Source organism: Hypomesus nipponensis, chromosome 15, assembly GCF_054491055.1.
Source record: "Hypomesus nipponensis isolate SF chromosome 15, ASM5449105v1, whole genome shotgun sequence".
NCBI lineage: Eukaryota > Metazoa > Chordata > Actinopteri > Osmeriformes > Osmeridae > Hypomesus > Hypomesus nipponensis.
In genome coordinates, this window is record NC_140375.1 from 5,482,501 (window position 1) to 5,595,000 (window position 112,500).

Here is a 112,500-nt window from a genome sequence, read left to right on the forward strand (position 1 = left end):
AGACAGCCCAAGCGTCAGTTCGGTTGTGACAGTGCGTGAGTCTGATTGTGCGCTGTGTTTAAAAGCCGTGCGGGTTTCGATGTGCGTGTGTCTGTTTGACGGCCTGGGGTGTGCGTCCAGGCGACAGGTGATTTACGAGGCAGAGAACAGTGTCTGTCATGTGGACAAGCAGCAGTGTTGTCTTAAGGTCTAGCCATTGGACAGCACAGTCTTCCTCCCTCTTCCTCACACACATGGCCCCCAGATGGCTCGGAACATTCCAGAAGTCTTCATCAACACACTGGACCTCAGTGAGACCTCCACCAAAACAATGACCATGGTCAACAAAAAACACATAAATTCCCATAATGTGTGGAATGTTGGAATTCAATGTAATCTCTGCTTAAAAATACTTGAATTGTGATACATAAATTGAATTGTGCAGTCCATTCAGTTGATACTGATGCATCTGGGGTAAGAATGAGAAAATAGATAAAAATGATACTGTATAGACGCACACGCACGCACACTCACAAACACACTCTATCTCTTCTATCTATTCTCCGAACATGAACTCAGTTAGTCGAGAGTATCAGATCAGATCATATCGAACAGACAACACAGGTAGCAACGCTTTAGGCTATCAAGGTGTTACCTCTTGGAGCCAAGACACACCCAAAGCCTACGCACACACACATTTAGTCTTTTTTTTTTTTTCGCAGACACACACACATGACCTAGCTGCAGGCAGACACTGAATCTCTCACACACAAACACACACACACACACACACACACACACTCAGACACACACACTCACACACGCTCACAAACACACACACCAATCTTATCAACAACCCCTCTTGCATCACAGGTGGGTGATTGACAACTGCCACGCCCATTTATCGTTAGCATGTGACACACACACATACACACACACACACTGCCAGTTGAATCAGATAAGTCTGTTGCTGTCTGTTGTCTCCATCTGACACTCACACATACACACACACTCTCCTGACCCACTGACATGCATGCGGAAGGAGCCCCAGTTGTCTCACTGCGTGTGTGTCTCAGTCTAGGACCTTTGACCAGAGGGTTGGTGTGTGTCACACGAGTGTGAGAACTGCAGATAGACACTTAGCCTTGATTACCTCAGAGTGTGTGTACAGCTGTACATACACACATGGACAACACTGGAGAAGAAGTTGGGGCTGTTGTTTTGGTGTAAAAACTGAATGGATTGTTCTCGGAAAAGTCTCCAAGACAACACATTCTTTCTTCCGGTGTCAATCCGCATTAACGTTGTCCTCTTCACCACAGGATCCCGTTCAATGATTCATCAGACAGTCCACATATTAGTGAATACCAACGATTCGCATCCAGGCCAAGCCTAAATTGTTTGTTTTAGTTTGAGCATAGCAGTCAAACTTCTGCTTCAGACCCTGCTGTGGCTGTCTCTGGACTGGGTCTAACCTGCTAGTACTCACCTGCCAGTACTCACCTACCAGCATGACAGCAGCCATGTCAGGTGACAGTTTAGGCTGTGGTGATGACAGGTGGGGTCAGGGGTTACAGCCAGGGGGCAGAAGTGTTGATGTGCCGGTGAGCCAGGCGGTAAAACCAGGCAGGAGAGGAGATGTGCGGGACAGGCACCAGACAGGTCACCCCAACCTGCAGCCGTGACCCTTGTAGTGAGGCAGTTAGCATGCAAGGTGTTGCTGTGGGGCTCAAGGCAGGGGGGGGGGGACAGGGGGGCCGGGGGGGCTTGTGGGCTGGGGGGGGGCGGTGGGTACCGTGACCCTATCCCTGCCAGCCATTCAAAACATCATTCTACCTGACACGCTGTTACTGGCTTTCAAGATCCCCAGTGCCTCAGGTAAGGCTGTCAGGAGTTTGGATCCACAGATCTAAAACTGGCTACCCAGACAGACTTCAGGTCCAGTTGAGATCATATCAGTCTAAGACAGCTCAAGCCTTCTCAGATGGTCTGTGGTCCAATCTCTCTCACTCTCTTCCGCCTGTCTCTGGGGCTCCCTGCCCCCCCCCGGCCCCCATGCCCCCAAACGTCACAGCAGAGTGGGATCAGAGCCACAGGTTGCCCCCCCTGTCACCACCATGTTACCCCAAGCACCCACCAGCTGTTCCAGGGCTCTCTGAGGGATATCCTCCCTCCCACCCTCACATCCTGGTGGCATCACCCCCCCTGCACCTCTGGTCTCCTCCCTGTCACAGCTCTGTCACCATCTGGGGAGAGTGAGGGAGGGGTCGTCATGGTTTTCACAACCCCACCCCTTCTCTTCGTCCCCCTCCCCCCAACCTCGTTTGCACCAATCAACATCCGCGGGAGAGCCAGCTAAGCCAAACTACCGACGTGCCACCCGGATCTCGGGTTACCGCGGCGAGGAGCTAAAAACAACATGGCGGCTTTGGAGCGTCGGAGAGGGAGGGCTGCCCGCTACAATCACATCATTCACCCGAGCCACGGAGACCCCAACAGAGACCATCCCGCTGGAACCAGCCTGGTCCATCACACTGGGCTGCACATACACACTCTCTCACTCGCTCTCCATACGCTATTTAGAAATATATATGGTATGTGTATATCTTTCTCTCTCTCTGGCTCTCAATATGTGTCTGTCTCCCAATCTCTCTCTCTCTCGCTCTGACTCTCTGTCTCTTGATCACTCTTTCTTTCACTCTTTCTTGCACTCTCTCTCTCTCTTGGTCTCTCTTTCTCTTCCCCTCTCTCTTATTCATATAATCACTTATACGTGACATACATAAGTACAGACTCTCTACGTTCCCTCAATGCCTATCACTTTGTAGGTCTCTCTCTCAATAAACAGAGTGCAGGATTCATCAACAGGACGGCCGAAAACTCACCTCTTCACACTCCTCTTTTACTCGTCTCTCTTTCCTTCCCTCCTTCTCCCTGTCTGTCTGTTTTCCTGTTGGGCCATAAATGGCCGCGGTCTGGAGAGAGGGATTGAGGTGGAGGAGGGGAAGGAGGTCGGAGGACAAAAAAAGCGATGGAGGGCAGCAGTCGCCGCAAAAGGATGAATGAGAGCTTCTATGTTGGACTTCTCTCTCTCTCCCACTCTCTCTCTCTCTTTCTCACTCTCAAACTCTCACTCTTTCTCCCGCTCTCTCTCTCTCCCACTCTCTCTCTCTCTCTCTTTCTCTCTCTCAAACTCTCACTCTTTCTCCCGCTCTCTCTCTCCCACTCTCTCTCTTTCTCTCTCTCCCGCTCTCTCTCTCTTTCTCTCTCTTTCTCTCTCATTCTCTCTCTTTCTCTCTGCTCTCTGGTCATTATTTTGCTGTCTTAGTCTTTCAAATACACGTACCCACACACACATACACACGGACACACTCACACAAACAGCGTCAGGAAAACCTTGATTTAGGTTTTGATGATGAACTGAGGGTCAGGCAGAACCGGCCAGTTCTTCTGTTCTACCACAGAACCGCTGGGCACCACAGGTGCAGACCTCCAGCAGGTCCAGGTATGGGACACAGCGTTCTCCTGGAGGAACAGAGACTGCGTTCATCTCTTCATATCCACACCTGCCTTAACCCTGTTCTGTACAAACATCTTTTTACACCTTGATAGTACAACATAACTGATATTGGCTTCGTTGACGTAGTCATTCTAGATGGGGCCTCAGCCCTGGAAAGTGTTGATTCTTCGCCACATCTAGAAGCTATATGATCTCAGTCACATACATGCTTTCTAAGCATATTACTAAAAATGTACTTTTTGCATCAAACGAGCTCTTTTTGAAACTAGCTTGATTTTAAATGGCTTCTGACAGTTGGACCAGAAACGTTAGCCCCCAGGGTCATTTTAACTATTTGTTTAGAGGAAAGTGGCCAGAGGCTATCACTAGCTTTACAGTGACACGTTACCCCTGCCCACCCCCCAACGCCCTACCCTCCACCCACATTGGCCACCTCCATCAGAGAACCCCTCGTCAGGACATGCACACACAAACCACCCCCACCCTGGTGTAATTTCCTCAAACCCCCAGGTGATGAGATTTGCATCCAAGCAGCTCAGACGAACTGCCTTCATGTCCATCTTTGTGCATGTCGTTTGTCTCTCTTCCTCCCTCCCTCCCTATCTTTCCACCTCTATCTCCTCATCCCTCCCTCCCCAACTGTCTCTCACTCTCTCAATCCTCCAACCCCACCCCTCCCTCCCTCCCTCCCTCCCTCTCCACTTCTCCACCTCTCTGTTCCTCCTCACCTATCTCTCTCTCTCTCTCTCTCTCTCTCTCTCTCTCTCTCTCTCTCTCAATCCCCCCCGTCAATGGAAACGTTCTCTTCTAGAAGGTGGTGGAATGTCCACCCCAAAAATACCTCTCCCTGCTTCATCCCTGCTTCTTTTCTCTCCGTCTTACCCTCCCCACACCCCTCCTCTCCTCTCTCTCTCACTCCCTTCTGTCAAAATAAACAGACTGAGGGTCCCATTTTCACTCAGCCAGAGCGAAGGCTCTCATTTAGCTTTGCGCCTTACTCTCTCTCTTTGACATCAGGTATTTTTACATTCATCTCTTTATACAACACCTGAAAAGGCCTTTCTAGTAGCAATCCTTCTGACACGGCCATCGCTGCCTCTCTGTGCCCTGTTGCCTCCCTCCCTCCCTCCAACCCTGCCTCTATCCACTCCCTGTCTCCTTACCTCTCTACCTCCTTGCCTCTATCCTTTGCTTGCCTCTATCCTCTTTCTGCCTCCCTACCTCTCAGCCTCCCTGCCTCCTTGCCTCCCTACCTCTGTCCTTGCCAGGCTCTGGCTGCTGGTTGTAGGGCCGAACCGCTGTGTATGTGTGTGTGTGTGTATATGTGTGTGGAGGGAACTTTCCTGGCTCCGTGGGACCCCGGACAATCACACCTTTCATAGCGGGCGAGACTCTCTCAGCCCCCGGATCCCTCTGCTCCAGCAGGCCTCAGGGAGACAGTCTCTCTCTCTCTCCTTCTCTCTCTCCTATCCATCCCTCTCTCCTTCTCTCTCTCTTCTATCTATCCCTCTCTCCTTCTCTCTCTCCTATCTATCCCTCTTTCCTTCTCTCTCTCCTATATATCCCTCTCTCCTTCTCTCTCTCCTTCTCTCTCTCCCCTATATATCCCTCTCTCCTTCTCTCTCTCTCTCCTATCTATCCCTCTCTCCTTCTCTCTCTCTCTCTCCTATCTATCCCTCTCTCCTCTCTCTCTCCTATCTATCCCTCTCTCCTCTCTCTCTCCTATCTATCCCTCTCTCCTTCTCTCTCTCTCTCTCCTATCTAGCCCCTCTCTCCCCCTCTCTCTCCTATCTAGCCCCTCTCTCCCCCTCTCTCTCCTATCTAGCTCCTCTCTCCCCCTCTCTCTCCTATCTAGCTCCTCTCTCCCCCTCTCTCTCCTATCTAGCTCCTCTCTCCCCCTCTCTCTTGCCTCTCTCTCCTATTTTCCCCTCTCTTCTACCTCCATCTCCTTATCTCTTTCCATCTCCATCTCTCTTTCTCCCAAGTTTGCCCTCTCTCTTGCCTCTCTCTCTCTCTATCTCCACCTCTCCTGCCCTCTCTCCCTCTCTGTGCTCTATCTCTCCATCTCAAACTCTTTCTCTCCGCCGGCATCTCTCAGTCCATCTCTGTTGATCGCTGTCTCTAAACCTCTCTCATTCTCTTCTGATTTTCTCTTTCTCACGTTCTCTAACTTCATCACTTTCGTCCCCCCACCTCTCTGGCTCCCCTCTCTCTGGATTTACCTCAGTACCACAAAGCTACCCTTTTTTCTGGTTTATATATAGAACACCTTTCACTGCCGACCAGCGTTGGAGCTAACCAGACTCGCCGAGGCGTGCGATTGGTCGGGGGAGGCTCTCTAAACAGTGAAGGTCTTCCTGGGGACCAATCAGGAAAGGTCTGGAATCCTGGGTGGAGTGGCTTGTGAAGGGACGCAGTGGCAGCTTCCCGTAAACCTGGGTTGTGTACCTTCAAGTAGTTCCGGTAAAGAGGCCAAATAAATGTGAGATCAACAAGGAAGCACCAGGATCTGGGGGGTGAAGGGAGGAGTCTGGGGGCTATGTAGGGTGAATCTGGGTGGTGAGAGGGGGGTAGGTGGGCTGGGGTAGATGAATCTGGGGAGGGGAGTCCGGGGGAATCTAGGGAGGTGTGGAGGGCAGACGACAACAACAGCGCAGCCATCAGCAAATCAAAACATAAACATGATCACCCCACTCATGCAGCAAGCTTTATTTAGGATTTGGCACGATAGTTAAGGCAAGGTATTTTGTTATTGATCATCAGAAACATCAATACACCGCTTTTACATGTTGCATTTTTTGACGATGCATTCACATCCTTTGTGGTTGATTTGATATTGAAGATAATGTTTGTAAGGTGCATAACAAGTAGTTCTCGTTAGTCAGTCAGTCTGTGGAGACATTTAGGTGTTGCAGAGCTTGACTTAAGCTAACAGTGTTATTTTGTATTTGGTGTGTGACGATATTTGGGGATCGCCATATTTAAATAACCCTAACCTATGTAAATAAAAGCTTACATAATTTACCACTGGCACAAAATCACGTGCATCTGTTCAAAACACACATTCTATTAATTCAGCACGGTACCAACTCACTTTCCATGGCCTGAGAGAGTATGGAGTCCCCAGGTTGTCTGCACCCAGAAAAGAGGTGGAGGAGTGGAGAGGTGGAGTCAAGTATTAGGTAGGTTTGGAGAGGTGGAGGGAAGGGGTAGAGAGGTGGAGGGGAGTTGGAGAGGTGGAGGGGAGGTGGAGAGGTGGAGAGGAGGGGTGGAGAGGTGGAGAGGTAGAGGAGGGGTGGAGAGGTGGAGGGGAGGTGGAGAGGTGGAGAGGAGGGGTGGAGAGGTGGAGGGGAGGTGGAGAGGTGGAGGGGAGGTGAAGAGGTGGAAGGGAGGTGGTGAGGTGGAGGGAAGGGGTGGAGAGGTGGAGGGAAGGGGTGGAGAGGTGGAGGACAGATTCAGGCCTTACAGGAGAGGGGTGTATCCTGCTCTCCTCAGCTGTCTTGCATCCTGGTGTCACGTAAGAGGGTTTTTTTTTTTCTCCAGGAACCTGTGAGGATTTTCACTGAGCTAACAATGTGTACTCATTCATGACTCACAGCTAGGACTCCACACACACACACACAGCTTAGAGCTCCCAGACTGCCTCCTCTCTGCGTGTGTGTGTGTGTCTGTGCATGCCTGTGTGTTATACATGTCCTTAGGCCTATACAGTGGCTGTGCTAATGTTGTCACTCTCTCAAACCTTCTCTTTTGCTTTTCAGCCACCCTACACATCACATTAGATCCAAAAGATGTCACTGTGCATGGTCTCAGGGTGATCAAGTGTGATCAAAGGATCCTCTAAGACCTCATGGGAATACAAAAGCTATGGAGATCCAAGGCCACCTCGACCTCCCACTTTGGCTCATAATAGGCAACTCTAAACATGGAAAGGTTCACTCACAAAATCGATCGCAAATAAAAGGCAGGCTCATTGTTGTGGAGAACTGTTTCTACCCGCCATGACCCAGTGTGTGCGCTTTAGGTGAGTGAGCCCGCGCTCAGGCCAGTCAGCGTCGGGGGTTTTGCACATGGCTGCTGAAATCTTGCGAGTCGTCTGGCCCGACGGGAGCACACAGACGCGCTGTGTTCGCCGCCGCGCTCGTTGTGTTCGCCGCAGCTTCGCTCCGCCTGCCTACTCCTTTCATTCCGACGGCAGGCCGGTGGGGACGGAATTAGTGATACGGAGGGCGATTTTTCACTGCTAAAGACCTGCAAACCAAATACATAAAACGGATTCATTCACTGTTTCTCCCCCTCTCCCCTCCTTCCCTCTTTCCCTCCTTCTCTACCTCTCTTTCTCTTTCACTTCTGGTCCTGCCGTGCGGAAAGGAAGAAAAAAAAAACACGCTTTCCCCACAGTTGGACATAAATAGAAGAATAAATAAGAAAAAGCATAGAGCTCTGATTTAAAGTTCTGTCTGGTTGAACTTGAGCAGGTCAGACAAGTTTTCGTCCTGTTCTCAGACAGAGGACCTCAGATGACCTGAGAAGTGGCTAAATCCGATTCGTCATCATCAACAGTCCATCGAACCATCCAAGTGAAACTAGCGACATCCTAGCCGTCAAAGCTAATGAGCAACCGATATCCTGCAGTTCACTTTAATAACTGCTTGCTAATTTCCTAGTCCCAATGCAGTGACACTGCCGTCTCCCTGTCTGTCTAGAGCACAGAGGACTGCTTCTCTCACACATGCAATAAAATAAGGATAACGACTCAGACGTTACAAACTTAAAATATCTCTCTCTATATTTTTTAAATGACACGGGTTTGTGAGGGCGATTTGTGAGAGGGTTATGTGTCCTGTGTGCACTTCGAGCCAAACCGGGAGGTACAGTCCGGCCCAATCGGGTGGGGGGGGGTTGAGAAATAACTAGAAATTAGTCAAAACAGCCGGTGTTGTGTGAGTGTGTGTGTGTGCATGTGTGCGTGTGTACTTGAGTGGAGTGTGGCACCAGACAGGGTCTGCCTCGGTCTGAGTGGGAAGAGAAGCCAGAGGAGAACAGGAGAAGAAGAAGGAGAAGGAGGAGAGGAGGCGAAGGACGAGAGGAGGAGAAGGAGGAGATGAGGAGAAGGAAGAGAGGAGAGGAGAGGAGAAGAGGGGGAGAGGAGAGGAGAGGGAGAGAAGGAGGAGAGGAGAGGAGGAGAAGGAGGAGAGGAGGAGATGGAGGAGATGGAGGAGAAGGAGGAGAGTAGGGTCAAGGGAACAGAGGAAAAACATGAGAAGGAGCAGAAGGAGAAGAGGAGGAGAAGGGAACAGAGGAAAAACTGGAGTAGAAAAAGGAGAAGCGGAAGATGGAGGCAATGGAGAACAGGAGGGGGAGAGGAGAAGAATACGGAAAAGATGGAGAGGCAGGAGGAGCAGGAGCAGGGCACTGTTGCTGTAGAGTGCAGAGACATCCTCAGTCTGTTTCCTTCAAAACATCCGCTCCATGAATCAGACATCTTATTTGCAAAGTAGCTCCCCACCCACTGCCCACCTGCCCCCTGACTGTGCCCCAGTCCTCCAACTCCGCCCTTCCCTTCCCCCCTCCTCCCATCTCCCCCGTTTTTTCTCTCTCCTCTCCTATTCCTCCTTCCCTCCCACTCTCCCTCTTTCCCTCTCTCCATCCTCTGTTTCCTCCCTCTTTCCATCCCCTCTATCCCTCTCTCTCCCCTCTTCCTTCTCTCTCCCACGTCTCCTTCCCCCTCTCCCCCCCCCCCTCTCTCTCTCTCTCTCTCTCTCTCTCTCTCTCTCTCTCTCTCTCTCTCTTCTCTCTCTCTCTCTCTCTCTCTCTCTCTCTCTCTCTCTCTCTCTCTCTCTCTCTCTCCCCTCCCTCCTGCTCCCCTCCCTCTCTCTCTCCTATATGGATAAATACCCTTGTGTGTTCCCCTCCCTCCCTCTGCATGTGGACCCTTTAACACTGACGTCTTTGTAAAGCTCATACATGACATGAAACTATGATTATACAAACTCTTTAAATGCATCTTCCACCCTTGTGAACCTGATGGTGAGTGTGTGTGGGGGGGATCATGGTGTATCTGTATAAAGATGTTGTTAATGCCCGATCACAGGGCAAAAAACAAAAAGTCTTTCAGCATATCTTCTCCGTAGTTTGACTGGACTGGTTTATCTTCTCTCTCTCTCTCTCTCTCTCTCTCTCTCCCTCTCTCTCTCTCTCTCTCTCTCTCTCTCTCTCTCTCTCTCTCTCTCTCTCTCTCTGCTCTCTCTCTCTCTCTCTCTCTCTCTCTCTCTCTCTCTCTCTCTCTCTCTCTCTCTCTCCGCTCCCTCCCTCCCTCCCTCCCTCCCTCCCTCCCTCCCTCCCTCCCTCCCTCCCTCCCTCCCTCCCTCCCTCCCTCCCTCCCTCCCTCCCTCCCTCCCTCCCTCCCTCCCTCTCTCTCTCTCCCTCTCTCTCTCTCTCTCTCTCTCTCTCTCTCTCGCTCTCTCTCTATCTCTCTCTCTCTCTCTCTCTCTCTCTCCCTCTGTCTCTCGTGGTTAATGGATAACCGGCGGCCGGGGCAGCCATGATGAAACGTTGACATTTCCCTCCCATTATTCATCCTCTTTGTTCATGCTGCTGCCAGAGTGTTTGCTCTGCGCCTGAGTAGAGGTGGAGGGAGAGGGGGAGGGAGGGAGCAGAGGGAGGGGAGGACACTCTGTGTTGGAGTGGAGGAAGAGGGGAAGGCGAGGGGGAGGAGAGAGGAAGGAGGAGCACATTTGGTGCAGGGTTAGGGAGGAACGGGGGAGGAGGGGGGTGGGGGTGGAGAAGAAGGCTCCGGGTGCTGGGAGGGGTCAGAAGGAGATGGAAGGGATTCTCTAGACCCTGGGATTCAGGAGCTCAGTGGGGGGACAGGGGGGAGAGGGAGAGGGGAGGGTGGGGAGAGTCTGCGTGCGGGGCAGTGAGGAGAGGGCACTCTGGGGTTAGAGAACAGACCTTGGTTCTGGGAGGGGGGGGCTGACAAGGGGTGGGGGCTCCCATCCTATCTCAGGCTGTTTGCTCGGTGTGTTTGCTCAATATGGTGGGTAGGAGGAGCGGGCAGGAGAGGGGGGGAGAGGGGGGAGAGGGGGGGACGGGGACTGTGGTCGTCGGGGGCAGGGTGCTCAGAGGATTCGAGAGTAGGGGGAGAGAGGGGTGCTGTGGATGGGGAGGTCACGGTGGGGTGGGGGGATCGGAGGAGGGTGAAGAGGGTGGGGGGGATCGTAGGAGGGAGGAAAGGGTGGCGGTAAGTGTGAGATGGAAGGAGGTATGGAGGTACGGCCATGTTGAAGTCTATGTTTTTGTAGTGTAGCGAGGGCAGCATGTTGAAGACTGTCTCTAGTGTTGAGGCAGCACCATGTTCTCCCGGCTACAGATAAGGCCTTTATGGTGTTACATGTAAAACACCTGGCAGCTGCCGCTCCCAGGCTGTGTCTGCTGTTAGGAAACACTTCCTGTCGCTGTCTCTTGCTCTGTCTTTCTCTCTACCTTGTTCCCTCTCTCTGTTCCCTCTCTCTCTCTCTCTCTTTCTCTCTCTCTCTCTCTTGTTGACCCTCTTGTTTACAATAGCTCATAATATTCAAGATTTCTATGATTGTGTATGTATAAAACATTTCATCTTTGCGCTAACATGTACGGTATATATCTTACTTTCTTTTCGGAGCAGGTATGTCATGGTGGCAACCTTAGACAGCTCCTGGAAATCAAGATACAGAGAGAGAACGTTTCATGAGTCATATCTACGGTTTTATTCAAAGCAGGAAGGGAACAGGATGACAGACTGGACCCAGCCTGAACATTAGACAGCCATTAGACACAGGGAGGTGTATGTCCCAGTTCAGTGGCATCCATATAGCTTTCCAAAGAATACACATTTCAATAATGAATCCAGGCAGCAAACATCTCTGGAATCTTTGCTAACAGCATTTCACAGTGAGAATCGCTAATGTTGATTTTGATCCTTTTAACACTGTCAAGCGCTATGGTAGATCTTGGGAGATTTTGTGTGAAATGTTGGGACAAAAAGTTTGATGAAAGATTGATGGATATAAATTGACTGGCAGGTTTAATTGCGGTAGCCATTGAACATAGAGAAGCTGATAGTTTGGCATCTACCTATGTGTGTGTGTGTGTGTGTCTGTGTGTGTGCGCACACCTGCGCGGGTGTGGGTCCGTGTGTGTGTGTGCAGATGGATGGTCTCAGGTAGATCACTCACACACACAGCTCACTGGGGAACAATTGATGGTCTTACCAGAGTGGTGTGGAGAGGCAGCTTGGCCTAGCTGCATTGTGTCCTGTGTTTGTTCATGAGCTCACCTGGCAGATAGCTGTCTGTCAGTGCAGGGCAGGAGGGGAGACCAGGGCTCAGCCCACGCCCTCTCACAACGCCTGGATCAGGGACCAGCAGGGGGGCTTTGAGGCCTGGGGGTCTTGGTGGGGAATGAGGTGTGTTATAGACGACGCCAACTCGACGATGATCAGTGTCATTTCTAATGGTGAGACAGCAGAAAAGTATCGATTCACCATCATGCAATTTGTTTTGGGACTGGAGTCCAGTTTGTTTCTCAGAATGGTCGACTCGTGAACGAGTGTTGTTTGCAAACTAGTAACACTGTTGAGACTGAAGGCTCAGGTTGGCAGGATGGTTGAACGGATACAGGTTGGTCGGACAACAGATACAGAGAGAATCTCTTATTGTGGGATGATGACAGAAGCCTTCCTCCTGGAAAGACCACCAGGGCACACTACTGTTACTGTGTGTGTGTCTGTGTGTCTGTGTGTGTGTGTGGGAGGGGTCCTGCGCGTGTGTGTGTGTGTCTGTGTGTGCATGGGTACCTGTTTGAGTGTGTGTGGGGGGGGGGAGGGAGGGGAGGGGGTGCTTGTGTGTGTCGGCGTGTGTGTGTGTGTCCGTGTGTGTGTGAGGGGGCTGCATGTGCGTGTCTGTGTGTGTGTGAAGGGGTCTCAATGGCTTTTAGTACTGAGTAAACACACACTGTTGATTGCTTTAATGGGATCAGGGAGAAGGCTGTGTGTGAGCCTGCCCTGGCCACACCCTTGTTTGGTCATGAGGACAGTGGGGGTTGTCTTTTGTCTCATCCAACCACCACACACACACAGGCATGCAAGGGCACACACACACACACACACACACATACACACACAGAGGCACCCACAAACACTCTCTCTCTCACACACACACACACACGCACACTCTCTCTCAAACACACAAACACACACACATGCAGCTCCCCCGCATGAACAGCCACACACACATGCACACACACACACACACACACACATCCAGGTATCTCTCTGACATAGCTAGCTGCTTGAGGGGCTCACAGGAACAGTGGCCCAGCAGCACGCAGGCGTAGAAACAATGTGCATTGTGGGAAGATGAACCCCTGGAGATGAGGTGAGTTTGTCGTGACCCTCAATTCCCCCCACCCCCCAACTAGCACCACCCCTCTAAATCCCCCCACCTGTTCTAGGTAACCTCAACCACCTACCTACCACCCCCCTTCTTTAACATCAACCATTTACAACCAAACCTACTCTAGGTAACCTCAACTAAACTCAGTTTCATTGATTTCAGTCCTGCTTCAAACCCAGAATCCTCACCCTGCACAGCAACCCAAGCATCTACTGTCAGGCTAGAGTTGCAGCTTGGTTTCCAACCACCCTCCCTACCCAACCCGTGGTTCCAAACCACCCTCACCACGGACGCAGTCATGTGTCATGCTCTCAGCTGTTTCCGTGACGGCTTCAGATGAAGAGCAGTACAGGTTAAACAGGACCCAGCTGTTTGCCCAGCAAACAGAAGCTCCGGCTATCAAGTCATCACGATCAGCATAATTAACAGAACAATCGAGTCGTCTCGATTCACGTCACAATCCCGTCTTTTTGTGAATCCATCTGACGGGAAGCTTTCGTTCCTGAGACACGACAGCAACAAGGCTCTCTCTCTCTGGGCTCGGTCACCTCATTCCTCTCATGAAACATCCTTCATCAGAACCTCTACGCTGCCACGACGGCCCACGCTGTGTGAGTGAGGAAACAGCAGGTGAAGAACCGGGCTGGCGGCTGGCGGCTGGCGGCTGGGTCCTGACCTGACCACACCAGAAACCCCAACCTCTCTGCTCCTGACGATCCAAGCAGAGCAGCAACGGGCTGGAATGTTTGCCGTCAATTGTTGTGCCGTCAATTGTTGTGTGCTGGGTCAGCCGCCCAAGCAGCACCCCCTTCCACCCCCCCCCCCCCCCCCAAGACTAGTTTCACCCCCACCTCACCTCAGCAGCTACAATGGATGTGTTCTATTGAGAAGCTGACAAGTTAAGGTGACTCCCCCCCCCCTCCTCTCATTCACAAAACACTTGCATGCGCACGAGCACACACAAATGCACACACACACAAATGCACACACACCTGCATACACATAGACTCGCACACAAATGCACACCTACACACACACACACACACACACATGACTGTCGGGCCGGGTCAGGTGACAGGGCAGAGGGTGAAGGATGGAGGTAGGGAGGGAGGGTCTCTTGATCTCCGGGCCAACGCCAGTCAACACCCACCGCCTGCCTCCTATCGTTCATCACACTCGTACTGACGGCCAGATGACCACAGAGCCCAGTCTTAGGTCACTTTGGCTCCAGTTTGTGTGAAATGTTCTGACGAACAGAGAGAGAGAGACGTAAACATTCAAACTGACTGGCAGGTTTTCATGCAAGGATTGATTTTAGAGGAGGCTAATAGTTTAGCATCTACCGGAAGCACTTTCAGTACCACACCAGAACAAGGAACCAGTTGTCTTTTGGATCAGTTTAGTCAACTGAACTCGAGGACATGGCTGCATGATTAAAGTGTTCAAGTTCATAGTGCTGGTATGGGACTGAAAGTACTTGGAATTGTAAATCGTGTAGTCATTGTGATTCTGTTGGTCTCAGACTAGGGTATACTATTTTTATGCTCAATTAAATCTCCTGTTTCTGCAAGCTTTATATGACAATTTATTACAGATGTAGTGGCCAGCTGCTGGACACAACAGTTAGAGATTGTAACTAGTACATGAGTTGTTTGAATGTTCCTCATCAAATCTCCACCACAGGCCTGAGCCCAGCACCTTCCAGCTTCACAGTTCTTGACAGCAGTTGTATTTTCATATGTACGTGTATCTTGCTCCACACTCAAAGAGAAAAGTCTACAAATCAAAGTTAGCTGCCATATAAATGACCCACAAGGCATGTGTGTCTAAAAACAAGGTTAAACATGATAATCTGTTCAGGATAAGCTATTATAAAGAGTGTGTTTGTATGTTTGGAGACCAGTGTGCTAGCAGATGGACGATGTGGTGTCGTTGCACAGACGCTGATAAGAAGCTGGTTTTGTGTTTTTCGGTCCCCAGGTCGGCTTGGCAACTTGCCAGCTGATAAGAGGGCTACGTGCATACCAGCTGAATTAATGATTGGTCAGGTCTGGCCGCTGCCTTGCCTTGCCTGGTAACACGCATATACACACGCACGCACACTCACAAACACACACATACACAGGGATAGCTCACATGCACGCAAGCAGACACACACACGCTCACACATACATACATAGGGGCACAAACACTCGATGACACAGACACACACAGACGCAGATTCTCACGCGCTTGCACACACACACGAAAATGGTTCAAGTCTACAACAATGGCAATGCCTTGACTAAAACAATGATATCTAACACCATGGCGCCATGAACTTCACAGATTTCCCCACCGAAACCAAAACAGAACACAAACAGTGACTTTGTCCTTTCAGACAGTCCAACCTAGCCTTAACATCAAAAGGAGTTTCTAAAAGCAGCAGCAGTGCTGACCAGAGACCAGTATCTAAACGGCATCTTTTAACAGGACAGTGCACACCAGTGCACACCTACCACTACTCAGGCGGTTCTTTGTTTTGAACTCTGGCTCATAAACACTTCCTACAAGGAACTCCTCCTACCTCTGGGTATTGGTTCCTTGTTTTGTTTAGTTCATGAAGAGAAGAGGTAGAAACCAATGTGATGACCTCAGCTACTCAAAACATGACTTGAGGCTTGGCAAGTACAACCCAGTACAACCCTTGCCCTGGTTGTGGGCCAGCCCCTGGCCCTGGCCCTGGCCCTGGCCCTGGCCCTGGCCCTGGCCCTGGCCCTGGCCCTGGCCCTGGCCCTGGCCCTGGCCCTGGCCCTGGCCCTGGCCCTGGCCCTGGCCCTGGCCCTGGCCCTGGCCCTGGCCCTGGGCTAAACTGCCCTGGTTGTGGATAACCCCCTGGCCCTGGCTATGGTTGTGGAGTGGACCCTGGCTTACCTCTCACCCATGACCATCTGCCCCTTTGCTTTATGTGGTACTCGTTCTGGTTCTTCTCAGCCCGCTATAAGCTTCTCTCTGGTTTCGGGTCCAGTCCTCTCAATAGCATGCAGTGAAGTGGTATCTCTCTCTTTATATCTCTTTCTCTCTCTGTGTGTGTGTCTCTCTCCCCCCTCCCCTCTCTCTTCCTCTCTGTATCTCTGTGTCCAGATCTCCAGTTCGGGCTGTGTTCTGCAGGCCCCTGGCTCCAGTTCTGGCACCGGGCACTGACCCAGAGGTTGTGTGTGCAGGATAAAAGGAAGTCCTGGTTAATGAGTAACCACGGCGATGTGGCCTGCTGCTACAGGTGTGTGTGTGTCGGCCGGGGGTGGGGTGGGTGGGGGGGGTCAAGGACGGAGACTGATAAGACTGGCAGACGGGGGGGGGGGGGGGGCAGAGGGGGGGGGCGAGTTAAGTGGGGGAGACGAGGGGGATAGTAGGAAGAGGGTGGGAAGAAAAAATATTCTGGTCTAAAGAGAGAAACAGAGATGCTCACAGACACAGTGGAGATATATAGGGGGCTGCCGCAGCACACTGAATGTGGAGTGGACTTTATTGGTTGATTTCTTAAAAATATAGGTAAATTATATCAAATGTGTGTGTAAAGAAAAGTGACATACATAACGTGTACGTCACGTGATCTCCATGCTAACCAAAGTTCAGACGGACCCGTTTTTAAAAGCCCAAACAACTCTAAAGTAACTTCACACCAAAAGAAGCCGCTCCAAAAACACACATCCTCTGTGTGTGTGTGTGTGTGTGTGTGTGTGTGTGTGTGTTTGTGTGTGTGTGAGCCATAAATCTCAGGCAAACAGGAGTTTGTCCAGAGAAGTTTGCAAGCTTTGAGTGGACACTGTGGAGTTTTAAATGGGCTGATCTGGATCGATATTTCAAGAGAACTTCCCGCCTCTTCCCGCTCAGCGACCTTGCTGAACAGGATTGGCTAATCAGTTACCTGACACCCACTCCCCCTCACAAACAGCCCCCCCAAAATTTCCCACTTCACTCTCAAACTATCCCCACCCCCTCCTTATCCCCCAAAGTCTCCCTCCCACCTCCATAACACCCACAAACCCAATTTAATTTTGACCCCTCCTCACTGCCAATCCTCCTCTTCTTCAATCCCTCACTCCATTATCTGCCAGCCTTCACTCAACTGAACAAACTGTCCTCTGCCCCCCCCCCTCCTGCCCTCCACCCCCCCTCCCCCCCACACACATACTCCTCCACCCACCCAGATCCCCCAAGTCACGAGGTCTGTATAAAATCAGCCAAGTCCAAACAGAATCACTCCACCAGACACCAAGCTGCCTGCTCTCAAGCCTACAGACCTGGAGCAAATACAGTTTGCAAATACCACCAAATACTTCTTATTCAAATCCTGCCTGGTCCATGTATAATACTTCAGAGTAGTTTGTCATCGAGGCAGGCTTCTTAGAATGTCCTCGTTGGTTTTTACTGTCCCCTCTGGGTAAATAGAAACTCTGTTAACTGGTGATGGAGTCTCAACCATGTCTTGTTAAATGGAGTCTGAGGGTTGGCTAATTGCAACAACAAAAAAATAGTGAAGCAAGAATGCTTAAAAAAATTATGAAATTAAAAGACTAAAAACGTTTTTGGGCATGAGTGCTCTTTTATACTGCCACATAAATACAGAAGAGACATACAAAAAGTACATATATAAGACTATATTTATGTATATCTTGGGTGCCTAAGACATCTGCACAGTACGTATATGCAAATATAAATACATACTGTAATATAACACGTTACTGTACATACATAAATGACATGATTTATGAGACATAAATTGACAAAGCAAACCTACTGTACAGCGTTAAAAAATCTGTCAATAATTGAAATGTCTCTTGCCAATAAAGCACATGAATTGATATGATTTGAATGGCCTAAAACAGCAACACTATTGTTAATTCTTTGGTACAATGTACATCCTGTATAATCAAGATACATTTCAATGTCCAGGAGTTGTGCAACTGTTGTATTACAGAGGTGTTCTTGTGATGTTGCAGACTGCGACTAGGCGTGTCTAGGTCCTGAAGAGTGTGTGTGAGTTTGTGTGTGTGTGTGTGTGTGAGAGAGGCTAGGTGTGTCCAGGTCCTGTGTGTGTACAGGCGTGTCAGATGAAGTGTAAGAGAGCAGTTGCAGAGCCTCTCCTTCTCCTGGGCAGCCAGCCTCTTTAACAATGGACCCCGACACCTCAGATTACTCTTGTTCAACCCTCCCTGCCATAATCCAACTGTGGAACAGACCTGACCCTCCACATCCGGGACAAATGTGTGTGTGTGTGTGTGTGTGTGTCTGTGCATGTGTGTAGGTGCCAGTGTGTGTGCGTGTGTGTGTCAGTGAGAAATTGTGCATGCGCTTGTCAGTGAGTATTTGTGTGTGTGAGTGAGTGTGTTTATAAGACAAAAAGTAGGACAAAATACAGATATAGCAGCCTCCCCAGTTTATTTTTGCATAAACCAAAGAGAGTGACTGGAGCGTGGTTCAATTATTAAGAGCTGGCCCTGTGTTCTACATGAGGTGACAATACAACTCAATATCCTGTTTGGCTATATTAAAGGGAAGCAGTTCTTCCCCATGGGGATCCACCAGTGATAAAGAGTCTAGCCTTGCTTGGGTCTACAACACAAGTGTTCATTTAACACAGGGAGCGTTACTCTTACTTGTCACGTGTTTAGAAAGATCCACTCTCACGAGCTGGACCTACATAAACACTGCTGGTGTTAAATTACCACTTTGTGTTGTGCACATCCCAGTGGCACCAGGAAGTGCTGGTACTGAAGCAGGAACACATACCTCAGGTATGGCCTACAGACCTCTCTTTCTTCAGCTCACCTCTCTCTCCCCTCCCTCTCTAATTCCCTCTATTTCTTTCTCCTCCCGCTCCCTCAATTTCTCTCTCTCTTCTCCTTCTCTCACTTCTTGTAAGATTCCCACACCCACCCACCCACCCACCCACCCACACAAATACCTGCTAGTCAGAGTCCTTACTGACGCTCAGGTGAGTCAGAGAGGTCAGAGAGAGAGGAAAAGAGACAGGGACAGATGCAGGGTGGAGCAGGTAAAAGGCTGGATGAGATGAGGCTATCCTGTCACAGTGTCACTTGTGCAGGTCTTGAATGAACAGGACACTGAGAGGATGCGCGTCACTTTTTTACGACTTCACTGTAGGCAGGTGAGACAGCGGAGCATGAGTCATAGTCCTCGTAAAAAAAAAAAAAAACATCTACTGTGATAAGGCAGGTTGCAGTGGTAACTGACACCCCTCAGTCTGCTCACCACACACACACTCCTTCAGATACAGTCACTCACATACATGCACACGCATACACACTCCCTCACAATCACACAAACCTGCGCTTTCCTACACATTTACAGTAAGACCGGTTGTTTACGTCCCCAGCTATTTCCGGTATAGAGCCTGCCACCCTTATCATCCCCTTTGCTGGGACACTTGACTCATGTACCAATGTACCCAGTGGGGATTCTTTTTTAAAGCCCCAACATCTACCATTAGATCAAGAGGACATATTTGTGGTCTGGGGGCAACGTACAGTACCTAACCAAGACACAGGTCCCCGAAACCCGCTCAATTATGACCTCATCACATCCATCCCATAATACTCCATTCTACCTCATCCATCTCTCGATAAGACCAGGTAGGCTCCGGAGAGGTAGAGGTGAGGACTTTTCCACTGCTGATAGCATAACAAAGGCAGGACTGGCCTTTAACTCCACGCCTTTAATCACCCAAAGTCAACAGTGGAGGCAGGAGTGCACGGTCATCGGGCTATTCATGTCTTTCATAGGCCGGGATAATAATACAGTACAGAACTGATCTTCTGGGACCATTTGTGATCTAGTGGGCCTACGCCATCTCTACATTTATCACTGCTGCGACCGGCGAAAGACAAACACTTGACAGGTTTATTCTCCTCCGCGGTCTGTGTGAGATCTGTGGAGAATGCCTTATTTGCTCGTAAAGAGGGCTTTAATAAGCTGCTCTTGCGTGTGTCAGGAAATTGCATATGTTATTATGAGGAGGTGGAGGAGGAGGAGATACAGTGGGCATTCTCACTTAACCTAACTAGACTAGGAGCTAGACGCGGGAGTATACAACGTTGTTGATATTGTTTTTGCCATTTTGTCCTCATGGCATAGTGAATGATAAATAGAGAGAGACAGATACAGCGAGAGGAAGTACCAGTCTTTGATCTCGTTGGTTTTTAACGTTTATTCACCATTCTGATCCGCTCAGATCCATCTCATGTCTCTAAGTCACACTGCCCTCAAGTGGATAATGGAGACACTGCAGCACTGGATGTCAATACTTTCCACTTACCTTAATCAAACTACATTTAATCACCTGTGTTATTATCTTGCTATGTGTTGTGGCAAAAGTGAAATACCCTTCACTCACTCTCGTCACTGTCTCCAAATATTACAACACTTAATCAACACTCGATACATTTTCTATAGATTTTTAGCCTGGTTAATTTAGGCCTATCTTTTATTTTATGTAGGATAGTATGTTCTCTTGGCGACTTCAACGTTATAGCGAGTTGATGTGCCGAGACTTAAGCAATAGGGATAACGTCCAACTTATTTCCCGTTTTGGAAGTTGCAGAGCCAGGTAGGCCTATTCCTGGGTGCGGTGTGACTCAAGTCACCAGACGGTCGTATCCTGGAGGAGCGAAGGTGTGTGAGGACCTCGCCCATACCTAGAATAGGTTTATAACCGTTCATTTTACTACCGCTACATTTCCTGTGAAGCACCATCACATTGCGCTTAACAGCCGTCCCAGAGGCCTACATCCCCAGGAGCTCACACAGTGCATTAAGTATTGCATTAAGTGGGCTTCTATAGTTCAACATTAGGTTGACATATTGTTCAGAAAATGCTGTTTACTTTATATATAAATATGCCTATTGCTTAGCCTCAATTTGTCTCAGGGACAACACGCATAACCATGGATAACGAAGCTTTTAAAAGCCAGATAGGCAAACCTATTTCTCTTTGGCGTTTTGGCAAGAAAAAGGGTCCAAATTCATATTATGCTCTTCAACTTCATTTGCCACAAAGTTTGCAGCCTGCTTCAGAATCAGCCTACCTGTTGTCACACTGCCCTCATCTGGTCTGAACAGCACATTTCATTTGACGACGTTTTCCATAGGTTCTTTATGCTAGGTCACATGACCATCCTCTTCCAAAAGCTTTGTACTGGTAATTTACCTCGTCTGCAAAGCTTTCGGCTGGCATTTCGGTCGCTTAAAGTAGTTGTGTGATTGTAAGATTACGTAGTTTCATGGCGAAGATTTCACACGAACTAACCATATGATCTCAGGTATGGACTAAACTGATTCGCTGCTAAACCGCTTTGTTGTTTATGTTGTTTTAGTCTTTGCAGTTTGAAACCCACTCGTTACAGTAGCCTACTGTACACTGTCGAATACAGTGCGGTAGTACTGGAACTATAAGTCAGAGCAATTTGATAGGCTCTATCCTGTAGTTCTCTTAATTTGCAATGTTAGATGAACCACGATAGTCTTATTTGTTCTTTATTTGAATTTGCGACTCTGGCAGGGTGTACAAGTTTGCTGGCTACAATCAGTACTGTTTGCTATTGCTACTGTCAGCGTCACGGGGCTGGCTTGTTTTGATGTTTTTCCAGCAGCTTTCACAACTCTTACTGGCACTTGTTTTTGGTATTATGAAACCTATTATACGGAATTCATACAACATCGTCGGCAGGGATGTATACTGTCAGTCACCAGACAAATCCCTCTTTGTAGACTTCTTCAAGTTTCGAGACCAAAGCGTTCTTTAACGTCTGTAGGCTAGCTAATCCAGGTTCAAAATGCTCAATTCTGACTATAAATACTTATTCATCTTTTTGTGTGTTAATCTACAGACAAAGAGATAGACAGGTCAACATAGACCTGACTCTGTCTTGGCTTCGGCTATGTGAGTCTCCTTGTTCAGTTTCAACAATAGCTACTTTTTAAAACTGGTGAATTTGATAACCTGGCCTTGGAAGCCCAGGTATCTATTTACCCTGACTGTCATAATCACAGAGTGAACTTCATGTACTGCGTGATAACGTGGATTTAGCCTAGCAGTACAGTGTATAGCATGTGTCAGCTAATGTCTAGCCGGGTGTATCACATGCCTGCACGCCAGCAGATCTCACTCTTTCTTTTTCTCCTTCTCGTGACACGCATTCTCGAGCTTCACCTTTTGAGTCTCATGGTGCCATATGGCCACTTCCACTTGAGAACCGTGCTTTACTGTCAGTGTGGGTCTTTCTAACTTCACAAAAACACCACCTCCAGAACATTCCCCTTTGTCACCAGGTGACGACATGAACCTATAGAAAAGTGGGTGCAGGGGGGCACTGTGGCTAAAGAATGGTGTATAATGAGTGTGTATCTAAATGTGTTTACAAATCATGCGTGTATGGGTGTGTGTATGTGGACACTTGGCACCCCAGGATTCAAAAACAGGGTGTTTTCCAGAATGTGTAATTCCAATGTCTCATGTTGTCCCTGTAATATGTGCTTCAGTTTTCCAGTCCCATCATCTGACCTGAGACCCCAGCAGCTAGACTACACAGACATCGCTGGCTGTGACAATGAAGACGGACGTTCCTTATGAGAAGGTATGCCTCCTTAACCATTGTGACCATTTGTGGATATGGTGATGGTTATGAGTTAGTTCAAGGAACCGTTTAAGGAATAATTCAAATGGGTTGTGTTTCAATAGTGTTGTGAAGGTATCTTTCAACAGTTCCATCGAAACTCTTGATTTCCTGACATACTTATTGTCGATCACAGAACTTGGCATAAACAACATCCTTAGCAGAGATGGGCAGTATTTGATTTGTGTCTTAGTATCTCCCGGTCCTGTTGTTGCAGGTGTGTGATGTGGAGTCCAGAAGAGAGGATACTACCTTAAAAGCACTGATGGTGACTAAATCTAACCACGCGACTCTTACCTGCACTCACCATATATATGAATTGTAGTCGTTCTTGGCTTGAGTCAAATGTGCTTTGTGACACATGGCATACTTCTCACGGTGTGTGTTCCTGTGTGTGTGTTCCTGTACATTCATGTGCCCTTGTGTGTGTTTGTGTAGTATTACAGGTGTGTGCTGGCCCTGACTGGCCTGGCCAGTGTGTTGTTGGCTGTCCTGTTCCTTCAGACTCTGCTAGCTCCAGGGGTATCCTCCTCCTCCTCCAGCCCCCCCAGGGCCAGACTCCCTCTCCCCCTCAGAGACAGCTGCTCTGACCTCTGCACGTGAGTGGAGCTCCGCGTTGTCTGTCCACCTCTGACGACCTCACAGCAGGACAGCTGATCACGGATCAGATCTCACCCCATCATGGTACTGTCACCTCAACCTGTTCCATCACACAGGATATTAAACGGCTTTACTTCCTTGTCTCTGTTTAGGATCTCATTGGTGGAGAGCATCCCAGAGGGGTTGGAGTTCAACTCCAGCTTCTCCCACCCCTCCATCTACCAAGCGTGGCTCAATCTGATTGGCAGTGCTCGCAGCAGTGTCGACATCGCCTCCTTCTATTGGACGCTCACCAACAAAGACACCGGAACCCAGGAGCCAACAGCCAATCAGGTGATTTTTTTACGATAAAGCAAAATTACTGACGACAGCAATTGCTCTCAGCCCACACATACATAGTGTCAAGTATGTAGTATGTGCAAATAATAAAAAAAATACCAGTGACAGTAAGCTATTGTTGTCTAGCCTCTTGTGTAAATGTTTGTGTGTCTGACCTGTTGGGTGACAGGGAGAGACCATCCTGAAGAGGCTAGCGGAAGTGTCCGGAAAGCTGTCTGTCCGCATCGCTGTGAACACCCCGCAGGCCAGACAACCTCAGGATGACATCAGACTCCTCAACAGCTCTGGTCAGTGCCCCCACCCCCTGATTGGAGAGTCACTCCATCCAACCTGCATCTGATTGGACAGTTGTAATTCCACTGCTTTTTGATTGGTCAGCTGCTTTTTTCACTGCTCTGTGATTGGATGAGTGGTAAGTGTATTTCATGAACAGCAGTGATTGAAGCTGTAGGATGCTGGGCGGTGTGTAACTGGCTGGGTTCTACAGGTGCAGACATCAGAACCGTCAACATGAGACAGCTGACCTCAGGGGTTCTGCACACCAAGTTCTGGGTGGTGGACAAGAAGCACGTCTACATTGGCAGTGCCAACATGGACTGGCGGTCTCTGACCCAGGTGAGGGTCCCTGCTGCCTCTCTACCTTAGCCCTCCCTGCCTCCCTCTGCATCTATCTCTGCTCTTAGCCTTCTCCCCTCAAATTCTTTCCCAGGTAATAAGAATATTTACATTGAATTTTGTGCTTGTATATACTATATAACACCTTCCCAGAGCCTAGTAGAGGCAGGCTAGCAGTATATAGACAGGCAGAATGTGTTTGTGCCTTTGTAAGCTAGGGGATTTGTGATGTCAGCACCAGAGTCTGTGTTTTTCAAATGAGCATAAAAAGTGACACGAGAACGAAACTAAGGCTGTTCCTGTAATGCAGCTTAAACCACTTGTTCAAACAGTTTTAAGAGGAAGTCATCTTCCTTCCTCCAGTCTCGGGTCATCAAGCACTGATTTGTGGTTGAGACAGGGTTGGTGTTGCAGGTGCTGTATGTGTTTATGTGGTTATGCTGTGTATAACCAGGATATTGTGGTCCAGTAAGAGCTGGGTGGTTAGTGTACCAGCCAGTCCATCTAGGTATGATAGATGTATAGGTAGATGCATTAGTGGGTGGATGGATTGAGGACTGGATGGATGGATGGGTAAGTAAGGTAGGTACATGGATAAGGGGAAAGAAGGAGGGAGATACTATATATAGAGAAGTCATTTATTAATCCCTAAGGAAAAACTGTGGCATGACAGCAGTGTATCGACAAACAGCTATGCACAAATCACAGCTATACACAGAGTACATGTACACAAATGTCACCCAGCCGTGTGTGAGGCGTTCTGACCCGTGTTCCCCTGTCCCAGGTGAAGGAGCTGGGGGTGGTGGTGTACAACTGCAGCTGCCTGGCCGACGACCTGGCCAAGATCTTTGAGGCCTACTGGTACCTGGGCCAGAGCGACAAGCCCATCCCCGCCCCCTGGCCCAGCTCCTTCTCCACCTCCTACAACAAGGACACACCCCTGCAGCTGCCGCTCAACGGCACTGACTCCAGGGTGTATCTGTCGGTAAGCATTTCCGGGTCAGGGGTCAAGGACTGGAGTGTGCGTCCCCAAGTAACATTATTGAAAGAAGTTGGGCTGTGATTGATGTTGTTACAGAGGCTGTTGTTGATGTGGTTTGGCGGTGGATCCACACAGATTCTCTTTCCAGCAGCAGTCTGTTCATAACTGACACAGTTCATTTCTGAATGGTACTTCTGTTCCCCCCCTCACACACACACACACACACACCCCTCCAGAGCTCCCCCCGTCATTCTGTGCCCAGGGGAGGACAGGGGATCTCCAGGCCATTCTCAGTGTGGTGGAGGATGCTGAGCAGTTTGTCTACATCGCCGTCATGAACTACCTGCCCACCATGGAGTTCTCCCGGCCCAAACGGTGAGGAACCCCCCCACCCTCACTCCTCGCCTCACCCTTGACTCTCCCGTCACCCTGACTCACCCCCCTGTCTCACCCTAGCTTTCTCACTCTGACTCACTCACCCACCTCCCCTGATTTTACCCTTGACCTATCCGTCACCCTATCTTACCCCCTCACCTCATCCATGACTTATCCCTCACCCTGACTTAGTTCCCCTTGATTTCTCCCCCAACTCGAGCATCAGCTTCAACTCACCCATACTTCACCCTAACTTAACCCCTATTTTTATCCAACCTTAACCCCCAGAACAGTAAATTTATCAGTATGTCTCATTTTCTTCTGTTGTTGAGTCCCGCCCTGGTGCTATTAAGTTGACTTTCCCATAAGTGCATGACAAAACACAGTTCCCAGTCCCAGTCTGAGCCTGTGTCTGGCGCCCCCTACAGGTACTGGGCCGACATTGACACCCAGTTGCGGCGCGTAGCGTTCGAGAAGCGGGTCAGGGTGCGTCTGCTGATCAGCTGTTGGGCGAGCACCCAGCCCGTCATGATCCCCTTCCTTCGTTCCCTGGCCTCCGTCCAGGAGCCCAAGAGCAAGCTGGACATCCAGGTGGTGAGTAGCAACTAGCTAGCTAGCTGGACATCCAGGTGGTGAGTAGCAACTAGCTAGTTGCTACACATCCAGGTGGTGAGTAGCAACTAGCTAGCTAGCTGGACATCCCGGTGGTGAAGTTGGCACCTGTGTTTCAGGAAGCTAAGCCCTGCTACTTCCTGTGTGTGTCTGACAGCGGTTGTTTGTGGTCCCGGCCAACCCCCGCCAGAAGGAGATCCCCTACGCCAGAGTCAACCACAACAAGTACATGGTCACAGACAAGGTGGCCTACATAGGTACGTACTACACTCTTACCATGCATTATAACTTAAATCACAGATATGACAATTATTAGCAGTTGTAATGCTACCAACCAAACCATTAGTACCCCCAGGTCCAAAATATACGTAGGTACGTATGACACTCTTAATGACAAATGGAAAATGTGTTCACACACATTCTGTAGGTATCTACTATTTTCTCAGATCTATGCTCATATAACTCTTATAGTGTCAATGAGAAGTTAGCTTCAATACTCAAATTCAGCTGCCATCCATTAGAGATAATATCCATCTGTTGTATCTCTGAGGTGTCACTGTGTGGTATCGCTGTGTGGTGTCACCTCTGTGCCCTAACTCTGTCAAATCTACTACTTCCTGTCCTTTCTTACCGTCTCTTTCCCCAGGAACGTCCAACTGGTCAGGTGACTACTTTGTGAACACCGCTGGCTCCGCCCTGGTGGTCAACCAGACCGCCTCCCAGTCCCCGCAGTCCAGCGTCCAATCACAGCTGCAGGCCGTGTTCCAGAGAGACTGGGAGTCCGCCTACAGCAAGGCTCTGCGCCAACACTCAGACCTGAAAAACTTGTGTTAAATGCTGCCGAGACGTTGCGCCTGTTTGTCTGGTGGCTCCAGAGCAGTGGATTGTAGTATTTACGATCCTTTGCACTAACATCTAGTTGTACCTCAGGGAGCTGTTTCTGGACACCAGAAGGGACACACACACACCACTCTCTCTCCCCCTCTCTTTATCTCTATCTCCAACCAGACTAGTGTTTCCTATGTGATACTAACCAAACTGAGCTGCTGTTAGCCCAGTTAGGATCTGATCCTGTGTCCTGGTAGATGGACAGAACAAGGTCTAACTGGCTTTCAGCTGTTTCTTACCAGTGTTGCACAAATCTTGTCAGGTTGGTCCATTTTAGGTCAATAGATGTTTGTTTTTCCGGCATAATTTTACAACTTGTAGGTGTTTCCTAAAAACAATGGAACAATAGATCAGGGAATGTGTGACATTTTTTTTTACTGTCAAACAAAATCAACAAAATAATCAATTTATCTGAACATTCTGTGTGAATGGTAATCTTCATCATGACACATTTTTGACTTTGACTCTGTGGAGACTTTTTCAATCCCAGCAAATCTCAGGTAGATGGTTCAGGAAGATAATGAGGTTTTGATTTTGATTTATTCTAAGCATGCTAGATTTGTTTTTAATTATTTTGATGTGTGATTGGTATGGTGTGACTATGCAGAAGATCATGTTTTATAGTTTTAATGATTTTTTTTTAACTATGTGCATGGTTATCATAAGCATAATCAGTTAATAAATTGATTCAGTGTTTTTCTTCCACTGTGTGGAGTGCGTGTCCAAACAAGATAAGAGCGACGGAGGTGGTCGTCACGGCAACCGTCAAAAAATATTTGCGGCTTCTTTGCAGAGAATAGCTTTTGGGTATGAGTGGTATTGGTCTGCCTTAACAGTCATCTGTTTTGTACACACAACAACATCCTCCCCTTGTTGTCTTTGTGTTCTTAATAAAAGTGAATCGTACTGAATGTGTCTTCATTCTGTTCTCAGTGGTGGCATGAGGCAGTGTTAGCAAAGAATGTCATTCTAATTCTTCCCTCTATTTGTATCTCTCCCTCCATCTAACCACTTCATGTCCTTGACTAAAACATTCACACATAATGAATTGATTTTATTCTCATGGGGGAAAAAAAGAATCTTGTGTTCAGCCGTGTGAAATGCATAGTAACAGCTAGAACTTTCCCTGAGGGCCTTTTTTTGAATATGACATAATGGTTCACCCAGGCTGCATGTTTCATTCAGAGCTGTCTTGATTGCAAGGAACACATCATAGTTCTACATATATTATCAATTGGAGAGGGAGGTGGGGGGAAGTCCCTGATACCCCACAGTCCTGGCCAGAACACACATGGACCCAGGACCATTTCCTGCTGTCCTGGCCCAGCCTCTGTGTGTGTGTGTGTGGGGGGGGGGGCCTCAGTAGGGCAGGTAGCTGTGCTGGTTGGGGTTGCAACACTCAGGTCCGTGGGTCAGGCAGGGGGCAACCTCCAGGTCCGAGGCCCAGTCAGGGTAGGACCAGTGGGGGCAGGGGCAGGCCTGGGGTCCCCCGCTCTGGAGCAACTGCACCTCCTGAGGCAGAGAACAACACAGGAATGGAGGAAGGGAAGATGATGAGGGAGGAGACGGAACGGGGGATTAGGAGAGAAAGAAGCTATTCATCTTTAAATGGCAGCGGATGAGAGAAGAGAAGGGAATTAGGAAAAAGACATGATGAACTTCACATGTTGAGGGTCAAAAGCACACGGCTTCTGAGGAACGTTCTGGTTTTTGTAGGACAACCTGTATGGAGGGCTTTGGTTGTTGCCTCAAGCCTGTTCACCCTGATTATATCATAAAACATTATTTGTTTTAATACATTGTTATTTACTATAAGGAACAGAGGCATCTGCACAGTCTCAATGCCTCACCTCTGGGCCCTCATAGTGGCTGGCTAGCTGGGTTGCCTGTGCTCCCTGCTCCATGGCTCTGGCCTGGTCCTGGGGGGTGCCCGGGCCTCCATGAGGGGGGTTGGGGTAGCCCCCCGCCACCCCTGCTCTGTCGTGGACGGTCTCGGGGGTCTGTGTCAGCCCATGGGTGGGCTCGGAGCGGGATGAGCGAGCCCCAGGCTGTGGTAAGTGCTGGTTCTCACCCAGCCTAGTGAAGAAGGAGCGGGGTGGGCCCGTGTGGGGGTCCTCTCTTTTGGCTTGGCCCAGGACGGGGTGGTCCCTGCTGGGGCCTTGGTGAGGGCGGCCTGGGCCTTGGCTCTGGAGAGAGGTCTGGCTGGGCTGGAGGCTGGAGCTGACATCGGAGGTGGATACAGGCATGGATGAGAAGTCATAGCCGGCCTCCATAGCCCAGACTCCCATGGAGTCATCCATGCTGATGTCATCTTCAAGGCACAGCTCATCAATCAGCTCTGAGGGTGTTTGCGTCTCACTGGGGGGCCTGGGTGCATGCTGGGAGTTGTAGTCTATCCCCTCGTCGTCCTGGAGGCCCGCCAGGTTCTGGGTGGGGTGGTGGGGGAGGGGCTGAACCTCGGGGCACAGTTGATAGACGTCCGACTTCCTCTGAGACAGGAAGCCCTCGGCCCCGTCACCCACGGTGACTTTCTCCAGGATACGGGCCCGCTGGTACGCGAGGCAGGAGGCGGTACTGTGTTGTCTGAACTCGGGGGAGGAGCCCAGGTGGGTCAGGGTGATGAAGGAGTGTTTGAGAGCGTCGGAGGGCAGGATCCTCTCATGAACGCCTAGGGTCAGCATCCTCTTCAGGAGATCCACCATGCTCAGTCTGTCCACGCTTTCTGCTGCCACATCCTCCTGAAGCACCTCCCCTTCCTGTCCTGGCCCCGCCTCTGACCCCCGATCCAGGTTGACCAATTGGTCCAGAGAGGTGAAGACGTACTTCCTGCGCCTGCCTCCACCCCCTCCGTTCCCCTGACCCGAGGTTGGGCGTCTCTTGCTAGGCCTGGGCTCCCACTGGCTCTGGCCTCGGCTGTTTTTCTGGAGCTTGAAGAACTTGCTGGTCTTGCTGGCCGTGTTGAGCAGGCTGTCGTGGGGCTGGCCGAGGGTCTCACAAATGTAACGCACCTGGTCCAGCTCTGACTCCCCGGGGTACAGGGGCCAGCCCAGGAACAGCTCACACATCACACAGCCCAGCGACCACATGTCCACCTTCTCACAGAACGGCAGGCCCAGCAAGATCTCTGGGGAACGGTAGAACCTGTATGAGACAGCAAAACACAGACCAACAAGATTACAGAGGAACGTTTTGTTGTTCTTCAATAAATACAGCTAAATTGTTTACTCTCAAATCCTGTATTTAGGGAGAATACAAAAATCTCTATTGCTTTCTATAGCTCAAAGTATAGCTTAATAGCTCATATATTTCATTTGACACACTCCATGGAAATGTGAAAGGTACCTGGATTGGATGTAAGGCTCCTTTACAAAACGAACTTCATTATAAATACTGGCGGAACCAAAGTCTATTAATTTCACAAAGTAGGGATAGCGGCAGTGGTTTACGATCATCACGTTTTCCGGTTTCAGGTCAGCATGTATTATCGCAATTTCCTTCAGCTTGGCAAGGGCCTTCAGCATCTGGCACGTGATAGTTCTGATGTAGCGGACTGCCATAGGCCTAAAGCCATTCTCCTTTTGGAATTGGTACAAGTTCATTTCCAACAACTCAAAGACAAGGTAATGGTGACTTTCGTCACGAAAGGCCTCGTAAAACAGAACAATGTTACAATTCGCAATGGTTGACCGCGACAGGGCGCCTATGAGTTTCAATTCATTTTTTATCACCCGATTTTTGTGAGGATCAATTTTCATACTTTTTACCGCCACCAGTTCTCCGTCGCTTCCCCGCCAGCATTTTGCCACTTTCCCGAAGGTGCCCTTCCCAACTATATCTAAAGTATGATAGACCTCAGTTTCAGAATAGATATCTCTCATGCTTGCAAGTCGTACCAACTCAATCTGTCTGTGAATTTCAATAAAAAACATCATATAAATAATGATGAAATCATGGAACGTTCCCTGGTCAATAATGTAACCATTCGAATTCCATTTTATTGGCGCCAGTTTCATCATTGCTTAATTGAATAATGTTTATTTTTATTTTTATGTAGGCTTTTGAAACAAAAACAAAATATAAGTTTCAAAGTATTTCATATTTTATTTTTATGGTTTATGTTGTTTGCAGCGGGCCTATTACTGTTTTCTCAACCTTTTTCCACACCATGTTTGCTACGACTTCAGGGACAGATGGTCTGTCCTATCTTATTATGGTCTGTCCTTAAATGGACAAAACAAAGGACTTACTGTGGCTTGTAATACATTGGCCCCATACATAGCGCTCTTTTCAGATCTGAAGGCGGAGCGAAGCGGCAGCTGCTGTGCAGCAGGACACAAATGGCGGTACACAGGCTGTCCAACACATCTTCGTTAAATTAGCTTAATATCGCAGACGATATTTATTTGAAATATTGTAAAATTATCGAACATAGAAAATGATTAAAGCCTTCTTGCTCCGCTGCAGCGGCTCCGTTAAATGCTTGGATCTTCGATGCTGGTTGGTTCAAACTCAGTATGGGCGAGGCTGAAAAGTTTACAGACTTATCATCGAAAAACGGTAAGAAATAAAACAACGAATGTAAAGTGAGATCAGTGCATGTGCATTTTTACATTTAATATGTCATCTGATGAATATGCATTGGAGGAAAATACCTTTCCAATTTAATTTTCTAGCGCACATTGGCTAGTGGCTACAAGCTGGGGAATTGGTCAATGTAAATTGTATAAACCATCCATACTAAATGTTAGTGCAAATATATTTCGGCATAGTAAAAACTCGGATTTGTGTGCATGCATGTGTCATAACCCAGCAAAACGATGTAACAAAACTTTGGCGGATGTATGTGAATTTGCATTTATAAAGACTATTAAATGCAAAGTATGTTTATGTAATCTGTTGTTATGAATCATCCGTTTAGCTAAATCCTTTTAATCTCAGTTAATGCTCTCCTTGCAGATTCGGCCGACCGGTGGTATTCAAAAAGAGCGTCTGTAAGATTCAGCCGCGCCACAGATTATCTTCCTTTTAGAAAGGTTATCAACAAGTATGTATACGTTTTTTCTTATGCATGCAGTTTCACATATTCACGCTATACACCCACTCATTTTTTTCACATACTTTATTATTTCGTTTATTTTACTAAACTAGAACACTATTGTGGTTCAGTCAAGGCAGCAGTAAGCATGCTGTTATTCAGGTTCCTGGCCTGGCCAGCTGCTCGTGTAGACAGGGTCAGTGAGATAGCTTTACCATGTATGGTCTGTTGTGTTGCATTCAGCAGGGCAGGGTCTTGGCAGACAGGGAAGTAGAAACACAAAATATACATAATATCCACTGTTGGTTGAAACTGGATTATTTGTTATGCTTTCCTATTTTACAACTGTATATGCAAAGTTATGAATCATTACATAGTTCGCATATTTAAGACATTGCAGTAGCATATGTATAACACTAGAGGGCATTGGTGCTATTTAACGGGTCTCGTTTATAACAAGTCACCACCCACATAGTAAATACGAAAATTGATAAGAAACAAACTATGTGTACGTAGGTTTTTAAGACATATTTGAACCTTAATCGAAGTTAATGTAAACGATCGGGTCCTGCTTATGTCTCCCAGGTCTTCATGCAGTGGCTGTCTGAGGATGGTCTGTGTAGAGTCCCTGAGGAGTGCTTACAGGGAGGGGCTGGTAGCAGAGCCAGTTCGCCTAAGCCTTTCCCTCTTCAATCAGTCCACATCAACCAGACTCACCCATGATAAGACTGGGACCTGACGATGGAGATTACGCACGTGTATGTCACTGTTTGGTGTAATTGGCAGGTCTATGTCTCTCGCTCTCTCTGTCTCTCTCTCTCTCACTCTCTTTCTGTCTCTCTGTGTCATATTCATGTCCAGAAGCTAACCAACTACGCTGTCAGGGGTGGAGGCATGCAGCATAGCCCAACCCAGAGTTTATTTTAGGTTCCCTGATGACTTGGGGTGAGGGGTCTTAAGGGGGGGGGGGGGGGGGGCAGGAACATGGGGATTGGAGAGTGAAGGGAGTGAGTGAGGGAGGGGTGGTAGGGGTGTGGGGAGGGGGTGGACAGAAGCAGGTGAGGGGCAGGGGCACTGGGACTGCCCCCTCTAGTGCCCACGGCTGGGATAGAGGGGCAGATGGTTTAGGGATGGGTGCATGTGAGGGGCTCAATGAGTTAGTGAGCAGTGGAGTGACAGGTGTTATGACGGGAGGGGGAGGGGTGGGCAGGGTTGTTGGAGGCACTGTTCAGAAGGGGGAACTACATTTTAACTAGGGGTATCAGGACATGCCTGGGTACGGGGTAGACGAGAGGGGATTACAGTTTGAGGACAGGATGCCCCTGCCCTCCTTCCAGAACCCCCCACTCACAGAAGCCCTCACGCCCAGAATTCATCATCCACCCCCTCCCCTTGGCTTTATTCAGTGTTCCTGAGGAGGATTGCATCCAATTTAGTTGTACAGTGTACAATGACAGTAAAGATATTCTATTTAATATATCTGCCTGGTAAATAGGATATTCATCCCAGTCTGTATTATCTCTCCTAAGGAAACAACAGGTGATTTGACCGGATGTGAATGGACCAAACCAAATTTGAGTGGATCAGACCAGATCTGACTGGACCAAACCAGCTGTGACTGGATCAGACAAGATGTAAGGCAGGCATCACATCAAAATCACAGTTGGAGATGGTGTGCCAGTACAGTAGAATACATACCTCACTCATAACGTTAGAGTCCTAATAGTATGTGTGTCTCTGTGGTGTGCATGTCTCTATTGTGTAAAATGATATCTTAGTCCAGCCTTCATTAGAGTCTCTATTGCACTTTAATTACCATGCAGTCCTGCCTGTGGGCTTGTGTGTTGACGAGGGTGCGTACAACAACTGTGGACCCCCCTTCCTCTGGCTGGTGATGCCAGTACCAGATCCAGGGCCCGGGGGCCCTCCACAACTTTGGGTTTATTGTTCTGATCACGCTGACACAGATAAGGACAGGGTTGGCTGAGGGTTGACACATTTTTGCTCTGTCTCACTCCCTCTTCCTCTTACTCTATTTCCTTTCATCCCTCCCTCTTTCATCTCTCTCCTTCTCTAGCTTTCTCTCCCCCTTTTGTCTTTTCTAGGTGTCTGTGGCAACTGTGGGAATGATGAGCCACCAGTTTGAAGAGTGAAACTGAACCCAACTGTTCAGAACTGATCTTTTGTAGCAACCTTATAGAAACCAGAAATTGACTGAATATTAGAACATTGTCCAGTTGCAAATGTAAAGGTCTGGGAAAAAATGGGATTTGAACCTTATCTGCAGTCAAAACCTCTACCACAGAACAATCAGTGTTTCATTGTTTTTATGTTTCCAATAATAAAGTGTCTGTCTCAGCTGGTCAGCTCTGTTTGTCTCTGCAGTACATGCTAGCTCTTTACCCTCCTCCACTCCCAGGATAATCGTGATAGGTCAGTAGAGGTTTTGGGAAGGCCTATGTCTGACAAACCGTATCAAGTCTAATGTTTCTGGAGTCAGTGCTAATCTTGTTAGCAGGAGGACAATCAAACACACCAGCAACACTAATGAGCCCTCAGTGACGTGGTTACATACATTTGATTTGACTTGTGATCATTCTGAGAACATGGAATTATGATTGATAAAATCATGTTGTGTCCACATCTTTGTAAATTGGGTTCGGCTGAGGATATCCACATCTCAGAAGCCACATTTATGTCAGCATCCCTGCTTTTTAAAACACAGAATAAGTAAGAAAAAGGTTTTTGTTTTACCAATTTATGACAAGTCATGTGTGAAATGGCTTTTTAAGAGCACGGTGAAACGACTGATGGGTTTTGTCTCAGTGTGTGAATTCGTTGTGTGGGTGTTTTAAGTGTTCATGTTGTCTCTCCTTTCAGGAACATTCTCTAGCGACACCAGTTGTTATCGCCGAAACAATGACTTTGCCCTCCAACGGTTAGCTTTGTTCTATTCCTAAAAATACATTTTTATTTCCACATCAAATACAGTTTCAAGGTCTGCCCTGTTGACATATATTTCAAGAGAGGAAACACTTCTAACAATGAATGTGAACCAACAATTCTGCTGCCCTCCACATGGGCTGTAGCGAGCAAGCTGCTCTTACCTAGAACATGACTCAGCTGTCCTCGTCCACAGGGAAATAACAACAGACTAAATACACAAAGCAAGAGAAAAGAAACTCTGGCACCTATGTCACTCCATACCATAGAAATGCAATGCTCCCTTACTGCTTATAACTTAGAGTGAAAAAAAAGCACAGTAAGGCATGGAATATGTGTGTGTGTGTTTGTGTGTGAGAGAGAGAGAGAGAGAGAGAGAGAGAGAGAGAGAGAGAGAGAAAGAGACAGACAGACAGAACAGGAGGTCAACAGGAGCCTGTTTACCTCATACCAGGGTGGTGTGCCTATGACTGTGTGTGTATTTCCCTCTGCTAGCACTGTTTCCGAGGGAGGGGGGGGGCGTCTGTGTCTGACTGGGTGTCCACTGGTCAGTTCACACTAAGCCTGATAACAAGGCCTGCTCGCTCAATGCTAAAGCCCCCCGCGCCACATTACAATAGAGCAGGGCTTTACCGAGGAGGGCAACCAAACTGCTGACTGTCCACTTGAACTAATACGCCCCTATTCTGTCCTGTCTCGCCCCTGTCACCCCTTTCTCTCTCTCTCTCTCTCTCTCTCTCTCTCTCTCTCTCTCTCTCTCTCTCTCTCTCTCTCTCTCTCTCTCTCTCTCTCTCTCTCTCTCTCTCTCTCTCTCTCTCTCTCTCTCTCTCTCTCTCTCTCTCTCTCTCTCTCTCTCTCTCTCTTTCTCCATTCATCCTTCCATCCCCCCGTCTCTCTCTCTTAGTTTCCCAGCCCAGGACCCTATCTCTTTCTCCATACTACCCTTGCGACAGCCTGGTTGGCCACCAACCCTACAGACAGCCTGTTTTCTCTCTTCTCTGTCCTCTCTTTCTCTCTCCCTCTCCAGAGAATCTGCCCGTCTGCTAGCACTCGCCTTTCGATCTGTCGTTTTCTCGGTGTGTCAGGTGTGTCTGTGTGTGTGCTGTGTGTGTCCACGTCACTTTGGACCATGTGTGAGTGTCTGCGTGGGATTTTCAGAGTCACCTGGACGCCCTCTTCCAACGCAGGTCAGTGACGGGGCGGGGAGACTGGGAGCTGCGGTCCTCATTAGCATCAAAGCTATGCTACACACGCTTCTCCAGTTTAGACCTGGAGCTCACTAGATGTCATAAATCTGTGATTCTTGTGATTTAGTCATAACAGCACTGTGTAGAGTCTATGGTTTCAATTATTCATGTTGTTTACTCGATTTCTTTGTAAGAAAGTATTTTTGATCCTCCAAGAGGATCAAGGATGGTTTGATGTTAGATCTTCATTATTTAAATTGGTTGATATCAAAGTATATCTTTTGATGTTTTAGTTTGTGTGTGCATAAATGATCAGGGTTTAAATCAGGTTTGGCTTGTAAAAGAGTAGAGCACTGCTGTGAGTCAGAAGGGCCATGTTTGTAGTACAGATGGAGAGGTCATCAACCACAAACCTCATCTCAAGTTTTGAAGTCCATGTACACTCTCTTTTCCCCTCTCACCTCCTGTCCTCCCCTCTCTTCCTCCCCTCTCCCCTCCCTTCTGCCCCTCCTCTCCTCTGATGTCATGTCCTGTCCTCTCCTCAGTTGTTTATGGCCCAGGGTGGTTGACCAGTCTATAGGTGGTTCCCCTGCCTTTGTCTATAAATACTCCGAGTCATGCTACTGACCCCCAGGGTCTCAGGCCCAGGTCAAGGTGAAGGAGTGGAGAGGATGGGGCTATTGTCTGGCCGACAGCTGCGTGAATTCTGGTGTTTATCTTATCTGGTTCCTGGTGCTGTTTGACGTCCGTGAGAGCTGACTTATCAGGGTGGATCTGTTTCCTCTCCGTGTGTCATCTTTAAAGTCTGGATGCTGATGTCCTCTTAAAGGAATAGCGCACTAGAAGAAGAAAAAAAACATGCTTAAAGGCATTAGAAGAAAAAAACATGCTTAAAGGCACGGTTCACCCACAAATGAGCAATTCACCTTTCAGTTATGGTAAAGGTAAAGTGATGCTTGTTCAGGGTGATGATTTGATCGTCGACTGGAATCACTGAATCACTGGCGTGGTGTGGCTCCTCCCTCAGGGCTTGTTTTCATTCCCTCCTGGCCTCACCCTGGCCCCTCACCCTCCCCCCTCCCACCCTCCCTCCCTCCCCCCTTACACACTCCCCAGCCCAGCTCAGCCTGCCTGCTCCAGTTCCCTGGCTCACCGAAGCGCTGACTGGGGCATAGCTGGGGTGCTCGGACACCCTGCCCTTTGCCAAGCAAGCTGCCCGCCTCGCCCTCCGCCCTCCTCACCCCTCCTCACCCACAGTCTCTGTCAGATCCAAATCCTAGTTTTGTGTTGGTGGCAGAAAGCAACAATGACAGTGTTAGCTGACACAATGCTGGAGCGCTGATCCACCCCCTGGCAGGCCTGGTGTCCCGGCCTGGGTGCTGGTGCCCTGCCTGGGCAGAGACTTCCTGGAAGTGCTGGAACCAGCTGTGAGGCTGGGCCGGCACACACACACATCTCCACAGCTGGTACTGACAAGTAGGTGAGGAGATCCGGAGAAGCCAAACCTGCATCCCACTTGAGTGCCGTAGGACTGCGCGAAAAAAAATTGAGGTACAGGCAAGAAATGCATGTTTACACAGGGTCCTGTAAGTACAAGGCAAAACAAAAAGTCAGGGCAGCCAGTCCTCCCATGTGGTCTACGAACCACCTCCCACACATTGTTAACCAAAAGAGCTTTGCCAAGATACTAAAAGACAGTTTACCAGAAATGGATTACACATAGAAAATCACAGGCACATTAGTGTTAAGATCCCAACAGCAGCTGCTCAGCCAGGACAGAGGAGTTACACTTTCTCTAAACTGAGACCCAAGACCTGCTCCTCCTCACAGCTCTGGGAGGTATAAATAAACACCACGCCAAATGGAACTGCCACCAAGCAGTCTGGATGCCGCGATTGTTGTTGTTCCTGTTGTTGTGTTGCGTCCGGGACAGTTTGTTGCAGGGTAACAATGTCACAGGCAGCGAGACAGACTGACATTTAACTTCTTCATGCTGTAGAGGACTTTCCTTTTTTCAGCTGAGGGTGAAAACTTCATACCACTGGGACGCGCTCGGTCCGTCACAAGTTTGTCCCCCCTCCCCTCTCCTCTCTGTAGCCCCGCCCCTCATCACCCTAATATGGGGGCATCCCTCTGGCATCGCCCAATCAGAGTTCTGGATCCATCCCACCCAGAGCTGGCATGAGGCTGGTCCAGATCTGTACTGAGGTCTCTGAAAGGGAGCTGGCTGGCTGAGAGAGGGAATAGGAGAGAGAGAGTGAGTGAGTGAGAGAGAAGCGAATAGAGAGAAAGATAACAAGTGACTTTGAGAGTTAGAGCGAGGGCATTCTGTGGTCAAAGCCGGGGGAGATCTGTCATCTTGACTGAGGACCAAGGGAGGAGGCAAGCAGAGAGCGTGACCAAGGTAGGATGGACTGTCTCTGGGTCTGGCTCTATCTCTGTCTCCATACTGTCTCTCTTGAGTTTGACTTGTCTCTGTGTGAAATGACATGTTCTCAGTCAGCAGTGACAGCTGTCATTCTGTGATTTGAATGGTGTTCATGGTATGTACCTATGAGTGTCATGTTTAAGTTTGGGTCATGAAGAGAACTTTTCTCCAGAAAGTCTTGGCTGTGTGGTTTTACCAGGTTTGTAGTGAAACGTCAGTTTATGAATCCATTCTCCTCACACTCCTGTGTCACTTAAAGCAAGGTTTGACGACTCAACAATGGGGTCATTTGTTTTTCTCTTATAAAACATCTCCTGTGTCTAGCCTTGTTGAGGGTTGTGGAGGGTGGCTTGCATTGCAGTCCGGACATCGCTGAGCACAGCATTAATCTGTTGTCTAAACGCGTATGCCACAGGCTAAGACAAACCACACGTATGTAAAACAGAGCTGTGTCATAATGAATGTACGTTCGTGGTCAACACAGTCATCTGCCGCAAGTCCACAGAGTTGGGCAGGGTGGGGGGGCGGTGGAGTTGAGAGTGTGTGTGTTGTGTGTTGTGAGGAGGTGGAAGCCAGGCAATTATTTCAAACAGCCAGTTGTAATTTTACACAGGGGCAACAGCTGCGGCCCTCTGGTCACAGGATCTGTTATCCGCCAGGCTGCCTGGTATGCCAGCATGGTCTGTAGGTGGGAAAATAGACAGGTTTACTGGAGAGAAGACCTGGGACTCACACAGATTAAATACTGGAATGTGGGTGAGTTTGATTCATGCTCAGATGGGAGGGTGCCCATTGGTTTTCCGATGAGTTTGCATTCCCGTTGATAATTAGTCAAGGTGTTTGGTAATTCATGCCTGTCTGATTAGTAAGTGTGAAATTGTAGCCTTGTTCCCTCCCTCTGAAGGTATGGGTGTAATGTGTGTGTGTGTGTGGGGGGGGTGTTTGTGTGTGAGTGTGAGATCATGTGTGTGTATGTGTGTGCTGGGGTATGAGTGTGTGTGCAAGCAAATGTGTAAGTGCATGCCTGCCTACGATCATCATCTGTTTGTGTGTGTGTATGCGTATATGTGCATGTGTGTGTGTGCTTGTGTATGAGTGTGTGTGTGTGTGTGCGTGCATGTCTCCAGTCCATTCCTGTGAGTATTTAGGGGGTCCGACGTGTTAACAGGACACCAGCGTCCCTGGGCTGGCCTGGTGAGAGCTGGACGGTACACCAGTCTCCGCCCAGACCCCCAGAGCCTCCACTGCAGTCCTGGAGTGAATGTTGTTGATGGACTATACATAGATGTTTATTCCACAGCATAGTAGCATGTGAGGAAGCTTACTCTCCAGAGATCCAGCAGGCTGCAAATAGGGAGGTTGGAACTGAAGCCCTCGAACCCCTCCAGTCAGGGATTAGCCGTTTCAATCTGACGTCAGTGTCAATAAAGTTCCTGTGTTTTTGAACTGGTGACGGGAATGGCTCCTTGGTTACAGAATTGAAGATATGTCCCGTTTTGTCTGGGGTGTACAAGGAGGAACAGGAAAGGTGACGTCATGTGATTACTTAGTACTTAGGAAAGATTTGTTAGATCAGATGTTTATTTCCTCCAGGAACACAATTACACTTATTGAGGGACTTGTTGCACTTGTTGATTAGTTGTAGTTGATTTAACTACTTGTACTCGCTGTGAATTATATTATTGTTGCGTGCTTTCCTGCAGGTACAGTTTAGCACTTTCGAGAATCATGTTGTTTAATTTGATGCAATTTGCTTAACTACATGCTCTTCTGGCTCTACCCATTGGCACATCTCGTTGCTTATGATCATTGACCTATGCACTTATTGTAAAGCTCTTTCTTGTAAGTTGCTTTGGATAAAAATGTCTGCTAAATGAATACAAGTAAATGTAAATGTGACAGAAAGTTATGAATGAGCAACAGTGGTTAGTGACAGTTTCCTGGCGACAGGATTCCAAAGCTGTGGGCGGGTCGGCATTGGATGAGGAAGTAGGGTCAAGAGTTGATTGGATGACTTGAAGAATGTCAGAGACTCACTTGGAAACTCAGTCTGACACTTGGGGGAAATCCGCCCTTAAGACACACATTAGGTACAAAAACGTGCACATCAGTTCAGATAACTTCACAGCCCTGTTTGGGTCTGACTTCGGGGCCTCTTTTGTCTGTATTTTCCAGGTAAAGATGTTAAACATCTCTCTCCATCCCAATCCAGCAGATAGATCTGACATCATCTATTAAAGGAGAGGTTGTTTTTTCCCTCCATGCCGAGTTCTTATCTCGCTAAAATATCCCTGTTTCCTGTTTACAAAAGAGGCATTTCCTGCTTGTCAGCTGACGCCCGCGGGTGTGTCTCTTTCTTTCCACCAGAGGAATGATGAGATGGGAGAGATCTACAGGACACTCTAATGGAGTGGACTGCATTTCCCATGGTGCTTTTCACCAATGTACATCTGTGTATTGGTGTTCCTCCTTCTAGGTGCGTCTGGTCTCGGGCGATGGCACCGCGTAGACACAGGGTCGCTCGTCACAAAGACACCTGGGTTAGAGACAGCTGAGAGACGGGGATTGGATTGAGATTGGGATGCATAGTCACATGACAGCTCAGACCAGGCATATCACATGATAGCTTGTCCCTTTTCTCAAACCAGGCGATCACATGACGTGGTGTCCCTGTCTCGGGTCAGGGACACCACAGACCCATGCAGGCCAGCACAGCTACATGCCACCGGAGGGAGAATCCGTGTTCTGTTCCCAGGGCCAGCTATTATAAACCCAGAGACAGTCTGAAGAATGGAAAACACGGAGGTCACAGGTCTCATTCAAACGAGATGTTCTGCGTCCGTCAAATATGGATGAAGCCATGTGTTGCTACAGGGGCTTCATGTGATGCGATGACAGGGGACAGAGAAGACATGGACAGTGTAGCATCTCAATCTTCCACCCAGAACACCAATCATTCATTAGTGGGCAGGCTTGTGATGTTATTCCTAACATTGGCTTACTGTTGAAGGACTGAACACGTCCAGGGAATCGAGCTGACGCTGTGCTGGATCTGAAAACTCTGCCAAGTTTCCTTTCTTTTATTGTTTCTTTTGATATTTACTGGAACCAGATGAAAGGTTCATTCGCCTGTGGGAGTCTAATTCAATGCCCACTTTGAAGCACAACACAATCAAAGTTATATATTCTGTATATGTACATGTGTACATTGCATATACAGTGTCGTATATGTACTGCATATATCACTTTCACTGTATTAGTGCTGCAGTCTAAAAGTGCAAATGAGAATTTTTGTTTAGTCTTTTCATGTCACTATGTCGTAAAGCATTTTTGCTTTACTTTTACTGTATTTTTTTGTGCCTAAGACTTTTTGCACAGAACCATATTCGACTATTTCCAGTAAAAAGGCATGTTTGGTGTTTGGTACCAGTAGCATATCACTTGTATCAGGCTTGAGAATGTTCTGACTCCGTGTCCCCGTTTGGTTACCGACAGTCTGGATTCTTCGTCTGAGCTGTTCTGAAATGTAAGTGGATATCAGCACTGAGATGTAAACAGTCAGACCTCTTCTTCTCTATAAACTTTGGTGCTGTTTGTTAATGACACGTCTGTGTGCTTTATGACAGGAATAGCCTGTATTAGCATCAGAATCAGACAGTGGGCCTATTCTTTGAACTGGCTCCCATGACTGTGTTTAAATCAGCACCAATGAGGTTAGCATTATCTCTTATAGAAAGAAGTAATGTCACTGTCCTCTGTGTGTATGTGTGTGTGTGTGCGCATGTGTGCATGCGTGTGTGTATCATACAAAAAAGCCTACCAAGTTGTCCATGGTCAGAGTCTGACCGTGATAGTCTGACCTCTAGTCTTATACTAAACAGAGAGCCAACCATAACAGAAAAATATCCATCTGTAATTGAACAGATTAAAGAATTGGATATCAGGTTCAGAGGTCGGGTGTTAATGTTGCTCAAAGCACATCACAACAAAGCCCCATCACAAGATAACATTCAGGCTGGACAGTCACCAGCCTCTGGTCCATGAAACTTCATGTTGCTTCATTCCCAAACCTAATTAACCTACTGTAATACAGATAAAGTCAATGTTGCTGTCCTCTTTTTTCAGCCTAATAGCTTACAGCTTACACAGAGTTTATTAAACAGGGTCTGTCAGAGATCAGGGTCTCTAAATAGCAAATGAATCATGAGCACGGTAGATACAACAGGGGTTGCCAGGTTTGTTGCTTCACATCCCCCTCAGCGGGATAATGAAGTGGACAGGTGAATCACAGGCCTGGACAGGCAGATGTGTGTCACTACCACCCCTATATAAAGGCATATCTGTGTTATGCAGCTATGTGGAGGGCCAGCTATGTGGAGCACTTAAGTCTCACCACCTCTGCTCCCCTCTCTGGAAAGACCAGGAAGAAACCAGCTGTCTGTGTCACTCCCACAGTACAAGAGAGAAGCAGCGCAAAGCATGGGTGAAACTCACCGACAGGCCAGTATCAATCAAAGTCAGAGATATCCCGATAAGACATTCAATGAATTGTTAAAGAGATCATCAGTTTGACTAAATTGGCCGCCGTAGCTGTTGCAGCATTTTGTATTGCGTCAGTATTTGGATGATCAATACGACTGATAAATGATTGGCTTTGAGCCTGTGCAGACTTGTGGTTGATGAGGGTGTGTCTGAATGTGGGCAATGTGTTCTTGTGACCTGCACGGGACACCTGACACCCCGGCACTGCCCGCAGAGGCACGGCAACCACGCCAACACTCTGAACTGTAGACCTTTATACACACGCAAACAGACACACGCACACACACATGTCCACACGCACACATCAACACTGATGCACAGACACACATAAACACGCAAACATGCACGCCAGTACGAGTCAGAAAACGATCACAGGGAGACTAGATTTGATGGAATGGCATAGCTGAGGGGCCAAGCTGTGGTGGACCGAACATCAAGTGCCTCCCAACTAAGAGCAAAGCAAGACCAGAGGGAGTGGAGGGGTAGGGGGGTGGGGGCAGGAGTCCTGGGGCAATTCTGGTCTTGTGTCCTCAGGGGGGGTGGGGGGGGGGGGGGGGCAGAGGTGGGGAGGTGCAGGGGCATGCAAGACCCTGGAACAAATTCCAAGAGTGCCATTCCTCCACTCCTTCACTCTGACAGTCCTGTCAGTAAATCAGCTGGTCAGGAATCCTCCAAGTACTCGATACAAATCCTGCACTGGGAACCGTCTCTTACCTGCGACCGTGGTGGAAGACCTTTCAGAACAGGAATGTTGATCTGTTTACAGTCTAGAGATGATGACCCCGACTCCTGGATCTCTGGGTTCTGTCCTGTATCCAGGGAAGTCATTAATGGCAACACCCTCTCGTCTCTCTTTCAGACTCTGACAGAGAAGAGGACAGCCATGCTTCCACCCGGTCCAGAGAGCCAGCCGTGAGTATGCTGCACACCGTCCTACAAAAACATTCTGCTTAACATACCTGAGGTGCATAACGATGTGGGTACCTTTTCCCGGAAACACTTTGTTAATATGTGCCACCACGGAATGATGTGCCTGAAAAATGTGCACTCTTGGATCATTATTCCTATTGTAGATAGCACAAGGGCTATTTTGGATGATACGTATTGTGGGCCTGCTGTAACCTGCCGCCCGCCTCCTCAGGTAAGAGACAAGAGACGGCCACCCCCCTCAGACAGGCCCCCCGGTGCCCCCGGTGCCCCCCAGACCAGCCCCCACCACAGCGCCTCCTGCGACGACCAAGAGAGCCCCGAAAGGGTGGTGAGTGGACGACAAACAAACAAATCAACCAATGAAATTAACGAGATAATCAATTATTGGAGCGGATCAGGAGGCTTTGGATAAAGCTGATAATAAGTACATTCATCAGTAAATGATCCAGTCAGTAACATTCTCTTTAAATTGCATTTTTAATTGGTCAATTTCAGTCAGTGATATACACAGTTTCTTTAATGACACACCTCTCAATAGTCAGATAACTTGCTGTGTTGTTGTTGCTGTGTTCTTGAAGAAGGTACCAGAAAGATAGTAAACAGCAGGGTTTCACATGTCCCTCAGAGCTCCAGGCACCTGTTACTAGTCTGAAGTTAGCCATCACAATAGAGCCATTATTGTGGTCACTGTGCCCTGTCACCTGTTAAATGAAAGCAAAGTTATTTCTGCTGAACTCAGCATCACAGCTGAATAGATGTTTATGGGTGTTTGAGACTCAGCGTATTTTGGGCTGTGTCATTGTGCGTTGCTCAGCAGGGATGGGTGGAGGGGGCAGGGTCGGAGGTCAGGGCTACAGATAACTCAGTGCTCGCAGGGAAAGGGGATTGCTTTTGAGAAAGCAATGTGATGGGGAGTGTTGTGTTTTTGGGATCAAACTGCCTGCATCCTGTCTGATTCGCTAGAGTATTTGTATGATGGAGAGGGTATTAGCTCAGTGGGCAGACTCTTTAACTGCAGTTTAAGGTTTTTATGATAAAAATGACATGAGTTGAGTATGTCCTTGAGTAGTGATTCCACATTAAATGAAAACACATCAGGAGCATTGATAAAGTATCATATGTGTAAATAAAAATGTACTTTGCACCCTGCCTGGTCAAATCAGATTGTTCCTCTAACCACCAAAACACAGATGCTCCACTGTCTTTTCTTCATCCATTATTTGTTTGTTGCTTTTGATAGAAACATGAACATGGGATGTGATGTTTTGATGTTCTGAGCACGGGGTGCTGTGGTTCCTCAGGTCCAGAAGGAGAAGCTCCATGCAGAGCTGAAGCAGGTGCTCAGCCTTAAGAGAAGCCACCTGAGTGATCCGTGTTCCCTGGCCCAGCCTGAGATGGACACATCTGTGGAGACCCAGATGGTGGTGAGACACACGTGCATCCCACAGTCATCCCATGTCCTTAGCTCGGGCACTGGGGCCAGAGCTAAGGACATGGACAACCATCAATCCTGACTCTCTATTTGGTTTAGGAGGAATGGGCCAGAAGCAGTACAGAGAGTAGTGTCTCTCATCATACAATCAGATGCTGGTTCTGGGACTAAGGACAAGGAGAACCATAAATCTGTTGGGTTAAAGAGGAATGGTCCAAAACCAATACAAAGGCTAGTGGTTCGATGAAACCACAAGCCCAAACTCTTTATCAAGACTTTTGGTTTTGTTTAAACATTGATGGGAACAATCCTTTTGTATCAGACTTTAATGCTGACACTACCCCTTCTCTGCTTTAGAGTAATACATGGGGGCTGATGTTTCAATGGTCTGTCAGTTCTATTCAATTGAATTTACTTTATTAAATTCTGAAGGAAATTCTAGCATTCAGCTAAGTCCTTGTGCACAGTTACAGAAGAGTTAAAAACATGACATACACAACGTATGTTGTCCTGGTGCAGGATGAGAGCGGTGCTGCCTTGGAGCAGCTGGTGGAGGTGGTGGTGGAGACGGAGGCAGAGGCTGGCGCAAGCGGCTACAGCGTGACGGGAGGAGGAACCAGAGGCATCTTCGTAAAAGATGTACTGAAAGACTCACCAGCAGCCAAGCATCTCAGCCTCCAGCAAGGTACCTGGGAGGGAACAGACGCTTGTGTTGTTTGGGTGTTCTAAAGCCATGAGACGGCAGGTGTGGTGGAAAGGGGACCTTATTGTGAATCTGCTTTGTGAATTATTAGTATTCATTTTTTTTATCATGTCATCTTTAAAATATTTCAAATATATTCTAATATTTATGTTCTTGTTTATGTGAGTAAACTGATTCTACAAATCAACTAGTATTATTCCTCTTTCTCCTTATGTAAATGTCATTTTAACGTTGAACTTGGATGTTGGTTGTCATTGCAGGAGACCAGTTGCTGAGCGCTAGGGTATACTTTGACAATGTGAAGTATGAGGACGCCCTAAAGATCTTGCAGTGTGCTGAGCCTTACAAGGTCTCCTTCCTGCTGAAGAGAACCATACCTGGGGCCGATGTCACCGCCCACCCAGGGGGAACGAATGTCGAGCTCAAAGGACCCAAGGTCAAGATGCCCAAAATGGTATGAACTTGTGTTAATGTCATTATGACTGGCACTTGAAATGTCTTTATTTGTCTTTACTAAACAAAAAAAAGTCAATACCGATTGTGTGTGCTTGAACTTGTGGCTGAACCAAATCTGTGTCCCTCTGTTACAGAGCGTCAAGAGCATCAAACCTTTCAAGGTGAAGAAGAAGAGAGGAGGACGGTTTGGGTTGAAGAGGCTTAAGGAGAAGAAAGGAAGGACAGGGGAGGTGGAGGTGGAGGCGTCAGCCCCCCGTCATGTTGACGTAGAGTTTGCCCTGCCTAAGTTCAAACCCCAACGAGACGGGAAAGAGAGTGTGGAGGGAGCAGGTGAGCTCGGAGGAGGGGCAGCCATGATGAGGAAGAAAAAGAAGATCAGGTTTCCTCGGATGAGAGTGAAGGGTTCCGCTGCAGCAAGTGGGGGAGTAGAGACCTCGCAGCTGGAGGGAACAGCTGACATCGCCTCGCCTGAGGTCTCTGTAGCCAAAGTCAAGGCCAAAGGAAAAGGCCACAGGTTTGGAATTAACTTCCCCAAAACCAAAAAGATGAAATCAGAACCCGGCATGGCAGAGGGATCCCTGGATCTGAAAATGCCTGAAGCCAAAATCAAGCCACCCTCGGTCGAGTTTGGCTTCTCGTCTGGAAATAAGGATGATGTCCTGCCTAAACTGGAGGTGGAGGGGAAGGAAGGCATTACGTTTCAGCCCCCTGAGGTTGAGTTCTCACTCCCCTCTGGGAAAGCAGATGTCTCTCTGCCCAGCGTTGAAGGTAAAGGAGCAGTGAAGGGTCAGAAGATTAATGTCAAAGGAGACAGTGAGGATACTAAATTAAGGATGCCAAAACTGAAATTACCTAAAGTCAGGCTTTCGCGTATTTCTGATGAGACTGACGGAGACATGAAAATAAAAGCTGAAGGTCCAGAGAAGAAAGGTGGGGTGAAAATGCCCGCAATTGATATAACAGCTCCTACAGTAGATGTGGACTTTGCTCTGCCCAAAGGGAAGGGAGGGGTCGAGGGTGAGTTAAGGGCCCCTGAAGGAAAGCTGAAACACAGGGAGGGCATGAAGGGTGGCATAGATGTCTCTTTACCTCAGATGGGCTTCACAGGCCCTAAAATAGAGGGAACTGAGGCATCCGGGAAAGGTCCCAAGTTCAAAGTTCCATCTGTGGACATGTCTCTCCCGAAAGGTTCAGCGGAGGTCTCAATGCCTGATTATGAGACAAAGGAGTACTCTGGCAATAAAATGCCTGCTATCGACATAGATGTACCTAATGTGGATCTGGAGCTGGACACTGGAATTAAGGTGTCAGATGAAGTTGAAGGACCTAGTTTCAAAGGGCCAAGTATCACCATGCCCGAAGTAAACATCTCCTTACCAAAGATAGGGTCCCCAGATGTGGAATTTGAGGGACCGGATATGGGAGGGAAAATGGAACTACCGAGTGTTGACATCTCCTTCCCCAAGATGAAAGCGGGAGAGACTGATGTTGATATGAAGGAGTTTGTAGGTGGAGAGGGAAAGTTCAAAATGCCCAACTTTGATTTTAGTCTTCCCAAGATCAAATCACCAGAAGGTGGTGTGGAGTTGGAAGGACCCGAGGTCAAAGGGGGGTTCCACATGCCCAAAGTAGACCTTTCATTTCCCAAAGGTAAAACTGGAGCTGATGTAGACATTGAAGGTCACAACGGCAAAGGAGGAGGCAGGTTCAAAATGCCCTCGTTTGATGTTTCGCTCCCAAGTCTGAAGGCATCCGGAGGGGATGTCAATGTGAAAGGAGCAGATGTTGGGGGAGGAAAGTTTGACATGTCGTTACCAAACACAGAGGGAGAAATTGATATTGAAGGACCCTCAGGGAAAGGAGGTAAATTTAAAATGCCCACATTTGACATATCTATGCCTAAAGGGAGAGTTGAGGGGGACCTGGACGTGGACGGACATTCTGGACAAGGAGGGGGGAGGTTCAAAATGCCCACATTGGATGTCTCTATACCTAGCATGAACACCACAGGGGGTGAGGTCGACATAGAAGGACCTGAGGTGAAGGGAGGAACATTTGAGATGCCGAATATAGACTTTTCACTGCCTAAAGTTAAATCTAAGGGAGATTATAACATTGAAGGACATTCTGGCAAAGGAGGGAAGTTTACAATGCCATCCTTAGATATTTCGCTTCCCAAAATGAAACTCCCAGAGGGGAATGTTGACTTTGAGGGTCAAAATATCAAAGGGGGCAAGATCAATATGCCTGCAGTAGATGTAGCCTGTCACACAGGAAAGGTTGAGGGTGATATAAATATAGTGTCAGATACAGGAAAAGGGGGCAAGTTTAACATGCCCTCCCTTGATGTATCTTTACCTAAAATGAAGTTACCTGGGGGGGAGGGGAAAATGGAAGGCCCTAAAACAAAGGGAGGCAAGTTTGAGATGCCCTCAATTGATATTTCTCTTCCGAAAGGAAACGTTGAAGGAGATATTGAAGGACCTTCTGGGAAAGGAGGAAAGTTTAAAATGCCCACATTTGATGTGTCTCTACCCAAGATGAAACTCCCTGAGGGTGAAGTCAACATTGAAGGACCGGAGGTGAAGGGAGGGAAGTTCCACATGCCCTCGGTTGACCTTTCACTGCCCAAAGGAAAAGTAGAGGGTGACATCAATGTTGAAGGACAGTCTGGAAAAGGAAGCAAGTTTGACACGCCCTCACTAGATATCTCTTTTCCCAAAGTCAAGTTACCAGAGAGTGAGGTCAAGGTGGAAGGCCCTAAAGCGAGAGTAGGAAAAATCGAGCTGCCCACAATTGATTTATCACTTCCAAAAGGAAAAGCGGAGGGGGAAATAAACATTGAAGGAAAAGGCAAAAAGGGAGGAAAGTTCAGGTTGCCCACTTTTGACATCTCTCTCCCAAAGATGAAGTCAAAGGAGATACACATCAAGGGTCCTGAAATCAAAGGTGGCAAGTTAGAAAAGCCCTCTGTTGATATTTCCTTGCCCAAAGGGAAAGTTGAAGGAGACATCAATGTGGGTGGAGATGCAGGAGAAGGAGCAGGTGGGAAGCTCAACATGCCCTCGCTGGATGTCTCACTTCCTAAAGTCAAGTCACCAGAGGTTGATGTGAGTCTTGAAGGACCTGAAGTGAAAGGAGGAAAATTCAAAATGCCAACTTTGGACGTTTCACTTCCAAAGATGAAGACCAAAGATGGGGATGTCAACATAGAAGGCCCCGAGGTCAAGGGAGGCAAGTTTCATGTCCCCTCTGTAGATTTTTTGCTTCCCAAGGCAAAGGGTGACATATCTCTTCCCAAAATGAAAACACCAGAAGGTGAGGTCAACATTGAAGGTCCCGAGATAAAGGGAGGAACGGTTAACATGCCATCACTAGATATGTCACTTCCTAAAGTTGAGTTACCAGAAGGAAGGGTCAAGGTGGAAGGACCTGACACAAGGGGAGGAAAGTTCAAAATGCCCTCAATTGACATATCTCTTCCAAAAAGCAAAGTAGAGGGAGACATTGACCTTGAAGGACCTTCTGGAAAAGGAGGAAAGTTTAAAATGCCCACGTTTGATGTGTCTCTGTCAAAGATTAAACTCCCTGAGGGTGAAGTCAACATTGAAGGACCGGAGGTGAAGGGAGGGAAGTTCCACATGCCCTCAGTTGACTTTTCACTGCCCAAAGGAAAAGGTGATATTGAGATCGAAGGACCACCTGGAAAAGCAGGAAAAATCCACATGCCCACATTTGACGTAACGCTACCAAAAATGAAGTCAAAAGAAGTTGACATTAATGTTGAAGGCCCCGACGTCAAAGGAGGAAAGTTCCACATTCCCTCAATTGACCTTTCAATGCCTAAAGGAAAAATTGAGGGTAACATTGATGTTGAAGGATCCTCTGGAAAAGGGGGCAAGTTTCACATGCCCAAACTGGATGTTTCTTTACCAAAGATGACATTTCCTGAGGGTGATGTCAAAGTAGAATGCCCAGACGTGAAAGGTGGCAAAATCCACATGCCCACTGTTGACATATCTCTCCCCAGAGGAAAACCAGAGGGAGAGATGGACATTGAAGGACATGGTGGCAAAGGAGGCAAGTTCCACATGCCCTCCCTAGATATATCTCTTCCCAAAGTCAAGTTACCAGAAGGTGAAGTCAAGATCGAAGGTCCAGATACCAAAGGAGGCAAGTTTATGATGCCCTCCATTGACATCTCTCTTCCAAAGGGAAAGGCTGAGGGGGGAGTTGACATTGAAGCACCATCTGGAAAAGGAGGGAAGTTTAAAATGCCCACATTCGATGTGTCTCTACCCAAGATTAAGTCCAAAGAAGGTGACATTAAAATTGAAGGGTCTGAGCTGAAAGGAGGTAAGTTTGAGATGCCTTCAATTGATATATCTCTTCCCAAAGGTAAAGTGGAGGGAGAAATTGATCTTGAAGCACCATCTGGAAAAGGAGGAAAGTTTAAAATGCCCACATTTGACATCTCCCTTCCGAAAGGAAAAGCTAATGTTGATATTGAAGGTCCAGAAGCTAAAGGAGCTAAAGTCCACATGCCCGCAGTGGACTTGTCTTTTCCCAAAGGAAAAACCGATGTGGAAATTGAAGGACACTCTGGCAAAGGTGGAAAGTTTAGCATGCCTACATTTGACATCTCACTACCAAAGGCTACATCTAAAAAAGCTGAGGTCAACATTGAAGGACCTGAGGTTAACTGTGGCAAGTTTCACATGCCCTCAATAGATATTTCTCTTCCTAAGGGAAAAGTTGAGGATGACGTTGACTTGGAAAGGCCTTCTGCAAAAGGAAGCAAGTTCCACATGCCGAAATTTGATATAGCTTTACCTAAAGTCAAGTTACCAGAGGGCGAAGTCAAGATAGAAGGCCCAGAAGTCAAAGGAGGCAAGGTTGAAATGCCCTCGATAGATCTTTCACTGCCTAAAGCTAAAGTTGAAGGTGACATCAACATTAGGGGAGACACAGGAGCAAAAGGGAATTTCAACATGCCCTCACTGGATATCTCACTTCCCAAAGTCAAGTCACCAGAGGTTGAGGTGAATCTTGAAGGACCTGAAGCAAAAGGGGGAAAATTCAAAATGCCAACTTTAGATATTTCACTCCCAAAGATGAAGACCAAAGATGGGGAGGTCAACATCGAAGGCCCCGAGCTCAAGGGAAGCAAATTCCATCTCCCTTCTGTAGATCTTTCGCTTCCAAAAGCAAAGGGTGACATATCTCTTCCCAAAATTAAGACACCAGAGGGTGAGGTCAACATTGAAGGTCCCGAGATAAAAGGAGGAAAATGTGAAATGCCAAAAATAGATATTTATCTTCCTAAAGGCAAAGCTGAGGGTGGGATTGACATTGAAGGACCTTCTGGAAAAGGAGGCAAGTTCCATATGCCTACACTAGATGTCTCACTGTCAAAACCAAAGTTGAAAGAGGGTGAGGTCAACATTAAAGGCCCTGAGATCAAGGGGGGTACGTTTGAAATGCCTACAATAGACTTCTCACTTCCCAAGAAGAAAGGGCAGGCTGAGATGGAGGTGGATGTTGATTCTACTGGGAAAAAAGGCGGCAAGGGACTACACTTCCCAACAGTTGACATAAAAGTACCAAAGTTTGACATTGATCTGAGCCTTCCGTCTGGCGGTAAAGATGCCACACTGAAAAGGGACATAAGTGGCCCTGATGCTTCTGGTGGTATTGATATGCCTGATGTCAACTTAAAGATGCCATCCATGCGAAAGTTTGGACTTAAAGGAGATGTAAACCTACCAAAGGTGAAAGATCAGGGGGTGGATGTGGAGGTAGGCAGAGAAACAACAGGGGGTGCCATCAAGCTGCCTACAGTCAAACTGCCAACGGTCGATATATCTGCTCCAAAAGTGGACCTGGATTTCAGCCTGTCCAAACATAAAGGGGATAATCGGGAAGAACTAGAGCTTCTTAAAGCTGAGGGAGGGCGGCCATCTTCTGGGGCTAGCTTTGAGATGCCCGACGTTTCCCTTAAAATACCCAAGTTCTCTATGCCAAAATTTGGAGGAAAGTCCAAAAGTGATATAGAACTGACTGGACATGTCCCAGAGGGAGATATGAAACTCAGCCCCCCAAAGGTAGAGGTGGAGGGCAAGATGCCATCAGCTAAACTAGACAGTTCAACTAGTCAGGGGAAGGTGAAAATAAAGGTTAAAAAGCCCAAAAAGATGTTTGGAATGACAAAGAAAGATGCAGACCTTTCTGTGTCTGGCCCTGAGGTGGATATCAAGGTCAAGAAAGGAAAAGTGGACCTCCCCAAGCCAGAGGTGAATGTGGAAGCCCCTGAGGGAAAATCGAAATACAAACTTAAATTCCCTAAATTTAAAATGTCATCTCCCAAAGCTAAAGTAGATGGAGGAGAGATAGATGCCTCGCTGGAAGGCGGGGCAGATGGAAAAGCAGGCTTCAATGCTCCTAATGTCACCATGAAAATGCCCAAGTTCTCCATGCCTGGATTTGGTTCAAGGGAGGCTGGTGTTGATGGGCACAGCAGTGACTTTGATGGCAAGGCCAAGTTAAAGATGCCCTCAGTAGGGATATCCCTGCCATCTGCCAAGACTTCAGAGAGAGAGGTGTTGCTACCTAAAGCAGAGGTGGATGTATCTGAGGCCGATATCAGAGGCTACGAAGGAAATCTGAAAATTCCTAAGATGCCATCAATAGACATATCAGTTCCAGACATAGATCTGGATGTGTCTCTTCCCAAAGTGAAGCATGACAGCAAAATTGAGGGAGAAGGAGGAACATTCAAAATGACCAAGATTAAAATGCCTGATGTTGACCTGTCTTTACCCAAAGGAAAAACTGGTAATGTTGATACAGAGATGGAAATTGAAGGTGATGGTGGAAAATTCAAGATGCCCCATATCAAAATGCCTGATATTGATTTATCGTTGCCCAAAGGAAAAAGTGGAAAGATTGAAGTGCCAGATGCAGGCGCTAAAGGAGAAGGGGGAAGACTCAAAATGCCAACAGTTAACTTATCGCTTCCTAAGGGAAAATCTGGGGATATCAATGAAGAGATAGAACTGGAAGGTAAGGGAGGGAAATTCAAGCTGCCTCAAGTGAAAATACCACACCTGGACATAGCTCTGCCGAAAGGAAAGCATGGTGAGATTGAAGGTCCAGAGGTGGAAATTGAAGGAAAAGACGGAACATTCAAGATGCCTCATGTGAAGATGCCTACAGTTGATTTATCACTTCCTAAAGGAAAAACTGGAGAGATTGAAGGTCAAGAGATTGAAGTAGATAGTGGAAGATTCAAAATGCCTGGAATCAAACTGCCAAATGTTGACATATCTCTTCCTAAAGGAAAAACTGGAGATGTTGACGTTAAAATGGAGATGGAGGGTAAAGGAGGAAAATTCAAGATGCCTCATGTAAAAATTCCAAATGTTGATATTTCTCTGCCCAGAGGAAAAGCTGGGGAAATAGAAGGCCCAGAGATGGAAATTGAAGGAAAAGGAGGGAAATTCAAGCTGCCTCATGTGAAAATGCCACATGTGGATATTTCTCTGCCTAAAGGAAAGCATGGTGAGATTGAAGGTCCAAAGATTGAAATTGAAGGAGAGGCTGGGAAATATAAAATGCCTAGTTTAAAACTACCAAACATAGATATATCTCTTCCAAAAGGAAAATCTGGAGACGTTGATGCAGATATGGAGATAGAGAGGAAAGGAGGTCATTTCAATATGCCTAATGTGAAAATGCCAAATGTTGATTTTTCTTTGCCTCAAGGACAAACTGGGGACATTGAAGGCCCTGAGATGAAAATTGAAGGAAAAGGAGGAAAATTCAAGATGCCTCATGTCAAAATGCCTACAGTTGATTTTTCACTTTCTAAAGGAAATACTGCTGAAATTGAAGGACCAGAAATGGAAATTGAGGGACATGATGGAAAGTTCAAAATGCCTGAAATCAAACTTCCAAATGTAGACATTTCTCTTCCTAAAGGACATTCTGGAGATGTTGATGCAGAGATTGAGATGGAGGGTAAGGGAGGGAAATTCAAGATGCCTCATGTGAAAATGCCAAGTGTCGATATCTCTCTACAGAAAGGGAAAACTGCAGACAGGCCAGATATGCAGGTGAGAGGAGAAGGTGGTAAATGTAAAATGCCAGTTGCAGTTGACATATCCCTCCCTAAAGGGAAATCTGGAATTATCAGTTCACCTGAGTTGGAAATAGAGGGAGATGGTGGGCGAATTAAAATGCCTGGTTTCAAGCTACCCACGACGGATGTTTCAATGTCGAAGGGCAAGTCAGGTAAATATGATTCAGATATCAAACAACCAAGTATTAAGGGAGAGGGGAGCATTACAGTGCCAAAGATTATGACCCCAGATCTTGACTTGGAAGGGAGAGTTGGGGAACCCAAATATGGAGATGAGGCCCATGTGGAAACACCAGATGAACATGCAGAACGAGAACACAGGGGCCTGAAACTGAAGATGCCAGTGTTGGACATTGCAGGTCTAAAAGGAGGTGTAGAGCTGGATTTAGGCTTGCACAGAGGAGAGGGAAAAAAGGACAGAAAGAGAATAGAGCTGCCTGACTTGGAACTCAGCACCCCTGCTGCCAGTGGCAAAGTCAAAGGTCCCAAAATGAAAGGCTCAAAATTCAAAATTGGCATGCCAAAGATGAAGAATATCGACCCAGTAGTAGACGTGCCTGTAAAGAAACCTGGGAAAGAAAATGAAGGGATCAGTGGCCAATTCAAAATCAAAAAGACCAAGCTGAAAGGTGTCATTCCTGAGGCAGAAGTCAGCGGCTCAGTACTACCAAATATCTCCCTACCCGATGCAACTTTCACAGGTCCCAATGTATCCCCCGGCCACATTGAGGGCCCAGATGTCAATGCCAAAATCGAACACACGGATGTTGAAATCTCAGGTCCTTCAAAATCAGGACAAGGAGGGGCCTGGGTCGACAATGAATGCCAAGACGGTAAAGGGAATATTAAGATTCAGATGCCAAAGGTCACTTTGCCAACAATGGGCATGAAGACCAAATCAGGCCAAGCTGAGGTTGCAAGTCCAGAGTCAAAAAACAGCTTCTCACTACCAACTGCACCGCAGGTTCCTAGGATACCAGAGATAGACTTCGATATTGGATCTTCCCAGGATGGCGATGAGCACAAAGATATGGCAAAGGGCAAGAAGATCAAAATACCCAAATTTGGAGTGCCTTTGCCCTCTATCTCCTCTCCTGAAGGCAGGCTACATATGTATGGGCCAGATGTTGAGTATGAAGGTCCTAAAATCCCCAAAGTCAAGAAGGCTGTGTTTGTCTTGGTGAACCCCCAAGCAGACCAGTCTATGTCCACTAGTTTCTCTGGGGCTGAGGCTCAGGTGGAGACGGGAGAGGCCAAAATCACGATGCCCCAAATCAAAATCAAGCAAAGCTATGGAAAGTCGGGGTTGGAGAATGAAGCAGCTCTGAGCACAGAGGGAGATGCAGAAGGAGAAGAGAAGTCCAAAGGAGCCAAGATCAAAATGCCCAAAGTTTCCTTCTCTCATGGAAAGACAGATTCATTTGTCAAAGATGAGGGCTCAAGTTCAGGCTTCAATGGTGAGGAAGCCCCTTCCTTCCACAATGGATCCAAGGACGTTAAAGCCAAACCAGTAAAAATCAAGCTCCCGAAAGTCGAGTTCACTTCCCCGTATGCAAAGACAGGAATTGAACAGGAGGATGCAGACATGAACACCAGGCTGGTGACAGAGCCCTCGGGAGGAGATGCAGAGAGCAAGTGTGTGAAAGAGAAGTTGGGAAAGATGAGCTTCCCTGGGTTTAAGATGACGACTGAGACAAGAGTGGAGGAGGAAGAAAGGGGCAACGTGGTGTGGTCACTGGCCCGGACAGAGATGCTGGAGCGGGAAAACTCAGAGTCCCCTACTGGACTCACCTTCGGAGGGCCCTCCTCTTCTTTGCAGGTGGAGACCGAAAGCGAAGAGATGGAGCCCGAAGTGACGAAAAGCTCCACCTGTTTCAAGGTGCCCAAATTCCACCTCAAACCTCATTCTACAGGATTCCTTGACATCACTCCTGAGGGTTCTCCTAAGGCGAGCAGAACCTCGCTGCAGGTCGAGGGTCTGGAAGGGGAGACAGCTGGAACGTTCCGTCTGCAGACATCTGGGATTGGGTTCTCCACCCAGGAGGTGTCTGAGGAACATCACATGACTACGTCAAGTGAAGGAACCGTCACAATGGTGACCAAGACCACCAAGCAGACAGTTACAGAGACCAGGAAGGGGGGAAGCCACACCACAGTGAAACAGTACCAGTACTAAACACATACACCACTCATTTGCAGTAGCTGCAACTACAGAAGTTTGAGAAGATCAATGTTTTATCCCTCTTTCTTTTTTTCATTTTACATGTGACCATTGTTTTTGTAATTGTTCCTCTGAGTTTGTTGGTAATATAGTATGGAATCTTTGATGATGGTTTTACTGGCTTCAATCTGAATGTAATCATCATTGTCAATTCATTATTTATTGTTGTTTATAACTGCTAGGTCTCATAAAAGTAGTTATGAGAATAATTTCACATTCATTATTCATATTCACGGTGGTTCCCTAAGATCTATTTACACCAAAGAAATATTTATGTAAATACATTTATATTGTGGCTTATTACATCTGTAGCCCTCCTTGAAACTATGTAATTATTTTCATATTAGCACCCATAGGAATAGAATGGATTTCTGTTTGGTGATTTGTGTCTATTTTCTGCTAGGCTTGAATGATGAAGTGAGGTTGAAGATTTAACTAATAACTTTTTCTCTGCTTGTTTTTATTTCTGTTCATTATATAAGTCTTTTTTTTTTATCACAATCCACAATCAATAGAATAGTCACTTTTTGTCAGCTGCTGCAATGTCAGATGCCAAACCTTACAGTAGAGGCTATCACCTCACATTATGTAAAGCCATGGTCAACAACAATGTAGACAAGAATAGATGTTGCGTTCTTCACACTTTACTAGCAGCATCTAATTTGTGAGCTCTTATTTAGTTTTTTTTGTTCTTTTGATGGGTTGAATTGAGTACTAAACTGCAATGTTTCCAAAATCATCTGTCAAGTCAAAACAAGTTTACAGTTTTCATTAACAATATTGACATATAACCGTAGAGTACAGAGAGTAGGCCTATATTACAGAACTAGAATGAGGGCACGCTCACAGCACAATCAGATGCACGCAGTGTAACAGTATATATATATATGTATAGAGAGATTTTTTATGAAAAAAAAACCTTTCTGGATTAGCCTCTTTCAAATCTTTCTTTTTCAGCGCATTAGGCTTCACCAGCAGCAATAGAGAAAATGTTGTTAAATTGACTATATTAATAAACTGCTTATTCATAAGAAAAAGTAATATTTGTGTTGTCGTTATTAAGGTCTCTGACATTCCGCCTACCATTTTCTACAGCAAGATCAAACAGTGACATCTACTGTTCGACTGCCTACACATTTAAACTACAGCGTCACATCACACAAATATGGTTTGCCACATCACCACATATATGAATATGGAGATTTAAAACCAGGGCAAGTCAAGTCAATTTGATTGATCCCACCAGGGGATTTTTTTTTTTAGACAGGTATTAAAACACATTCAATCCCTCATAAATACTACATAAACAGCATACCTGACACCACACAGAGACAACAACACAGTACGGTACAAGGATCACTTCATGTTGAAAGCAAGAAATAAGGGCCATTAATTTATGCAAATGTAGCCTCCCAATAGCAAAACAAACAAAAGAGTCCTCAAATCGTTTTGTTCTGTGGGTAGAAACTCTTCTACTCTTCTTCCTGAAGGCAAGAACTCAAACTCTCCCTTCACGGGAAGGTCAGTACAGGCCAATATGGCCTGGGTATTCCTTGTGACCTGCCTAACATAAAGCTCAGAGAGCTGAACTTGGTTTATCCCATTGACATTACTGGCCACTCTGACAAGCCGATCAAGCCTGTTTTTATTAGCCAGATTCAGATTCCCACACCACAACACAAAAGGCCAGCACTGACTCAATACAAGTTCTATAAAACAACGTAATCATTTTGGTGCACACCTTACGAGTGAATGGCATCTGTGTTGATCTGAAAGCACAGACTGTTATCAAACAGAGTACCCAAATATTTATAATTATCAACCAAATCAATCTCAATCTCCTCAATAGTTGTGAATCGGGAATAGGCACCGACCTCCTGAAGTGAGTAATCATATCCTTGGTCTTTGACAAATTCAGTTCAAGGTGAAACTCCTTACACCATGACTCAAAGTCATTGACAACCAGCCCATCATCCATATCACCTCCCTTCAGCAAGCTGACTATGACCGTGTCATCTGCAAGCTTTATGTGTCTATTCTCAAACTTACTCTGGCAACTATTTGTGTACAGAATAAAGAAGAGGAATGCATGTTTAGTTTCAAATCAGAGTGTGTTTGGGCTATGATGTCATGATTTTGATGTAGGCCTACAGACATTTAATTGTGTAGCCTAATTCTGTATTTTCTAACAATGTTGTTTAGTGTCTGAATAAAATCACACACAGGCCACAATGAATATTTAGTTGTTTCAGTCTGCATAGCCGATTTATTTACCTCGGTTCAACCCTTTTACGCAAACAGTCAGACATGAATGTCTGGAAGTAATATAGCAGGTGTGTTACTATGATCCCTTTTTATAACCTGCATCATTCTGACGTATCCCAAATGAAGCGAACACGTAGCCTACTTGACAAACTAGGACCAATTACATTTACAAGACTATTCATGATCTAAAATTCATAATGTAAAACTCCTGGGAGATTTTTGGATTTTACACGGGCATAAAAGTGAGATGCAAGGATGCGACCCAGTGTCGTGCTTTTGTGTGTTTGTATCCACTCGATCTTACTCACGAGTAGGCTGCTCAAAGACGATGTTGGTGATACGACTCTGCGTATTCGTCTGTGTGGGATGCAAGTTAAATAGCCTGCCGTCATCGTGGCTGTTCAGTGCACGCACTCTAGGCTACTGCGGTAAAGATGCGTCTGCTATTGCCGCGGATAGGTTGATCGTACGGAGGCCCTTGGAAAAAAAAGATTTTATTTGTAACTGCATTTGGAGTTCGATGCCTCCAAGAAGGACGTTTAGTGTCAGCTAATTTGGGCTATTGATTGTGTAATGTAATAGACGCTTTCAGTCCGACGGTAAGAGAGGCGTGCTCGGTAGAGCTACAATAAGAGTCGTAACCTATAGGCTACCGGGAGGTTCAGAAACCGATTAGCGTATTAACAAATACATGTTAAAGATAAAGACAAATCGGCGATTTAAATGTCTACATTCATTCTGGGAATTGTAGCATGTTGAGGTAAGAAAACCAAACGACCCTGATACATCCATTGATCATGGTGGTAGTGATGGTTGTGCATGTAAATGGATAGCTAACATGAAATACTTCATAGACTGAGCCGTTGTCGAAACATAGGCCATGATAAACCCACATTTCTCTATCTTATCAACTGTGGGCTTTTATTCTGTTATCATTGGACGTTCTCCTTATTATTTGTAATACATTATTTTCAAAATAATTCGCCTTAAACCATTAATCAAATTGAAAGAACATTGTACATGGTTACAGTTTTTTATACATGTCAGTGATCCACAACCATAGCCTACCAAGCTATCCAATCTTCAATGTGGGCTGTTGCTAATATTGATCTGTTGCTGTATTGGATTATTAGACCTTGTGTGCAGTAACATCCTCCTGGAGATGAAATGACTTATTGAATCTTGTTTTCAATTATGAGCCTATGATTGAACGTGCTTCTTTCTTTGTAGGTTGTTTACTTGTGTCTTGTATATTGGACTAGCTACATGACTGATCTCTCCCAATGGAGATACAGTGAGCTTGTGGAGCCCGACGGAGAAAGATGTTGACATCCCAGTCACTGAAGATCCCTCGCAACCACACAGTGACCAGATATTCTGATCCCACATACTTCACAGCACCCACTCCTCTGACATCTTAGTCAGAGGGGGGTCACACATTATCTCATACGCCTTGCCTTGTTAACTGACTCCTATGAGGCCCACAGCTATGCTCCAGCAGAACAACAACAACAACTATCCATGTCTGGATATGGCTGCATCTCCCAGACCAGCTGTCCAACAATGCCCAAAGGCCAGCCTGCCCTTTGGTGCTGGCCGGCTGGAGCTGGGAGACATTCCCCTGGTCAGGGGGCTTCGTGCCTGGGCCCTGTGCTCCAAGAACCGCAGGAGGACCCCTGCTCCATCCTCCTGTGCTCCGGGTCTCCGGCCTGCGGATCTCTACCCCGCTGCTGAGTGGGGTCGGCTGGGCTACGGACTGGGGCTACCTCCCATGGACTCCAGGCAGGCTGGGCTGGGGGCTCTTGTCACGGTGGCCACCTTGAAGGCCTCAGAAGGGGGTGGTCAGACCCAGACGCGCTGCCTGGTAGTTCGGACGGAGGGTGGGAGGTGTCTGTACTCCACGGCCAGCTCCCAGGGCCGCCACCCGCATGAGTCCGCCTCCACCCTGGTGGGCGGCTGGCTGAAGGAGAGGGTAGCAGGAGGAGCCAATGCTGGAAGATCAGCGAACGGGGAGAGAGGAGGGGCTCAGGGGGCGTGTCGAATAAAACTGCGTCACGGACGGAGGTGGAGGACGTCCTGTAGGCCACCGGCTGCACCCCTCTCTGATGGAACGTTCCAGAACGTTCCAGAGGAACAGGAACTCAGAGCTTCCCCCAGAGAGGGGAAACAGGAAGAAGGGGACAAAGCAAGCCTCCTCAGGACAGATCCGGACGGTCAGAGGGGCAAACAAGACCAAGGGGGGTCCAGGAGCCCCAGAAGCAACAACGTTCCAACCCAGAGCTCTTCGCGCTGCCCCAGGAGGCACGGGGGGCAGGGCAGCAGGGGTGGAGGTGCGGGGCAGGGTGGAAGTGAGGGGGCAACCCATCGACAGAGCGGCGATACGGTGGAAAGGATGAAGCAGCAGGAAGAGGAAGCGCGCGAGGGAATTGGACACGTGGGGTTAACAGGGCATGAGTCATCCGCGCCTCCAGCCGGCGCTGACCTAGAACCTTGCAGCCCTGTCGCTGAAGACCAGAATGACACGGAGTGCTCTGACTCACAGAGAGAGCTGTCTCCACAGACCTCCCTCCACACAGACCTCCAGGAGGAGAAGACAAAGGAGGAGCCCACCGGAACTGAGGAGAAAGACCCAGGCAGCTGCAGTGTTTTCGGGGGAACGCAGAGAGACTCACAGGGCTTGGAGGAAGGCGCAGATTGGGTTGTGGATCATGTGGAGTCGGAGATGGAGTCGGAGGGGATGGATGGAGCAGAGAGGCAAGGCCTGAGTGGGTTGGTTGAGTGCATGCATGTTAAAGCCCTAGAGAAACACCACTGCACGTTGGTTTCAACCTCGGCCGCCACACTGAGCTCCTGTCCTGCAGAGGGCAGCACCTTCAGAGCCGAGCCTAACACCCGCTGTGAACTCGTAGATAAGGAGAGTAGCTTAGACGTTGTACACCACGTCGAGATAAAGCACTGTGTGAAATATCCTCCAGACGAGACAGACCCAGTGACTGAGGAGAGAGAGAGGGTCGATGACGATGGGAGTGAACTCTTGGACGCTGAGGTCCAGTCGACCTCACCAGAGGTCGGAGACCTCTGCAAGCCATCTGGGGAGACCCCGTGCAAGGTCACTGATGATGAGGTTAGGCCGATGGAAGTGTTCAAACGTGGCTATGCAACAGCCTATGGATTGGAGGGTGAAGCTGGACAGGAGGGGTTTGAGGAGGAGAAAGAGGAGGAGTTGGAGGCCGGGAGGACTGGGAGGACTGGGGACTGCCGGAAGGAGATAGAGCCGGAACAGAGCGGAGAGGAGTCCCAACTGATCACAAAGGGGAAGGAGTCAGATGAGGAGTCTAGGCCAGAGGAGTCCAACCAGGAGAAGGAGTCAGATGAGGAGTCTAGGCCAAAGGAGTTGAACCAGGAGAAAGAGTCAGATGAGGAGTGTAGGCCCGAGGAGTTGACCCAGGAGAAGGAGTCAGATGAGGAATCTAGGCCAAAGGAGTTGAACCAGGAGAAGGAGTCAGATGAGGAGTCTACGCCAAAGGAGTTGAACCAGGAGAAGGAGTCAGATGAGGATGATCAAACAGAAGAGTGGAAGGGGAAGTTTGAAGTGCTAGTGGAGGATAGTAGCAAGTCACCGGGAAGAGAGTTTAGCACAGAAGTGATCAGAACTGAGGCATTGGAGGAGTTTAGGCCTCGGGATACAGTGGGGGAGTTAGGAATGGAGGAGAGGAACGGAGATAAAGAAAAGGAATGTAGGCCAGAGGTGGCATGTCCAGTAGCTCCACCTGCAGCCCCAATAGAAGAAAAAAGAAGTGGAGAAAGAGGGTGGAGCGAGAGAGAAGAAGAAGGAGAGGGTGTGAGAGAGGGAGAGGTGAAGAGTAAAGGACTGGGAGAGAGAGAGGTATATAGAAAAGGAGAGGGACAGAGAGAGGGAGAGGTAGAGAGAGAGGGAGAGATAGAGGGAGAGGTAGAGAGTAAAGGAGAGGGAGAGAGAGGCGGAGAGGCAGAGGGAGAGGTAGACTCAGTAGGTCAGTCATGCAACACCCCTTCTCTGGGCCCTGTTGCCCTAGGCTGCACTGCTACTTCTGTCACACACTCACCACATAATCCTCCCCCCTGGCCGTCATGGCAACGGGCCTCCCCTGTCCGGAGGGGGTGAGGGAGGCAGAGGGAGGGGCCTCGGCAGAGCTCCAGAATGCAGCGACCCGGGAGCATGAGCAGGGCAGCAAGGTGGCCTCTGTAGGGGGGTCTGTGGAGAGGGGACAGGAGGAGGAAGAGGAGGAAGAGGACGACTTTGGGCTGTTCATGCAGGCGGGGGAGGAGTCATCGTGGGAGGACAGTTTTGTCACATCACCTCCAGTGCCTTGTGGGAACGGAGACAGTGCTGGTGAGTGCAAACACACACACACCCACACACACTAATACAGTGACTAAACATATATTAGAGGGACAGGTTCACAATCCCACAACAAACACTCAAAAATATTTTTAAAAAGCATACCAGAATTAGAACTATCACATCAGAAGCTTTCAAAGAGCAAGTGTCTAAAACAGCGGAGACTAGAGGATTTGTGTTTTTCAACAAGGCAGAAGTGAGTGACTCGTCTCTTTTGGTTTTGCTTTTTAACAATAGCCAGAGCATTAAGTCAATCCCAGAGCTCAGGGCGTATACTAATCAGCTAGTCTGGTCGACCTGGATTCAAGAGGCCCTTTCCCTCTCGCTGTTTCTTACTCTCTCTCGCTGTCTCTTTCTCTCTCATCACTCTCTCGCTCTCTCTCTCTCTTCACTCTCCCTCTGATTCTCCCTTGTTCTCTCAGTATTTCGTTTTCTCCTCATCTCTCCCTTCCTTCACCCTCTCCTCTCTCTAACTCGCATAAAGGTATTAATGATTTAATGCTCTACTGAGGAGAGATTGGAGGGTGAAGGGACAGGGTGTGTGTGTGCGCGTGGGAGAAGAGGGGGGGTGGGTTGTTGTGAAGGTGCAGGGTGTGCGTGTGTGTGTGGGAGGAGAGGGGGGGTGGGTTGTTGTGAAGGCTTTGGGCTGTAAGTCTTAGTTAGCCTTAGGCCACAGGGTTCTGCGTTAAAGAGACAGAGACACTGGAAGTTGATCCAGAGAGAAGGATAGATAACCAGGTTAGATTGAACTAGCTCTGACAAACATTCTAAAAGCATCTTTGTGGTTTGAGTGCCGGGACTTCCCTGAACACCTGAATAACTATCACACAAACACAAAACACTTTGTCCATTCAGGTCATTTTAATGAGGACACAGCCTGAAAAACATGGGTCTATTTGTAGCATACACCATGTCCCCACACCTCAGGGACGACTGCGTGGTGTGTGTAATTATGGCCAGGGAAAGCCAGGCAAGTCGCTGTGTGAGGTAGGGAACTAATACACCCTCCCTGTCCCCATACAGTACTTGAAAACCATCTAAAGTCAGACGAGTCTGCCCATTGGACGTCAGGCTGGACAGACAGCTCGGTCCACCAATCGGAGGAGACATGGACAGCCTTCCCTAAGGATCCTGTGGGGCTGGAGGGGCGGGACGCAGCGGGACAGTGGTGGCCCAGCAGTGCTGAGGAGGAGACCGGAGATAGACAGCCCACCAAGCAGGATCTGGTACAGTGAACCCTGACACACCTCAAACACAACTCTGAATTTTGTTCTGTGGTGAAAAAACGATCTTAGAACGAACCTCCTCAGTCATTTCGGAACAAAATGGCCTTTCTGTCAGTTTAACTTCCTCCACAAGTACAAAAGTAGAGTCACCAGACCCTACAAATGAACACATTTCAGCAGGTTTGAAAGATGGAGCCACACGTGGTCATGTGTCAAGTCATGTGTCAAGTCATGTGACATATATCTGTGACTTTTATCTCTTTCAAGAACACTGTGTTCCAGGAGGTCTTCCCCTGCCTGCCTTCCTCCTCCGTGGAGGAGGAGGTGGTTCCCACACTCACACAGCTCCTCAGGGGGGTCCCGGCTCAGCCCAGCCCAACGGACGACCTCCGGTAAGGGGCTCAGGGTACCAGAGAGAGGGGAAGTCTGGTCCAACACTCACTTTGTTCAGAGTTTTTATAGTAACATAGATAAATCAAGTATCTTATCAAGCAATCAATGTCTTGTAATTTAATACATGTTTATATGTTTGTATTTAAATATATAAATCAAATTGCAACTGAAAAATTATTAAATATAATACCTGTAATCAAGGTCTTAAAGTATATATTTTTTAAATTATATGGAAATCAACTTTAAAAGCTAATATGACCTACAATTTTACAGAAATAAATAGAAAAATATCCTTGCAGGAAGTAAATAAGCAGTGATCCTCAAGCAAGTTGCTAAGATGCCAATGCACGTCGGTTAATAAGCATTTTATCTGACGCCCTTTGACACTGTACATGACAAACTTCAACATGTGAAATCAGATGGATAACGAGTCCTCTTGCCTCCCTCCCAACCTTCAATTTTGGATTTTAAAAATCCCCTGTTGTTGAGTTCCGGCCATAGATCAACAGCCACAGTCAAGGTTATGTCACGCAGAAAATCAACATACATTTTAATGAAGCTGTGACAGTTTCTCAATAAACGTCCCAGAGGTTAATGTGTATGTAATTCTGATATGTGGTTAGTTTGTTCCCTCCCCTCATGCGTGTGATTGGTTTGCTTTGGTCCTGGTGCTGCAGGCTATTGGACGGGTTCCATGACCTGAACAAGATGATTGGCTGGCGGTACAAGAGGGCCAATGCCGTGTCCTGTGAGCTGCTTCTGCAGTCGTTGCATCTGGACCAGCATGCCAGAGTGAGTGGAGTCAATCACACCACCTACAGCTTATTTCGTTTTCCATCAATCCACCGTCCATATGATGTAAAAACAACATATCTTTCTTTTCTCCACCCTGGTAGAATTATTGAAGTTATAGAAAACATGACATCATATAACCTAGCTGTAGATCATCATATGAATGAAAAACGGTACACTGACTTCCAATGAGCAAACTTAAAGCACATACAGTGGATACCTGTACACATAACCTCAGTTCAGTGATAATGAGTCTGTACTGTACGTTCACTGCATGTGTGAATTAGCAGTCAAATACTGAAGCATGTGAGGCCCTGAGTTTATGTGTGTGTATAGCAACTTACCACAAACGTGAACTTATCGTCAGAATTGAACCATAGTCCCAAAAAACCTAACAAAGCGTGACTACTTTCTTTGGTCTTTTCTCAGGACTACATCTCTGGGATTCAGTCCACCAATCACAGTCCATCTCTTGGCCTTCCCTCATCCAATCAGTATGCTTCGACCACCGGGAAGAGATGGGTATCTTATGACTATAACAAAAACATCATGGAGTAGCTAGCTCAGCCAGACTCCTAGTGTGCTCCTTGTTCGGACTGTGCTTTGCCAATCGTCAAGACATTACGTCATTTTCAGTCCTGTGGGGCAAAATGAACCATTTCAATGTTTCAGCCCACCCCGCTATCCCTGTAAGGATCGATCGATACATGTGTGCTGACTTTTGATTGAACAGATCATGTGCACTTGTCTATGGACAATCCTCCATTTTGGCTCTGCCTTTACTGTAACTTGACTCATTTCAACCCTCTCATAAAACAATATGCCTTTGTTATGTAATTAGGGGAAGTTTGACTGGCCCTGTGAAGACAAAGCAATTGTTGTTATCCACGTTACTGCTTGCAGGGGAAAAATGAAAGGAACAATGTAGGAAAGCGGTTATGCAACATAAGGTTGCAGTGTTATGGAAAGGTTGTTTACAACTTCATCCGCTCACTCTCCCAAAGGAAGGAATAAAGACACACATACAATTACAAACACCAATTCTGTCTCATCATGCAATGTTGTTTTCAACAGTTTATCACTATATGCATGTCTACTGTGTTTTACAAACACTGTGGCAGACAGGACAAATGTATCAATTTTCTTATTATTACAGACACTACTTTAGTATGAATATGTTTACTGACACAGCTGCAGATCAAACATTAGGCTTACATTTACTGTACCTTGGGAGAGCCTGGCTGAGGTGAGAATGAGATTTACTTGAATATGATTCAATATTCATCATTAACAATGAAGTTACTAGTTTGTTTTTAGAGCAGAAGCAAACAAGCAATCATCACAACACGTCTAAATATTATATTTGTTTCATCTTGTTTCTTTGTCTGTGGGCCCATTTAATCATCAAACTAGAAAAAAAGTTAAATATAGCATATGTCGTCATTTGTACAAAATATGAATTCCTCCAGAAAAAGATGAATATTTTCGGAGTTCATTTTGAAAAAGAAAACGAGATTGTCAACTTGTTAATTGATGTAATAAAATGATACACCACAATTGACTTCTGTTCATCATCTGCGATCAGCGTCTCTGGAACAATGTCTAGGAGAAGCGGTTGACTGAACATAACTAAAGGTCTCTCTACCCAAGTTCATGGTCAAGTCCTTTGACAAAGTCAACTGAGAATATATTGTAAACTACATGATAAGACAGGTCTACGGTGCTGAAATGGTTAACAGAAATGTGCTGAGTCAGAGTTCCTGCATCACCACCAGATAAGAGCGCTAGTTCCATGGCTGGTTCGCATGGTGAAAAGTAGGCGAGTTTGTGGCCTGAAATGACCTTTAGTAAAGTATCGAGCTGTCTGAAGTCTGCATAACACAGCTGGGCGATTGGCTTCCTCTACGATTGTAAGCATTTGCCTGCTATGTTCTATTTTCTCTTAGTCACAGGCAAGCATGTGATCCATTTTCTCCTCGGATCACATGCTTACACTATTATTACTGTAAAAGGCCATAGGCTAGGATAAACAAGATATGTGTATTATCTGTATTAACATGATACTTGAGGTGTAACTAAACGAGATGTAGATTAACTCACCAGGTCAAGGCCTCATGATGATTCTAAACCCTCGTTTTCATTTGTTCATAGTAGGATAGTTGTGTTGTTTTACTCACTATAATCTGGAAAACAAACAGGCAATTGGAAAGGGAAGGTTTTACATTTTTGAGTGGTGGCACTCTTACTAAATTGTATTATCATACTAGTAAACTATCGTTTTTCATAAGATAGGCCTATTACGCGGTCCATTACTGCTAATAGGAAGTTGTAGGCCTACTGCTTGTCATATTAGAGTTATGTCTGTGAACACACCCCATGGCTGGCCAACTTCTAGCAGTGGGTGGAGGAGAGAGTGACAAGGAGGTGTTCGATGAGGACGAGACAAACTTCCTGAGAGACGAGACCGGAGGTAGTCGGGGGACGCAGTCAGTTAGACAGATGATAGCGTTGTTAGAGAGATGTCTTCGCTGAGCAAATCATGGATTCTGCTCGTAGGCTTAATACTTTTCTACGTGACCTATCTGATGCTTGGGGCACTCGTTTTCTCCAGCATAGAGCGGCCAGTCGAGGAACAACTTAAACTTGACATAGAAACGTTACGACAAGAGTTTCTTAATCAAAGTTGCATAAATGATTCTTCGCTCGATATATTTTTGGTAAAAGTTTTGGAGGCCAACAAGTATGGAGTGTCTATCCTGCGGAATTCCTCACTGGATTCAAACTGGGATCTGGCTTCCTCTTTGTTCTTTGCCAACACTTTGGTAACAACAGTCGGTAAGCCGTTCATAATTGTGTTGTTTCCTTGTTGTTTTTGTCCAACCCGAAACTCAGCGGAGTAAGAAAACAAATGATGTAGGTCTCATTTTAATAGGTAGGGCTAATTTCTACACAAATATGCCACGTAGACTAGGCTATGTAGCTCTTAATGTCCTGTCGCCATTCCGATGTTGACAAATGTGCAGTTTCCTACTAGTTCCATGCATGTGTTTTTGTTTACCGACCATTGCGCCTCATTTTAGGAATCAAGCATCGCTATTTTCCAGAAGACGCGTGCGGGACAAGTGTCCCCTTCACATCTTGCTGTGTTTTGTTCATCCGTTGTCAGCACTAACATGCCCGTTATATCTATAAGCAGGCATAATTTTCGGCGTTTTGAACGGTTTTCCAATACCACTCAACCCTTTCTTATCTCAATCTCGACTATGATCAGTGCAAGTTGTTTAAAAGTAGCGTATCTAACTGACTTTATGTTACCAGGCAGACAGAAACCCCGTCCATAAACATTCAAGGTGTCTTGTCCAGGCAGCTACAGAACGCTAGTCATGATCTAGAATGTAGCAAAGGTCCATCACCAAACACATCTCTGACACTGAGACTGCCATATGCTCCCATTATGGTATCAGCCTTTGTGGAGTTTGAGGGGAGTTAAGATGTTAGGGTTACATACTACCAAAGGATTACACATGTGGCTAAATATAAGGTCTACAGGGCTTTCCTGTTCAGTCATGCAAATGGTTTATCACCATTACACTGAAATACATGCAAATACATAAGTGACACGTTATCTATTTAACCAGGGCAACGTAAGTAGGGTCACTGCTCAGCACTTTGGACCTGGGAGCAGAAGGAACAGTTCTGTCGATTTGACTTCAGTGTTAGCTTGAAAATCCACAGGATGCCCTAGAAATGGTATAGAATTGGCATTTCTGTGTGAATCTGGATATCTTGGTCCTCGCTAGTTATAAATGTCAAGGCACTGTTAGATCGTGAAATACTCAATCAGGTTGATGGGCCTCCATGTATAGTATTTGTGTGATGGGTCTCAAGTGGATGTTACAGACTTGTTGATTACTTCAGATGAGAGGCCGATGTGCATATCGCTGGGTTTATCTGCTGGATAAGAGCTGGTTCCAAGGTACTCAACAGCATCATGGTCATCATTTGACCCCCAGACATGAATGCAACCTCAGGGGGGTTAAGAAAGAACAGGTTTTTGCTGACCACACAAACCAACATCAGTTGCAGTTATGACTTCCAGTCAGCTCATAGCCACTGTGGTTCTGCAGCCATGCATATCTCCCCTTTTCCTGACATGCGAAGGGAGCTTGTCAGAGGTTTTCACGCCTTCTGCACTGGGCCACAGGTGGCTGTCCTCGCTGACATACACTGCAAAGTTCAGCCTGTTCTCTCTGTCTGAACCGAGTCATATTGACGTTCGTAGCTCATTTCTATTTTCCCTCTCATGAACTAAGGTGATGGTTTTGGCTTGTCACAGTGGCTGGGTTTGACTGTGACTTGGTGTTTCAGAGTGTTGAGGTGTTGCTTGACTGTTGTGTGCCTTCCCACCTTGTGTTCCAGAGCCGTTTCTTTCGTCCGGCCCTGGAATGAGATCCCCGCGTTGTCTGTTTGTCTCTGTTTAGCTTCAGCCTATGACTTTTGAGTAATTACATAAACGGATATATGTGAGTGCCTAATATAGAGGGTCATTTGGGGTAAGGGAAGCCTGAAGAAATGGTTGTATTCATTATACGTCTGTTCATTTTGATGTCAAAAGGCCACCGGTGCAAGGGTTAACTGTGACCAGTGGGCCTCTTAGATGAACGACAAAGATTGTGTGTTTGTGTGAGGGTGAGGAGGGCCCCAGAGGCTGTATTCAGATAAACACACTATCCATATTCTTGTTCTCAGGGCAGGATTATAACTGCTTTTGATGGCTGTGTGAAGGAGAAACACATAGGTGGCTTTGTTATCATTTCCCCCTGGTCTCTCTCTCCTTTTCCCTCTCCTTTTCTCGCTTTGTTGGTCTCTTACTCTTTTTATCTTTGTCTTAGCATTTTCACTGAAGAAAAACAAGGATTGGTCTCCCCGTTGACTCACCAAGCAGAGCAGGTAGCACAAAGGCGTAAGGCCTTACCGCAGGGTTCCCCCATCTCCTTGCTTTTCTGTCTCTGTCTCGATCAAAATAAATAAAGCCAATAAACAAAACAAGAATATGTATTACATTTTCCATCTTGTATTCTCATTGTAGAGGACACCAGATATGGCTATCAGTTCTTTGTAAAAGGCCTCACTCTGGGGTGAGTCATCCTGGAAAACTTGATGAAAATAATACAACTATCCGGGAACAGTACATACTTTTCCTGTTGTGTGGTGACTGGTTTGACCGGTCTGCTTTTATGACCTGGCAAATATACCTAGTATATGTGATGGTTCGGTGACAGAAATCTGGAATATTCTTGTTCTAGTAACCTAACATTAAGTGTGTAACTTGTCCTCATTGTCTAAAGTATTAACAAGTGTAAAGTTCTGTGTCAAGGCTAAAGTAAAATGAACAGAATTTTAACTAAGAATTTTCTCCTCCATTTCCTTTTTTCTTGCCCTTCTCTCTGTCTCTCGCAGGTTATGGGCACACCACTCCTCTTTCAGATGCAGGGAAGGCGTTCTCCATCTTCTACGCCCTACTGGGCGTCCCGTTCACGATGCTGGTGCTGACGGCCTGCGTCCAGCGCCTCATGTACCCGCTGGTCTACGCTCCCGTGGGGCTGGTCCAGCGGGCCGGCCTGACCCAGCGCTCAGCCACGGAGGTCCACTTCCTGGTTCTGACGGTTGTGGTGGTGCTGAGCTTCTTCATGGTGCCTGCGGCGGTCTTCAACACGTTGGAGGAGAACTGGTCCTTCCTGGATGCTGTGTACTTTTGCTTTATCTCGCTGTGCACCATCGGACTCGGGGACTACGTGCCAGGGGAGCAGGCAGGACAGAGGCTCCGGCCTCTTTATAAGATCTCTGTCATGGGTGAGTTGTCTCTGCCTGCCTGGTCGTACATCATTGCTATGTCAGTCTTCTTTCTTTTTCTTTCTTTCTTTTTGTCTGTCTGTCTGTCTGTCTGTCTGTCTGTCTGTCTCTCTCGCTGGCTCGCTCCCTCTCAATCTTTTTTCTCTCTTTTTTTCTCTTTCTTTCTCTCTGTCTCTATCTGATTATCTGTGGTCAACTCTACAGAATGCTTGTCACAGGTGAGTCTGTGAGCCGGCAACACTGCTCTCAGCTGTCAACTTCCTGTTTCTTTACGATGACGACAGTCCTCAGTATACTGCAGAGGCAGTGACTTAAAGGTGTCTGAGTGTATTTGACTAGTGGGCGGGTCAATGAAAACCCCATTGGTTGTATAAACACACACAACACATCCTGTATTCTGTTTCCCCAGATCGAGTTCATGGTCTTGTCCTTGATGACAAAGCATCTTTAGTGAGGGATTTTGTTTGGGACTGTGGGTGACTGGACCTGGGTGTGGTTTTCACAGCTGTGCGAAGCAGAGATGAGGGCTGTGTTCTGTTTCAGAAAGTTTTTGCCCTCATGCCCATACTAAGTCCTCATCTCCTTAGTACTAGGAATGTGAGTCCAACAGGAAGGAATCAACTTTTTAGACTGGAATGCATCTGAAGATAAACAAGAGAATGGACAGCATTGCCAGGAGTGACTTGTTCAACCCAGAAGCCAGATTTTAGCACTCTCAAGCACCTCTATGTCTTAGCATGGTCAGAGCAAGCTGGCTGATTGGTCTGGTCAGAGAGAGCTGTCTGATTGGTCTGTCCAGCTCTGACAGCTGCCCGCGGGGGAAGTGCAGCTCACAGTGGGATGGGAGCAAAAATGTGGCACCTCTTCTGTAAGAAATAACACTTCTGAGTGCTATTTTTACTTCAGTTAGTCAAGACAGTGAACGTGAAGTGAACTTGACTCCATTCAATGACGGCAACTGGATGAGGTTGTTTTTTGTTGCTCTTGTTGGAAGGATTAAAATAGTTAAGACTAATCTTCCTGTTTTTACGTGGAGAAGCAGCTCACTTTTTTACGTCTGATTTCTTAGGAAAGGTAGAACATGTGAAAGGAACAACCGTTAAAAGGATACTTCCATCCATTTCCAAACCTAAAGAGACTTGTTTTTTTACCCAGTTGAAACCATCAGCTCAGTGATACTGCATGTGACGCAGTCTTGGCCTCTGCAACAGCTTGTCCTAATCTCCTCATGTATGTTCCTATTTTCAGCCAATGACCTGGGTGAAAACCATTTTAACATGTATAGATGTCTTTTGAAGAGACGTCACTCTGTGGCAACTTCATTCAGTATCTGTCTACAATCTCATAATTACACCCACGTCTGAACGTTCATTTGTCAGAGATGTTGGTCATCACAGTTCGGGTCACATGCACTAACCCTGACAGGTCAAGAAGGAAACAGCTTCAAGTAGGCTGCCAATTGTAAAGTAAAGGGGGGTAAACGATCCCTGTCTCTCACGCCACTTGTAGCTCTCTGAGGGCTTGTATTGTCCCAGAATGCATTATGATGAGAGTCACAAGCCATCACTGTTAGGGGTAATTGGGTTAAGTTAGGAATGAGACTCTTATTCTGTCTGAAAATAAACCCTCTGTTCTGTCCAGTACAAGGTATTCTATTGATGAGTTTGGGGGGGTGTCAATTCATTTTAGGAATGACTTGTAGCTTGGGAAACATCTGGATTGAAACAGTGTTGTTGGAAGCAGGATTTCAACTATCCACCCATGTTGCATCAGAAACTCTCGAGGAGAAGGAACGGTGGATTTGTTGAGAACACACAAATAGCTTGTGAGAACGGCTATATCGGCCTAAATATAGTTTGATTTGATTTGACAAAAGGATTGTGGATGCTTGGCTAAACCAGTGCTCCAGTTCCTACCCTTCGCTTGTTGCCTGGTTTCAGCCACTATGTAGGTCACATCCCCTCTGATTAACCTCGTTGGTTGTTATCGTTTCCAAGGCGGATTTGCCTGTGCTGGAAAATAATGTGTTTTAAACACAAAACTTTTCATCCTCGAGCAAGTGACCCAAGGCTAATAAAAACTTGTGACTTGATGTGACAGAAAAGCTTCCTCAAAACAAGCCACAACTTCACTTCTCCCTTAACTCTCTTTTAACTGAAACTATTTTATTTATATTACTCAATTCTGCCAGTCAGAGAGTCATAATTCGGCATCTGTGTCTTCATGGATACACTAACCCTGCTCTCCTCCCTCCAGTTTACCTCTTCCTAGGCCTGCTGATGATGTACCTGGTTCTGCGCGCCTTCCACAAACTGGCCGACCTGCATGGCCTCACTGCCATGCTGCAGCTGCCCCACTGTGAAGAAGACGAGGACGAGGACAAGACGCCCATCGTGGAGGCCGGCCCACAGGACCAGCAGCAGGCTGACAAGGCTGCCAGCAAGCCCCTAGACCCCGGATCACAGCTCTCATACAACTCCATCAACAGATAGCTTAGCCCGGGGTAGCTCAGGTCTGTCTCTCTCTCTGTCTCTCTCTCTCTCTCTCTATCTCTCTCTCTCTCTCTCTCTCTCTATCTATCTCTCTCTCTATCTTTCTTTCTCTCTCTGTCTCTGACCCAGTCCTCTGTTTCGCTAGCTGTCTCTCTGTCTGTCCCCCTCCATCTCTCCCTGTTTCTCATTCTCTTTCTCTCTCTATTTCTGTGTCGTCAGAATAGTGACACCATGTAATTCACCTGCATTCAGGTTCCAGGACAGCTAGTCTACAATGTTCCACATTGATGTGGGGAGGTCGGTGGTGACTAGTTTACAGTTTGGATCCTAGTTGAGGTGTTGGGGGTGGGGGGGCTGTAAAGTAAAGCCTTAATGTTACCAGGCAACCCGCCATGACCACAAGGCCTATGCCAGGCTCTGAACCAACAGGCTACAGCAGCCTGACCAGACCAAAAAGAGGAAACATGACCTCTTCAGATACGCAGGTGCACCCGGTGTGACACTGCTGGGTTTGGCACTCTGCTCAGCATCGACGTACCCATCCACATCACGCAGGGATTGACAAGGAGTTTATTTTTAAATACTGTTATTCTCTCTTGACCAAAAATGTATGACTTATGTTCAGAAAACCAAACTGGTATGCTAATGTATTGTGTTGGATCTAGTGTTTGTGTCTGTTTGTTTCTGATGGAACTGTGTGCCTTTTGGTCAGGGCAACTGTTACACACGTTCAACACTACGCACACATTCAACACACACACACATTCAACACAACACACAGGTCACCAGAGTGGTCTTTTTTGAGACCATGTTTGGCAATGCAGAAAAAAAAAATACCATGGGCTGGCTTCCTATGTGGTGCTGCCCCCTACAGTGTCTGCGTGTGTATTGCAACATGTTTATTGTTTGCAGGAATGACAGGGCTAAAAGGTTTCAATGGAGGGAAGTGATGATAGATGGTTATGAGATTTCCATGTATGTTACTGATGTATTTGGTGGTAGACTTCAAGATTATACCAAATGCGACTTCCATTGCATGTATGTTTCTTTGTGTCGGTATGAGATAAATGTCAAGGTACAATATCATATATCAATTTAGTGGATATTTTGGACGTGTTGTTGGTATTGTGAGTTTTGAGGTGATTTCCCAGACACCCTCAGAAAAAGAATACAGACTTTGATCTTCAATCGAAAACATGTACTGAAAGTAGTTTGAAGATCAGAGGCCTAATTTGTAAAATGTTCTTGGGAGTTAAACAGATTTTTATTGCAAGATTTTTCCAAAATGTGTTTACGCAATTTATTAAAATTAGCTTTAGTTATTGTTTTACTTCAATTACATTGTAGTGGGCAATATAGACTATCCCTATGCAAGCGCTCAATAGTGGCTTCTGCTCAAGTATTCATGATATGCCAGCAATACAATTCACAAATCAAGAGGTGAATTTCTACTCATGCACAATTTAAGATGATCAAGTCGGTGCGTGCGCACATTTTTTGAAATGAAGTTGGGTTTATTAATCTACCGTATTTCTGGGAAATGTATCATAAGTCTATCATATTTTGAAGAATTCTGTCCATATTGAGCAATGTAGGAACGTTACTGAAGTGCACTTTAACTGTTCACATCCTGCCAGGTGCTCATGCCTCTCCGTCCATGACAGGACGCTGCTCCTCTTAAATCGACCTAAATACTGAATCATAAATCCTGATACTGTATTTGTTGTAGTTTGTCCCAGCAGACTGACTGAAAACTGTTAAATGTCCTGTATGATAGCGTATTTATCGATAGTTAATTACAGTGTGAGATTTTATTTCAAATGCATGTAATGTATCCACAGCCAATTAAAAACTTCACCTGGTTAACTGCCGTGGTTTATTGAAGAATATTGTGGAATTTCATCCAAGCCTTAAAATATTAAACCTTATGATGCCTGATTATCATGCCTACTATTTCAGTAATTCCCTGTACTTGCTGTTTAGCTGTATATATTAGTGTCCATTACACAGCCCTTCTCGTCAACTGACGTTTTGTCAAGTCTCTGAGAAAACCCCAGAACTAAGCCAATGGCAGAATTATATATTTTTTTTTCTCAAATTTATTACAACAGAATTATAACAGTGATGTTGGGATAGACATTTCCCTTAACTAGCATGTCTTTTCAAATATAAAATACATCATAACATTCCTTTTAAACAAATTAATATGATAAAGGAAAATTTTAACATGAACTGCCAGTACATTAAAATAACATAAATAAGTCTATAAATAACCCATAATTTGAACCATTTCTGACACAAACACACAATCCTCCTCTTTGAGAGGTGACTCAGCAAATATACTGTAGAAAAGTACTTCCACATCTGTAAACAGAAAAGGACATTTAAACAGCTCAAGAACAGTTTGTGCTTCCCGGAACAAACATTGTTCCTGAACCTGTCTTATAATTCAACAACACTCAACAGCTAAACACACTAAACACAACTGTGACTTAGAGCAAAACCATGCAGAACAATAGGCGGTGACATTGTTTAGAGTTGAGATAAAGATACAAAAACGGTGATCGATTAGAACATTATAGATATAAAGCAGTATTCAATGTCAGTGTTTTGCCATTTCTCATGCCAAACATATGTAAGTATTTATCCTGAATGTAGATATTTTCAGCCCATCATTTTAAACCGCAACAACATAATTTATTCTTCTGGGCATGAACGTGCCAGTATTGGCAACAAATCATATGAACTGACAAAAACAATGGATCAAAATGATTCTATGAAACTGCAAGCCATGTCTTGCAGGTGGCACAGCCCATGCCACCTGCATGACATTCTAGTCTTGAGATACACAGTAATTTCCTGAAAATGTACACTATTGTATTTGTTCTAGCCTAAAAGTTGTTAATCTTGGGGAAAACGTTAGTTGGATCCAACCCAAACAGCACACCTGCATTCAGGTGTGTAGTACAATAACAGGAAACAACATAGTGTGTATAGTATGGAAGCTGCATAGTGTTATACCTGTATAGTTGTATGAAGAGCAAACAGCAACCATACTGTAAGTGTAGAGCATTATCTTAGTGGTCAAGAAGGACAGATATTAAGTATACGACACACTATGCAGACATGCCTGTCTTCACAGAAGACAAGTCCTCACATGTCAGTGTTTAGAACACAGTATGTGTGTAATTTAAAACACACGTTAAATCACACACATGCCACAGGGTGGCTCTAAATCATTTATCTGACCTGGGATTACAATTCAGTTGTTTCTAAGATACAATGTCGGAAGTGAGCATCTAGTATTATCCAACTATATAATCTCTTGATACAAGCAAAAAGTGACTAAAATGTTAAGAATATTCTAAATAGATATCAGTACATCATTACTGTTACGAGAACGTACAAAAGGGCCCCTGTTCAAAAATCATCTCCTGAAACCAGCACATTTTGACCACGTGATCGACTAAAAAAGTCAACAACAGAAACAACTCGGCCGTTGTCTTCTTTTCTGGCTCTGGTGTCACACTGTTCTACTGGGGAGTTCCAGAGCATTAGGACTCCACCAAGATCTCCATCAGGTGGTCCAGCTCTGACAGCTCCCTGGGGCTCTGGTTGGGGGAGAAGAGAGAGCTGGAGGAGGAGAAGAAGGGAGAGGAAGAGGAGGAGGCCAAGGACGGGAGGCATCTCAGGAGCTCCTGGGAGAAGGGACAGGAGGAGGAAAAAGAAGAAGAGGAGGAGGTAGACGAGGGGGCCCGCCCTCCGAGGGCCCCCATCTCCTTCTCCAACGTCGAGGTTTCAATGTCCTGGAAGATGTCATCCAGGGTCACGTCCTGCAAGTAGCCAGAGGCCATGACCTCAGCAGTACCCCAGTTCACCCCCTCCCAACCCCTGCTGACCTCAGCCCTGCGCCCCTCCCAAACCCCCTGCCCTGGACCAGACAGATTCTCCAGGGACCTGAGGGGCAACCGTGGGCCAGACTGAGGCCCAAAAACACCATCAATGGTTGTGTCAAGTTCCTTAAGGATAGAGGATATGGCTCCTGACATAGAGAAATCTGGTTCTGCTGTCATTGCAACCCAGTCCTCCTCCTCTACTCTGGAGTGGCAGTTTACTACACTTACGCGGGAAGGGAGATATTCCATGGTCGAGGAAGTAGCAGTAGGTGATACTGGAGTAGCCTTATGGACCACTTCATCTGGACGCTTTGTCTCTTGTGTTACTTGGCGCAGGGTGTTGGCTATCAACACAGAGCGTCGCAGACTAGGCTCCACGAGCTCTTGGCCGTGCTGGTACTTCACCAGAGAAATGTCGAGCACCGACTGTCTCTGATTCTCCCAGCGTACGCCGTTAACGCTGCCGCATTGCGCATCGTCTTCATGAAATTTGCGCTTCAGTCCCTTGGCGATCATCATTTACCTGGAGAGAAATTTATGACAAAAAGGGTATAAGTGCCAGTCGAACATCATGCAAGCAAAGACAGTGATGCAGGCAGAGCAAGTTCAAATAAAGCCCTTGAGCATCATACAAAGGTGTACAAAGTTGCCTCGCATATGCACTCAAAAGAATAGCATTAATTAAGTCTACAAAGTCGTGAAAAGTCGTTTTAACAAACCTTACGTATTCAACTTTCTTTCGTCTTGCCGTTTGCAATGCTAGCTAACTAGACTTCCTTGAAATCTCCTTGTTGTAAAGAAGCCAGTCTTACTCGACCAAAACTTTTTCTTATTAATGGTCTGACAATGTAGTGTGTTGCGTTTCATTAATAATCACGAATACAGTCGATATAATAGTGAGTTGTAAATGCAATTTGCTGAAATCACAACCACAAACTACTGCTACAGTAGTGCGAACTCCTCAAATACTAAATCCCGCCTGCGATTTTGAGTTTCACGCTCAAAAAGAAGTCTGAGAATGGCATTATGGGACATGTAGTTTATATTGTACTTTTCTAGTTTAACTTTGATAGCTGTGTTTAACGGTAGGCCTAGACTCTCTCAATGATTCACAATCCTGTTTTAAATTTCACACTTCACATTTGAACAGTGATGATCAAAATTAGCTATACATAACTGATAGATTATTCCCATGACATCACTGAGCAGCTGTGATTACACCTACAGCGTGCCATTAATATTCTTGTTAAAGACCTTCGTCACCACTGACGATGATTTCGCATTACTATAACATTTGCAGAATCAATGACTCGGTTAATAATATAGGAGATATAAAGTTTCATATTCGACATTCGTCTCATTCGGAAAACTCTTGTTTGCAGCGTCGCGTTAGGGACCGTGTTAAAACTACCCATACAATTTTGAAAAATGATGACCTTTATAAAGATTTTTATGAATATAAAACCTCAAACAGACACCAGATTATTCTAACAATGTCTGTTATACTTCCACAGCCCTTACTTTTTCAATTATGTATCAAAAAAAAAATAATAATATTGCTAATCTATGAAAATTGTTTAATCCTCGCAAATCTTAACCCTTAGATGTGTGAGTTCTAAATATGTCCTAACAGTGGCACTAATCTGAGATTTCTCTATGACAATCAGGCGAAAGAGACAAATTTAGCTGTTTAGCTCCATAGACTCCCATTTAGCATGCATTCACTCGTGATCACCCCCAGTGGAACTCTGGTGGAACTGCAACCAAATTCAGTACAATGGGGCTTAATAGGGAGTGGACAGGCTCTCCTTAATCAGGTTCTGCTACTACCTGCTAGTGTTACTCGTTAGCCTCCTAATTCTAAATTTTGAAACCATACTATAGCGTTTGTCATATCGTTTTTGTCTATCGGAAAATAGTCATTTGGAATTTTTCAGAATCACACGTGCAACACTACGCTGTGAGACCAGCATGCAATTTCCAGAGATTAGTTTTTTATCATTTTGTTTGAAAATGAATTGAAAAGGTAAAGGCTGTGGAAGTATACCAGACATTGTTAGAATACTCGTGTCCGATTGAGGTTTTATATTCATAAAAACATTATTAGTCATTATTTTTCTAAATGGTATGGGTAGTTTTTACCCGGTCCCCAACGCTTCGCTGCAAAGTAGCGTCTTCCGAATGTGAGACGAATGTTGAATGTCGAATATGAAACTAACTTCAACTCGATATAGGCTTTACTCCCGGGCTAATGAAAATCATTTTTATTGTGTTACAGAACTACTCGTTTGAAAAAAAGTTAGCCCTATCTCTTCATGGATGTTTAGCCTACAATAACTGAATCAAGCAGGCTTACCTGATATCGTCTTCCAATTAAATCATTACTTTTGTCTTCGACGTGTTCGATTTTGAGAAGAACGAATAACGCCTGGAGTTCCAGTACACGAAGTACTACCCTTCCCAGTTTGAAAAACACGGAGGTTATGACTCCGCCCATAGTTATGCATTGGTTACCATGTGCGGTGAAACCACACTGGCTTCTTACTGAGAACTTCAGAGATAATTTGCATTTTATTACCAGTTGTCTGGCCATTTGTTCGAAGGATGTAGCCTAAACTCGGGTTCTAACAAAAATATTGTGCTATTAAATAGCGTGGAGCAGATCAATGTGAAAATGTGATGTAATTTTCTGACTCCAGCACAAAAACTACTATTGTGTATCGCCTAGACTTACATACAATTTTATCATTGTAAAACATTTATTTCAGAAAGTGTACTTTACACAATTATGATTATTAGGCTATTATTTTGCTGCTTCACATATTACATTACTCATTCAACACATTCACATTTTTTCCAGAATTTCTCCTTCATCTTTGAGGGCTTAGGTTGTCAAAGCTGATCTGTGGGCATCTGGGAAGCCCTCTGTGAAATTACTTGTTAAAAAGGTGATACAAATTACACGTGATTTGAACACAATGCATTGTTATAAAAAGCAATATAAAATTTAAAAAAAAGTCCAAAGCCAAAGCTGCCATTGGTTGGTGCAATGAGTGAACTGGCACAAGCATACACCTTTCTAGAAAGTCTCAAACAGAGATGTGATGGTTTAGTGTCTTCATGGTTGGGCATACTCCCCACACACTCCCACCGATTTCCCATCCCAGTCAGATGTCGACAGACACTTCACAAAGAAGTGAGCCAGATCGAACTTAGAGATGACCCTTCCCTTCAGCGTGTTCTCTGTCACAATGTACTTCTCAGTCAAGGGGAAGTTGTCTGGAAAGAGGGAGGGAAGTTCAGTATTCTTGGTTCACTCGTGGACTCACTGGTGCACCACCAGACCAAAATGATGATGGGGAGAGAGAGAGTTGAAGGAAGAGAAGGACAGAAGTAAGCGAAACGGAAAGAGTCAAAGAGATTGGGAAAAAAAGAGAGAAAAGGAAAGAGAGAAGGACACAGAACTGAGAGAAAGGGGAAGGGAAAACCAGTGTGCATGAGGGAAATGTGTCTGTTAACTGTTGCTCCACTGACCAGCGATATGGGGAGGCATGACGGCCACATAGTCCAGCCCAGACTCCTTCAGCACCATGAACATCCGGTCGTGGTCATCCGTCACTGCCATCAACCGCGGGGGCGTCCTAGAACGCTCCCACAGCAGGAAGGCTGGACAGCAGAGAGGAGAAGAGGTTCAAACTCCAGTTTCTCCTTGCGTTTTTGTTTGTTTGTTTTAAGATGTATGTTTTGGCATTTCTCAAGCTTTATCGGACATTTTATGTGTGAAGTGTGACAAGAAAGGCAGGGAGATAGGGAGAGAGGGGAAAACATGCAGCAAAGTCAATGTTCTGTTAGCTATATACTATATATCCCCCAGTTTTGCTCATTTGTCTTCATAGCATCTTAGTGGGTTAGGAGGACTGGATTATGTATTGAGGGAAGTTGGCCTGATCCAAAAGTGAGCTTGGTAATAAGTAAAACTATTTGGTCCAGAGACACACCTGACATGCAAGCAACCACTTTTCTGATTCCACGAGCCTTCATGGTTTCTAGAATGTTCCTGGTTCCCTCAGACATCACGGTAGTGGGACCTGTGAGCAGGCAAGGGAGTTATATTCAGTGTGGTTAAAGCAGCAGAGGTGGTCATTTTTTAGTTCTTCTCAGTAACAAAATATCATGAGTTGAGGCGTATAGTGGTCTCTGGTTCCCTCTAGAGGATATAGTGAGAATCTGAGGGAACACTTTTATGAGTTATGACTATAGCTTTCAGATCAACAAAGTTCTAGGGAGTCACAAAAGTTATGTTGTGGTGGGTGTGGTAGTATGCATCATATATAGACTGATACCATATGATATAGATTAAAAGTAAAAAACTAAAAACACATCAACAAGTTACTCTGCACTATCATGAGTCGGCTACTAACTGAGATCGTTCCTGGTGCCCAGGACGATGATAACAGCGTCCTGTCCCTCCATGGCCTTCTTGACATCCTCCTTCTTCAGCACATCGCCAACCACCACCTTGGATGCCTTGTGGTCTGCTGGCAGCCGAGCAGGTTCCCGAACCAGCACGGTCACACTGTAGCCTGGGGATGGGGAGATGGGGAGAAGTTTGGGGTTGAATTGCCTGATGCTGACAGAGACGATTGCACACAGAAAAATAATCAAAATAAAAACATGTTATGAGTACGGACTGCTAACTTAAGTTTCATTGATCCATTGAATGGAGACATGAGTCTTGGCCTCAGTGTAGTATAAGAGAAATGTTAAGGTTTCCAAATCCAGTCAAACGGTTAGTGTTGCTGATCAGTTAAACACCGCCCTCTCTGTGTGCAAGAGATAAGGAGACAGAGCAGGGCTATCTGTGGGACTGCAATATGCCCAGTTCTCTGTCCAAATATGACTCAGCAGAAAGCTATAGCCCATAACGACTGTGATGACTCTGCGTTTTATGGCCCATGATCTCAGCGAAAGGAAACGAAAACTCTGGCAAAACAAATAAATCATATGGCACATAGCTTCTTCTATTTCTGCACGTTTAGCTAGATTTCCCAGCGTCCTGTTGGGTCACACACAGACAGAGCATCTTATTACGTCAACCAAGACAGCATCCCAGCGTTGTAGGACTGTAGGAAACCATACGATACAATGAATGTGTCATACATTATACTACAATGTAGACCATATTTTGTTATGCAACGCTTTTAGTAGCCATATCTAAATCACCGAATGAAAGTTTTCCCATTTAGATGTTATGTCTGGTAGACAACTTTTTTGGTCCGTCATTGTATGTTACCTACCTGCTGCGTCCGCTAGTTGTAAGGTCACCTGCCCGGTCATCCCAGTGGCACCGAAAATCACTACATTCTTGATAGACTCAGACATTATCTCCGTTATTAGTTCACAGTCAATAACTACACTCCGCTGAGAATACGCGACAACGTATCTGAGCAATTACAATGTAGATATGAACCTCGTTTGACACTTCAGGAAACGCCCCCTTTTAGATAACCAAAAAAAGGTCTACTTCCGTTACAAGCTCCTCCCAACTTCACCAATTAAAGGAAAACGCACCTTAAACTAATACATTTAGACATGTCATGGATCCATGTCATACTCATTCTCTTTCTCTTTTGTATTGCAGCGGAGAAGCCCACACTTGTAAAAAGAGGTAGACTGCATGACATGTTAATTGTTTCTTTTGTTCCCTTATGTGGGCACAATCAAAAGTGCCTAATTATTGAATGGTCAAACCCAGTTTTAGTTGTTTCTTGGAGTCATTATAACAAAAAACGTTTTGTTCCTCACATTATGAATTGTTACTGAGAAACAGAATCTTCGAAGGCAAAACTCTCTCTCTCTCTCTCTCTCTCTCTCTCTCTCTCTCTCTCTCTCTCTCTCTCTCTCTCTCTCTCTCTCTCTCTCTCTCTCTCTCTCTCTCTCTCTCTCTCTCTCTCTCTCTCTCTCTCTCTCTCTCTCTCTCTCTCTCAAAAAACGGAGGTGGCCTCCTCCGTCGCACTGATGCCGAATTCTCTCCAGTAGTATCACGAGAGGACACAGAGAGGGGGAACGTAGGCTACATCAGGTGGCCAGGATACACCGCGAGCCCACCGGCTTGGATTTTTTATCAAGCATCTCCGGCTGGCCCATGGCTTCCTCCACGGTGGTCGCGTCGTCCCCTTAGCTGGTACAAAGATTTACCGTTTTTATGATACCGCATAACTGCCGCGATTAAATATCTCGCGTCGGATCCTTCTCAATACAGAGACCAATTGAGGAGACATCGACTACTTGGCTCAACTATGCCTGCGAAGACAGGCGGCGAAAGGCTCCGCTTGTAATTCGCTCTCCGGTTCCAGTGTCATCATCAACCGATTCAAACGTTTATTTTGGGATAATACAAATATCAGTATCTGGACTTGGGGGTGAAGGTAAGCTTGCAGCTAGCCGCGTGTTTGTGATTTTAGTGTGTCATTTCATATATCACTGGAGACAAAAAATTGAGGTAGCTGTTATGGTGAGAAATGCAGCAATACCGGCCTGCATTGACTGCTGCAAGACTACTGCAGTGATTCGGGGACCGTATTTCATACCCGTTTTTCCTTTTTTTTTTACGAGAACACATATGGCTTTTATAGCTCACCAATGTATAGCAATCACGACTGTCAATATATGCCCATGGTTTGATTGTCAAATGAGGGCATGTTGGGAACGAGGCCTTAACCGTGAAGCCATATGATTCAGTATCGGTCTTTTCATATGTGACCACACTTGGTCATATTACACACCTTTGTGTATTATAGGCAACAATTGTCTTATCGTACGGGAGTCATTCGTGTCCTATCCTCGATCTAACCTTTTCTCAAGCTATAAGGAACCCCGAGACGTTGGCAAGGCACTTCGAGCATGTGAAACGCTGCAGTGAAAGTACCCCACATGGAATTTTCATTTGGAACCATTCGATCGAATTCTTTAAAGGGATTATTTACTACACGGCGTGGCAATTGCATCAGGCGACTTAGGCTACTTCAAAGCCTACCAATACAATACAAATGAAAGCATAGCCTACTTCATGGAATGGTATGGAGGGGATAGTGCAGGGGTTCCATGCGGTGGGACAGATAGAGAAGCCGCGGCGGAAGGATGGAAGGAAGGCTGCAGGTCGTATGTGTCATTTTAAGGTTAAAAGCGATGTCTCCAAAAAAAGGAGATGGAGCTGGCACAAAGGGGTCCCTTTGCTCTTCCTGTCAGTCTTACACAAGCTAAAAGCAACCGTCTCGAGCCCAAACCTGTGTTTCTTTGTCGACTCACTATAGCGCATAGACAACTGCGTCGACTTGTGATATCATTCACAACTACCTTCTCACGCATATGGCCTCACCTTGTAAGCGACCGGTTTGTGAGTGATATCACAGACACACTATTGACAAACCCACGTTCTTTAGCCTTGTCGGTTTCCGTGCGTGGGGATTGTTTTGCTTGGGAACTGTAGGTGTGTGTTGACTACAGTGCTCCGGTCCAAGCCGGGCTGGGCGTCGCCGGCTGGACGTCGGAGTTCGGTCACAGATGTTTAAATTCTGGGATGACTCTAGATAAGCCTCAAATGCAGTGGCGTGCGATGACGTCAGACTACGACCGCTGTCCAGGGTGCTGATGTGTTCCGGAATTTGACTCGTGTTTAATTCTCGCAAATCTAAAGCCATTACCAGTCATAAAAGCACTCTCTCTGAACACATTTAAACTTTACCGTGACGACAAATCAGCCCGAGTTGGTTACATGCGTTCTTAAATCAAGTTTACATCTCGAATCATACTCTCTGCACAAGCCATAACTTAATGTGTAATGAAGGAGAAGTTGGGTGTCCACAGCCTCATGGGATTGCACCCTGAGAACCCTAGTTAGACAGCCTTCTGTTCTCCAACCCACTCTCTATGTTGAAAGTAAAGGTCAAACATATCCCCTCCTCTAGTTACTATGTGGATATGTGTGAACGATGGGTGACGATAGCTGAATGAGAGGGGGGATGATGAGGGAGGATTGTAGAGAGACCAGTCTCCCATAGGCCTGAGGGCTGGGAGAGGGGGTCGGTTGGGGATGAGGATACTGACTGATGAGGGCTGGCAGCTGTCTAACCTCAGGGAAGCTGCCAGCCTGCTCCTCATACACCTCCTTCTACTCCTCTCCTCCACCTCTCCTCCTCCTGCATCCATACCAGATCAGTCCCCTGATTCTCCTCCATAAGGAGAGAGCTGGAGGCCTGCATGTCACTGGTGTTTCTATTTCTGGAAGGTGGGATCACTGTCAACTAGAGAGACCGGAACACTTTGATGATCTTCAAGACTTTAGTTTGGATTGGTAGAGGTGAAATTGTTTGTGTGTGAGTGTGTGTGTGTGTGGGGGGGATTGATAATAGTGACACTGCAACTGTTCGAAGTATGTCTGCGTGTGTGTGTGGCAGTCTGTTTGTGAGTATACACGTGTGTGTGTGAGTGTGGTAGTCTGTTTGTGAGTACACGAGTGTGTGTGTTTGTTCGTTTACGTATGTGACTGTATTCATTCCTCTCTCTAATGTTTCATTACTGTTGATGGTCTGCAGAGCACAACAATCCCATAACACACGTCGACTCATAAACCTCCACAGCCCGGAAGTCACATTCGGGAAGTGGGCAAGGTCATTGAGTTCTAGCAGCAATGTGTAAGGAGAGTTCCCCTTCTCACTCGACCCAGTCCTGGAGGTGTTAGGCCGGGGCAGGTGCCGTAAAGCTCTGCACCAATCATCTCTTCCTGAAACAGGCCCAGCGAAGAAAAGAAGAAAGGGAAGGAGGGAGGAGGGGATGTTGGGGGGGGTCAGCTTATGTTTCACACCACGCTGGCGAGAGGGTGATTTATAGTAGTTGCCGGCGGCGAGGCAGAGTAGCCAGAGAACCATAATAACGCTGAGTGCTTTGGAGGGGAAGGCTGAATGAGATCCAGGAGCCTACGGAGCATTGGGAAACAAAGATGGCTGACGGGAGTATCCACTGGTAGCCCACTGGACATAAACACCTATATTTTACCTCAGCAGTTAGACAGAGCCGGATTCTCTGAGCTAATCTCCCAGGAGTCCTAATTTTAGTGTTTACCTCAGCGCCAGAGGCTGTCTGCCCCCTCTCCTGGTCTGAGACTGGGTAAGGGACCTTTCTCCTGGTCTGATGCTGGTCCAGGCTGGGGTCTCTCCTGGTCTGATGCTGGTTAGGGGGTCTCTCCCTCGGTGGCCTGTCCACTGTGAACAAACTGAGTCCTGCCCTTTCATCGTGTGCGAGATGAGATCAGAGCTCAGGGGTGTCACTGTGTTTCATCTCTCAGAGGTGGAGGAGCACACACATGCTGCACACTGACCAGCCAAACCATGGCTGACCACTAAGCCCCCTGCCTCTCATGGGTAAGTGATCACTCACCCACTCTGTCTTGCCCACAGAGTGGCCCTGTACCCGCCGTGGTAGTGGATAATAGCTCAAGGCCCTCAGCGGGCACTGACTGCCTCCGCATGCCGTCTTCGGTCGCCGTGGGGACGGGGGCACGGACAGCTGTGTTTGTTTACCGTGACCGGTCAGTCAGACGAGTCCCACAGCTATGAGAGCGTGTTGTTCCAGAGGACCAGGTGGTGGAGGAGAGGGCAGGCTGAGGGGGCTACACGCATGTGTGTGCGTGTTTGTCTGTACATGTCCGTGTTTGTGTTTGTGTCTGAGTGTTTGTGTGTGTATGTATATGCTTGTATGTGTGTGTGTATATTTGTGTGTGTGTGTGCGCGTGCATGTCTGTCTGTGTGTGCGCATGTGTGTGGGTGTTTGCACATGCGTGTGCGTGTTTGCGCGTGTGTGCGGCTAGGGCAAGGAGACAACAGAGGACACAGAGGTTTGACATGAACGACAGGCATGACAGCTCGTACGATGATTGAGAGTTGGTGTGATGGTCGCTATTGTCACTCCAGTAGCCTACTGGCGGCGTCGCATCTCTCAGTCCGGCAGTCTGTCACTCCCCTTGTCATAACCGAACACACCCGCTTGCAGCTCATGATGGAGGAGACGTTGAGTGTGTTTCCTTCATTGAGCAAGACCTCGCTCTTAAGATCTGCATATTGCGAAACACTCCCAAGTCACTCATGCATATTATACAAGTCACACGTATTGTGATGGTGATTTTAGGCCCGTGTGAAATGTACAGCCATTATTACAAGGCATGTGTGCCTAATCAGTACAGCTGAATAGTTTTCAATATCTAGACCAGAACATTGACATTGACATTGACATTTTGAGGGTACACCTTGAGGGTTTGGGTGGATTATGGGTGCTGATCTGTGGGTATCTGGGAAGCCCTCTGTGATGTTGCTTGGAAAAAAGGGCTGTACTGATCAAATGTGATTGGTTGTCTGCTTGGCTCACTAGGTCTGGTGTTGATCATAGACATGAAAGTATGTCTGAGTGGGGGGGGGGGGGTGACATACAGACATCTGTCTGTTGATTGGGCAGGTCAAGCTCTACTTTGACCATTCTTGGTAGAGAGGCAACTGGCAGCTGGGTAACATCAGGCTGATCACTAGTACTCCTATGTGTCGGTGTGGAAACACACGCACCCCCCACTCACTGGGACACACTCAGACACGTACACACACGAGAGGGCACTCACCAACTGAGAGACATACACACATGCACCCACACCAACTGACATGCATACATGCGCATACCCATAGGGACACACATACTGTACACACACACATACATATATTCTCCCACCGCCACACCCACACCCACACCCATCCACTAACTGACACCACTACTACCACTACACACACATACACACTGGAAACAACCTCCAATCAGTAACTCTCTAACTCAATATAAAGAACTCTTGATGATTAGCTTAAAGGGAGAGACGTTCCCCTCTTAATATCAGCACATCCTGGCCCTACAATTCTCCTCCACCCTCATTTAGTTCTCGAATATTCTGTTCCTGATATGTCTATCTTTTAGACAGAACATCTTTATCAAGAACTGCTTGTGTTAGTGTGTGTGTGTGTTAGTGTGTGTCTGTGTGCAGGACAGAAGTCTCTGATAGTGTCATAACCTGTGGGGACACATAAATGTCTTTTTATGCTGCTGCTTTTCTTTCTCTCTCGCTCTCTCTCTCTCTCTCTCTCTCTCTCTCTCTCTCTCTCTCTCTCTCTCTCTCTCTCTGTTTTTCTACCTCCCCGCATTGACATTTCCTTTCAAATAGTATGTTCAGACCATAGTATTGTAGGTTTCTGTTTAAACCATCTTTCAGACTGGACCTACAGTGTATGGAGTAGCTGACAAAGAGAGATGGAGAGAGAAAGAAAGGGGGAGGGATAGAAAGAAGCAGTATACAAAGACATTTACATGTCCCCACAGGGTATTACACTAGTAGCATCTTCTATCCAGCACACACACACACAATCACGCACAATCACAATCACACACACACACACACACACACACACACACACACACACACACACACACACACACACACAGACAGACAGAAAGGTGCTGGTGGTTTCAGTGCAGAGGGAGGGGGGAGACAGTTATTTTAACCCTAGTCTCGTTAGCTCACAGCACATATTCCATTAATAATCCTAACATTTACTCTATTCTTTACTTAAAGCATGCATAATTAATCATCTTTTGAGGGTGTGGCACATTCTATTTTGATAGAAATAAGTATAATTTCTCATGTAAATTAACCTGGATTACTGTAATGTGTAAGAGATTTGCCGTGTCTGTTTGTGTGTGTGTGTGCATTGGTGTTTTTGCTTTGTTGATACGATAGAGACCCATCCATCAGTAAATATTGTGGAGGTTGTAAGGGAAACACTGGGGGAGGGGAGTGGGACAGGGGAGGGGGAGGCAAGGGGGGAGGAGAGGAGAGGACAGGAGGGAAAAAGGGAGGGGGAGGGGAAATGTTAGAATTTTGGTGCTTTGTAATGGTGCTGGAAGGACAATAGCCTGACTGGAGAAAGGAGCTTGAGTCAGACCTCACTCAGTCTCAGCGTCAGTCTGTAAAAACACAGTTTAGATGGTCCTTGTGTTAACTGGGCCTCTCATATTTCAATGTGCCAATATGATAATGTCCATATTCATAGCCCAATCTGTAGAGCATGACAAAGAGGGATGGGGGAGAGAGACAGTAGGCTGAAGCAGCTGATGGTGAGAGAACAAGGGGGAGGAGGGGGCAGGGGAGGGAGGGAGGGAGGGTAAGGGGTGGAGGCTCTTGAGGAGGTTGTGGTTAGGGCTGGATGTTTGTTAAAGGACTCTGGAGTCTGGAGGCTGGGCTAAGGGTTGGGGGCTGGTGTGGAGGCTTCGGAGGAGGCTTGGGTGGAGGCTGGGCTTTGGGCTTGGGTGGAGACTGTGGTGGAGGCTGTGGTGGAGGCTGCGCCAGTGACAGCGTTGGGTCCAGATGAACAGGAATACAGATGTGTCTGAATAGGAGGTGTGTTGGGAGGGATGTTGCTACTGAGCTGTTTCCTGACAGCTGAGCACTGATATCATCCTCCTGAAACACAAACACCATGACCCAGTTGTTTCAATAAAGTTATTTTTAACAGACAGTTTGAACTTTCACCATCAGGGAAGAGACAGACTTAGCGACAAAACAAGCTGTAAATCAGATCTGAGGTGTTGCAGCTGACTGTGAGTCATGAATGAAGTATCACAGTATTATTAGCACACGTTTGACAGGAAGTTAACAAAGACAGCTGAACTTCATGAATGAATGTATATTTTTAACAGTGAGGCGCAAACTGTTTTACATTTTGAGTTAACTGCCGATTGCAGGTGTGGGGTGGGTAAGGTCATACAGGGTATGTATCCTCTGCCCTTGAATGTATCAGAGAAGGATTTTTTACTGGAAAGCACACTACAGTCTCAGGTCTAATACTGTGTGTACGTGTGTGTGTGTCTGTGTAGGGGGTCCAGGGGCGCGATGGCCGATGCCTCCACAGACCTGGACAATGCAGAGACCCAGCGCCAGCTCAACAACAACAACCGCCCCGCCAGCTCAGCCCACTGGGACACCGAGTGCACCAGCTCCAAGCTGTTTGAGTGCTCCCGCATCAAGGCCCTGGCAGGTCAGGACCAGGTGGAGGGGGAGGGAGGGAGGGAGGGAGGGAGGGAGGGAGGGAGGGAGGGAGGGAGGGAGGGAGGGAGGGAGGGAGGGAGGGAGGGAGGGAGGGAGGGAGGGAGGGAGGGAGGGAGAGAGAGAAAGAGAGAGGGAGGGAGGGAGACAGAGAGAGAGAGAGAGAGAGAGAGAGAGAGAAGGATGGACAGAAAAAGAGAGTAAGAGAGAGATTTCCAAAGAAAGATAATGATCTACAATGAGAGACAGAAAGGGGGGAATTTCAAGGGAGATAGGGAGAGATTTCCAAAGAGACCATTTGAAAGAAAGAAACAGAGAGAGGCTTTGAATGAAAGAGTTAAAGAAAGACAGAAAGAAAGAAGGAGCGTATGTGCTGGTGAAGGGCTCATTAGTGCTCGTGACACTGTCAGCACAATCAGCCTGCATGTCACACTCATGCAGAGCTTTAGAAGGACAGTAGACTGCTCTGTGTGTGAAACTGAGACCTCTGCCTGTGTGTGTGTGCGCCGTGTGTGTGCGCCTGTGTGTGTGTGTGTCTTTGCGTGTCCCTCCCCTCAGATGAGCGAGATGCTGTCCAGAAGAAGACTTTCACCAAGTGGGTCAACTCCCACCTGGCCCGGGTGTCCTGTCGCATCGCCGACCTCTACAACGACCTGCGCGATGGCTACATGCTAACCAGGCTGCTGGAGGTCCTGTCTGGAGAGCTGCTGGTACGCCCTCACCTCACCTTCTAGTACCTCACCACCCTGTCTCACCTCACCACCCTGTCTCACCTCACCATCCTGTCTCACCTCACCTTCTAGTACCTCACCACCCTGTCTCACCTCACCACCCTGCCTCACCTCACCACCCTGTCTCACCTCACCACCCTGTCTTACCTCACCTCATCACCCTGTCTCACCTCACCTCACCACCTTGTCTCACCTCACCTCACCACCCTGTCTCACCTCACCATCCTGTCTCACCTCACCACCCTGCCTCACCTCACCACCCTGCCTAACCTTACCATCCTGCCTCACCTCACCTTACCACCCGGCCTCACCTCACCACCCTGCCTCACCTCACCACCCTGCCGCACCTTACTATCCTGCCTCACCTCACCATCCTGCCTCACCTTACCATCCTGCCTCACCTCACCACCCTGCCTTACCTCACCACCCTGCCTAACCTTACCATCCTGCCTCACCTCACCTTACCACCCTGCCTCACCTCAACATCCTGCTTCACTTCATCACACCATCCTGCCTCACCTCACCACCCTGCCTCACCTCACCTCATCACCCTGCCTCACCTCACCACCCTGCCTCACCTCACCTCACCTCACCACCCTGCCTCACCTCAACATCCTGCCTCACCTCATCACAGCACCCTGCCTCACCTCACCTTACCATCACTCATTAATGCCAATAAACACTCTCTTGCAGTCATATCTCTTCCTGGTGCTGATATCTCTTTGGTATATCCCGAGACCTTTGACCAGTAGTAGCTCTATTTTCTCTCTCCTCTCCTCATCTACTCTACTTGTCCTTATGCCGTGACCAGTCAGGTCTTCTCACACCTCTCTCTCAGAAAGGTCTTCCTCACAGACATGATAGGGCTGTGTCACCATCAGTCCTGTGTCCGGATATAAGAGGCTGCTTCAAAGAAACACACCATGCTATTTTAGCTTCCAAATCTTCAAGCATTCATAAAAGTTTCATTAACAACTGCAGCGTTGTGTCAGATGGAATGGGAGGAGAATAGTCCACTTAATGTTTGTGTTTTGGAGACACAACCCTCCGTCTGACCTTGCCCTCCTGTCGTCTCTCCTCCCTCTCTCTCCTCCCTCTCTCTCCTCCCCCTCTCTCTCCTCCCCCTCTCTCTCCTCCCTCTCTCTCTCCTCCCCCTCTCTCTCCTCCCCCTCTCTCTCCTCCCCCTCTCTCTCTTCCCTCCCTCTCTCTCTCCTCCCCCTCTCTCTCCTCCCCCTCTCTCTCCTCCCCCTCTCTCTCCTCCCCCTCTCTCTCCTCCCTCTCTCTCTCCTCCCCCTCTCTCTCCTCCCCCTCTCTCTCCTCACCCTCTCTCTCCTCCCCCTCTCTCTCCTCCTCCTCTCTCCCCTACCCCCCCTCTCTCTCTCCTCCCTCTCTCTCCTCCCTCTCTCTCCTCCCCCTCTGTCCCCTCCCCCCTTTTGCTCTCCTCCCTCTCTCTCTCCTTCCCCTCTCTCCCCTCCCCCTCTTTCTCCTCCCCCTCTCTCTCCTTTCACTCTCTCTCCTCCCCCTCTCTCCCCTCCCCCTCTCTCTCCTCCCCCTCTCTCTCCCCCCTCCCCATCTCTCTCCTTCTCCTCTCTCCCCTCCCCCTCTCTCTCCCCCCTCTCTCTCCCCCCTCCCCATCTCTCTCCCTCTCCTCTCTCCCCTCCCCCTCTCTCTCCCCCCTCTCTCTCCCCCCTCCCAATCTCTCTCCCTCCCCTTCTCCCCCCTCCCCCTCTCTCTCCCCCTCTCTCTCCCCCCTCCCAATCTCTCTCCCTCCCCTTCTCCCCCCTCCCCATCTCCCCCCTCCCCATCTCTCTCCTCCCCATCTCTCTCCTCCCCCTCTCTCTCCTCCCCATCTCTCTCCTCCCCCTCTCTCCCATCCTCTCCCCACAAGCCGAGGCCAACCAGGGGTCGCATGAGGATCCACTGCCTGGAGAACGTGGACAAGGCCCTCCAGTTTCTCAAAGAGCAGCGGGTTCACCTGGAGAACGTCGGTTCTCACGACATCGTTGACGGCAACCACCGCCTCACCCTCGGCCTTATCTGGACCATCATCCTCCGCTTCCAGGTAGGGCTCCTCCGAAGTGTACACACCAGTTTACTAGTGCACTAGCATCCTGTTATCATCCTAGCATAACGTCAGTACACTACTGTACTGACATTCTATTGCTGTTACAATGGCCACAGTAGCAGTGTCCAGCCCCTGTGTTGCAGCTGTGAGGAAATGCCTTGGCCACTGTGGTGGAATATGATAGCCGTTCTATGTGTTTGCGCTGGTTCTTGCCTGACCTTGCTGTTTGGGTGGGACCCATTGTGACTCATCACCACTGCTTATAGACAAAATACTGCAGAGAAAACCTCATTCACATGCACACATGCAAACGCACACACACACATTCACACACGTACACGCATGCGCATACACACACACAGATGTATATATGTACATATACACACTCACTCAATATACACACAGATGCGTGCACACAGATACACACACAAATACACGTACTGTACACAGCTTCTCCTTGCCAAACGTTCTCATCAATCTGTGTCATAAATAGACAGATATAGCTTTGTGGGTCTGTTGGATAAGGTATCGTGTTCACAGCAGCCCAACATGCAGTGTGTGTTTCTGCGTGTGTTGATGTATCTGAGTGTGTATGTGTGTGTTTGTGTATGCATGTGTGTGTGAATGCATATGAATATGCATTTGTACATGTAAAACTCTCTCTTGGAAGTCACTTTGGATAAAAGCGTCTGCTAAATGCATAAATGTAAATGTGCATGTCTGTTTGTGTGTGTTCGTGTGTGTGTGTGAGGGGGGGGGGTGTATAGAGGTGTGTGTCTGTGTGTGTTTTTGTTTGTGTGTGTGAGCATCTCATCGTCATCACATCCCTAGCAGGCTGTTTTCAGTGTGTTGGTTTGTGAGCTGGAGGAGTGACTTCCAGACCAGCCATAGGGTCGGCTCAGAGAACCAACCAAACATGCCGCATCATCTCTGTGCGACGCTACCAACAAAGCTTGAATGTCACTCTGGCCTGCTCTGGTAGTCTGATCTCCAACAAGGACACACAGCTTGACATCCTCTCTGTTTCCTACACACATCCTAGCTCTCTCCCTGTTATCCTCTTTCTCTCTCTCTCTCTGAACCACTCTCTGAATCTCTGTATATCTCTCTCTTTGTCTCTGCCTTCGTCACACATACGAGCTCTCTCTCTCTCTATCTCACTTTCTCTTTCTTTGTCTCTCTCTGTATCTCAGTCTCTCTTACATACATGCTAGCTCTCCCTCTCCCCCTCCCCCTCCCTCTCTCCCTCTCTCTCTCTCTCTCTCTCTCTCTCTCTCTCTCTCTCTCTCTCTCTCTCTCTCTCTCCCTCTCTCTCTCTCTCTCTCTCTCTCTCTCCCACTCTCTCACTCACTCACTCACTCACTCACTCACTCACTCACTCTCACACACACATACACACACACACACTAACCCAGACACACACATGTACTGACTAACAAACAGCAGGTGGTGGTAGGAGACAGATGGACAGAGGGACAGACATGTAAGTACAGTGGCTTAGACTTGTTTTGAGCGGGTGTTTATTGGGGATCTGATTGAGTTGAGATGTGTTGGGGGTTAGTGTCTGTAGCTGACCAGGTCTGTAGATGAGACTGGTGTTAGTGTCAGTAGCTTCTTCTGTCGGAACAGTGAGAGCTACGGTTCAGGATGTGGGTCCTTGCTGGCCAGGATCCCTCTCTCCTGCACCCTAGAGTCAACCAGTCGATGGCCTCGCCAATTTTGCATGCAGTGAAAGAGAAGGAAGAGAGGGAGGAGAAGGAGCAGTGAGAGGAGAGAGAGGAGTTGATAGAGGAGGAGAAGGTTTTGTGAATTGATGATGGTGGGGCTCTGGGCGAGGACCTCTCCTTCTTCCTCTCCCCTTCTCTCTCTCTCCTTCCCTCTTTCCCTCCCTCTTTCTTTCTCACTCTCCTTCCTTCCCTCTCTCCCTCCGTCTCTCCCTCAGTAATGCCGCAACCCCTTGCTGTTGTCACCTCACTTTTTCTTTCTCACACACTCCTCTCTCAGTTTACCCTGTCCCTCCTCCATCTGTACTGGCCCACCCTGGCCCTCTCTTTCCCCTCCCTGCCTTTCCGTCTCCCTCTTCTCCACACCTCCCCTTCCTCCATGTCTGACTGAGAGTTGACTTTGCCCAGTCAGCAGGTAAGGCCTGGTGTCTGCCGCAGCAGCACACAGCCAGGGGAAGAGAAAGAAGGAGAGGGGGAGAGAAAGGAGGTGAAGGGGGAATGGAAAAGAGGTGCAGTCAGAGGTAATCCATACTGTATCCAGGAGTATTTGAACGGATTGACGAAACGTCCTTTGCTATCCAGGTATTAGACTGCTTGTCCTTGTGTCTGTGCAGGCTGCTGCCTGTGTTGTGTATGGCTGCCTATGGCAACACCGGCCTTAAAGATCTATATGGGAATTATAGATCTGTGGCTATATTGATCAATATGCAGAGATCAATATCTGTGCAGAAAGATGACCATATTGTTTGTGTTTTTTCACTATTTTTATCACTCTTATTCATTACACGTGAGTGAGAGCGCGTGTGTTTTGTGTGTGTATGAGAGATAGAGACAGTGCGTGTGTCTGTGTGTGTGTGTGTATGAGATAGCAAGTGTGTGTGTGTTGAGAAAGAGAGCAAGTGAGTGTGTGTGTGTTGAGAAAGAGAGGGAGGGTGTGTGTGTGTGTGTGTTGAGAAAGAGAGGGAGGGTGTGTGTGTGTTCCCGGCTCTGAGCCTCAGCAGTGTAATGTGTGGAAGATGACGCTACAGCATATTTTTAGGTGTCATCCCTCCCATTAGTTGGAATCATGTCATACTGATGTGATTGGACGCCTGTCATGTATAATGATCAGAGGACCAATGGCTGTCTTTCGTGATGAGTCGACCAATCCTGTTAGATGATGAAGCCGCGACTGGTGCATAAGGCCATCACAGACACATGTTTAATTCATGTGGTGTGTGGTGAGAAGATGCAGCTAGCACTGTTAGAAACAGGACAGCATGCTGTGGAGTTAGACACACACACATGAGCATGGTGCTGAACACCAGTGTAAGGGCACTGCTACCAAACTTAATGAGACAGACAGACAGACAGATAGACAGGTTTATACTGGACTGTAAAGGTCTATGGCAGGTATATTCCCATGTCAACATATATGCGGGCGTGTCTACACAGATGTATTCCAGACACTCTTATGCTCCTTTGCTCCACCACAATCCCACCTGAACTTATCCTGTCTCCCCGTGTCTCTCTCCACCTGACTGTTGTGTTTGTTGCTCTCTCGCTCTCTCTCTCTCTCTCTCTCTCTCTCTCTCTCTCTCTCTCTCTCTCTCTCTCTCTCTCTCTCTCTCTCTCCTCTCCCACTCCCCCCCCCCCTCCGCTCCTCAGATCCAGGTGATCAAGATAGAGACGGAGGACAACAGAGAGACTCGCTCGGCCAAGGATGCCCTGCTGCTCTGGTGCCAGATGAAGACTGCAGGGTGGGTCCATCTGCCTCCACAGCCCCCCTTTCACACCAGGGGTCTTCAGCCCTGGCCCTCAGGGCCCCCTGCCCGGCATGCTCTAGATGTTTCCCTGCTCCAACACACTTGTCAGGCTTCTGCAAAGCTTGACGGCAACCCACTCTTTGAAATTGGCTATGTTGGACCAAGGAAACATCTTCAACATGCCAGGCAGTGGGCCCAGAGGACCAGGGATGACCAGGGTTCAAATGCTTTATATACTCACTGGATTTCCTATGAAAGGGTTTTCACTGGTCGCTTGACCGTTGGAGAATGTAGGGGAAAAATCTGCACTGATGCTGACTGACGTGTCTTGCGTTGACCTTTGAAACCCTGTGTGACCCCAGGTACCCTGAGGTCAACATCCAGAACTTCACCACCTGCTGGAGGGATGGCCTGGCTTTCAATGCTCTCATACACAGACACAGGTGAGACCAGCATCCTGTCATCCATTCAGTCACACAGTCATCCAGATGTTCCTTCTTTTGTTCTTCCATTCCCCCCAAGGTTTCTTCCATCTACCCATCTATGGGTTTTCCTTCTATGTCTTTCATGAAGGCTTATGTTGGTTAAGGTAGAAGTTGGTTATGTGGGCATATATGTGAAGTCCTCTGTGACTTGTAAAAAGGACTGTGCATCAGATTAGTATTTTTGTATTCTGATGCACTCCCAATAAGCTGACAATGAGGTCTGATGACAGAGACACAAACATCTCCTTTGTATTTCGCCAAGCTGCTTTTGTCCTCAATCCTAAAGGTTTATCATGAGGTGTGGCTCCTTTTGGTTTTATTTCTGTGATAGTCAGTAGCCCGCTAAGCTAAAGCCTCCAGCTTGACTTCCCTTTTTGTCTTTTTAAGACCTGACCTAATAGAATTCCACAAGCTGGCCCGGTCCAATGCCACCCACAACCTCCAACAAGCCTTCAACATCGCAGAGCATAACCTCGGCCTTACCAAGCTACTGGACCCAGAGGGTGAGCCTACACTCAGCCTCACATTCACAGTTCACTTTGATTCTCCATCTCCAATCTCTTTATCCCTCTCATAGATCTTTATCTATCTCCAATATCTTTATCGATCTCCAATCTCTTTATCTTACTCCAATCTCTAAATTTCTCCAATCTCTCTCTTTCTTTCCCTCCAATCTTTCTCTCTCTTTCTCCAATCTTTATCTTTTTTTTTCTTCTTTTTTTTTTTCTCTCCCTCGCTTCCTCCTGTGTGTCCCATACAGACGTCAACACTGAGAACCCAGATGAGAAGTCTATCATCACCTACGTGGTCTCCTACTACCACTACTTCTCCAAGATGAAGGCCCTCATTGTGGAGGGCAAGAGAGTAGGCAAGGTAGGCCGAGTCTTCCACCAGATTCAAACTTTCTCCATGAAACCTCAGCTAACAGGTTTGTGCTTTGATAAAACACTTATTTTAAAACATATAGTATATACAGTAATTGTGTGTGTATGTTTGGATGCGTGCGTCTGTGTGTGCGTGTGTGTCCAGGTGTTGGAAAACGCGATTGAGGCTGAGAAGATCATTGAGCGCTACGAGGGCTTGGCGTCTGACCTGCTGGAGTGGATAGAGAAGACCATCGCTGTCATCAGCAACCAGAAGTTTGCCAATTCACTAACGGGGGTCCAGCAGCAGCTGCAGGCCTTCACCACCTACTGCACCATCGAGAAGCCCATCAAGTACGTCTGCCTGCCTGCCTGCCTGCCTGCCTGCCTGCCTGCCTGCCTGCCTGCCTGCCTGCCTGCCTGCCTGCCTGCCTGCCTGCCTGCCTGCCTGCCTGCCTGCCTGCCTGCCTGCCTGCCTGCCTGCCTGTCTTTCTGCCTGTCTTTCTGTCTGTCTGTCTGTCTGTCTGTCTGTCTGTCTGTCTGCCTGCCTGTGTGCCTGGCGGCCTGTCTTTCTGTCTGTCTGTCTGTCTGTCTGTCTGTCTGCCTGCCTGTGTGCCTGGCGGCCTGTCTTTCTGTCTTCCTGCCCCAGTTCAAACTGTGCCCCCCACCCTCTCCCCACCAGGTTCCAGGAGAAGGGTAACCTTGAGGTCCTCCTCTTCACCATCCAAAGCAAGCTGCGAGCAAACAACCAGAAGCTTTACGTTCCTCATGAAGGGAAGCTCATCTCCGACATCAACAAGGTACAGAGAGAAACAGCGACAGGCTGTCTGTTGACTTGTGCATTAACGTTATTAGTACAATGACATTAATAGCCAGCACTCCTTAAAAAATGGACCCAAACAAATGAGTCATCTGGTCCTCTTGATCCCTTTGAATCACGGTATGCTTTCAGAACCCATGTAAGTGTTTTCATCCTGACGCCCCTCAGTGCTTGACAGAATAGAACATGCTTTTGACGTTTTTACTCCCTGCTGCGTCTAGGCGTGGGAGAGGCTGGAGAAAGCGGAGCATGAGCGGGGCGTGGCTCTACGGCAGGAGCTGATTCGTCAGGAGAAGCTGGAGCTGCTGGCCCAGAGGTTTGACCACAAGACCACGATGAGGCAGGCCTGGCTGAATGAGAACCAGCGCCTGGTGTCTCAGGTAGGCCCTCACGCCCTGGCAGGGGACTGTCCTGTCTGCCTGCCAGCCAAAACATAATGGAGGTTTGGGGTTATCTAAAGTCCCTCTGGTGTTGTCTCCAAGGGGGAAATATCTCCTGACTGTGGTGTTTGTTGCTCTCTCTCTCTCTCTCTCTCTCTCTCTCTCTCTCTCTCTCTCTCTCTCTCTCTCTCTCTCTCTCTCTCTCTCTCTCTCTCTCTCTCTCTCTCTCTCTCTCTCTCTCTCTCTCTCTCTCTCTCTCTCTCTCTCTCTCTCTCTCTCTCTCTCTCTCTCTCCCAGAGGCATTGTTAGACATGAAACTCTACTGGGGCACTGGCCCCTATTCATATCCCTTTTTTTTCTTTCAAGCTTGCTTTTCACAATGCACTATTGGGCTATAAAAACTCCACTTGCTTAACCCACTATACAACAGTTCAGGGACGCAAGTTCTATATCAGCTTTGGCAGGGACATCAATAGTTAATGCAAGCGTGCACATTTTTTTCTCATTCATTTGAGCGCAAATACAGTTTTTTTGAGCTTCATGTAATATTGTTTTTATGTTTAAGTCATGATGATCGGTAGGCCTATCATTTTGAAACTTTCTTTAGTTTTTTTATGCTTTCTGAGTCCGACACCTGGACTTCTGTGTGCGTACTGCAGTGGCTATTTGGCAAGCTCAGAAGAGCACGCTGACATAGAATTCTGCAGGCATCGGTTGGGTGTTTTCTGTTAAACTGCTTTCATTGTACAAGCGTTGGTTGGGATACTGCATACATTTTTTCCGGGATTATCAACCTAAATGAATGCACTGACTAATAAAGTAAATCGTTAAAACTCAAACCTTTGATTTTACTGGGGCGCAGAAGATTTATCCTGGGGCACGTGCCCCAGTAAAAAGGGTCCAACGACACCCCTGTTCACTCCCCATCTGTATCACCATCTGTCCTTTCCCCTCTGCTTCAGTCGGCCTGTTCTCCGGCCTCACTCCCTGCTCCCTCTCTTCCTCCAGGACAACTTCGGCTACGACCTGCCGGCGGTGGAGGCGGCCATGAAGAAGCATGAGGCCATCGAGGCGGACATCTCGTCGTACGAGGAGCGCATCGGCGTGGTGGTGGAGCTGGCGGCCGAGATGGAGGCGGAGGCCTACTACGACATTCGGAGAATCTCCGCCCGCAAGGAGAACATCCTTGGCCAGTGGAGTCTGCTGAAGGATCTGGTGGTGGGCAGGAGGACAAGGCTGGAGAAGAACCTAGCCCTGCAGAAGACCTTCCAGGAGATGGTCTACATGATTGATTGGATGGAGGACACGCAGGTACGCAGAGGAGATCCGCTTTTCACGCAAGAGTCAGTTGTCCTGTAACCTTATATGACTTGCTGTTGTGTAAAACCGCAAAACCCATAATTCCTATCTGGGCGGTTAAACTAGGCAGCTGTGGATACAGATAGAGGAAGGTTTTTGCAGAGTTTGCAGATTATGTAAAAAGGATGACGTCCCAGGCAGGTGAAACCTCTTTCTCCTCCTCCCTCCTTTCCTCCCCACCGTCTCCCTGTCCTCCTTTTCCCCTTCTCCCTCCCCCTTTTTCCCTCCCCCTTCCCTCTCCTCCCCCCCCAGGTGCAGCTGTTGTCTAAGGACTTTGGGAAGCACCTGCTGGAGGTGGACGACCTGCTGCAGAAACACAGCCTGCAGGAGGCCGACATCGCCGTGCAAGCGGAGAGGGTGCAGACGCTCAACGCCGCCGCTCTCAAGTTCTCCACCATTGAGGGTAGGAGAGGGGTGCAGGCCTCGCCCCAGACAGGATCATGTGTGGAGAGCATCTGTAGAAACCACAGGGGTTGAAATCTGATATCAATGTTAGGGGCCCCCAGTACATTGACATTTCCTCAAAAGCAGTTCCTGGGGGGGCACACCAAAAGTTATTTTCTGTATTTCAAAGATACTGACTTTTTATGATTGCACCTGTCTGCCATCATAAGAAATACGACATTTTTGAGAGCAGTTTATTTTAGAACAGTTTATTTTAGAGTAGTTCATTTTACACTGTAAGTTCTATATATCAGTTCTATATACCCCTGCAGGGTACCAGCCGTGCGACCCCCAGGTGATCTGTAACCGCGTAAACCACGTCTCCACCTGCCTGGAGGAGCTGAAGGAGCTGGCGTCCAAGCGACACGAGGAGCTGGAGGAGTCCCGGCAGCTGTGGGCCTTCTACCAGGAGGTGGAGGAGTCGGAGGCCTGGATCCGAGAGAAGAGCTCTATCCTGGGCTCCCAGACCTGCGGCAAGGACCTGAGCTCCGTCCTCCGGCTGCTGCAGAAGCACAAGTCCCTGGCTGGGGAGCTGCTGGCACACCGCTCCCTCCTCCAGAACACCATGAAGAAGGGCAAGCAGATCCTCAGCGAGAAGAGCTTCGGCACCCAGGTGGAGGCCCGTCAGATTATGGATCATAGCATATCTTAAACTAGCTCAGCATAGCATAGCATAGCCATGCATGTAGCATATTATAGCACAGCACAACATCAAATAACAATTCAAAAGCAAAATTGTTGTACATGTTGTGCAACCATAAAAAGAATAGCAAACATCAAGGTTCAAGTGTAAGGCTTGGCACGTCAGTAATAATATGCTTCCACAGTCGTCTAATTCCTTCAAGCATGCTCATTTCACACCTCATATGCTGCCATATAAACGCATCCAAACATGCACGTACCGAGACAGCCAGTGATGCAGTATGGTCAACGTTGACGTCATTCGACGTGACACCGTGTTACAGTCCCCAAGTGTGGGTCCTGACCCCAGTTGCCTCCCCTCCCCCCAGGGCATCCAGGAGCGGATCATGGAGGTGAAGGGGGAGTGGAAGCGCCTGGAGGACCAGGCAGCGCAGCGCCTCAACCACCTCCAGGAGGCGCTCCACTTCTTCCAGTTCAGCACGGAGACCGACGACCTCCTGGCCTGGCTGCAGGACGCGTACCGCCTCGTCTCCAGCGAGGACTTTGGCCACGACGAGTACTCCACGCAGTCGCTCCTCAAGAAGCACCGCGGCGTGCGCGACGCCATCGACAAACACCGGCTCCACGTGGTCGCGCTCCGGAAGCACATGGTGGCGCTGCCGCTGGTGTTCCGGGAGCTGGAGGAGGTGCAGGGGCGCATGGGCGACGTGGAGCAGCTGTACGCCGAGGTGGCCGACGTGGCGGTGCTCAGGCAGCAGTGGCTCCACGACGCGCTGGCCGTGTACCGCATGTTCAGCGAGGTCAACGCCTGCGAGGTGTGGATCGACGAGAAGGAGCAGTGGCTCAACCAGATGGAGGTGCCCGAGAGGCTGGAGGACGTGGAGGTGGTCGCTCACAGGTAGGGTGGAGACGGGTAGACGGAAGAAGACAGACAGCTAGGCAGGCAGGCAGACAGGCTCTCTGCCTCCCTGTCTTTCGAACTCTCTAACGCTCTGCCTCCATGCCTCTCCTGCATATCTGCCTCTCCTGTCTCTCTGCCTTTCTAAATCTCTGCCTCCCTGCCTCTCTGCCTCTCCTGTCTCTCTGCCTCCCTGTCTCGGCCTTGTCTGCCTCTGTCTCTCTGCCACCCTGCCTCAACTGCAGATTTGAGAGCCTGGACCAGGAGATGAACAGCCTGATGGGTAGGATCCTGGACGTGAACCAGATTGTGCAGCAGCTTCTGGACGGAGGTCACCCCAGCTCCACAGAGGTCAGAGGTTGCCAGGACCACCTCAACAGCAGGTATGACACCCTAACACTCCACAGATCAACATCCATCCTTCCTGTATGGCTCTGCCACTGGCGTTAGCTGTAGGTGTATGGAAGCAAGCAGGGCACACAAATCAAGGACCAGAAGTGTTCAAACAGTATTTCGATGGTTAGCGTCGAGGAACTGTCTGTATTACACCAGGCAGAGTGCATAAACATGATTCAAACAGGATTGACAGTTAGCCATCCTCAACAATGTGGCAATCATTTCATCTAATGTGGTTTGCACGTTTTTTTGAACTTCTGGACTTTACTAGAAAGATTGAGGATGCAAAAGAAAATGTAGCCGAGACCGATTTCCCCTAAGACTTGGCTTGTCTGTTCTCCTGTGAGAGGAGACAGCAGGTGAGGGTTTGTGATTTAAATAATCTGGTTCATCGTGTGATCATACTTGGCCCAGTCATTGACCAACATACGCCATGTTGATCTCATGGGCCCGCCCCCCGCTGATCACCCTGCCTCTGGAGTGGCTGCTCCTTTCTCAGGCATGCTGGCTATAGGCTGGCAGAGCTGTCTGTCAGCGGTCCCCATGGCCCAGTTCCCTGTGACCCTGGCACTGTCAGTCTGTCTTGGGGTGACCATCTGTGGTGACCGCCATGCTGGCTTCAGGAGCCACTTCAGGCCCCAAAAACAGCCTCTCGCTCCAGCCTCTCCCTTTCTCCCTCCACCCTCTTCTCCATCTCACCCTCAAATTTAAAAACACTTCAAAGTGTTTGTAGCTTTAAAAGCCAGCCCTTTACCTGTATGGCCGACATCTAGACCGGGCCTGACTTTGCTCGAGGAGACCGGACCTTGAGAGTGTCAGACGAGTGGTGTCATAGCAACACTCACACATGGCCTGCAGGCTGAGGTGTCCTCGAATGACGTCACCGTGGATACGCATGATTGAATGAGGAGCGGTCCTGCTTAGAGTTATCTGGGAGAAGATAACAGGCCAACCAGCCAGTCTGTCTCAGCCACAAGCCACACGACAGAACAACCCAAATACACACACACACACACACGGTTTAACGTTGATGAAATGATCATGTTTTTTATTCATGGGCGTACTGTTACTATAATAAACCATGCCATCTACTATGTAAAAAGAATGATAGTATAAGTGATCAAGATTAGTTTTTATGGTGGGTGTTCTATAACTACTTGATACTAGCTGATCCCCCCCCCCCCCCCCGGCCCCCACTCCTCCCCTCCTCCAGGTGGAACTGCATCGTGGAGATGGTGGAGCAGAAGAAGGACCACCTGGACTCCATCCTGCGCCTGCAGAACTACCTGCTGGAGTGTACCGAGATCAAGTCCCAGATCCAGGACAAGCGCAAGGCCATCGACGCCACCCAGTATGTGGGCAGCGACCTGGGTGGCGTGCTGGCCCTCCAGCGCCGCCTCTCCACCATGGAGGGAGCCCTGGCAGTACTGGAGCCCAAGCTTGTGCACCTGCAGGTAGGGTACGGCCCTCCGGACGCTAGGGTCAGGACGTCTGGATGATGTTGTCTGGAGCAAGGGTCTCCATTCTTCAAGAATGTTCCTGGGGAGCTACCTCCCTGTTGGGGTTTCCTCCAACCACCAAGTTGTGATTAACCTGATTCAACATTACATTCAGTATAGTTATTCATAGTTAATAGTTATTAGAATCAGGGGTGCTGGATGGAGGAACACTCTTAGGAAGGTGGCTCACCAGGAACAGGGTTGGAGACCATTGGTGTGGAGGATATTGTAAAGACAATTTTTAAAGATAGCGGTCGGGCACTTATGAGAAAAAAAACACATCAAGAAGTTGTCATTAAAAGTGTAATATACAAAAACATGGGAAGCAATCAACAGTAAAAAACAGTTTTTTGACAATCCCTGCCATCTGTTTCCAGGGGGAGGCGGAGCAGCTGGCCACCTCCCACCCCGACCGCGCCCTCGAGGTCCTAGTGCCCTTCGAGGGCATCAGTGTGGAGTGGGAGGAGTTGAAGAGGACGCTGCAGGGCTGCGAAGACTCTCTAATGGTGGCCGGCAGACTGCAGCAGTTCATACAGGTGCGGCCTGGTCACATGGTACAACACTGTTAGGACAAGTGGGGGTTATTCAATGTTAGTATATATTCCATGTTATGGCGCTCTGTTCTCCAGGGCCTATGCTGTTGTCATGCTATACGTGTTATTTTAATGTTATAACATTTCCCATTGTACAATCTGTCCTCCAGGACTTGGACTCGTTCCTGACGTGGCTGGTGCAGACCCAGATGGCGGCGGCGTCCGACGAGCTCCCCAACGCCCTGGAGGAGGCGGAGCGCCTCATCAACCTCCACGCGGCGCTGAAGGAGGAGATTGGCCGCTACGAGGAGGACTACGAGCGCCTGCAGGCCGTCAACGAGCTGCTGGAGACGGAGGAGGCGCCGCTGCCGTACGCCGCGCTGCAGCAGTGGCTGCAGAAGCTGGACGTGGGCTGGAACAAGCTACTGGAGATGTGGGAGAGCCGCAGGGAGGTGCTGGTCCAGGCGCACATCTTCCACCTGTTCCTGCGCGACGTCAAACAGGCCGAGGCCTTCCTCAACAACCAGGTTAGGCCGCGGGCGCCAATGAGTCGCGTGCGAGAAGGCCGTTGCCGGGGTTACGTCTATGGTGGGGGTTGTATTTTCCTGAGTGAGGTAGTAAGACGACTTGTTGGATGTACGGCTGATGGTCATGGATGGCCCAGTACCCAGGAGAGACATCATGGTTTAGACAGATACTCTGGACAGACATAGCACAGAGGGCAGTGTTGGAACTACACCTGGGTGTGGTCCGTTGTTACATCCCTGCATGCTGCCAGGGAAACCACCAGACAGTCTGAGAGCGAGAAAGATGGAGAGGAAGAGAGGGAAAGAGAGAGAGAGTGAGCGAGACAGAGAGAGAGCGGGGGAAAGGAAAGGAGAGACAGAGAGAAACAGAGAGTAAGAGAATTAGAGACAGAGATGGACAGACGGAGGGAGAGAGGGAGAGAGGGGAAGGTAGAGATAGAGAGAGTGGGACAGAGAGAGTGGGTGTTTAGAGAGAAGGTATATCCCCTAGCCCAGGTGTAGGGTGACCTAGGTGTGTGGATGGCAGGAGATTCCATGTGAGATGTGACATTAAATATGTAAGGACTGACTGGTAGTAGATCTGCAATGCAGCATCTCTTGTAACTCTATATCTATACTGTTTCTCTCTCTCTCTCTCTCTCTCTCTCTCTCTCGGTCTCTCTCTCTCTCTCTCTCTCTCTCTCGGTCTCTCTCTCTCTCTCTCCATTGTGGAGGGGGTGATTTGAGGCCCTGGCAGCTTGCTCCTCTTGCTGAGTGTGCTACAGTAGCAAACTCCTGTCATACCCACAGCCTGCAGTGTGTCACTGAGTGTGTGTGTGTGGGATTACACTGCACCAGTACTACGTTTCTATATACAACTTTACTGTATGTACTATATACTGTATATATGCCATATATGTACTGTAATTCTAAATCTAACTAGTAGGAGTGCATCTATTGGCACTCTGTTTAGGGTGTTCTGTCTCTGATACTCATAAGACTGTGAGGAGATACACATTCATGTCTGATGGTGAACTGACTGAAGACTGTGCAGGATGTTCTGGGGCCATGCATTAGAGGTATCACTGTACATGCACAGCAAGTCTCCTCCCCAGCTGAAATGTCAGATGGCATGACTGTCCATGGCCTGGGTCTGCGTGTGTGTGTCAGTGAGAGTTGTTGTGTGTGTAGGTGTGTGTGTCAGTGTGAGTATGTGGAAATGTGCACGTGTTAGTGTGAATGTGTGTGTGTGTTTGTGTGAATGTGTGTGTGTGTTAGTGTGATTGCGTGTGTGTTAATGTGTGTGTTTGTGTGGGGGTGGGTGAGGGTGTGTGTGGATACGTGTGTGTGAGTGTGAATGTGTGTGTGTGTCAGACCATGTGTCTCCTCTGGTTTGCTTGTAGACCCTGCCTCGGGGCCTAGAACAAGAGGCCATGGAATTTCCTCTTCAATAATAGTCAAAGAGAGAGACCCATGAACATGCCTTTCTTTCTTACACTCTTTCTTTCCTCCTTTCTCTCTTTTCTATCCTTTATTTTTTAACTAAAGAGTCATTAAGACTCAAGATCAATCTACAATGTCATGTATCTAAAGTAACTACCATCATGTTAAAAAGAGGAAAACTACAATAGAAACAACTATAGTTAAGAGTATTTTCATTGTTTCTTGCTTTTGCTCCAGGAGATGGAGCTAACCCATGCTAACCTACTGTCTACTGTCATCCTCCTGTCCCTCCCTGTTGCTCCAGGAGTCAGCCCTAGCCCACGTGGAGCTCCCCACCACGGTGGAGACGGTGGAGGCGGCCATTAAGAAGCACAAGGACTTCACCACCACCATGGAGCTCAACCTGCACCGCATCAAGGCCGTGATCGAGGCTGGGGAGAGCCTGATCAGCCAGAGCAACATCTACTCAGACCGCATCAAGGAGCGGGTCGACACGCTGGCTAAGAGGTGCGCTGCACACCAGGGGGAGTGGCTTTGTGTTCAGATGTGGGCGGGACATGCCCCATTGATTTACAATGAAAGCTACGCCCCTGGTTCAGACACTGACCTACTCCCTGAGCTACTGGCAGGCTGGCTATATATAAATATAAATAAATAAATATATATATGTACATATATATGTATGGATTTATTTATGCACTATATATCTGAAATATTGAAAACAAATTGTGTTTGGATTTATATGTGTGGTTTTGCTAGCCTGCAGGACTGTAGGGTGCTTGTAGTGTTGGTTGTGAGGAACAACTTCACAGCGTGACCATTACAACGGTGCACACAGGCAGACAAAAGACTCGGACACAGTGAAAAGACCCATGACATGCTGTGGTCCTGAGCTCTGTTGTCTGGCCCTGGCTCAGGGCCACAGCACGTCATGTGCTCTGACGTCTGGGGGCCACAGCGAGGGGTGCGTGAGGTGGGGCGAGAGGGATGAAGGCAGGCTAGGGGGGTGGTGGGGGGGGTCTGAGGTGTGAGGGCATGTGGGTGTGAGGGGGCGGGGGGAGAGGGGTGGTGGGGGTTTAGGGAGGTGAGGGGGAGGTGAGGGAGGATGTGAGAGAGGGAGGGGTGAGGGAGATTAGGGGGGAGGCTTCAGGGGTGAAGAATGCTCAGCTGGACTCTCGCCCCACCCCATAATATCACAAGAAACATGCTGGGGGGGATTACAGAAGAAGGGGGGGGGGGGGGGGCAGCTGTTCCTGCAACGCCTCTATTCTGTTTGAATTATAATCCTCATTCACATTTGGTTGGTTGGTTAGACCTCTCACTCACAGAAGGTAATCCCACAGACAATGGATGAGAAAACACAACAGTTTAAAAGTTGAATTCTCAACCTGAAATGAATCCTTTTCCCCACTTATCCTGGATGAGTCCTAACCTGGTCATGGATGAGTCCTAACCAGGGTAATGATGCGTTCTAACCAGGGTCTAACTGTGTTCCTGTGGCGTGTCTTCCAGGGGTCACCAGAACCGTGAGCAAGCCCAACAGTGGCTGGAGAAACTCAACGGCCAGTGGGGTCTCCAGAGGTTCCTCCAGGACTGCCACGAGGTACCGGAACCTTCTACCAAACCTTTAATGTATCTGCTGTGTCTGCTTGGTTTGAATACTGGCGCATTGGTGTAGGTCTGGGGGTCTATATGTGAACGGATGGATTTCTAGATGTCTTAGCTGTGATGGATGATGAATAATCTGTATTTGTGGGGGGTTGATCTCTATACCGTCCCCCATACTGTCCTGTCTTCAACCACAGTAGCCACCACGCCCTGGCCTGGCCTGCTTTATTTAGGCTCTGCAACTTTCTCTCTCTGGACGCCTTGAATTATTTACCACACATCTCCTCATAAGTAATTCAGCAAAGAGAGAGTGTGTATATGCATATGTGTGTGTGTGTGTTTTTTTTTTTTGTGTGTTTGAATGTGAGGAGCCCTCTGCGTGTGTATGAGGGTTTGTGTGCGTGTTTGTGTGTGTGTGAGGTGCACCCCTCTGTGTGTGTGTGTGTGTGTGTGTGTGTGTGAGGAGTCTTCTCTCTGTGTGACCTCATGTAAGGTTGTTTCACTGCGACAGTTCGTGGGAACGTGAGGAGCTGGTCAGTAGTGTGATCATCACTTTCTGTGATAGCCGTGACTGTGACTTCCTGTGATGACAGGAATATAGCCCCTCTGAACCAGAGAGAGAAGAAGAATGAGAGAGGGAGAGAGGAAGGATGAGAAAGAGAAAGGTGGGAAGAATATGCATGCATGTAGAGAGAGATATCTTGTCTCCATTTAGTTTCTAAGAGGGAGTTTGAGGTTGACTGCTTTTCCTCAATTGCAAATTCGATCTAGTTCCTGCTGTTTCCTTTTAAGCACAAAAACAACATCATCCCTGACTCAGTATCATCAATCTGCTAACACGGTGAGTTTGGGGTTTGTGACAACCACCAATCAAGCATCTCTGGATGTGGATACTTGGTTGCGTGACCATGACCTGGGTTTGAATCGCTCATGTGGCCATCGGAGGTACGGACCAAAAAGTGTGATGTAGGGATGGACTATGCATTTCTGTCTTTCTGGACAACCCCCCCACCCATCCTCCCATCAACCTTAATCCCCCAGTCTTAGATAGACCCAATTCATTTAGGGTCTCTAGGGAGCTACTGTCTGAGACCTTTCACCCTTAACCCCAGCAAGACCCCCCCCCCCTAGAGACCCTTGGTTCCTGGAGGAGAGAGAGAGAGAGAGAGAGAGAGAGAGAGAGAGAGAGAGAGAGAGAGAGAGAGAGAGAGAGAGAGAGAGAGAGAAGAAAGAAGAGAGATATATAGATGGCCTGGTCTCTTCAAAGAAAAGCTGGGCAGTAGTAAATCTATCAACTCACAAATAAATCGTTAACCCCCCCACCCTCAATCTCTAACTTCTTCTCTGTCTCTCTCAGCTTTTAAAATCTTAACACTCACTTTCATTTTCTTTCTCTCTTTCTCTCTCTCCCTCTCCCTCTCTCTCTCTTTGCCTCTCCATCGACGAGGTCTTCTTCCTATAAGGACTCTATTCCTCCACCCTCCTCTTCCCCTGGTCTACCCGCTCTGCTGGCCCTCCCTCTCCCCCGCATGCCTTCCCTGGCCTCTCTCCTCCTCCCTGCCCAGGCACTGCAGTAGCGGCAAAGGAAACAGCATAGCACTGCTGGGGAGAGCCGGAACACGAGAGAGAGAAGGGAGAGATGTACTGAGGGAGTGAGGGATAGATTAAAAGGAGAGAGAGAGTGGGGCAGAGGAGTGGGAGGGGGAGGGGGAGGAGAGGAAGACAACTCAGAGACAGGGGCGAGCGTGTCTGGATTTCCTTGGAGGAGTGCAACCCCCTCCCCCCTCCCCTTCCCCTTCTTTGACGCCAACCAACTCCCTCCCCCTCCATCCCTGCCTCCCTGGCTGCCTCTCGAGCTGAGACAGAGAGGCTGCGGGCTCTGGACCCTCCCAGCCCTCCGCTAGGCAGCCTGCTCTCTGCCTCAGTGGGGGAGGAGGGGGCGGAGGAGTGGAGGGGGCGGGGGAGTGGAGGGGGCGGGGGAGTGGAGGAGTGGAGGAGGAGGGAAGAGTCTGGGGAGGGGTGGGCAGACCTGCTGCCTGCCTGCCATTTTATTGTTTTGGGAGGATTTTTGTTCTCTCTCTCTCTCCTACTCTCTGTCTCTCCCTCTCTTTTCACTCCCCCAACTCCCCCGCCCTCCGTCCCTCGTACCTCCCCCCTCTCTCGTCACTGATCCGCCTCCTCCTCATCTCTCCCTCTCTCCCTCTGGGTTGAGTGTAGAGGGGCTACAGTCACATAGAGGCAGCAGCAGTGCCAGTGAGGGAGAGAAGGAGGAAGCGAGAGGGAGAGAGAGAGAGAGAGAGAGAGAGAGAGAGAGAGAGAGAGAGAGAGAGAGAGAGAGAGAGAGAGAGAGAGAGGAAGAGGGAGAGATAGAGACAGTGGGAGGAAGAGAGAGGGATGAAGAAAGAGGGAGAGCGCAGTCTCTGCTCCAGCCTCAGTCTCTCAGCATCATCCTAGCTGGGTTTCCAGGAGCCTTGCTTGCCAGGCTTGTGTTGCTCCGCGTCTCCTTGTCGTTTCCTGGAGAAGCGTGTGTCTGGGTCTGTCTCGACGGGGAGAGCTGTAACGTTGCCGTTAAACCGTTCACCGGGATGGTGGCTTGAGAATGCGGATACCAACGGCTACCCGCCACAACCCCGTGGGCCGTTACCGTTAGACGCTGCCTGCCGGTAAATCGAGCGGATTTACCGTTATTTTGTGCGAGTCGGGGGAGGAGGGGAGGATGGAGAGGTGGATTGGAGAATGGGGTGGGTGGATGTGGGTGGGAGGGAGGGAAAAAACAGAGATCGGAGAGAGGGTGATTTTTGACTTGAAATATTCTGCTGTTCTGATGTGGACAAGAACGGCGTGTGTTCATGTTATTAGGCGATAAGACCTGATAGAAGAATTGATCCTCACATGAGGAT

At 47.7% G+C, this 112,500-nt stretch overlaps 8 protein-coding genes and 3 long non-coding RNA genes across 19 annotated transcripts in view; 6 read left to right on the forward strand and 5 right to left on the reverse strand.

The window, feature by feature from the left end:
* Positions 1-9,512: 9,512 nt before the first annotated feature.
* Positions 9,513-15,921, reverse strand: LOC146257154 (uncharacterized). The gene is made up of 4 exons (XR_014730002.1): positions 15,844-15,921; positions 11,814-11,986; positions 11,147-11,192; positions 9,513-9,560 (listed from the first exon to the last, which is right to left on the reverse strand). It is a non-coding gene; the product is annotated as an uncharacterized LOC146257154 (long non-coding RNA).
* A 5,182-nt stretch (positions 15,922-21,103) lies between these two features.
* pld3 (phospholipase D family member 3) lies at positions 21,104-27,926 on the forward strand. Its single transcript, XM_084674608.1, has 13 exons — positions 21,104-21,251; positions 22,471-22,565; positions 22,822-22,872; positions 23,043-23,203; positions 23,357-23,537; positions 23,713-23,830; positions 24,031-24,158; positions 24,943-25,143; positions 25,295-25,297; positions 25,379-25,515; positions 25,944-26,109; positions 26,285-26,384; positions 26,774-27,926. Exons 2-13 carry the CDS (start codon positions 22,539-22,541, stop codon positions 26,959-26,961), a joined length of 1,461 nt encoding a protein of 486 aa, XP_084530734.1. The 5' UTR covers positions 21,104-21,251; positions 22,471-22,538; the 3' UTR covers positions 26,962-27,926.
* LOC146257156 (homeodomain-interacting protein kinase 4-like) lies at positions 24,783-31,303 on the reverse strand. Of its 2 annotated transcripts, none has more exons than XM_084674607.1 (4): positions 30,773-31,303; positions 28,866-30,156; positions 26,759-28,527; positions 24,783-26,328 (listed from the first exon to the last, which is right to left on the reverse strand). In XM_084674607.1, exons 1-3 carry the CDS (start codon positions 30,811-30,813, stop codon positions 28,375-28,377), a joined length of 1,485 nt encoding a protein of 494 aa, XP_084530733.1. In that variant the 5' UTR covers positions 30,814-31,303; the 3' UTR covers positions 24,783-26,328; positions 26,759-28,374. The 2 variants fall into 2 exon arrangements, with proteins under 2 accessions (XP_084530733.1, XP_084530732.1); XM_084674606.1 differs by having other exon boundaries at positions 30,358-31,303.
* LOC146257157 (uncharacterized) lies at positions 31,221-34,408 on the forward strand. 2 transcript variants are annotated; one of them, XR_014729966.1, is made up of 6 exons: positions 31,221-31,358; positions 31,480-31,572; positions 31,972-32,059; positions 32,636-32,808; positions 33,580-33,684; positions 34,128-34,408. It is a non-coding gene; the product is annotated as an uncharacterized LOC146257157 (long non-coding RNA). The 2 variants fall into 2 exon arrangements; XR_014729965.1 differs by having other exon boundaries at positions 31,301-31,572.
* A 581-nt stretch (positions 34,409-34,989) lies between these two features.
* On the reverse strand, positions 34,990-37,236 carry LOC146257158 (uncharacterized). The gene is made up of 2 exons (XR_014729967.1): positions 37,107-37,236; positions 34,990-37,019 (listed from the first exon to the last, which is right to left on the reverse strand). It is a non-coding gene; the product is annotated as an uncharacterized LOC146257158 (long non-coding RNA).
* Positions 37,237-38,379: 1,143 nt separating this feature from the next.
* Positions 38,380-58,073, forward strand: prx (periaxin). Of its 4 annotated transcripts, XM_084674603.1 has the most exons (7): positions 38,380-38,584; positions 44,010-44,062; positions 44,292-44,408; positions 45,382-45,504; positions 46,032-46,197; positions 46,476-46,669; positions 46,806-58,073. In XM_084674603.1, exons 4-7 carry the CDS (start codon positions 45,475-45,477, stop codon positions 56,985-56,987), a joined length of 10,572 nt encoding a protein of 3,523 aa, XP_084530729.1. In that variant the 5' UTR covers positions 38,380-38,584; positions 44,010-44,062; positions 44,292-44,408; positions 45,382-45,474; the 3' UTR covers positions 56,988-58,073. The 4 variants fall into 4 exon arrangements, with proteins under 4 accessions (XP_084530729.1, XP_084530730.1, XP_084530731.1 ...); XM_084674604.1 differs by lacking the exon at positions 38,380-38,584 and having other exon boundaries at positions 43,784-44,062; XM_084674605.1 differs by lacking the exons at positions 38,380-38,584; positions 44,010-44,062 and having other exon boundaries at positions 44,281-44,408.
* A 1,647-nt stretch (positions 58,074-59,720) lies between these two features.
* Positions 59,721-67,658, forward strand: LOC146257160 (uncharacterized). Its single transcript, XM_084674706.1, has 8 exons — positions 59,721-60,057; positions 60,528-62,421; positions 62,611-62,905; positions 63,397-63,669; positions 64,702-64,904; positions 65,172-65,296; positions 65,975-66,089; positions 66,519-67,658. The coding sequence occupies exons 2-8, from the start codon at positions 60,772-60,774 to the stop codon at positions 66,645-66,647; spliced, it is 2,790 nt and encodes a 929-aa protein (XP_084530832.1). The 5' UTR covers positions 59,721-60,057; positions 60,528-60,771; the 3' UTR covers positions 66,648-67,658.
* Positions 67,659-68,456: 798 nt separating this feature from the next.
* kcnk6 (potassium channel, subfamily K, member 6) lies at positions 68,457-76,300 on the forward strand. Its single transcript, XM_084673828.1, has 3 exons — positions 68,457-68,924; positions 71,550-71,942; positions 74,199-76,300. The coding sequence occupies exons 1-3, from the start codon at positions 68,609-68,611 to the stop codon at positions 74,432-74,434; spliced, it is 945 nt and encodes a 314-aa protein (XP_084529954.1). The 5' UTR covers positions 68,457-68,608; the 3' UTR covers positions 74,435-76,300.
* A 1-nt stretch (position 76,301) lies between these two features.
* sertad3 (SERTA domain containing 3) lies at positions 76,302-80,978 on the reverse strand. 3 transcript variants are annotated; one of them, XM_084673831.1, is made up of 2 exons: positions 80,687-80,978; positions 76,302-78,853 (listed from the first exon to the last, which is right to left on the reverse strand). In XM_084673831.1, the coding sequence occupies exon 2, from the start codon at positions 78,847-78,849 to the stop codon at positions 77,989-77,991; it is 861 nt and encodes a 286-aa protein (XP_084529957.1). In that variant the 5' UTR covers positions 78,850-78,853; positions 80,687-80,978; the 3' UTR covers positions 76,302-77,988. The 3 variants fall into 3 exon arrangements, with proteins under 3 accessions (XP_084529957.1, XP_084529956.1, XP_084529955.1); XM_084673830.1 differs by lacking the exon at positions 80,687-80,978 and adding an exon at positions 79,055-79,321; XM_084673829.1 differs by lacking the exon at positions 80,687-80,978 and adding an exon at positions 79,050-79,321.
* Positions 80,979-81,070: 92 nt separating this feature from the next.
* blvrb (biliverdin reductase B) lies at positions 81,071-83,826 on the reverse strand. Its single transcript, XM_084673832.1, has 5 exons — positions 83,628-83,826; positions 82,752-82,913; positions 82,329-82,418; positions 81,865-81,996; positions 81,071-81,609 (listed from the first exon to the last, which is right to left on the reverse strand). Exons 1-5 carry the CDS (start codon positions 83,710-83,712, stop codon positions 81,449-81,451), a joined length of 630 nt encoding a protein of 209 aa, XP_084529958.1. The 5' UTR covers positions 83,713-83,826; the 3' UTR covers positions 81,071-81,448.
* A 7,480-nt stretch (positions 83,827-91,306) lies between these two features.
* Positions 91,307-112,500, forward strand: part of sptbn4b (spectrin, beta, non-erythrocytic 4b) — a 42,159-nt gene continuing 20,965 nt past the window's right edge. For both annotated transcript variants that reach the window (XM_084673592.1, XM_084673593.1), the window contains exons 1-20: positions 91,307-91,451; positions 92,018-92,169; positions 94,079-94,252; positions 97,627-97,718; positions 98,087-98,167; positions 98,597-98,712; positions 98,970-99,082; positions 99,239-99,426; positions 99,755-99,872; positions 100,114-100,272; positions 101,281-101,583; positions 101,884-102,034; positions 102,348-102,688; positions 103,086-103,615; positions 103,861-103,998; positions 105,225-105,465; positions 105,888-106,046; positions 106,214-106,570; positions 108,297-108,499; positions 109,505-109,595. In XM_084673592.1, the coding sequence (XP_084529718.1) occupies positions 91,307-91,451; positions 92,018-92,169; positions 94,079-94,252; positions 97,627-97,718; positions 98,087-98,167; positions 98,597-98,712; positions 98,970-99,082; positions 99,239-99,426; positions 99,755-99,872; positions 100,114-100,272; positions 101,281-101,583; positions 101,884-102,034; positions 102,348-102,688; positions 103,086-103,615; positions 103,861-103,998; positions 105,225-105,465; positions 105,888-106,046; positions 106,214-106,570; positions 108,297-108,499; positions 109,505-109,595 (3,852 nt within the window). The remainder of the gene's footprint in view (positions 91,452-92,017; positions 92,170-94,078; positions 94,253-97,626; positions 97,719-98,086; positions 98,168-98,596; positions 98,713-98,969; positions 99,083-99,238; positions 99,427-99,754; positions 99,873-100,113; positions 100,273-101,280; positions 101,584-101,883; positions 102,035-102,347; positions 102,689-103,085; positions 103,616-103,860; positions 103,999-105,224; positions 105,466-105,887; positions 106,047-106,213; positions 106,571-108,296; positions 108,500-109,504; positions 109,596-112,500) is intronic.

Excerpts from the sequence above, each read along its gene's own strand:
- pld3 (XM_084674608.1), top strand. The coding sequence starts at position 22,539 with ATGAAGACGGACGTTCCTTATGAGAAG. Across the intron at positions 23,831-24,030 it reads CAGACTCCTCAACAGCTCTG|GTGCAGACATCAGAACCGTC; the intron begins GTCAGTGCCCCC and ends TGGGTTCTACAG. Across the intron at positions 26,110-26,284 it reads GCAAGCTGGACATCCAGGTG|CGGTTGTTTGTGGTCCCGGC; the intron begins GTGAGTAGCAAC and ends TGTGTCTGACAG.
- LOC146257156 (XM_084674606.1), bottom strand. The coding sequence starts at position 31,031 with ATGATGAAACTGGCGCCAATAAAATGGAATTCGAATGGTTACATTATT. Across the intron at positions 30,157-30,357 it reads GAGCCTTACATCCAATCCAG|GTTCTACCGTTCCCCAGAGA; the intron begins GTACCTTTCACA and ends TGTCTCATACAG. Across the intron at positions 28,528-28,865 it reads GCCACTATGAGGGCCCAGAG|GAGGTGCAGTTGCTCCAGAG; the intron begins GTGAGGCATTGA and ends TCTCTGCCTCAG.
- prx (XM_084674602.1), top strand. The coding sequence starts at position 45,999 with ATGACATACACAACGTATGTTGTCCTGGTGCAGGATGAGAGCGGTGCT. Across the intron at positions 46,198-46,475 it reads GCATCTCAGCCTCCAGCAAG|GAGACCAGTTGCTGAGCGCT; the intron begins GTACCTGGGAGG and ends TTGTCATTGCAG. Across the intron at positions 46,670-46,805 it reads AGGTCAAGATGCCCAAAATG|AGCGTCAAGAGCATCAAACC; the intron begins GTATGAACTTGT and ends CCTCTGTTACAG.
- LOC146257160 (XM_084674706.1), top strand. The coding sequence starts at position 60,772 with ATGAGGCCCACAGCTATGCTCCAGCAGAACAACAACAACAACTATCCA. Across the intron at positions 62,906-63,396 it reads TGAAGTGCTAGTGGAGGATA|CCCTGGCCGTCATGGCAACG; the intron begins GTAGCAAGTCAC and ends CATAATCCTCCC. Across the intron at positions 63,670-64,701 it reads TGGGAACGGAGACAGTGCTG|TACTTGAAAACCATCTAAAG; the intron begins GTGAGTGCAAAC and ends GTCCCCATACAG.
- kcnk6 (XM_084673828.1), top strand. The coding sequence starts at position 68,609 with ATGTCTTCGCTGAGCAAATCATGGATTCTGCTCGTAGGCTTAATACTT. Across the intron at positions 68,925-71,549 it reads CACTTTGGTAACAACAGTCG|GTTATGGGCACACCACTCCT; the intron begins GTAAGCCGTTCA and ends TGTCTCTCGCAG. Across the intron at positions 71,943-74,198 it reads TTATAAGATCTCTGTCATGG|TTTACCTCTTCCTAGGCCTG; the intron begins GTGAGTTGTCTC and ends TCCTCCCTCCAG.
- sertad3 (XM_084673831.1), bottom strand. The coding sequence starts at position 78,849 with ATGATGATCGCCAAGGGACTGAAGCGCAAATTTCATGAAGACGATGCG.
- blvrb (XM_084673832.1), bottom strand. The coding sequence starts at position 83,712 with ATGTCTGAGTCTATCAAGAATGTAGTGATTTTCGGTGCCACTGGGATG. Across the intron at positions 82,419-82,751 it reads GGGCACCAGGAACGATCTCA|GTCCCACTACCGTGATGTCT; the intron begins GTTAGTAGCCGA and ends GCCTGCTCACAG. Across the intron at positions 81,610-81,864 it reads CATGCCTCCCCATATCGCTG|ACAACTTCCCCTTGACTGAG; the intron begins GTCAGTGGAGCA and ends CCCTCTTTCCAG.